The sequence below is a fragment of the Ptychodera flava genome, chromosome 21 (genome assembly GCF_041260155.1).
Source record: "Ptychodera flava strain L36383 chromosome 21, AS_Pfla_20210202, whole genome shotgun sequence".
Classification (NCBI taxonomy): Eukaryota; Metazoa; Hemichordata; class Enteropneusta; family Ptychoderidae; genus Ptychodera; species Ptychodera flava.
Window position 1 is genome coordinate 13,890,879 of NC_091948.1, and position 144,179 is coordinate 14,035,057.

Sequence of the window (144,179 nt, forward strand, 5' to 3'; positions counted from 1 at the left end):
TACAAGCCGCAGTCTGATAGCACGGCAAAACTTGACCCTCTAGCCTGCTGCCCTTGAGTTTGTACATTTATCTGGTGTAAGACAAAGATGGGGCTAAGTTAGCAATATTATTGTCTAACGAGAGCGAAAAAATAACATTTTCTTCAAGATTGAGTAAAAAATGATAGTTATCATCAAATTCTTCGCAGTTCGTTTCGTGAATATTTGAAACCTAAGGAGCCGTAAGCCATATTGGTCAAAGGTCAATCAGAAGACCCAGTGTGGTGTCGGCGTGGCGTCGCGTCGCGTACACGTACCGCCAACAATGATCAAAATCTCAGTCGTTCATCTTTTAGCGTTTACTGACATGTCCCGCCCGTGTTTAGGAATGTCTACAGTCTACCTTGAAATCCTGGACCATCTCGACGACTACGCTGTACGTTTTAATCTAGTACAACTGGAGAGTCCAATCGTGTCGATGTCATGAACTTAGTTACGTTTAGAGCTACTACCAGAAGCTCAACGGTTCGACAAGCAGCAAGTTTATTCTCCGTTCAATCGGGACGAAACTCGACAACCCATTTTAGCAATTTGGACGGAAGAGGGCAACTCTTTTCGCACAAGCGAAAGGTCGACCCCTCGATCGCTGCTGAGTCCTGCATCAGCTGGACGGAGGTCGTGTACAGTATACCAGGTACAGGTATGTATAGTTAACTTGTCCTCTTTGTCTTATTTATTCTTAACCAGCCATATGTAACCAGCCCAAGTGTCTTTTCGTACATACGTCTACTCCTTCTCGTATAAACGTGTTCAGCAATGTCTTTATCTTGCAAAAATGTCTAACGTTTGTGTTGTTTAAATCATCGATATTGCTGATAAAATTTCAATAAACAATGAACATCTAATTCCCAGGCAACTTCATGCTAATGTAACCTTTTCGTGGCGAGGGACTGTACAGAAATTACGGGGGGGGGGGGTGTTAGGGTTCTGGTGTTGGTGTTTCGAAAATATAGAATAATCACCTTCAAAAGTGTTTTCAAGAAAAGATTGCCCCCAACTTTCATTTGTCTTTTGTGTCACAGTCTTATTGATGTTTATTAATAACTGACCTAAAATTTCTTATTTGACCTTTGAACTTTCAAAGAATACCCTAAACCTTTAGAAACATGTAATCACTTGGGTGAAAGTCCAATAGCATATTTGTTGTTCACATCTGCTTTCAAACGCTATTCTCACCATCCGGTACTATTCGAAAAACCAAATTTCGTGCACCAACATTCATGATTCACTAGTAACCAGCTCAGTCTAATTTAAGTACATTAATATCAATAATCAAGCATCTATAAATACACAGATGTGGCTAGTTCTGTATTGAAAAATAAGATTTAATGGTTTCCTCATAGATACAATGTGAAGTGAATCACCGTCCCTCCACCCACCGGTCTGGAAACAGCTCCTGTTTGCTCCGAGCCGCGTTGCTGGTAAATATATCAATTACAAAAAATCTCTGAATCTCTGACACCTTAAATGTGACAAGTACGTGAATTTGCATTAAAAATATGCTAATTTTATCCAAAATGACCAGAATGCATGGCGATATTCACTACAGCGATTTTGCTGGATAAACTTGTCGAGACCAAAATATTTTGTAACATAAACATTTTGATATTGAGGTGGGAGCCTCAAGGTTCTTTCACATTTTTATACATAAAAATTCATTTCTTTTCAAAGCTGTCGCGTACTCTTTTGGCCTCCAAAATAGAGCTTGCAAGTAATGATGCTAGACAACTGTATGCGACAGTATCCCTTAGTTACACAGCGGAGCTATATCGGCCGCTAGGTTTGAGTAATGTTAGAATGAAAATCGATTCTAGAAAATAAACTTTTAGGAAGACTTACACCTCGCAATTCCCCATTTTCAAAAATAGGTATATTACTAAGGACATAGAACATACAATGTCTAAGTTGAAAACATTCAGCGCTCTGCATTATACATTAGACTACTCTGTGCACTTTATGTGAAGATTTCAGTGCAGGTATGCACAGTATCCTCAGTGTTTGCATGTTTGGGCAAATATTTAATCACAGCACAATCTTTACCTTGTGCAAAATTGCACATACACCAAAATTACTGTATTTTCACAAACTTACTTCAGCTCTGAAGGATGTTGGCTTTTACTGCAGTAGGAAACCATACATTTGTGAAACATATGATGAGTAAATTCAAATTTTAACAGTCATTTTGATTTTGGTAATATTCCTAAGGAACAGAACATGCAACGTCACAGGTGAAAACATTCACCTCTGTCAGTGTTCAATCTGGGATGTCAAAACAGGGGGTCACTGTAAACCCCTACTCCTGTCCCAAGGGGACCATTTTAGAAATTCGGGGGACATCAACACACATGTAAAACCCTTGAATCTTCTGTGGAAATTACTATATTCTGTCAATGTGGGATTTAACCCTTTCACCACCATGGTTTGTCCCAAATCCATTGTTTTCTATGGTAAAGTTGGACCTGTATACAGGGAACTGGGGGTGAAAGGGTTAAAGGGACATAAGCTGTAACTTGTTGCAAGTTTTTCAGTGTTCTGCTTCTGTATATCAACTACTGTGTCTGATCCTAAAAAGTTTGTCATGCTGAAATTTCAAGTATTCTTTTTGTCAACACAGCTTGTATGTGTGTAGTGATCATTGTTATTGTTTACAAATGAATCTAGTCCAGGCTTGAATGCAATTTTCAACAATACCGTAATTTCGTATATTATACTCGTTTAGGTTGTGTTGACATGCTAAATACTTGGCATTAAATTACGAATTAGGGATTCAATGCAGAAAGTGTAGGAAAACCACAAAACAAAAGTTCTGAAAAATAGCCAAAAGATACAGCTTATGGAGCTTTAAATAAAGTATATATCAACTCTTAAACATACTGTTAACTTGTATGTATTTGGAAATTAATGATCATTGGTTCTGACCTAAGGGTTTTACATAGCGCTGTTTCTCTGGAAAATCAGATATGTCCGACCTAAAATATTGCTGTTCAAAACGATCATAGCTGGCCCTACATGGATGCTTGCCTTGTAGTGTTCAACCTTTGTATGGGTGGTAGACATTGCAGACGCTTCAATTTGAGGGCATGCCCCATCACCTTTGTCTAAAACAGGGGTGCATCAACTACTGGCATTAAAAATCCAAGTCGCAACTAGCCTATCGCCATTATGCACAGTCTATTTTGTCTTGTTTACATTCATTAGCCATGTCACATGCACACAGCTCTACACTACATCAGTCCTTTCTACCCAGCTTCTTACACACCACCTTATACACTCTCACAAACTTATTTCAACTTGAAAGTTAACCCTTTTCCTGCCAGACAGTATTAAGACTATTACTTCCCAATCAGCCAAGTCAGTAAAACGCGGTATTGAGCCCAAACATGGCGTTTTTCACCTGCTTGGCTTGGCCTGTTATAGCATCTTTAGTCCAAAAAAATCAAGCTTACAATATTTATGTTTTCTACAGCCTTCAAATGTACAATATTATGTTAAAATACACCATATGGAATATGTTGTGTTTCATTAATTTTAACCATCTTGACCTGATGGTGAAATATGGACTTGGCAGGAAAAGGGTTAGCGCATAAAATAATGCTTAAAGATACTGCTATTGGGGCTTTAAAAGGCCGTGAGCTGCAACACTGTGAAATTTGTCCAACCTCAAAGTACCTTCAATTCTCAGATATTCATTGCAATCTACAAATTGAACGATATATAGTCATTAACTGTGCCTCAACAGCATTTGTTGTGGCAGAATAGACAAGAAATTGAGCACATCTTTGTTAATTTTAAATTTCCCGCAATTTTCAAAATCTTGCCATAATTAATAGGTGAAAACAAGAATTTTTCCTCTAAGTGGAGTGAATCCCTTTCCCTTCCTTTCAGTGGGTTGCACCATGTTGTATTTGTAAAGATTTAAATGTGTACATCCACCATTTACGCTGTTTATCATGTAGTTGCATGTAGGCAGCCATATTTGGGTGCAGCACCCATTTATTATTTGTCTTACAAGAATCTCCTCATGCAGTCCAACTCTGTGGATAATGTTATGTAGGTCATTTCCCCACACTCATCATGACCTGAGTTCAATTAGTCTAGAACATTCTCAAGGTCACTGCCCTTAATGACCTCACAACCTTGAATTCAATAGTCATGTTTGGAATGTTCTGGAAAGTTGATTAGTTGTGTAAGGGAGATAATTTTAGAACAGTAATTAGCATGTCAATAAAAGTTCTAGATTGTTCTTATATGCATGTGTATATAAAAGGGACGTGCACAGCTTCCAGTCAGACTTTTGGGATCGTGTCTCTTGTGTGTTACTAAACTCCAGCAGTAGTCATTCTCAAGACTTTTCAAGACCTTCACTGCCAACGCTGGATTTATACTGTGGACTTTGTGCAGCTTCAAGCCTGCAAGGACTGTTCATTCATCCAACTGACTGTTACAACTCTGAGACTGGAGCTTTGCCGTCCCAGCTGAGATAAGTAGTCTGTACACTTTTAAAGCTTGTACTCTATCCCTAACTTAGCAATTAGTTTTATTTTTGTAATAAATTTTGTTTAAACGTTAACTGCTGAGTTCACCCTTTTGTTCGTTTTCTCTGCACGTAACAAATTGGGGCTTGTCCGGGATACGAACATTTTGAGCCGTTTGACAACATTTTGCCTACCTTTTCAAAACTACTATATACTGTGAACTCAGCGAAATTTAATCATGGCGGAATTAAGCCAGACGAATTTATGGAGGACCTTGATCAGGACACATTTAATTCCCTCAGAAAAGACAACCTCATAGCACTGGCAAATTTCCTTAAAGTAGATGTCAAAAGATCTATGCGCAAGCGAGAGATACAGTTCAAGATTGCAAAACATTTAGTTAATTCAGGCCATTTGAGGAGTCTGCCCTAAAAGATTATGAACCTGAGTCTTCCTTTGAACTCAGAAAATTAGAGTTAGAAATACAGGCAGATTTGGCACGTGAAAAGTTAGCAATGGAAGAAAGACAGAAAGAAAAAGAATTACAAATGAAAGAAAAAGAATTGCAAATGGAAGAAAGACAGAAAGAAAAAGAAAGGCAGGAAAGATTAGAAATGGAAGAAAGACAGAGAGAAAAAGAATTGCGATTAGAAGAACAGCGATTGCAGGTAGAAATAAAACGTTTAGAGCTTGGACAGTCAGGAAAATTCTTCCCTTCAGACAAGTTTGACATCACTAAGCATTTCAGGTTAGTTCCCCCTTTCCAAGAAAAGGATGTTGATAAATATTTCCTTCATTTTGAGAAAATTGCTCAGAGTCTGAATTGGCCTAAGGAGTCCTGGTCTATGCTTTGCAGAGTGCTTTGGTGGGTAAAGCCAGAGAAATTTACATTCAGTTGTCAGTAGAGCAGGCTTCAAATTATGATTCTGTGAAGGAATTAATTCTCAAGGGTTATGAGTTGGTGCCTGAAGCTTACCGTCAGAAATTTAGGATTGTGAGAAGGTGAAAGATCAAACTTACGTTGAATTTGCTCGAACAAAAGAACAACTGTTTGATCGTTGGTGTTCTTCTGAAAAGGTCAGTCAGAATTATGACAAATTACGACAACTTGTTTTGATTGAGGAATTTAAAAGGTGCATCCGGAGTGACATCAAGACATTTATCAATGAACAAAAGGCAGATACATTGGAGGTTGCTGCACGTTTGGCCGATGATTATTCATTGACACACAAATCTTCATTTCTCAGCAAACCATCCCAGTCCTTTTCATACAGAAACAATGCAGGTAAATTTAACTCCTCCTTTTCATCCAAGAATTTCTCAAAGGACAGTAGAAAATCAAATGACAACAGTTCACAAAATTCAAGTAACACTCCCACATCATCAGATCCCAAGTCTCAATCTCCTTCTGACAAACAGTTTGGTACACTTTCTTGTAATTATTGTAAGAAAGACGGCCATTTAATGTCAGATTGTTTCAAATTGAAAAGAAAACGTGAAGGTCAAAGTGGTCAAAGTGGATCTAAGCCAACCGGCTTTATTTCTTCATCAACTCGATTAGAGTCTAATAATGTGTGCAACACATTTTCTGAGGTTAAACCCCTCTTATCCCCAATAATGAGGTCAAGGTCAATTCTTCTCAAGATAGCATTATGGGTATTTTCGAACCATTTATTCATGATGGTTTTATATCACTTTCTAGTGATTTCTCTTCCGCTACCCCTGTCAAAATTTTAAGAGATACCGGGGCTTCCCAGTCTCTTTGTTGGCAGATACCCTGCCGTTTTCCGAAAAGTCATTTTCAGGTTCTAAAGTTCTTATTAAGGGGGTAGATTGCAATGACTTTACTCCTGTTCCTCTCCATAATGTCTATTTGTCTTCGGACTTTGTTTCTGGACCTGTGGCTTTAGGTATTAGGCCTTTTTGCCTTTTGAAGGGATTCACCTTCTTCTTGGAAACGACCTGCTGGGGACAAGGTCATTACTAATCCACTTGTGACTGATAATCCTAGTTTAGATCAAAATCCAGAGCCAATAGAGGAAGACATTCCCGGCCTTTTCCCTTCATGTGCTATTACTCGAGCCATGTCCAAGAAAACTTCCGAGAATCAAAATACTCTCAAAATAATGTCACAGATGTTGACTTAAATGACACCTTTCTCAGTCAGGTGTTTGACACGGATCATTCCGTTATCCCTCGTGGATTTGAAACTTCCAGTAAAACTTCTGCTGACCAAAGTCAGACATTTTCTAGAGCAAATCTCATTGCAGAACAACACAAAGACCCAGATATTTTGTCTTTGTTTGACAGAGTAGATGATGAAGGTAAAACTTCAGATAGCTCTGTTTCCTATTATACAAAATCTGGTATTCTCATGCGTAAATGGAGACCTCCAGACGTTTTGGTTGATGACGATTGGGCTATAAAACATCAAATTGTGGTTCCAAAGCCCTACCGTGCTGAAATATTGCGCCTGGCCCATGAAACCCCTGGGCTGGTCACTTAGGAGTCAGGAAAACTTATCATAAAATTCTCAGTCACTTTTATTGGCCTAATCTCAGGCAGGATGTAGCACATTTCTGTAAAACTTGTCACACATGTCAAATGGTAGGAAAGCCAAATCAGACCATTCCAAAGGCCCCTTTACAGCCAATTCCTGCATTTCAAGAACCATTTAGTAGGATACTAATAGACTGTGTTGGGCCCCTACCAGAAACGAGATCAGGAAATGAGTACATGTTGACAATTATGTGTACATCAACTCGGTTCCAGAAGCCATACCACTGAGAAATATAAAGACAAAGACTATAGTGAAAGCTTTAGTCAAATTTTCACTTTATTTGGCCTCCCTAAATGTGTCCAGTCCGATCAAGGCTCCAACTTTATGTCTGGAATTTTTCAACAAGTAATGGATCAGCTAGGCATTAAACAGTATAGGTCATCCGCCTATCATCCAGAAAGTCAGGGTGCTCTTGAGCGATTTCATCAAACTTTGAAAAACATGATTAGGACCTACTGTTTTGACACAGAGAAGCAGTGGGATGAAGGAATTCATTTTTTGCTCTTTGCTGTTAGAGAGTCAATTCAGGAGTCTCTTGGTTTTAGCCCATTTGAGCTTGTATTTGGACATACAGTCCGTGGCCCACTTAAGCTCGTTAAAGAGAAATTCCTATCAGACGATGATGATTGTCTGAATATTTTGCAATGTGTGTCAGATTTTCGTACAAAACTCTCTAAAGCATGTGAATTAGCCAGAGAAAATCTTGAGTCATCTCAGCAGTCAATGAAAACCAAATATGATAAAAGCACCTCAAAACGGAAGTTTGAACCAGGTCAAAAAGTTCTTGTTCTACTTCCAATTCCTGGCAAACCACTCCATGCTCGTTACTTTGGGCATACCTAATTGATAAGAAATTGAGTGATTTAAATTACATCATAATAACACCTGACAGGCGAAAACAAAAACAGCTATGTCACATAAATATGCTTAAGCCATATTTGGATAGGGATAATCCTACTATAACTCAGCCTGTCAGTGCAGTCAGTTCAAGCCATTATGAAGATAGTGATACTGAAACTGACTTGAGTGAAAATACTCTAAACTCAAAGCTGGGCTCGGTCAAGCTTCAGAACTCAGAAATCCTGGAGAAGCTGGAGTCTACAAAGTTGGCACACCTCCAGCCAGAACAACAACAACAGGTGAAAGAACTGCTCCACGAATATAAACACCTGTTTCAAGATGTTAATATAGGGAGTTGTTTTTAGCTGTTGTGGTGGGGACAAACGTCATCTTCACGACGTTGATGTGGGACAGTAAGCTGTAAAACAACATCCATACAGACTGAATCCAACAAAAGCAAAATATCTCCAGGAAGAAGTCAAATACCTGCTGGACAATGACTTTATTGAAACCAGTAAAAGTAACTGGAGTTCGCCGTGTATACTTGTTCCCAAATCAGATCACAGTTATCGTATGTGCACGGACTTTAGGAAGGTCAACACTTTAACAAAGACAGACACTTTCCCAATCCCGAGGATTGATGACTGCATCGACCGAGTGGGAAAAGCCAAGTATGTGACGAAATTTGACCTACTGAAGGGATTTTGGCAAGTCCCTCTGACGGCTCGTGCTCGTGAAATATCGCCTTTGTTACACCAGACGGATTGTTCCAGTACAAGGTGATGCCATTCGGAATGAAGAACTCTCCGGCAACGTTTCAACGGATGATCAACGACGTCATATCCGGGCTAGACGGGTGTGCAGCCTACGTTGACGACGTCATCCTGTATAGTGACACCTGGGAGGAACACATCAAACTCAGACGGAAGTTCTTTGAGAGACTGAGCAAAGCAATGTTGACTGTCAACCTTGCCAAATCTGAGTTTGGTTGGGCGAGGGTAACTTACCTCGGACATACTGTAGGACAGGGTAAGGTAAAACCTCTTGATGCCAAAATCAGTGCTATTTCAATTTTTCCCGTACCAAACTCCAAAGGACAACTGATGCGTTTTCTCGGTATGGCTGGTTACTACAAAAAATTCTGTCCAAATTTCTATACAATTACTGAGCCTTTGACTAACTTACTTAAAAAGAAAGTAAAGTTTGTTTGGTCAGAACAATGCCAACAGGCATTTGATACACTTAAAGCCATACTGCAAAGTGCTCCAGTGTTGTCTGCACCAGATTTCACTTTGCCATTCAAATTAGCTGTGGATGCTAGTGATACGGCTGCTGGTGCTGTTTTATTGCAAGAGGATAGTCATGGTGTAGATCATCCTGTTTGCTATTTTTCACGCAAATTTAACAAATCCCAGAGAAACTACTCTACAATCGAAAAAGAGTGTTTATCTTTGATATTAGCTTTACAGCATTTTGAAGTTTATGTTACTTCTTCAAATCAGCCAATAGTGGTTTATATTGATCACAACCCTCTTGTTTTTCTGCAGAAATTCAAAGGCAAAAATCAGAGATTGCTAAGATGGAGTTTAATGTTACAGGAGTTTAATCTTGACATTAGACATATCAAAGGCAGAGACAATTTAATTGCAGACTGTCTCTCTCGTATTTAGAGTTTATTGTTGTTCACTTTCAAGAAATTTACTTTAGAGTACAACAAAATTTGAGTACTTAAATCCTTTTCAAGATTACATTTGTAAAAGAAAGATTTTTCTTTGAAAAATTTTCTTTTTTGAAGAGGGGGTGTGTTATGTAGGTCATTTCCCCACACTCATCATGACCTGAGTTCAATTAGTCTAGAACATTCTCAAGGTCACTGCCCTTAATGACCTCACAACCTTGAATTCAATTAGTCATGTTGGAATGTTCTGGAAAGTTGATTAGTTGTGTAAGGGAGATAATTTTAGAACAGTAATTAGCATGTCAATAAAAGTTCTAGATTGTTCTTATATGCATGTGTATATAAAAGGGACGTGCACAGCTTCCAGTCAGACTTTGGGATCGTGTCTCTTGTGTGTTACTAAACTCCAGCAGTAGTCATTCTCTAGACTTTTCAAGACCTTCACTGCCAACGCTGGATTTATACTGTGGACTTGTGCAGCTTCAAGCCTGCAAGGACTGTTCATTCATCCAACTGACTGTTACAACTCTGAGACTGGAGCTTTGCCGTCCCAGCTGAGATAAGTAGTCTGTACACTTTTAAAGCTTGTACTCTATCCCTAACTTAGCAATTAGTTTATTTTTGTAATAAATTTTGTTTAAACGTTAACTGCTGAGTTCACCCTTTTGTTCGTTTCTCTGCACGTAACAATAATTATACTAGAGTAAACATCTCTGAGTTGTAGAAATTTGCTATGAACTGATTTTAATCTAAATATAAAAATCATAAAAATAATGTCAAAAGTTGCAACTCATCTGCCTTAAAGTAAACATGAGAATAATTCTGATCTTACCTAAACATGGTATGTCATTTTATTTTGCATCACTTCATTAATGATTTCTAACTTTCTAAATTAATGCAATTTCTGTATCAAATGAAATATGGTCTTATTTTCAACATGAACATTTTGTATTATTGTATAACCATGGATGTAAAAAGAGTCAATCTTTCATCCATGCTTAGTGCAGTGGGAATCCGATGATGTCAAGCCTTTGTAGGCCATGGGAATGCTATTGTCTGATTCAAATGTGAATACCAATTGATATTCAGATTAATATGATTATTCATTGTCATTATTGTCACATGAAATATGATGATTCATCATCTGTGTTTCAGATATTTTGATTTTTCACAGTAAGATTTTTAACTCTTTTATTTATATCCTTGCAAGATGCAGGCCCCTTGGAGATGTTTATTAGGCACTGAAAAAGTAGGAAAAGGGTAGTGTCTCAAGGAAAGACAGAGTTACACAAAAAGGCATGCCAACAACAGGAGAATAAGAGAGGTATGTACTACAAAGTCTGCACTGATAATTTTTAGTCTAAACCAGTGAACTTTGAAGGACAAGGTAACCAAAGCACCAGTGTTGGTGAATTATAGTACATGTACATGGTAGAACCATCATGACACAAGTAAAATCAATTTTACTTAGTTCAGCTTTGATATTTGGTTATACATTTGCAGAGCACCTAACAGCTTTAAGCGACAAAATCTGCCTTTTTAGCTCCGCTGTCAGAGACGCGGAGCTTATCCGATAGACTGATTGTCTGTCGTCGTCCGTCCGTCAACTATGGTCTTCTTCTCTGAAACCGCAAGTCAGATTTCTTTGAAATTTGGTATGGAGGTTCATAGGAGTGACCTCACTCAAGTTTGTTCAAATTGTGGTGAAATTTGCATAATTGTATTTTTGGGGCAATTTTTCCTGTTTTTGGTCAAGAAATCTTCTTCTCTGAAACTTCAAGTCAGATTAATTTGAAACTTGGTATAGAGGTTCCTGGAGGTAACCCCAGTCAAGGTTGTTCAAATTGTGGTGAAATTTCCATAATTGTATTTTTGGGGCAATTTTTCCTGTTTTTGGTAAAAAAGTCATCTTCTCTGAAACCGATCGTCGGATTGCTTTGAAATTTGATGTGCAGTTTACTTAGGGTAACTTAGCTTTGCAATTTGTTATACAGGTTCCTACCGATGAACTTAATGGTATTTATTGAAATTATGATGAAATCTGCAATTTTGTTATTTATTGGTAATTTTTGCCATTTGTTGAAAAATGTATTTCTCAAAAAGTACTGGTCTGATAGCTTTGAAATTCGATATGCAGGTTCCTACAGAATAACTAAATTTGATATTTTGACATTATGATGAAACTCTGCAATTTTGTATATTTTGGGGCAATTTTGCTATTTCTGTTAAAAAAATTTGTTTCTCAAAAACTGCAAGTGGATAGCTTTGATATTTGGTATACAGGTTCCAAGGGATTATTGTAATATGTGATATACTAAAATTATGGTGAAATCTGCAATTTTTATTTTAGGGGACAATCATTGCCATTTTTGGTCAGAAAATTTTATTCTCTAAAAACTACTCGTCAGATAGCTTTAGTGGACGTGTTCTTTGGAATGATCCGATGTAAAATTCAAATTATGATGAAATCTTCAATTGTATATTTTTGCAGATATTTTAGCCTCTTTTTTCTGGCCATTGAAATGAGCTATCAAAGATTTCCACCTTCTTCACCAACATGTGTCAAAAATAGTTATTCTCTACATAAACACAGCGGAGCTATATCGGCCGCTAGGTCGCTTGTTAACCTTCCCTTGAAGATACAGATGTAATCGATAGTTATGCAGCTTATTCAATGTCAAACTTTGAGATCACAATGAAATGTGTAAACCCTGCAAATTATTTTGGAGAAACATACAGATAAAGTATCGCCCAAAGCTTCGCTTTTTTAGCCTCATTATCGTTTCCGTATCGTTTCCGCATCGCCCAACCCAAATCCAACATCGCTCACTCGGTGTTTGGTATCGTTCCGTATCGTTTCACTAGCGCATCGCCTCATTCACGGAACTCAAAGACATCGGATATGAGATATCGGGCATGAAAAGTCGATGTCATTTCGTCAAAAGTCATCGAAAATTGAGAATATAGACAAGATTTTATCTAGTTGAAGGTAAATGATCGGTTAATAATCATGAATTTGAACGTCTTGGACGATGTGGGTACGTGATTTAGAGTGATTGGCGCGGCGTGACATATGTAGGCCAACTCAGATTTATACCGTATGCGCATGGTGCGATAGTTTGCCTAAAATTAATTTTATTTGTGATGGATAATTGGTTGCGGAGTGTAACTCTATAGTATGAATTGCGTAGCAATTATTGAAACACTTGGAAGTTCCCGCTATCAGAGTGTTATCAATGTGTTGTGACTAAAGGTCACGGACTTCCTCTACATCATAATTTATTCACGTCAATCGGGTTTAAAGGTCACTGTGTAAAGCGTTAGGAGAATTCATGGCGGCATCACTATATGTGTTAACCTAGTATATGATACACTGCAGTTATTATTTTAGCAATTGTCCTTACTTTGTACGGCCAGTTTTCTTGTGCGCTTTCAAGGACGTACATGTATTTAAGCTTAAAAATACTAATTTCAGTCATTTAAAATGGTAATCCGCACACAGTACCACACATTTCTGGGTTTCTAGTCATGTGGAAAAGTTGTCCCACGTCACTTTTTGACACTTGTCTCATCGGGCAACCCGTACTGGTGTTTCAGTTGCAGTTGTCCAAACGCGACTTTCACTTGCAACCGTTAATGTCTGTCCCTGGTAGAGTGCTATCTTGTTACAAAAATGTTCGCAAATAAAACGGTATACAAACTTCATATCAAATAAAAGCAATTCGTAAAAGAAGCGCATTATAATCACAATATGTTTCAACTTTGTTCCCATTTTTGTGTGTTGAAGCAACATTTCATGAATGGATAATGTTGGACATATGGGGTTGGACACATGTATTTGATCTTTCATTTTGTATACCTTTACTCTCAAAAACATGGGCAATGCCAGGCGGCGAAATTTCCGAAGGCGGCAACTTTGCTGTGGCATTTTTGAGTGAATAATATGCCGTGGCCAATTGGGACCATGAAATTGACTTGATACGATGCAGTGGCGATGTTTAGGCTGATACGATGCGGAAGCAATGCAAGGCTGATACAGAGGCGGTAATGAAACGATATAGAAAATAAACAAACTTAGGCGACAGCAATGTCGGAAACGATACAGAGGCGATCTGAGGCGAAGTTTTATGCCATACTTTATCTGTAGTGTTGAAACAACTAAAGGGGCTCTTAGATTGAGTTCAAAACACAAATGTACATAACATAACATACAATAATAGCATAGTCAAACTCAGGATGAGCTTTTAACACTTTTAACAGCTTTTAACTGGCCAAAATATTGTTGAAGGAATCCATGAAGTGTATTTTATGAACCTTGCCAGGGAACACAACTTTGAAACAATATCACAAGACACACTCATGTCCAAGAGTTTGTTGCAAATTTAATATTGAAAGATGAAACAAGCTTATGCTCTGATAACATGTTCCAGATTACACGATGTGCTAAAAAACCATAGTTTTATCTTTTATTAACATTATACGAAACTGTTTTGGAACAACCAACTGTGTGCAAGAAAACTCTTGCCTTATTTCACAAAATGTAACTAATATACATTTTTCATAAAAACATTTTGCATAGTCAAAACAGCTTCAGTGTTGCACCCGCTGGGAACAAGGATATAGTTTTGAACTAGTATTTACTTAGTGGCTGAACTGACAGTTATTGAACAGTATTCAACAACAGCCAGTCCATGCTTCAAGTATCTCTATTATACTTCAAACTTTTCTGTATGGCTGTCTATATAATTTCTTGAAATTATATAAAATGTATATAACACGATTGAACTAATTGGGATAATTGGATTTTCATATTTTTCAAATTTCTCAAATATGTTAGGTGCCCTATAGTTGAATGTTGCAATATTACCAAATACTCATAAAAACAAGTGCATAACATAAAAAGAAAAGTAGATGAGGTTACATTTGTAGATGAAATCGACATTACTTCATCCAATTATCCCAAATTAGTTCCCATTGTGTTATATGTACTCTAAATAATGCATGATATTGAAAAATCATTTGAAATGGTTATTGACAATGAGTCTCCTTCAAAGCATTTTTTCAAAATTTTATTTTTAGTAGTCTACAGTTTTCTCTACACATGTGAGCTATGCCTGGCTTGACTAGGGAATCTCTGTTGGTACAAATCAGAATGAATCATGGGATATTTGTAGTATGGGTTGGGGTCTTTGCATAGTTAGCACTATTAGATATACAGAGTCAACAATTTTGTCACAATAATTGTACAAATGTACTAATGGGTTCAAATAAAATTTAACAAAGCAAGACTTACTTTAGTTGAGGGTTATGTAAATTGACAGTTCCATTCTGATGTGCTCAAAGGTCTTTGGACAAGGATGACAATGTTAAAATGATACATGAATTTCCCTATGTTCCTAAGCATAGGTGGAATGGAAGGCAACATAATATGTTCAAATCAGTAATAAGTCATGATACCAGAGTTGATCTTAAAATATCAAAGTACCATATTGTTAGTTATGGCAGTGACTGTAAGTATTATGCCATCATTTATCTCACTCTTTGCATTATTTTAAATAACCATCATTTATCATTTCTACCTACAGATTTTAAAGAGGAGAAGTGCAGTGATCAATGCAGATGAGAAGGGTTTCTGGAATGATGTAACTGCAGACCTGATGTCTGATGAGGAGGTCCCACCAGATGGAAGGATAATTGCCTCCAGGCCTTCTTGGCGATCTGACAAACTAAACGTTTTGATAGGATAGACACACTCAATCAGCGAATGCTAATGACTCTAATTCAAGACACTACATACTGCAGAGGAAGTATGGCAGAGCCAGTGAGAGACCACCTGATAAAAACAGTTCAGTGACAATTGTGTGAGACAGAACAGTGATGCATAGCTTTTCTGAGTAATTATCCATCATCCCTCTGTTGGTCAGCAACTGATTTGTTCTCAATTTTAATTGCTTTACTTGAAAAGTAGTACACAGAGCTGGTGTTGTAAGTTCAGTGAAATATAAAGTCATTAGCTGGCACAGGTCAGTTACACCAAGAAAAGTTTAGTATAACCAAGGCATAACTTACAAATACTTCACAAGTACATCTTTGAAGTACTGCTGAAATTTGTCACTTTGACGTATCTGGATTTGTGCCCTCAAGAATTTATCAAGGTGCAGTTACAGTGTTTAAACATGCTGAAACAAATGTGAGCCACACCGTGTTACTGATGGTATTTTTCTATTTCTTGTCCAAAAATTTCTCTGAAATTGCTTGTCAGATTGCTTTGAAATTTTAAATGCAGGTCTCGTAGGATAATATAATTGAAGCAGTAATCAGTTTGTCCTGAGATATGCAATATTGTGTTTTTCAGAGCAATTTTTCCTACTTTTTTAGATTTTGATGAACTGAACAAAAGCTACAATTTAACAGTGCACATACATGTATGTGATAAGTAAGAGTTAATTAAACATACACTACAAAAAAATTCACCCCTGAGACAGTTCCTGCACAGGCCTGATACAAACTGTGTTACAGGTCTGTGTCAGCAAATACAGAAGGAGTTCTATCAGGGGCTGATGCACATGTCTGTATCAAGTACTGTAAACACATGGCTGTATTTCTACCAATTACAGCACCTGTACACAGTGCTGTGAACACTGATCTCTAACAGGGTCTGAAATTTTTCAGTGTTCAAACAATAACATTTCTTTCTGCTTCAATCATCAAAATTTGCTAATTTTTACAACAAATTTACACCCTGAAATCCATCCAAATTTTCAGGCCCTGTAGCTGACACACCACTGTACGCACACCGGTGGTTCAGTGCTGCAATTATAGGTCTTGATACAGTCAGAATTTACAGCATTGTATACAATCCTGTACCACCATGAATCAGAATTTACACAACCCTAAAATTTGACAGGTTTTTACTGGTCTTGCAAAAAAGGTTATTTCTCTTGGCCTGTTACAGGTAATGATTATCCTCTGTTACAGGCATGTGTCTGCCTTTTCTTGCTGTGTAGATAGCTTGAGTGCTTCATATTCAATCAAGAAACTCTTGAAATGATTTTTTATTCCTATATTTAAAGGTACACATAGTTGATCTTGTAATTTGGTGAATTACACAGTCATTAGCTGACACATCTCAATTGACACAAACTTACTGTACAAAACTTAGGAATACTACACATGTATATCTTTTAACGTATGCCAAAATTTACAGCATACTGTAAAGAGCATTAATTTTCACCAGGATTTAATTTCACTATTTTGCTGTTTGGGACACATGATTCACTGTGTTTTATTTTCACAGATCAGGCCGTGAAACAATGAATTCTATTATAATTTAAATTGTCATATGGGTTTAATTGAGCTGATTTTTAGTTGCTTGTTGTATTTTGGGTTATTTTCCTGTTTTGTTTAAAATAATTTCTCTGAAACAGGTCAACAGATTGCTTCAAAATTTTGTATACAGGTCAATAGGGATGATAATGGTAAGATATCAAATTGTTCTGATGAACCATATTTCCCTGTTAGGCTCAGGCATATTTAAAAGTGACTGCATTAATTGATATTAGAGTTATCAAGGCTATGGAAATTCTTTTTTTACAGTATTGAAGATAACTTTGAATGTGTCTCAGGAAAATTGTTCTGAATGTTTTTTGTCTGTATTTTTATTTATTTTACTAACATTTACACATTCGTTTGGAATAAAGAAGAATCATTTACAGTGATCTTGGATTTGTGTATCTAAATTGCAGTATAGTTTCAGATGCAATCTGTACTCTATTTGCTGTAGAAAGCATCATTACATTGGTGTCTTCACTTGTAAAAAGAATACTCATTGCGTATACACACACACACACACACACACACACACACACATATATATGTATATATATATATATATATATATATATATATATATATATATATATATATATATATATTATATATATATATAGTGTATGTGATGCCTGTATGAGTAGAAATACATGAGTCAAAAGCTACAAAGCATTACTGTTATTTGAGGACCCACCCCCACACCCAGGTCCCCCGAAGACAGTGTTGGATAATTATTATATGTAAAAATTGGTGAATAATAAGTATGGATATATGCGGCAACTGTCCCTTCCATTATTATGTAATCAATCAAGCCAAAAGTACTGGTCCCTTGATTCTCTATAAATTAGAGAATCCAGTAGTATCCTGAAATACATATATAATGGATAACACGTGAATCCAGCAGAATCCTGCAATGGATTTAAGCAATGGATTCTGTTCCGTATCCGACAGAATCCATTGACCACCAGAATCCACTGGCATACATAATGTATATTTTAGTATTCTGGTGGATTCTTGAAGTATCCAGAACAATATACAGAAGAATCCTCAATGGATTTCTCACTTTTGGCACAGTGTACCGGTTAGATAAGTATCCCCTAATTGACTAATCTGTTGATGACACCAGTTAGTGTTTGACAAGCCTGCAGCTACTGTTCCCAGGCCCTGGGACGGCTAACCAACCAGATCAACACAAACCAAACCCATGGTAAAATAGTAAAGTAAACAAAATTGTGTCACAGATCATGAGTTTGGTTCTATTACCCTCTCACCGTCCCCTCTAAAGATGCCCAAATTAACGCAATTCAACTATAGACAGTAGAGGGAGCCAACTGTACTGTTTATGATAACAAATCGCGGTTTAGTAGTTGTTAGAACATCTATCATGTGATAAAGATTTCAGGAGCCATCGACGTCGTGGCCATTTCATAGCTAGTTTCGTTTGTCGGGCCACGCGGATGTTCACTTTCCTGTCTCAAGGCTGAAATTTATGCATGTGCGTCAATGGACAAACGTATTCACTTTATTGCCAAATTGGGCGTTAAAAACCCAGCGTACTCAGTTTGTACTGACCCAATATTACTGTTGAACGCTACATGATTGTATCACAAAATACGATTGAAATTCAAAATCGTCGAAGTAAATAAGAAAATAACGCCACCGATATAAAATAGAAAGGTCAATCAAGTGCATGGCGGTAGAAGAGACTGCTTCAAAGGATGGTCACCCATTAATTAGAGTATTATTTTGAGGTCCCGACATCGACTAATTCTCATCAGGTATTTCTATGCCGTAAATCACAAATTAAAACATATTGAATATGGGAATCATGTAAAAAATCAACAAGGTCGCAGTTACAAGCTACCTGTGAAAGGTCGCGATCGACTACTATCGATGGAGGAAGCGTGTCGCCCTTGAACAGAAATAATTATATTACTTTGTGAAAGGCATGTAAAAAATTAAGAGAAAATAGCTTCAGGTCATAAGGACCTGCACCAAGCCAAAGCTTCAGGTCCTTACAGAAAACTGCCGGTCCTCAATAAATGCAGTTGTTAACGACCATTAAAGTCAACTTCTCCACCGATACTATGCTTTTGAATGTTGTAATATTTAATTTTTCATATCCTTTTATCAATAGAGTCAGTAAGTATTCACTCCAAAGGACTATTTTTCACATAGATTGCAGAATAGTGTAAATGAATGATCATGAAATATTCATCTACATGATCAGAATCTGAAAAAGATCACAGCCCTCATCTTCCTCAAGGTCATGCGCACACATTTATCAATGTTTTCCATCACCGGGGGGGGGGGGAGACAACGGGACTAACAGGAGAATTTGACATTTTTCCTAGCCATGTCAAATCCCCTACTCTCGGACTATAAAATGATGTCAAACACCCAGGGGCCGGGGAATACAGGCTCATGCACTGGCATGGCTACATGTGGCTGATGATAGCGAGAAATTTTTTCTATCGTAACTTTCTATGGGGAATGGTGTTCTCTACATTGCTGTGTACAATAGCGCTGTTCACGGTTACACGTTTGTTCCTAAATATAGCTGTACGCGCGCGACATCGGACACACAGCTTGAAATGCGGACAAATTTTATCAATGTTGCACACATGGCCGTTTTTGCAGGTTGTACTCTGAGTCCTGAATATGCCTTTTATTATTCATTGTTACACTAGCAGTCGCTACTAAGATTTGTTTTCGTCGATTTTGCATGCGCAATTTCAATTTCTAAAAATGCGGACAAATATTAATTTTTGCATATTAATAAGAACAGTGACGTAAAGTTATTAAATGACTCTGAAAAGTTTGACAGACCTCGATACTGCTGAAAACCATCGACACAATCAGTTAATGATACCGTAAAATCTTAAAAGACGTAATTTTTGCGACATTTAGGCCTACAGTCCATGATGACGCTGAGTTTTGCCTGCCTGTCGTAAAACGGTATACATCGAAACAATTTGAAGCCCTACTCTCGGCCTCTGAGAGTATACACGACAGACAGTGCAACTCGACAAAACTGTTAATGATAAGGTCGCTCTGTTTTATAAATGCACACTTGTTATCACGATATGTCGTGGTAAGAGTCGGCCTTGTGAACTTTGGTTAAAAAACCAACAAGCGAGCAAGATGTTCTAGCGGTCCACAAACAAACGCAGCGAAACTTGAACTTGACTGTCGACTGCAGGTAGTGCAATTGGGCTGTCGTGTAACATCTAGTCCTTGTTCAAAACTTGAGGTAAACAAATACCTCCATGTTCAAAACCAAATATGTTTAGTCAACAGCACTGTTCTCGTAGTAGGTTTTGTCTTAAACTCTTCTGTGAACCGTTTATGTTTTGAACGCTTCAATGAAAAATCAAGCAAAGAAATAGAGTCAGTTTGATAAAACGAAGGGCTGTATTATGTACATTTGTGTACATGTAAATTCCGAACACTTTAAGTGTGGAACTATTGAAGTAGTACTGGGTGTGTATCATATGACACAGATATGCTAACATTACCAGGGTTACACTCTCTAGACAAGTATTATTATATATCACATTGTTGCACCAAAATCAATCCATTCCATCATTGCTAGAATCTGCATGCACGGACGTAATTCATACTGATCTGAATGTAATCAGTTGCACCGTGCTATGCGCGTCGATCGGAGGGGTTAGACTTTTTGTAAATGTAAAAAGTCGCAAGACAAAAAATTACTATGTTGCGACATTGTCAACTCCCACCACCCCCGGTCTGGTGTACCATAGAGATCAAATTCCCCACTACCAGGACACGAAGTGCGATCAATATCCCCTGTTGCCCCGCACTCCCACGGTGGAAAACATTAATAGGTGCATGACATTCAAGTCTGAATCGCATGATTCAGAGTCAGTCATCATCTGCATCTGATACAGGTCTTGACGGAGAAATTTTCATCATTTATTCCAAATTTCAGTCGGTCATAAGGACCGACATGTTGCCAAAAACCTTCGGCCGACGAGAAATCTGTCGGTCTCGGACCGTCGGACCGACGTTAATTTCGCACACTGCTTATAACTGAATGCGTCATTCTAAAATCGTGAGGTTCGAGTCTTGTACAAGTAAAGAAATACGTGAACTTCAGTCAAACAGTTGAATATCGCGTTTTCTGATATGTTGAATCGAGCATTCGTCGTTCTTCGGTGGCGACTGGCCGTTGAACTACTATAATAACGATGATAGACAACCCAGCAGCACGCTGTTTGTCCGCGTGATTGAGTTTATAAACAGGAAAATGCAGTTGGTGATTCGAAAAAAGCACTTTCGTGGTTGTTTAAGTTTTTTCAAGTTCATGGAAATAATTCTATTATTTTCTATTTTGGTTTCTTTAAATTTATTGCATAAGTGTATAATTACCTTATTCAATATCGTTTTCAAGCTATACTGACATGAATTTGTGCTGTGAAATATCGCATACTTTTCAATCGAGATTTACTTCGACCCTGGACTTCGACTCATTTCATAAGCAGTCCGCCAATGACAAATTATGTCTGCTCTATATAACTGTTCGTGATAGAGGGACCGTGGTCTGCTCTATAAGAGCGCCGGTACAAATTGAAAAACAAATGCTAGGTCAACATTGTGTTTACATTGTAAATCACAGCATCATTCTAATGTAATATAGCAAAACTTACGTGCGTTACCCGTATCACGTTCCCTCTTTACCCGCATAGAATTTACATAACAATAAGCTTTTCCAAACCGGGCAGAGCAGACACCGGTGCGATATTTTGTCGCTTTAAAAGTTCGAACTATTGGCATATTATTTCTAATTTCTACTGAGAGGCATGTTGCTCGCTCAACTGTCGAAACAAAAAGACGTCGCAACCATTCTCACAAAAAAGGCAGAAAACTTTGGTGACGTACAGGAACGTAATGTTCATTGCATGCTTTAAACCGTACAGTATAAAGCGGGAACAGTTTTGATTGCCAGACTTCACTGGGCATATGCAGACATAAAAGTCATCTGACATTTTTATCGTCAGTCGCAATTAGTTCGGAGCGGATCGATTTTGAATGTCGGACTTCATTAGGTGCAGACGAACATGTAAAGTGTTATCAGAAAAAGACGTAATTTTTGGATTTTCGAAGTAGGCCAAGTTTGATTGAGACGGGTCAGTTTGAATGTCAGACTATACTTTGCATAGAGACCACGTCAATTCGAGAAAAAACGCAAAAAACCTGTTTTGTTACTTCGACGCGACGGTATTTGATAATTAAACGTGCATTAACCTAAACGCAGGCATATTTTATTACCTAGTGATAATGTCGATCGGGAATGACAATTGTTCAAAGAAAAGTTCCGAGAAAAATAAAATAAATAAATAAAATAAATCACGGAAAACTACCGATTTTTGGAGCCTTCGTTCGGCACGTCGCCAGAGCTAATGGCTTTACCAGGCAAAAAAAATGACGATGAGTCATTACTGAGATCGGACGTGTCCTAATTCATAATATAAGCTTGCCTACGTTCCCCAGATACATCGGACTAATGTTTATTGTTCACAAGTTGTGAGAAGTAATCTAATAAATGACTAGAACCGTCAAGCACCGCAAAGCGGCTAGTTCATCCTCCAACCACAACTATCGGTATTTTCGAGGTATAGCCTAAACTTACTTGTATAATTAGGGTTATCATACGAAGTTTGGAGGGTACCGACTGATGTTTCCGTATTTTGGCAAGTAGCGCAGCAACTTATCGTGCCTTCAACAAACAGGTTTTTGAATTGCTCTGAGCTCCGGTCAGAGGGTGGAGATTCCAAACCAAAGCAAGGTCATTCGAACGTAGTATGTAAAACAATCGACGAATACCCTGGCAACGTTTGCCGATAGGGTCCGAGGAGCGGTCGGCATATTTTTTCGCGTACAATCCGGGGGAGTTCAAAAGAGTTCGTGGGGGATGTCGCCCGATCGACTGTCAAATTGTATGACATCGCAACCATTTCCAAAATAAAACGACACTGAAACCCTTGGTGAGGTACGTGAACGTAATCTTTATTCACCGTGATTACGTTCAGATGCATTGAGGAAGGTGCATAAGCTTACAACGCGAAGTTTACCGAGTTTGACCATGGTTGACCGATGTGTAAAACACAATCACTGCATCAGAAAAAGATGTTCGTTTTTTTCGGCTCCAATTAGTCCGGAGTAGGTACAATTTTGGATGTCGGACTTGAGCAGATATGCTAAATATATTCAGAAACGGACATAATAATTTGGTGTTCTGCATCATAGGTTGGGATTCTGGGAACAGTTTTGAATGTCAGACATTGTATTGACCGACATAATATACCAGAAAAAAGTCGTGGTTTTGGTAGTTTTTTCGACCCTAATTTCATTCAGAGCAGGATCGAAGAATTTTGAGTGTGGAACTTTGTTGCATGTCGACTCACATGTAAAATGTTAACAGAATTGGACGTATTTTGGGGTTTTGAGGTCGTAATATTAAGTTGGATGGAGAACAGTTGTCTCTTATCGGGTATGGATAAGCTTAGACGTGAAACATACCGGTTAAAACAGGTAGTTTTTGGCCGCAATGCGTTTTGAGCGGAGACACTTCCGTATGTCGAAAACTGACTTATTGGACTAGGCTTCAACCACCGTCCCTCCTGGGTGGAGGGACGGTGCTTCAACAAACATTATTGTTACGGTTTATTGTTGACAGGTGGGAGTGATCATGGGTTTTGGAGAAGCCCAACAACGTTACTATGTAAATTACGCAACGCTGTGTCATTCAAGGGGAATTATGCAAATAGGAATGCAAATGTGTCCACAATGTTTACAAAAGCTCCCCGATTTGACCGGGATAGCCACGTGCATATGTTTTGAATTTAAAAATCGTGTATTACACGGAAACAATTACTTATTATGAATGAGCGACACAGCTCAATGATGGCCTTGATTTCAAGGCGTATTCTCTGAGAATTTCGAAAATTTGACAGAAAAATGACCATTTAGTATTTATCTACCTTAAGACATAAGATAAACGATGGCACGCGAACTGGCTCACAATGTTCATTTTTGTTAAAATCTAACACATTTCGAGTATGTTATGATTTCAAACTTATCGTCCACTCAAAGGCTATATATTACACGGATTCAAAATTTATCATAAAACAAAAAATGACCAAAATCACTCAAGGAAGGTGGGTGTACCCCTTAAAACTACTTTTGTGCCCTTATCAGTTAGGATTCCTATCCAAATTTCTACGATGTGAAAATCGCATTGCGGAGACGGCTAATGTCACAATTATTTCAAATTTCATGAAAAAAGTACGTTTCCGCCAGAAAATGAACCGTCTACATGGCAGTTTGTGTATTCACATAAATTAGTGTGATGGCAGGTTAGCCTATGACGTCGGACTGTCAAGTACAGTTTCTTTCAGTTGCCGGGAGGTGCTAACTGATCCTCGTTAATTGGGATTAGCTGATAAACAAAGGCTTGTTCCAGATCGATTATTCTCTTTTGTTCACTCGCCAGTTCCTTTCCATGATGGGTAGACTGGGAAACTACTCAGAGATTCGTAAATGTAGCGATTTTGTCGGGTGGTAATACGTGTTTTAACAAACGACCCGGTACTTCTTTACAGTGTAAATGTTTTGCCTGTTTAGGTTAGCCAAGATACGAAGCCCTCCTATACTGATTCCGGCAGTACGTATGTAGTGTTCACTCAAAGGGGTTTGTTAGCGTATCGAGCCCGATACCGTTTTCATGTGCCGATATCTGATTAATCAACTCGACAACATATCCGATAGCCAAAAAATCTCCACTTACTCAAGTTTTCACGTCCGTCGTTGTTTCTTTATCCGCACGTCAGTGTCTTTTGTACTGAACAATTTAATATCGTATCGCGCAGTTACCTCCATGATCATATTTTAATTTTGCAGTCAGTGTTCGCATTTTCAAAGCTTGCTCTTCTTGAACGATTGACACAGTGACAATGCCATTTCCAAAATGTGAATGAGAGATCGACCAATGCAAAATAGATGACTCGGAGCAAAGCCAGCGCGAAAAGAACTGACAACGTCCGGTGCGGCAAGCTTATGATTAGCTGACCACAAGTAAAATTGACAGTTATGGCTACTTATTAAATTTGACCGCAGTTTGGGCTGTTTCACCTTTTGTGAATTGAAATATCTTCCGAGCCGTCATTGATGCAAGCGACGATGACGATGTCACGATCCCCATCCGATTTCCCCCGACGGTTGAATCGTGTCTATCCGAGTATGAATGATACCCTGTAGCTATGGGTAACCGACCATTGCCGAACAATGCCGAAGATCAACCGAGTAACGTTCCCGGAATGGCAAGGCTTGGTTATCACGGGTAAATGAAAAAGCTGGCGTTGAAAACGTTGTTTTCGTGCAGCTTTGTCGGACTAGGTCAGGTTCGTAGGCAAGCCATAGGGTTTTGAGCAAAGGCATTTTGCGGGTTTTTTTCATAATTTGAGTCATGACGTCGCCATTGATGCAAAATTTCAACACGATCTTGTAGTTAGCTTAGCCCTGCGTACGATGCTGTGTGTTCCGCTACAGCTAACCGCCCCGCTCACCACAGCGGGGCGGTTAGCTGTAGCGGAACACACAGCATCGTACGCAGGGCTAGTAGTAGCTCATCCCACAATTACGTTGTCACACGTGCCCTTGAAGAAGCAGGAATCAGCAAGTCGAAAGAAACAATTGCAAGTTCTGCAGTTTAAGACTATATCTCGGGCGACTGAATGGCTATGTCGCTTTCGGTAAAGTTAATGGCACCGACCTTGGCAAAATGCAACTATATTCTATAGGACTATCAAAACAAAATAAAGAATCGGCAGTTCCGATTGCAAATATGTCTGCATGCTCCACCTCCTATGTTTATCTGAAACCGAGTAAATGGCCATACAGGGCAATCACCTCCTCCAAAAAGAGAACTACCGTAAACGCATGTCTTCATGCTTATCCGATTCATTTCCCAATCATAACGTCAACCCAAACTTTGATGAATAGTCGAAAATCTGAAACAGGGATTTGTAAAAACTCCATGTTTACAAAAGACTTAACACAATTTTACAAAGTGTTGTGAATTACGAAATAAAGTTGCATTTAGAGAATTTAAATGGGTTGCTTCGGTTAGGTGTGTCGCTTTTATCTTGTTTGCTGTGCAATCAATGTGTTTTAATATTGACAGCACAAGTAGGGAGAGAAATTTGGCGTCAGTTTTTCGAAAATTTTACATCCGAACGAAAAATGCCTTTGATACGAAACAACCGGATTGCTTCGGTTTAGAGATTTGTTGCGCTCATCCTTGTTTGTTGTGTAATCAATGTGTTTTTTTGTTGACACAATTAGTAAAGAGATAAATTTTGCGTCAGTCCCTGCAGTTTGGTTCATGAGATTTTGTGCTGCGGACCAGTCTATATACCTAACTCATGCATATTTGTTGCGTACCTGGCATTTTCCCAGCATTTAAAATTGGATCTGTGGTGTGATCATCTGAAAGTTTTGTGTTTTGTGCGTGCCAACACTTGATAGCTAAGGCTAATCAGACACATATTAATCACCTTCGACAGATCAAGCTGATGAGGCTGCACGTGTGGACAACGAACCATGTGGCCATACTGTATATTACGCTTGTCACTGATACTTGTCTTCGCATCGAAGCATAGACCCTCTAAAACACGTCTATGATCGAAGTAAATAATCACTCACATGATCCATGAGTGACAGCTTTTTATTTGCCCCTTTGCATCAAAGCTGAACCGCGTCACGGCATTCCTTGCATAAATGCATATGAAATTAGCTGGTTACCGGTTGCCGCCTGGTAGCGTTGTTTGCTTTTTGCTTTTTCACATTAATCCTGTTAGTCTGAAGTGATAAGTCGACTACATTTGTGGTCATAAAGCTTTCCCCCAGATTGAGCGCTCTATATAAGACTGCGCTCGATTCCCGATAGTTTCGAAACCGACGTTTGGTATGCAGTGTAAGATTTCTTTTACAGACTGCCTGACTGACAAACATTAAATGTTGTAATTTATGAAACGTGTGTGTTTCACGGCATATAGCCGTTCCGTTGGTTGAAGAATACTCGAAACGTAGGCCTACACACTGTCCTCCACAAACTGGCCTACATCATGGATGTAAAAAATAGACATCCATGCCTAGATAAGCTCACTCTTTTAGCGAATATAGGCTACAGTAGAAGTCAGGTCTCGCTGCCACTCTCTACATTAATGCAGCGTGGAGGTAGCATGGAGGTACCATACCTCCATTGATAATGCAATCATGAACCATGTCCTGTAAATCCCAGTAAAAATCACACGCGCAGATACGGATACCTAGCTTATGTTACACAACTGGTATCAGTGGTAAATGACGTTATGCTAGCAAGTACTGCGGTTTTACAAAAGTTTCGGCAGAATTTGAGGTTGTGAACGGGTTACGAGTATTTGATTCAACGTTACCGACGTGGCCCTAACGATGTATAAGTTGGGCTTAACCATGCCGGTAAAGGACATTTAAGCCATGTCGTATACGTCGGCCTACAAAGCGGATAAGCTGACGGTTAAGTAACGTATTGGTAAGTAAACAACCGACGGTTCTCTTCCGGTCCAGTCGGATCAGCCATTGAACCGGTGACGAACCGCTGACAAACCGTTGCTAAACCGGAAGTGTAAACGCCCGATTTCATACAGTGATGTTGATGAAGAAGGTGGAAATCTTTGATAACTCAATGCAGTGGCCAGAAAAAATGTGGCTAAAATAAGCTGCAAAAATACAAAATTGAAGATTTCATCATACTTTGAATATATCACATCCGATCATCCCTAAGAACATGTCAACCAAAGCTATCTGATGAGTAGTTTTTTGAGAATAAAATATTCTGACCAAAAATGGCAACAATTGCCCCCAAAAATAAAAATTGCAGATTTCATCATAATTTCAAAATATCACACTTAGTTATACCAAATTTCAAAGCTGTTAGACCAGTACTTTTGAGAAACGCATTTTTGACCAAAAATGGGAAAAATGCCCCAAAAATTCAAAATTGCAGATGTCATCATTATTTCAATAAATATCATTTAGTTCATCTATGGAAACCTGTATACCAACTTTCAAAGCTATCAGATAAGTAGTTTTGGAAATACACATTTTTTGACCAAAAATGGCAAAAATTGCCCCAAAAATACAAAATTACAGATTTCATCAGAAATTCAATATATATTACTAAGCTTATCTGTAGAAACCTGTATACCAAATTTCAAAGCTATCAGACCAGTACTTTTTGAGAAACACATTTTTTGACCAAAAATGGCAAAAATTGCCCCAAAATTACAAAATTGCAGATTTCATCATTATTTCCATAAATATCATTTAGTTCATCTGTAGAAACCTCTATACCAAATTTCAAGCTATCAGATGAGTAGTTTTGGAAATACACATTTTTTGACCAAAAATGGCAAAAATTGCCCCAAAAATACAAAATTACAGATTTCATCAGAAATTCAATATATATTACTTAGTTCATCTATAGAAACCTGTATACCAAATTTCAAAACTATCAGACCAGTACTTTTTGAGAAATACATTTTTTGACCAAAAATGGCAAAAATTGCCTAAAAAATGCAAATTTGCATATTTCTGCACAATTTGAACAAATCTGAAATAGATCATCCCTAGGGACATATGTACCAAATATAAAAGCTATCTGACCAGTAGTTTTGAAGAAGAAGATTTTTAAGATTTTTTTACCAAAAATGACAAAAATTGCCTTAAAAATACAAATATGCAAATTTCACCACCATTTGAACAAATCTGATTTAAGTCACCCTAAGCAAACTGCATATCAAATTTCAAAGCAATCGAACGAGCGGTTTCAGAGAAGAAGATTTTTTTACCAAAAACACAAAAAAATGCCCCAAAAATACAAATATGCAAATATCACCATGATTTGAATAAACTGAAGTAAGGTCACCCCAAGTGAACTGCATATAAAATTTCAAAGCAATTGGACTTGTGGTTTCAGAGGAGAAGGCAATTGTTGACGGACGACGGACGCCGGACGACGGACGCCGGACGACGACGGATAATCAACCTATTTGATAAGCTCCGCGTCGCTGACAGCGGAGCTAAAAAAATGACGCGGGGTGTTTGGAATGACTTTGTATCAGTCAATGGTCATCACACAAGCTTGTGTACCATTTTACCTGACAGTCCATTTCCATTGATTTTTTTTGTTTTAATAGCTGCGTTAATATATATTAATATGCAATAGTTTTCAAGATATGAATTTGGAAGTAAAAATATCGCCATCCAGTCACGGAACTTGGCTTATATCTAAATATATGCATAGATTTTGTTTTTCAAGATAAGACGCACTTTGGCAAAATTCCGTATCATTCCAACCAGAACTTTTCTGAAATTGCATCTTAACTAAATTACCATACTAAAAGTCTCAGAACCATGCATCAATATGATGAGTACGTTATGAACTTTTTTCTCATAGGCCTGTTTTAATATTTAAATGTACGGAAAAGTAAGAGTTTCCTTTATGGAGACTGATGTCGCACATGCTTTGATGAAAGAGAGCAGATTCTTACGTTCTAAAATGCAACTAAAGTACTCAGACATCTTCATGAAAAAATCCTTTTCCAGTTACATAGCACAACATGTTAAAGAAAATGACCAGTGGCAAATGTGTTAATTTAATTTACCTCAGTGCTCCTGCAAAGAGACAGGAGACGAACAGCCCTTGCATTCCCGGGATCCGACCAAACCGAGAACTTACGAAGTACATCAATATCTATCGGGTAATAAATATTTAAAAGGGTTACTTAGCTTACGGCAATAGTGGCATATAAAAATTGAAGGCCTATGCTTTTGCTCAAACCTTCCGTATAAAAGGAAACTTAAAGTCATTCTTTTTCGATATCAAGAATGAAAATCAGAGGTCACGGCAAACTTTAGTTCTAGGAAAAATAATTATCAAATGTTATACAGATATAAAAAATGACAGTAAAATTAAAAATGCCCGCTATCTCTGTTTTAATTCAACGAGGCAAGATTACATTTTCTATTTCCGAGAAAATAAATAGATCAAAAATTCATTTAATCCATGAACTTCAAAATCAGCCATCCAAGTGATACACAAGTGGTATACCCCAAAATGCATTGTAAACGTTTGCAACCTAATGCAACCTCCTAATGTCTATCTCTGATCGTGAGGCGCATTGTACCTTCACGAAAGTAAAAGTATTCTGACGTTTATGCACAACAAAACAAACCAAAAGAATACAAGCCGCGCGCTTTTGCAATCATTATGAAGAAAAGTTAACATTGAGAGCTGAATAGGCGTGTCCAGTGGCCAAGCATGTTTTACCTTCCCCATTGCAACACATCTGACACGAGCCTGACAGTGTCAGTGACTGTTTACGGTGACAACATAGGTAACTCGACAACTTCAAGGCGGAACAATTGCATACCTGGTCTACTTTGCTATAGTTAGGTGCATATCTTGTTGATTCTCCACTTGTGTTACCTAAGCGAAACAATGGAGGAAACACATGTCTGAAGTGGCAGCAATAATGTGTTCTCTGAAACATTTTCGATTTAATTTAATTTATTGATATCACACAATTGCTATGAGGAGCGTCGCCCTGACGTTTCAAGTCCTTGTAATGTAACTAATTATTGCCACATAGGTTTCCTGTTATAGAATAGTATGGCATCTGTGGATAGTTGCAAAGAAAAATTATAATGGAGAAAATGGCAATACCAAGAAGACTATGAAACTACTAGGAATTAAAGTTCAGACCTAACACTCTATCGGCAATGCAAAAGAGAAAATCCAGATTCTAGTTTGATGTCTTACCAGTATAATAAACCAAACCTTTGCTAAGTGTTAGCACGAAATTCGTAAAAGGTTGACTGAGTCTGTAGCTTGGCTCAGAATGTATAGATAACAACATAATCACAGTATCTTTATATGTACTTCATTTTAATAAATCATGTTCGAATAAATGTGAGCTTTTTACATACCATTATCATGTGACCAATCCGTGGAATTAATTGCAGGCACCAGTGGTGTCTGATTATCTAATTGGAAAAGATTTATAAAGCAATGTTACTTGCCACACAGTCTAAGCTAAGACAAGGAAGATTAATTAAATCATTCCAGGGAATGACCGCCTCTCCTTTGGTCAAGTTGGATTTTGTGTTAAATTTGCGGGAATAATGTGTGTTGTAATTCTGTTACTTTCAAGACCTTTGTATTGTGCATATTTTAGAGATTTTTTGTTTTCTTCATGAAGCATGTGGAACTGCTCGGTAGTTCTTCTCTCATCATTGTCTATATATTTAATGTCTCTGTTATTGTGGGCAGTTTGTAGATTTTAGTCTTAAGTCATCAGTAACAATGTAACTACACGGGAAAACTTTGCTGATTCGCCAAAATATTCGCACCTGCCTCTACACCTTTGCAAAATAATCAAATGAAAAACAATAGTTCTCTAATTGTCTAAAAAGAAAATTCAAGCGATTTCAAGAGTATTATTTGAAGCAAAGAGTTTATTTTCTCACTCGTTTATTGTAATAGTATTTTGCCTTTGTGCCCGTGGATGGAGTGATACTGTCGACGAGTGGTAAGATGCATGTTACAAACTAACCGTTGTAGTAAGCGTACAGCACCAGACCGTTGAAGAAAATTATGGTACTCATCACAGAATGAATGGGGATGTTGAGTAACAATGAACTGAAAAAAGATACATAAAAATGCAAGTATTATAGACAAACTGTAAAAAACAGAAACACGATCCATGTTGTATATGTTCGAAAGTGTACAAAACTAAATGTGTGAATTTAAGAGATGGGGACTCATCAACACACATCAACGGGTACAGTTAGTATCTTCACTGGATAAAGAAGGTCTACAAACAACACGATGAATTAAAGGAAAAAATACATAAACCGAGTCCGTGGTAAGTAGAAACAATTGACGACTAATTTGCTTACGCTCTTGCATGACCCAAAGATTTCGCTGACAGGTATCGTTGTACAGCAGCCTGTGATAGCATAACACCGACACTGGTCATTCCAGAGCCGATAAATAGTCCAAAAAAAGATAACCGTGATGTAGGGTCTAACTTGAACCTAAAAATAATGACAGAGAAATGACTTAATTTATTTGCTTAACGTCTATGTCGTTGATTTGAGTTATTCTTGCAAGACTTTCTTTCAGCCTGCACGTTCTTGAAATCAATGTGAAAGGGTATCTCTCATATGACTCATATGAAATCGGGTATTTAAAGAGTTTAGGTTGAGGGTATGGGTTATATCAGGTTTGCGATATTTGCAACCAAACTTTATTATTATTATTATTATTATTATAAATAATTATTTATTCGGGTACAGAGTATAACCCCAAACATATTTTGTGCTATTTCTATCGACATTGCAGCCCAAAACTTTAATTTCTTTCACAACAAAGTTCATTTACACGCGCAGAGCCACAAAGCTGTTCATGTAAAAGCGTACATACGAATAGAATTTTGTCCCGGTCGAAGTTTCGACGATGGCCAAAATCGGGACGGGGAATCAACTCCGTAAAGGAGGAGCTTTAATTTCATGAAGGCGACATTCCTTCAATTACGTCATTGTGTTTATTTACCCATGGGTATATTCAAAAATTAATAAAAATTACGCTAGTAAAAATGTAACCTCACAAAGTACAACCTTTATCCATTAAACAATTGCATGCAGTCAAAAGTAAAAACTTATGCGGGATGGTTTGTGAGATATTTCGCATATTTATAGAAAAAATCTTAAGTACTCAAAGAAATTCAGCCTGTGGTTGACTTTGTTGACATTCCATAGGTGTTCGATCCCCCCGACATCGTTGGTTCCCATAATCGCAACAGCCACAATCGACCCGAGTATGACTAAGAATTGGAAAACGTCAGCCCATACCACTGCTTTCATTCCACCCTGCAGACAAAAGACGAAGATTTCGTGTCAGCTACCATACTTAAACATGTGCCATGGGAGTTCCTTGGATAGCATTGCTTCATACTACGGCTACAACGATGGCGTACCCGGTGATATGGGTGAAAAGTATGGTGCATTTTTAGTGAATGTCTTTTGGTGATATTCATACGAGGAAGTACAGGCGTTGCTGACAAACAGCGGGCAGTGTTACTGTTTCTACAAAAGTAACAATACTTTTTCTCGGATCAGGGAAAGTGCAATACCACTGGTCGATTGGACCATTAAATGACAATGAATTTGGTCATTGTATATCCCCTTACTATAACCAAAATGCCGAATACATGGATTTGATCAACCGTTAAGTCAAATATGTGATGATGAGTTAAGCGATGTGCCTGCTTACCAGAGTGGTGTAGAAAGTAGCAGTAGCGCCCATGAAGATCAACACTTTCCACATTTCGATTCCCTGCACTGAATGAAAACAGTAAGAAGTTCATAAAACAATAGATATGGCTTGTGCATGGCATGTTTAATTCAAAGGGCCAAATGAGCTACGAGCGTATCGATTTAAACCTTCTTTATATCTATCTACATTTTTGAGATTTCGATAGATAACCCTAGAATGATGCTATCCTCAATACCACACCGCGCGATTGAGCCTGTGACCTATCTTCTCTGAGGAAAGGGAACTCTTCATGTGAGTGCATACAAACTTATTATTTTTTTACCCGTTTCAATTGCCAAAGCTGGTCCTACCATCGTCACTGCCATGTAGGTTGAACTGCTCATCAAGTACATCAAGCAGCACGAAATGCGAAGTCCTAGGTTAAATCGCATACCAACATACTGCAATTACAGTGGAAATTAAATCAATCTCGCATAAGACTGCATTCACAAACACCTCTGCATGGGGGGCGCGGGAGATTCCAAACAAAGTTCTCAGAATTTTTTAATTGCCCTCTCAACAAACTCACAAGGCGTTCAAGTCCCCCTCCCCTTCTGATTCGCTAAAATTTTGAAGTCCCCTCTCAATAGAAGGCAAAGTATGGCCGATATAGAGCTATGTCCAAAATATCAAATCATAATACATGGGAGTCTATTAGGCAAACTATTAGTATTGTTCTATTAAAAACAAGCTATATCGCTACATTTATATATTTGATAATTCATGTTAATGTACGTTGCTTGAAATGGCACGTAAAAATTGCACGTTTTTACAAAAATTTTAATTTTTTTATATCATCCATAATGTTAATTCACTATACAATGTAGTCTATGAGTAAACTATTAACATTTTTTTCCAATAGAAATATTCAAAAAAAAACAAGTTAATATCTGTGCATGTATATACAATTGATAATTGATATAAGTGTGCTTGATTAAAATAGGGTGTACTGTCGTACAAGAGGTTTTATTTTGGAATTGTTGATTTACTGTACATGACTGTATGAATTTTTTTACAATACTAAACTAACTAAACATTTGCTTTTATAAGTGTTTGACAATTGACAAGTGCACTTGATTGAAATAGGGTTTTTGACAGTTCACGTGTGGAAGACAAAATTAATATGATATTGGAATTTCACTCAAAATTTTAATTTCACTTCTCATGGTAGTCTATATGTAAAGTATTAGATATTTTCACTGACAAACTTGCTATATCTGTAACATATAAGTATATATTTATATAATTGAGTGATATTATAGACTAGATAAACAATAATACTACTTGCTGTACAATGTCAAGCCAGACTATAAATGAAGGTAAACATAATAGTTATTCTTCCCTTTTGCGATCATGTAATAAGGGTTTGGAAACAGTATTACTGCTCTCATATGTTTGAAAAACTGGTCACAGCATTTTTGTAAAGAAGGGACATTAGGTGTACCTTTGGGCCAATCAAGTGTTTTGTTCTGTGTATCTACTGCAATCGTCTTGTTCTACTCCCACAATATGCTAGAATAACAACATTATGCTGGCAAATACTATTTATATGCAAGTATAAAGACCATAATCATTGTTATTGGTGACAAATGAATCATTTATAAACAAGGCAGTATTGCTGAAGGCAATGAGTACTTGGGCCGTGATAGAGTAATTTTGAGGACAATATATACTACTATTCAAATATGGTCTTGAATTTCCTCCTGTCAATTAGGCATTTGATTGACTGCTTATTAAACGAAGCAATGGCATGACAATGGCAAAATATGTCTAGCAACTTTTGTGGAGTTTGAGGCAGGGGTTCTTTATTTATAGTGGAAATTGCTTAAACTCCTTAAATATTCAAATTACAGCAAATTTCTTTTGTTCTCGATGGTAGATGTCTAATATTTAGATGGGCATATTTAGATTTCTACCCTATAGTTATCCCTATACACCAAAAATCGGACATCCAGCTCTATTGGCTTGCTCAGAATGAGATATGCACATAATTAATGAGGTACAATATGTGGTGTCATAAGGTGTCCCATCATACCAAATATGAAGGGTGTAGCACTTGTGGTTACTGAGTTGTGGACAAATATATATATTTGAGGTCAAAGGTCATTGAGGTCACGTGACATTTTGTCAAAATAATTGTATTGCTAAGTTATTCCTATATACCAAAAATCAGACCTCTAGCTCTATTGGCTCGCTCAAAATTAGATATGCGCATAATTAATGAGGCACAATATGTGGTGTCATAAGGTGTCTTATCATACCAAATATGAAGGATGTAGCACTTGTGGTTACTGAGTTGTGGACAAATATATATATTTGAGGTCAAAGGTCATTGAGGTCACGTCACATTTTGTCATAATAATTGTATTGCTAAGTTATTCCTATATGCCAAAAATCAGACCTCTAGCTCTATTGGCTCGCTCAAAATAAGATATGCGCATAATTAATGAGGTACAATATGTGGCGTCATAAGGTGTCCCATCATACCAAATATGAAAGGTTTAGCACTTGTGGTTACTGAGTTATGGACAATAATGTATATTTGAGGTCAAAGGTCACCAAGGTCACATGATATTTTGTCAAAATGTCTGAGATATCTGCATGAACCGATGGACTCACTGATGGACTCACGGACGGATATGACCCAATCTATAAGCCCCCTGGACTTTATCCGTGGGGACAAAAAACTGTGTCACTGCATCCTTTAGGCAATATGAATACGATGAGAAACTAAATTTTTATTTTTCTTGGCCTTATACATGGGAGTCTATGGAGAACTGCCTTATACATGGGAGTCTATGGAGGTGTAAACTAAAAAGTCCTCTAACATGGCCAAATTCGATCGCATTGTGAAACAAATCGATGTGCATCTGTATGGGGTTGGGTACTATTCTTGTGCAAAGTTTGAAAGAAATTGACCAGGGCATGTCTGAGATATCTGCGTGAACGGACGGACGGACGGACTGACATGACCAAACCTATAACTCCCCCAGGACTTCGTCCGTGGGCACTAAAAACAACGCAACAGTTATTACAGCTACACCGGCGGTAGGTTCATATCCAGAGCCCCGTACGGTCTGCCGCCGTCGCTTGAAAACCTTACCTAGATGAAATTTTGTCTATAGGCTGAAATTTCGCCGAAGTTTGACAAAATTGCATCGATTTTTCAGGTTCATATCCGACAATTTTGAGTTTTGAGTGCAGACAGAAATAAGTTTTGAGGCAACATGGCTGCGACCCCATGTTGACCCTAGCCCTGCGTACGATGCTATGTGCTACAGCTAACACACAGCATCGTACGCAGGGCTAAAAGTAGCGAGAGTTGCCGACATCGACGGTTATTTACGAGAAGTGAATAAAAAGCGATCGAGTAGCTGAGGTAGGCTGGGATGCGACTTGGGCCCAAGAACGCTGAATTTCGGCAGTAATTTGGCTTTTTACGTCAAGTCCCAAAAGGATTTGAAGTCACCGAACCTACGTACGGGTCTTTGCAGGGCTGTGGTGAGCGGGGCGATTAGCTGTAGCGGAACACACAGCATCGTACGCAGGGCTAGTTGACCCCAAGTGAAAATGTGTTCGCGATCAAATCTTCCTATATTTTTTTCAGAATTTTCGACAAAATCATTGCTTCTTAAATCTTTTGTAAAATACAAAATACTAAAATAAAAATGCGATGTGCCATGTCTCCAGATTTCTAAAATATCGTTCGTTGACCGTTCGACGGAATACTCATTTCACAAACTTGTGACGCAGTTGAAATTCAATACTGACCGCCAAATAATCTTAATGAGACGAGATCATTCTATACATCCTCCAAATTATCCAACCATTCGCGTTAGAGTTCAGCTCGCTTAGAGTATCATAACATTCTTCGGCCTTCGTTTAGATCGACCCTAATCTCTCCCATTCAGGAAATAAATACACAAGCTACCTTGACAAAACTCAAGTTCGTGCACCATCGAGGACCAAACGCACTACAAATCTGTCTTGACGTCATCATCTCCTTACATGGTAATCGGCATACCGTATTTTTTAGCAAAGGAGACACAGAATACGTCGGAGTATTCAGTTTCAAAACGTATTACATTGTGTGATGTTGTCAAAAAAAGGTAATGTTACTGCAGTGGTATAAATTACAAAACACAAAAGTTCAAATCAGTTTATATTGACTGACTTTACCCAACATTTCATATTGTTTCTTATGCCAGATTTGACCACGTGCTTACTGGCGACCCCTTTACATGCAAATTTTGTGTCAAATGGTGTGTTCTGCTGGAAAAACAAACGTACGATTTCTATATGAAGGAGGCGAAATTTGCCCTCAAAACTCGAAACCACCCTTTATGGGGTGTACCTAGCTATTTGAACGAGCTTCTCGAATCTGCAGCTCTATTTCGAAATGATGGTGTGGTTTTCTCAGCTCAAGGATAAGTGTTCTCCATCGCTGTGGGCATAACTATTCTCAACTGGGGGTACAGTTTCCAGTCGTAATGTTTTTCATTGTGTCCGGGATATAAAACCTTTCTTTTTCACACTTAATACTTTGATTAACACTAGTCCACATCTTGTCAGCGATTAAACATGTTTCAAGTTTAAATGTTAAATTCTGGTCTCGAGCCCTCTTGTTCGACCAACTGAAATTACCCCTCCCACTTTGGCTCGTCCAGTGGGTGTAGCAAGGGTCGTGCCATCGCCTAGGAAACGGAGGGTGCATTAATTGTTGCATTTCGATGCACATTTTGATTATATTCAGAAGATTTTGTGGCAAAAACTCAGATAGAGAAGCATTAATATTCACATCTCACTTATTCAAGACTGGCTGAGAGCAGCACTTCCATTCAGTTAACATCATTACGCCATTTATTATGCCAAGAAAGATGAAGCCAAGACATTTTGCCCTCCCTGGTCTCAGCCAGAAATGGTTATACCTTACAGAGTTTTTTCCCACGGAATGAAAACAAATGTACTTGGGCTGAGGCCCAAGTACAACAATGGTAATGCTGAATGTACACATACGGCTGTGTTGGACGTTTCATCACGCTTCAGGGGGTAGAACAAGAAACTGCAGAGGATACACAGAACAAAACCATCCTAAAATTAGCCAAACGTTATAGCTTAAATTGACAACCCAAGACATATTTCATATGAATAAAGAACGCTCCCCAAATCTTTGATGTGCCCCTAACATAACCTTGATATTTTCAAGTCCCTCCCGTCAATTCTCCCGCTCCCTTCAGGGGTGTTTGTGAATGCAGTATAGTATTTATACTATGGGCTGATATAAAAGATTGAAATTTGCATTCTCAATTGTCGTTTGTAAAGTGAACTTGAGGCGGTTTTGATTCCGACTGCAAGCAGCAAACCACGCGTGGGTACTCGAAAACCATTGTTGTACGGATGCATTACAGATTACGCAGTTCAGTATGGCAATTTTTCGTTTTGTTTATTTGTTTGATTGGTTGGGGTTTTTTTCGTTTATTTCTTGAGTTTATGTTTGTCGATGGCTTTTTGTTATTCAGAGCGTTGTCAGTCAGGTTGTTGAGGGAGAATTCAAGAAGAAACATTGAACCCTACATACTACACAGGTTTATACGTACCTGTGACAAAAGAGATATGGAAGGAGTGGCAACAAAAATTGTAACGGAACAGGTATGCAATATCGTGAATTGTCTTACCTCGTAAACGCTTGTAAAAGGAAGATTCCGAAAGAAAGGGACGAAAAAATACGCAGCTAAGGGGTAGACCCATAAGTACTTGGCAATTAGCATGAAGTATTGAATTCCGTGCATAAAAACTTCTGCAGGATATCCAAGAATAGCGACTGATGAAGTAAAAGACACAAATATCGAAATGGCGATAGGCACACATCCCATTCGTCTATCGGCGACCAGGAATCTTTGAGTGAACACGGAAGAAGCGGTAAAAACATAGAAATATGAACAATTTTAAAAAAGTAATTTACATATTGAAAGGCATGGCGATGCGCATGTAAGTGATAACTACCATAGCTAGAATTTCATTTAAAAACAATAATAATAATAATAATAATAAAGAATATTTATAATGCGCCTAATCTCAAAAGGGAGCTCTAGGCGCAGGACAAAATACACTACTTTCTGAAAAAAATATATCTTGAGGGCATGGCGGAATGAAATATTTGAATCCATATGGCGTAGGTTGACAGGCAGACTGTTCTAAGTTTTCGGTCCTGAGTGGGAAAATGACCTTTCACCAAAGGATTTTGTGGCAACACGCGACATTCTAAAAAGACGTGTGTCAGATCAACATGTCGACCTCTAAACTTTACAACTTCAAGATGTTCTGTCGTTTTTTGCTCACGTGTTCACACACGTGAGCATATGTCGCAGCGATGTCTGTGTGTCTGTCTGTCTGTCTGTCTGTCTGTCTGTCTGTTGGTCCGATATCTCAAAAACAGCTGATCAGATCAGAATCAAATCTGGTACATAGATTCAGTTAGCAAATGGCAAGAACTGATTAGTTTTTGGTGGGTCTGGCTTGCATACTTTTTGCTCATTTGCATAATTAATGATTTTAGAAAAAAACGGATATACATTAAAAACGACTGCACACAATTTGATGAGATTTGCTACAAATGTTGATCACACCAAGATATATCAGCAGTGGGAATCATTAAGGGGTGGCATGAAAGATAGTTGTTAATTTGCATATTTAATGAACTTTCGTAGTTAGGGATATATATCTGATTTGATGTGATCAAAATTGACCAAACTTGGTCTGTATATTGAAGATACTATGATTTAACATTATTGAAAGTCGTTAAGCATTTTTAACTTCTCCCAATTCCCGATTTGCATATTTACTGAACTTTGCTAATTAGAGATATATATTTGAATTGACTGGACCGTTGTTGATGACACTTGCTACATGTATTGAAGCTACTATGATACAACATTCTTGAAAGTCATTAAGCATTTTTACTTCAGCCAATTTCGAATTTGCATATTTAATGAACTTTCCTAATTAGGGATATATATCTGAATTAACTTGATTTTAGTTATTGAAACTTGCTATATACATCAAAGATACTGTGATAAAACATTATGAAAGTCAAAAGACATTTTTACTTCAGCCAATTCCTAATTTGCATATTAAAGGAATTTTCATAATTAGGGATATATATCTGAATTGACTGGATCAAAATTGATGAAACTTGCTATGTACATTAAAGACACTATAATACAATATTACTGAAAGTCATTAAGCATTTTCTCTTCAGCCAATTCCTAATTTGCATATTTAATGAACTTTCCTAATTAGGGATATATATCTGAATTGACTTGACCAAAGTTGACAAAACTTGCTTCATATATTGAAGACACTATGATACAACAATATTAAAAATCGTTAAGCATTTTTACTTCAGCCAATTCCTAATTTACATATTTAATGAATTTTACTAATTAGGGATATATATCTGGATTGACTGGACCAAAGTTGATGAAGCTTGCTATACACACTAAAAATACTATGATACAGCATTATTGAAAGTCATTAAGCAATTTTTCTTCAGCCAATTCCTAATTTGCATTTTCGATGATCTTTCCTCTGAGATTCACTTGATCAAAGTTGGCAAAACATGCTATGTACATTGATGATTATACCAGGTTAAAACAATATCGAAAGTCATTTCACATTTTCATGTCAGCTAATTTATAATTTGCATATCTAATGAGCTTTCACAGCTCGGCATATATGGCTTGAAGGACTTGGCCAAAGGTAATTACACTTGCTATATAAAGTGGTGATACAATGAGAGCAGTCAAAGAACTTTAATATTTCATTTCAGCTAATTACATATTTGTATACTTAGTGACCTTTTAGAATTATCGACGGTGAATATTGTTCATTATGTTGATCATAATTCTTTCAATGAAGTTGCAAACATGTGGCAAAGGTTCAAATTTACACATAACTGCAATATATAATGAAACACGTGAGCATTTCAGTTCATATCTGTTTTAGCTCTTGTTCGATAGTGAACAGGTAAGTGCGTGACTCAAGTGGTCAAATCAAACAATAAATTCCTAACTCACTTTGATGTCGACTTCTGTCCTCCCCCGGCGAAACAATGGTATATTCCAGTGGCTGCCGAAACAGCCAGTAAGGCGCCAAAGATGACATAGTCAAAGACTTCGAAAGGCGTGACGTCCGTTGACATGTTAAGACCTGACCTAAAATCGTACTTCTTCGTTATCGTCTACCTGTTGATTAATAGCAATATTTCTCCTTATCGTCTACCTGTTGATTAATAGCAATATTTCTCCATATGCACTCTCTCTATATCATAAATATTACATATTTTGCAATCACTTTACTCTTCTATTGTTCCATTTCTTTCACGTAACCTGAGTTGGTGCCCAGATGATTTCAAAAATTTCACTGTACTCTTATATTTTTAGCATACATGAGATTTAGGTATAGTACACAGTATTTGCTCCCGGGTGAATTATTTTCAGCTAGTTTTCTAACATTTTACAGAGCCTTCAGTGATTACAGGGGTGGGCCGGTGGAATTTGGGAGGGTGGCGTTTTAGAAAACTGTCAAAGAGGGAGAGTTACTTTTTATAAACCTATCTTTGGGGTCACTTTTAACAGAAGCTAATTTTACAGCCTAACTAGAGATGTCCGTGTGATATTTTCTTAATAGGACATCACTGACGAAATACACTGATTCTTTTACATATATACACATTGCCTGCAAGCTTTACAAACAAAGAAGATTCAGTACATTAAATAACTTGAACGGTTAAAACTGATAAAAGACAAGAGACAAAACATATCGGAAAGGTTGCAAAGTTTATATCAATTATCAAACGTCTATAGATATACAGATATTGTTAGTTTCATATTGGATACAAATTGTGCATAGTTCTCTCATTGCTGAATTACAATGTATAGTGAATCAACATTTCTGTAAAATTCCAAAATAAATTTTTGCACACAAATGCACTTGTAACCACCCTAGTCTTATCAAATACATTACAAGGAATTACAAAACGCCTACATAGATTTAGCTGGTTTTATGTAGGGAGAAATATTCATACTTCTCTCATAGACTAAAATGTATAGTGAATCAACGTTTTCGGCGGAAATCAAAAATCAAATTGCTTGTACACACATGCACGTTTACTCCCCACCTCAAGCAAAATACATTTACATATATTGTCACACATATATAAATGAACAGATATAGCTTTTTTTGTGGGGAAAACTCGTCAATAGTTTGCCTGATAGACTCCATTGTATTATGATTTGATATCTTTGGGTGAAGCACTATATCAGCCACATTTTGCCTTCTTATAGTTGCACAAAATACTGTGACTTTCCCACAAACAAATGAAATATCATGTCCCTTCAAAAATGCCTGCATGATAAATTGCAACCCTTCCCCCAAAAAGCCAGCCTACCCCGTGCGATTTTTGTCCCTTACTTACATAACAATTATACTTTTGTTATGTAAATTAGATGATAATGTTTTTGAAATTTCTGCGGAGAATACTGCAGTGGTTTGCGAAGGGTCAAGTTCTAGAATGTTTGACAGGGAACGGACACACTTTAGACACGAGGACAGTGGAAGGTCACATTTTAATTACAGTACAGGTGCACACCGAATTCCCCCTGCCCATCCCCACTGTAATTACTGAATGCTCCCTTAAGTGGTTCTTTCTGTTGTTTCTCTGCTGGGTGTCTGGCTGCCGTATGTGGTTGGTTCAAACCGGATCGAAAACTTACCGTATTTTATTCTCTTCATCTCCGCTCACATCTATGGCTCTGATCTTACGGGTTTCTTTAATTAAAGGCCTCGTTCCAGACAGCATAAACTATCAACATCAACTAAAATGTTTTTGACCGCTAAATCGATAGACTGATTTTTTTACGGCTGTCCCTTTTGACGAAAGTTCTAACGAGGTCACTTTAAGAAGTATGCTGCTGAGTGGTCAGGGCTGAATTTAAATTTTTTTGCAGATAAGAATATGCTGTAGCATGCGTGTCGCGCCACTCGGAAAATAAAACATCCTGTTAATTGAGTGGGTGCCTGCACTGTACGGATAACACACGTTACAGCATTCGAAATAACGTCACGAACATGTGGGGCGTATATGAGCTCCAAATGTGTTTTACTAATTTCACTGTTCGCATTCGTGTACCTGGTTTTACATTGTTGGAGATGTACCATAACAGACAAAATTATTAGTACAGAAGTGAGTGCAGAAGTGCCGCTTTGGCAGTTTTCAACTACTGTTATCAATGTAAAATAGCCCGCTACATATTCCTAGGAGTATAACGATTCATACTAGTCTGTATTTAATTATACTGAAGACATTTTTATTAGAGTCATAGGTCTAAACCTACTCTCTGACTCTCCGATGGTATTTTGTTCATGTATGCGGCGAGTGCATAGAAAACGATTTGGACTTACCTTCACGAACTCGATCTTAATCACTTCTATGCAGATCTGCAGTCCTGATGACACACAATTTGTTTTATGTCGGGTCAGAGATTTCTGTCAGATGACAAAATATACTTTCAAACGATTACAGCCAGTTACAGCCAGCTCAAAAGAAGGCCGAAGGTTCAAAGTTTAGCTCTCCATGTAGCAGCAATGACAGAATCGGCAAGAAAGAGCTGACAAGGTTAGGTAAGACATAGTATGAGGTCATCGATTGGCTTTAGATTTCCACAAAGGCATTTGGTAATCATGAAATAGTGTCAAGAAAGCCTGAGGCCGGCGGCCAGTCTATCCTGAATATGTCATTTTGAAGAAGAATGATAAGGTCTGTCTACTTACTAACCGTAAGATTCAAATATTGTAAAAAAATGGAAATAAATTTGGAATTACTTTTAGCCATTATGGTTCATGTAACATGATGATATAATACTGCATATCGATGTTAATTTTTGTTAAACGGCTAACAACACATCTTGTACCCGCCACAATTCATGCATACATGTTGCCTGCGACTTTAAAATAATAGAGGAGGCTATGAGAAAATGAGATTTTTCTTAAGAAAACGAGTCTACCTTTATCGGAATGGTGGAGTTGGGTCGTACGACTCTTCTGATTATTCGCTTTCAGGTAGAATGCACCTCGAAAGAAAAAGACTTAAACTTTTGCTAAAACTTTCCCTAATAAAGTTTTCGACCATTCTCTTACCAAACCAAAATTAAAAATCGGTGGTCACAGTACAAAATTTGGAACTAGACAGACAAATTACCAAAGATTTCCCGATATTTGAAAGTCAAAATGACCGCCATCCTTGTGTGAACTCTATGGAGTAAAATAAAATTTTCGATTTTCGAAAAACAAAGACGGTGAAAAGTTTCCTTACACAAAGAGCTTGAAATGAGCCCCCATAAGTGGTATATCAGAAAAGAATTGTAAAAGTTTGAGAGTCCGAATATCTGTCCCCAAGGTGCATTCTACCTTAATTTGGTAGTGCAAAATTTGAATTTTCATTTTACTGATACTTTCAGTAGAAAAGATAGAGGGCTCCCTCATGCAATAATATAACCCGTTAATATTGTCATACTTCGGTGATTCCATTGTTCTAAACAGCGGAAAAGGATGTTGACATCAACGACAATGACAAGGAAAACCACGTGCCAACGTGAAAGACGGCATGAATTGTTTATAGTGAACGAAAAACAATAATATCGACAATCGGAATTTCGAAATCTGAACTCTATTTGGTGCTCCTCATCGAATTGGTAATCTTTTCACTACGGAAGAATATGTATACCGCTCCTCATCATTTTCAAGGTATTCAATAACACTGCTAATTGTGATTTTCCAGACGGGATTAACAGTATCTATTCAAGTCGCACACTCCATACTAAGGCCAACATTTTTATGCAGTCGTCAACATACCACGCGAAAATACAAATGGAGAATAATAAGCACTTTCGCTTTTGTATATGGCTCAACATTTGCGCAGAGCTCAATACCCACCATCATTCATAAATGTAACAAAACCTTCGGAAACCAATATTCTATAGACTTTTAAAGTTTTACTATCAAACGCAGTTACTTGCTTCTGAAGTTCAAAGGGTGAACGTACATCCGGCCCCATTGTTGTATTGTAAGATTTCCTAGCATAGCTCGGTCTGTTTGAAAACACAAGAGCATCGTCATACGGTGAATGATAAACTGATTTTTATCTTAAAAGCAATTAACTTTAAAAATTGATTCTATCTTCTGAGTCAACTTCGAATGTGTGAAAATTTTAATAACCTATTCACAGACGAGCATACTAGTTGTATGAAACTAATTTGTCGACACATACATTGTACGCACACGCTCCCATCCATAAATATATAGGGAGTGATCTAGTCAACATTGAATAGTATTACCTTCATTTGGGGCGTTACTGCTACCATGTTCACTGTTAGAACAGAACATTGAAAAGCTATTTTCCTTGACCGGGAGAATGGATAAAATTTTCATAAATATGGGCGATACAATGACAGTGCATTCGAGCACACCTACATTGAACTAATAATGCTTCTTTGACGGTGCCTTCGATAGATACAAACTGCTCGTAGTAATTATTGTAAATAACTAAAACAAATTCATTAAATTTAACTATCAAATTGTGTTCTACCTTAACATGGTTCCTGTATTCTTAAGTCCTGCATTTTGGGCGCCAAAATGTAAGTTTGAACAGTACTGATAAATCTTTACAGATAAGGGTAATTATTTGCAAAATATAAGATTGTGCACATGGTTCTAGGAGTAGTGATTTACACCCGGGTAAAACTCTTTACTCGGTGTTCTCCAAAATAATGGTAGTCTATTTGTAAGTTTTATCCTGTTACGCACTTTATCAAATTTATAGATTTACCTGCCTCAACTGACAGAGCTGGTCCTACCATCGTGGTCGCCATGTAGATCAAACCTTCAAAGACAAAAATACAAGAGCAGACGTAGTTTGCGGTCTCGGGTGATATGGTAAACCAAATTCTACAAAGCGGAAAAAGTATCATTGTCACTTAAATGTTTTTCGCAGAACCTGCACATTTTGATTCATCCTGTCTTACGTAGTATTGGCTGCGGGCGCTTATTTTCTGTGGCACCTAAGTGATAATCGGCCAATAAAAGCTTAAAATATTCCTCTAATCATTCTATACCATAACATCTCGACACTCAAGCCATAAGCAATATCAAAAGAAACAATCTCTCACTGGTGTCAGACAAGTACAGTGGCCCCTCTTTACCGTTACCACCAACAAATTTTAAGATAGATAGATTAAAAGGATATTTTCCCAAATGCAAATATAACAACATTAATTTTTAAGAAATTATTAGCCCTGTGCCACAGAAAAATGTGCCAAAATGGAAAATGGAATGAGAAATCATGAAAACCTTGCTAATCGTTTACTAAATAAGATTGAACGTGTTACCATAAATAATCTAACCTCATACACACCGATAATATTAAGATTGCGAAATACTGGGTTGAAGAAGTATGCGGCGAACGGGTAAGCCCAAAGGAACTTGGTAATAAAGTTGATGTATTGTATTCCATGCTTAGTAATAATGTCGATGTATTGTATACCACGAATGAAAATTTCAGCTGAAAATCCGGTGATGGACACAAATATTAACAATGCAATTGGGATACAACCAATGTTTCTATCGGCAATAACGAAACCTGCAAACAACAAACTAATAGAACCAACAAACAATAATGAAGGAGCAAGCTAGAAAATCAAGAAAGGAGAATATGGGCAGTTTGAGGCACATGTATTTTGAAATCTCTGTTGAGGGATGAATTATTCCATACATGGTGATACTTGCTGCAGTGAAGTGAAAGTCCGCTATGCGAAGAATAAGAAAAACTTTATCAATCATCATAAGTGTATTGGATTTACGAGTAAAAGTGAATATTCGGAAACTACAGAAATCATGTCTGCCTAAGCTAAGAAACTAACCTGGTACCGTCGGTATTCTCTTGAACGGGACAATTATTGTGAAATTTTGTCAAGATATCTTCATTATGTAACAATTACAAACCATACAAGTTAAGTGATTGAAGCCGGGCAGAGAATTCATCACTAATACTTACTTAGGCCAAGAAATGGTGGGGGACTGGAGGAATTCAGGGAGGGGATTCGAAAATTCAGGGGTAGTCGAGGGGGGACTTGAAAGGTTTTGCTCTGCCTATAGGGGGCGCCCTAAAATATTTTGGCTCCAATAATTTTGAAGTCATCCGGTGGTTCTATTGTTAGTAACACATGTAATTAGATAAAAATCTAGAACTGTTTTGTCGTATTTGCTGACTTTACTCTCAAAGAAATCTAAAAATGTACCAATGCCATAATTTTTGTAAAAACAACGCTGGCCATGCCATGCAATGGGGCTGCAACTGTTGATAATTTTTAGCTCACGTGTGTAAACACATGGGCTAATGTCATAGCGATGTCTGTCTGTCTGTCCGTGTGTGTTTGTGTGTGTGTGTCTGTCTGTCTGTCTGTTTACACGATAACTCCAAAACGCCCGAACAGATTCAAATAAGATTTGGTAGACAGGTACCATATGCTACTTGCAAGGACTGATTAGATTTTGGTTAGAGTGGCTTGCATATTAATGAAGTTATGCTATGTCGTTTTTTTCGTACAATGGTTTCCCTATGGAGACGGTAATGACAGTGTAGACATATATCAAGAAATACTACACAAAATTTCATGAAACTTTTCACACATGACAATCTAAGAACATTATCATGTTACTGTGAGTGTCAAGTCAATTATCTTCTCATTGCATATTTAATGAACTTTTGTTATTAGTGTGATAACTCTGAAATTCCTGCACCAAACCACAGGGCGTTGTCTACATGTCCGTCCCCTGGGGTGGGTAGGTGTTTCGTTGTATCGCTAATAAAGATATATTCTACCAGCCTTTGGTGTTTCGGTCTTAGCACTACCCTTGACAATCTTGCGTATACGTTTTATCAACATGCTGCGTCTATTATCTGATGAGTTTGAGTGCCTAATTAGCCAAAGTAATCAAGGGTAAATTACTAATCTGTGGACGCTCTCACCAGATTATCACCGGATTAAATTTGACAAAGTCAACAACGAACGCACCAGCAAGGTATAACCACAGTCCCTCCACGAGGGACTGTGGTATAACTGAAGAAAGGGCTGAAACTCTCAAAAGCCGTGTTCACAGAAATCTACTTTACAATAAACATTTCCTAATTTTTCGAACGTCAACAGTTTTCTGACATGTTTAAACGGGGACAGGCCAATTTATGCCTTCGTCGGTTGCTTCTTTGAGCAATAGAACACTAATCGAAGTGGTGGAGTCAGTGTCCCGATGTGGTCCGTCAGACCGGAAGCCGGAACTAGAAACCTTTGACCTTAGAAATGTTTAGTTTAAGCCCACATGATCGATAGAGGTAAACAAATTAGCCAACATGCTTTGAGATCGAGGGTCAAGCTCATCGGTGTTTATAAACACGGACATGACAATCTATGTGTTTTTGACTACAGCCGGTCATCGTTTGGGGGAAGAAACTCGCCGCTTGTTACATAAAACTGACTAGTCGGCAAAGTATTTTCATGCTTATATATGCTTATTCGTTTCAAGACGAGATGAAAGCTGCGAAGACACATTGGAAGCATAGTAATACTCAACCAGGTTGATCTATATACGTTGGGGAGATATTGATTCACGGTCTTGTCGAACGAAAACGGGGATGTTTAGGTAATAGCAAAGACGATAAATCAGTCAGCTAAATAAAACGAATTTTTTTGGACACCATATCTTTTTATGTCAGCTTTTGAACCCGCGTGAAACCCTGCGTAACAATGTAATAACTATATATAATCAAAACCTTTTGGACATATATTTTTATGTCAACGTTTGGACACGCTTTAGAAATGCATGATAATTGATACAGCATACTGTATATGTCTGACTGCCGGGGAAACACTTCTTGCGCCGCTGTCGGACTCAGTCGCGCGATCGCGGTGTCTTTCCCCGTCTTTCCCTCGCACGTTCGCTTTCCTAAAAATGTGATTTTTTTTGTATAAAAAACCGCAGCTTTACAGTAAATGATGTTAGACTTCGAAGTGGGCACTGGCTCGCCTTTACATGTTATGTGGGACTTTGCTCGGAGTTCACTACAATTTGACGTAGGCTTCGTCGACTGATACAATGGAATAACAGAGATGTGTACATCGGACATAAATGCGAATGCACTGTTTTTTGCGCCTCCGTCGGACTCAGTTGCTGTGTCTTTCCCTTGCACGTCAGCTTTCTCGAAAATGTGTTTTGTATAAAAACAACTTTACAGTGAAGGATGTGATCCCTCGAAGTTACTTTAGTAATACACTTGTCGCTTTGATATGCGAAGACACACTGACGACCAGTTATTTATTAGTTCTCAAACCTGGTGAAAATCATTCCGCGACACTAATCGATTATATGTCTTTTGGAGAACGTCCTAAGAACCTGACATGACCCTTGTTTGATGCGTTAGGTAGTTGAGTATAAGGATTGATAAAATAATGTATCAAAATATACACAGATTCACGCGACTGCACTATCATATTCTTGACAGCTCAATGACGTTTATGGCCGAGAGGGCGGGAGTCTCAGACCCAAGGGAGCATAAGCAGTATGCAGTACATTGCATGCTTTCCATGCAAAATCCGGCTTTGACTAATGTTCCCGTCCTGTTTCCGAGCATAACTTTCGAGCTGCGTAGCTAATAATGTTGAGGTCAAGATATCCGAATCGTTCGTGTTCGAAATGCTACTTGATTTGCAGAGAGAACACTCGACCTTCTTGTTTGTGTTTTAACTTAGCACATCAAGTCATTGAAAAATTCAGAGCAAAATACCGCGGTGTATAAAATCTGCAGGCACGTAGTCACCAACCCACAACACTGCTTGTACTGCAGAGCATACAAGCGGTCGTATGTAAAACATGTCTTTTGTTATTTGAGAAAGAAGACTAATACAAAAGTGTACGTATTGCAAGAACGCAGTTGATAAACTGGACAAGTTGAAGGCGAGCTCGAACGTCGAGTTAATAAAGTCTTTTCCGTTCTTGTTCTCGACTAACACGGAATTTTCAATATACCCGTGAAGTCTGATTCAGTTCGATGCGGTATTAGGCACGTCGACCAACGTGGTTTTTGCCGGGCCAGCAGGGTATAAACACATCTCCGATACGTTACCAAGGTGTGTTCAACACATACCACGCATTCCTGGGAGGTCCTCCTTTCCGACCTGTTCGTTTACAAATGAATCTTCAAGTTTGTTTTGCCTTCTGTTTGTTTCTGAATACATGAATATAAAGTGTCCACTAGTTTTACGGACCACCTCTGGACACGGCTTTTGAGAGTTTCAGCCCTTTCTTCAGTTATACCTTGCTGGTGCGTTCGTTGTTGACTTTGTCAAATTTAATCCGGTGATAATCTGGTGAGAGCGTCCACAGATTAGTAATTTACCCTTGATTACTTTGGCTAATTAGGCACTCAAACTCATCAGATAATAGACGAGCATGTTGATAAAACGTACGCAAGATTGTCAAGGGTAGTGCTAAGACCGAAACACCAAAGGCTGGTAGAATATATCTTTATTAGCGATACAACGAAACATCTACCCACCCCAGGGGACGGACATGTAGACAACGCCCTGTGACCAAACTTGCTGATACTTGCAACAAATATTGATCTGATATATATCTAATTATACTTAGAAGCATTAGGCAGTGTCAAGTTAATAAATAGTTCATTTGCATATTTTATGAAGTTTTGTAATTAGTCATATAACTCCAAAATAACTGCACCAAATGTGATGAAATCTGCTGCAGATACTGATCCCACAGATATCTAATTGTGGTGTAGAGCATTTAGTAGTGTAAAGTTAATTAAGGGTTCATTTGCATATTAAATAAAGTTTGAAATTAGGTATATAACTCTGAAATTTCGGCACCAAAATTTTGTGAAAAGTTCTACAGATATTGATTTGATAAATATTTAATTGTGCTATGAATCATTGAACAGTGTCAAGTTAATTTAGGGTTTATTTGCATATTTAATGAACTTTGTAATTAGTGACATTACTCTAAAATTACAGCATTAAATTAAATAAAACGTGCTACAAATGTTGACCTGATGGATATCTAATTGTCCCATGAAGCATTGAGCAGTGTCAAGTTAATTAACAGCTCATTTGCATATTAAATAAAGTTTTGTAATTAGTGATTAAACTCTGAGAGTACTGTGCGAAGTTGAAAAAACCTGCTACATATATTCATAACATATATCTCATTGTTCTGTGAAGCGTACTACTATTAATGAACCTGTTGTAAAACACGTGAGCATATTCAGTTCATATCTGGTTTTAATATTTCAGTGCAATGTATCAAATACAGTACTAGTTTCTTTATGTCTCACTACAGCATGATAAAAAACACAGTATTCAGTATTCAGTTTGTCAACAAAGCCCGTTTGTCTATATGGTGGTGAGAATTAAATTAGAGTTCAGACTGAAAGTTATTTAAGCAATAATGTACCCCTCCCGGTCCATAATGGACGAAAGCGAACTTTGCTCGACATAATGTACGACGCAAAGCCGAGTAATTATGGAGTGCAAAGTTTGCTTAAGTCCATTATTGGCCTGGAGGGGTTACATTATTGCTATTATTATATTGTTGGCAATGCCAGTGAATTTATAGATTGAGAAAACGAATAAAAAAGCAAACGGAACCTGAGTGTGAAGCCAGTAACACGAGTGAACATCGTCTTTATACTGTATACATTACACACACTCTACATTCACTGCACTGTACAAAAAATGAGCAGCACATTCATGGTCCGATTTTGAAATAAAAAAGATGTATTTTCGAAGGAAATGAAAAGTAATTACATCCCTACCGTCTAAATCCAGCTTTAAACAACAACTTTCAACATCATGACGTTCAAAGAGCTCAAAACCGGTGAAATGCCAGAAGGGAATTTTTCATTAATATGAACATAGGCATCAACTCTTGTCGCGTCGAGCTTTATGTTATCAGCTGATCGATACAATCAGTATCACAGATAAAAAGACTACATTAGCTAACATTTCAATTACTAACAATATCAACAGAGTTCAACAATGTCATTTAAATGTTTAAACTTATTAATATTTGCGTCAATAAATTTAATTTCGATGGCATTTTGAGGAGAGTAATTGAATTTTGGCGAGCTCGAAAACTCAACGTAAAAAGGTGCTTGAAAGGTACAGTTGACAAACATACATGAGACTTAGGCTTTGCCGGGAACTTGATAAAACCGATGATGCTATTTGTCGCCTATTTACAGCCGGTGTATCAGAAAAAGGTAGCCGATATGTTAGATCAACAGAGAGTCCACGTTCGTCGTTATTGTTGGCCGTAGCTGACCTTGTACCGAGACTTTGAATGGCTCCGGAGTCATTTACGTAGACGCTACCGGACAAGGTTGATGACAGCTGCCCTTGTTGGCCCGTTGATGGCTGGTTCGAGTAGCTTTTCACAGTTGCCTCATTTACATGCAACTGAAATACATGATATGCCATGTGTCAAACCCAGCATCATCTAGAGTTTGCAAGCCTTGGCTCGGATACAGTGATTAGTGTATATTTTTGATAGTTCGGCCTCTATACTCATAGTTTTCATCATGGCCCCCAGAGTACTCTCCGCCACAGGCGCGTTCACAGTACATAACCTATTTAGACTGACGGATAGAAGATGAACATGTCGACATATTTCTAACAAAACTTGTTTTGAAACTAAAAACTCCGCTGAGTTAGATATATTTTAATGTTCTCGGCATATTCAAATCGTCGTAATTCATAACTTCAAATATCAGCAAACCTTAATCAACGTTTAACAAGAAATAGTAAGAAAGATATTTCGGGTCTTGTTATCGACGTTCAATGTTAAAGACGAGGATAAAACTCGCCTTTGTTGACAAAGCTTTCCACGTAACTAGTGTACAAATGTTTTCCTGATTAATGATTGACAAAAGGCATTCACTCATTGATACTAAAGCGCAGTCATGAGTGTGTAGTCAAGAAAGTACACAAAGATCTAGAAAAACAAAACTGATGTAACCCCAAAATTAACAGGTATCTAAACGTTAGTTTCAAATTTATTGCGACAATTTGTCTATTAATTATTTCACTCACATTAAATTGCTTTCAAAGTAGATAATACAATTGTAAGTCTATTTTTGAGTCTTTTGAGTTTGTTTACAATATTGTGTGTGTCGAGTGAATATTTCCTTTCCAAACTTCACAAATAATATCTAACAATTCTTTGGTGGACAAGTTACTGATATTGTAATATCAAACAAACTACATGCAGTCCAAACATAATTTCAAATGACGAGCACAAAGTGCTATGAAATCAATTGAGCTTTCAGAAACAATGTATGGGTTTCAAAACCAAACAGGCCTGTAACGATGACCACACAATTGTAATGAAGCTTGTCGACTAACAGATTTGGATTCATGTTCGTGCAGAAACCTTGTCAGCAATCGCCAGAAAAATTGAATGCACTCAAGTTAAGCCCTATGGTTAATACAAAAATATGAAAAATGTGCAAATTTACACCAAAATAAGTACTAGAAACCTATTATTGTCTGAAATCTTAACCAAGTTATGTCAAAATCCGATTATTGCATATTATCAGTCAATAATGAGATAAGATAAACGTTTTAGTAATGTAGGTTCTGTATATTTAAGAATGTAATACTATTATTTTTGTAGTACTCTGATAACATAATTTCTATGTAGATTGTGTCTGGTAAAGTACTAGGAAAAATTATGCTATTAGAATACTATAAAACTTTCCCAGTACTTCATCAAACATAATTTATTAAGTAAATATTACAAATATCTCAAAAGAGGAATAAAACTTCGGCAAGTGAAAATAGATATTATGAAATACTAAACTACTACAGGGAAATACAAACATTTGTTAAAAGCAGAGGATAAAAACAAAGTCAGTCAGTTTTTGTTGTATCTTTATCGATATTTACGATTTCTTTGCATTTTTTTCAATCCATCTATTCGGAATATTACATACACTTTCGTTCTCTATCCCTTCAAAACCAAACTTAACGGCAGGGATACGTACTTTGCAAACTTGAACACAACTTGTACAATACCAGTTACTTTGCTTACACGAGATTTAGTAATACCCGAAAATGTCTTCCTGCATGCTTTCTTTATCTGAATATAGGGTTTCACAATCCGAATATCTGACAAGTTGCTTCATATTTTGTATTTCATACCTTTTCATCACTTTTCGGTAAAGCTATTTGGGTTAGCGCAAACGTCAGGACATAAAATGCAACCGATTCGACCTATTTTGTAGTCACGAGTGGTTTAAAGCAGTATACTGTGACGTATTCGTCATTAAAAGATAGTCATTTCTTATTTGAATATGTGAAAGAAGCCTTTCTGTGTAGTATATGATTAAACATGTGTATTAAGATTTAATTTGCCCAAAATCTGGTGATAAATTCGAATTGGCTTTTATATTCTTTGATGTTGATTTCTCAAGAATAATAAGATGAACACGGGCCAGTTAAGGGGGCACTAAACACAGCCTTTTTTGCTCAAAATCACTTTTTTGGCAAATATTCATTCAATTGTAATTAATTTGCTCACTAAAGATAAAAATATTCGTTTGGTTTACCTTTTGGCAGTTATAAGTTGCGTGATAAAGAAGCGTTAGTTTATGCAAATATATACAAAGCACCTAATTTTCTGCCCTCTCTTTTTTCCGAATTTTAAGAATTCCAAAGAATATAACTCAACTCTGGCTGGGTCACATTTCCCGATATTTTCACATTATGTTCTTTAAATGCCATATAACAAAACGACAATTTTGCTCAGCAACAAAGTTCTTAAATTTGGTAAAAGAGGCAATTTAATTTTGCTAATCATGTTTTTTATCACTTTTTAAGCGCGAGTCTTTCATCCCCTGCTATTTGTAAATAAGGGATATAAAATGCTAGTAATACAGCCATTTTTTTACATTTACTCTTGTTTCAAGTAAAATTATTCATTTCAGAAAATAGTATCAAGTGTTTGACTTAAATTGATTTTTATTATCAATACCAAAATCAAGGGGTTTTTACCTCCGAAAATACACATCCTTTATTATTCGCGTGAACTATTGTTTCCATACTAAACTCTAGATTCTCTGCTTTTGAAATTATACAGTATGAAGGGGTTTCCTTGTCAACTTAAATGAGCAATACTCATTACAACTGCAGCTCCAGCTTAAGTTCCAGATTTTCCAGAAATGCGGTCCCTAGCAACCACTTTGTACGGAATACATCTGGTGATAAGACCAGTGAAAGAAGGTTTTAAGCTTGGTTTCTCCTTGCCTGGTGGCGGTAAGAAAGTAAACTGCTGAAATAAGCAGGTGAACATCAGTAGTAATTTATTCCTAGCCAAAATCTCTCCAATGCATACACGACGTCCGGCGGAGAATGGAAGGAAACTGTCTTGTTTTGGTAAAGCCTTACCATCCGTATCCAAAAATCGTTCTCAAAGCAGAAAAGAAAATGCAAAGTTATAAAAGGGAGATTCAATTTTAGATCTTTACCTGAAAAAAGTAACATGTTTGTCCATAGTAAACTGTATTGCCTGATGGTATTACCTGAAAATGTAACATATTTGTCCATAGTACACTGTATTGCCTGATGGTGGTCTTTAAAATTGTCAAAAAGTAGAAAGAGGACAAGAAACAATGAAATTTATATCATTTTGTTACTCTCGATGAGCCATCACTCTGTGTGTTTGTGTCAGTCTATAGGTCTGTCGTTTGTGTCAGTCTGTAGTTCTGTCCTTTTTTCAGTCTGTCTGTCGACCTAGTTTGTAGAACTCATAACAAAAAGTTATCACATCAAATGTGACCAGCTTAGATATGTGGAATGTTACGATGGTTATCCATTACAGAAGAGAATTTTGTAGGTGTGGATAGCAGAATCAGAAAAAACTAGAAAGCATTTGCAAGCAAAAGCGAAGTTCCAGAGACCAAAGCAGCGGAAGAAAAGAGAATGTGTGATGAAGATTGGTGCAACTTTAGCGAACTTTGAAAAATAAGTTTTTTACATGTGGCATACTGAGAATATCATCATATAAACCTGCTTTTTTAAAAGGACAAATTATCCTACTGTGTAAAGATGGAAACAGTTGTGAGACTCAAATACATTTACAAATTTAATTTCCCTTAACCAAAGTTACAATTGCCTATGAGAGCGAGACAATATACCCAAGTCGCGGTACTGACACTTCATTACACAGCGACAGCACGTTAGCAGCGGGGAAAAAAGCAATGCTAGCGGAACTGATACGAGACGACAACACGTTAAACAGCGGTAATATGAACAGTTCTAAAGGCCTGTAAGAAATTAGGCAATCTAGCGTCAATGGGGACTCAATTACAGTACAACGTAGCTGCAATGATTGTGTAGCGAGAGGTCGCTCGCTGAATTTTACGTTGAACGCGAACCCTACAAGGCCCTATGCCATTGGCGATTGGTCAATCAATTTTCCCGAAACCATTTGGTTTCGCCAAAAATACTGGGACCAACAGTGCGATCGCCTACTTCGGGTAGGGTTCGCGTTCAACGTAAAATTCAGCGAGCGAACTCTCGCAACAATCATTGCAGCTAAGGCTGCGTTCACAAATAACGATTAGGGGGGCTGGAGGAATCTCGATTGAAATCTTATTTTTTTTCAGATCCCCCTAAGTACCCTAAAAAATTTTCAAATGCCCCCCCCCCTCTATATGGTCAAAATTTTTCAAGTTCTCCCCCCCCAACTATCACAGGCCCGCATATTTGTAAAGGATGTGATCGCAGAAAAAATAAACATGTATTGCGCCGTTCTGCTCACAGGTGTTCAACACTACCTGTATTAGCACTTTGTACAGTCATATTCCCAAGGCAAGTTCTTTAAATGCATCAGTGAATTTTTCAGATTTATTGGTCTAAAAGCCAACTTGAGTTAATCCAACTCTGGCCAGGTCAATTGCTCCTGTTGAAGAGCACACAAAATGCAATCATGAGAAAGTAGGAAAATTGTGAATTCTGGATAATTGCCGTTTTGCACAGTGACCTACCTAAAAATTGTTTCAAAACTACAAGACCTATATGAATTAGATGCTACTCAAAATTGACAATACCGGAAGGTTAAAATATTCCATCAAATAAATGTTTTAATCTCTGAAATTTTGGTTGTGATAATTGCAAATTTGGTTAAAAAATGAATAATTCCATTTGGTCACATATTTTGTCTTTTAGTCTTTACTATTCAAAGTTTTACTTCTGTGTCATTTTATAATAAGAGTGTGAAAATTTAGAAAATCAAGCATGGTGACCCCATCTTTTTTCTTTAATATTTGATTATTCTCATATGCCAGAATTCAAACATTTCTGTTTTCTTCCATGTGTTGCTCTCTGGCCTGATCTTGTGTACAAGTGAGTTTCACTGTCATGAGTGTCATTTGACCAAAACTCTTCTTCAACTACCATGTACATCAGAGTCAGAGCTGTCTCTGTCACTGTTCTGGTATGTAGTGACAGTGACACTGCAGTAGCATGTAGTGACAGTGACACTGCAGTAGCAGGGTAGTATCTGATAGTGACACTACCTGTAGGCAGTAGCTGTATTAACTTTGATAATTTTGGCAATATTTTTGTTCAATTTTACAACTGCGTTCTTGTTCTACTCCCTACAGCATGTTGAATTGTCCAGTATTCAGCTTGCTATCACAGCCTATGTATGTGTACCATGCATTTGTATCACTGACAACTGACTGTCAGTCTGGACTCCAATTAAATTATCACCAAATACATATTTATTTATATATACAGGCTTTGTCGACAAACTAAATATTGTATTGTGTTTGGGCATGCTGTAGGGAGATAGCAAGAAACTGCAGTTGTTATATTGCATAGAAATATTGCAGAAATCATTAACAGTTGCAGCTTCTGCCCTGTTACGAGGCTCGTTTGTTTTTTACGACAAATCACACGTTTAGATTTTTTCGAGATAAAAGTCATGAAATGTGACAAAATGGTTCTAGATTTTGTTAAATTATTACTAACATTAAAACATTTTGATGACATAAAAAATGGTATTCATTTTTCATTGAATTACCTACAAAAACTTGGAATTGGAAAATGTAAAACTCAAAAGGGACCAAAAATTTTCAAGTCCCGCCTCCACTACCCCCAAAATGTTCGATTCCCCCCCCAACCATTTTTTGTGAACGCAGCCTAACTACACGACGATACCTAGCGACAACAACAGAAAACAACTAAAAGCAAGGCAGTCCAGAGAATTACAGAACACAGATTACAAATGCCTACATGTACGGTAAAATACGCAACAGATACATACGGAAGCGACAACGCACGGAAATGTATATCAGACGAGGGGAGACATCGGACCTAGGCCGTTGAACTTGAAAACCGAGGCCACATGGCTATCCACTCAGCTCCGAACAATCAACAAAGAAAGCCTCGTATATGTATACAGATATCTTCGGCAAAACTCATAATAAAGTTATAAAACCCATCTTCAAAATACGATCGCTCTCCGAAACGTCACAATATCTAAGCACTTGAACAATCACGCACGGTCGCTATGCTTGAATCATCGCAAAGCAAAATTCAACATGTCCGCCAGACCGGTCTAAACCAGGATGGTAGGCGTATGACGTTACATTGTAGCGCCACGTAGAAAAATAAAAATCAAAATGCAACAAAAAACAAAGCGAAAGAAAGCTAGAATTATCAATAGCTGAACGCAATTTGATATTTGTGCAATGCAAAATAAAAAAAATTAATACAAACAAGAAATGCCCGTTAAACCCGTCCGAGCTGAGCGAAGACGTCAAAAGCGTGTCGCAATGCATTCTGGATAATGAAGGTAAAATTTGTATATAGCATGTTCTATGGTAGTAATACGAGAATTAGAGAAAGAAAAAAGAAAAGAAAGAAAGAAAGAAAGAAAGAAAGAAAGAAAGAAGGAAGGAAAGTGAGCAAAAACTAACAGTTCCAGAGCTGATCTCTGGAACTAATTACAATAATAATTTTTCAAAGATGCGCAAGTTGTATTGATGATAGAGTCATTACTTCAATATTTGGTGCAGAGGTAAGAATGGTCAATGTATACGATTTTTTGGTTAAATAGTGTAAAATCGGTATATGTATTTTTGATTTTTTGTCAAATTTTGGTTTAAAGGCTTGTTTTCAGGAATCATATGTCAGGTAGGTATTACATTTTGTTGTTTTTACGTTTTTAAGGATCATCTGATTATTGTATGTGAAAATGATGATGAAATTTGGGTGATTTAGGAAGGAAACTTCACAAGTTGAGTTTAAAGGAAGTTTTGGGGTGCAGATCTAGTAATTTGGGACAATTTTTGATATGATATTATTGATGTCCATGGTCAAATGGCAAAAACTTGAGAATTGCTACACATGTCTCCAGTGTATATGATGTTAGATGCATGCTCAACAGTGAATGGGTATCTGTCAAAAGAAGTTAGCAGTCCTAAAATATTGTACAACAAAAGTGTAAACGAGGTGAAAATCTCAATAAGCATTGGTGAGATTGCCTTGAAAATATGTATAAAAATAGCTTAGGTGGCGAACGTCATATGTTTTGGTCACTTTATACCTGATATCTGGAATGGTAACAAGGCAGCTAACAAATTACTAACGTACTATATTGTATATCTCCTTCCATCTTTGTGTACATCGTGCTGTGCGTACATGAAAGTGTTGCTAGCCTCAAAAGCAACTGACAAGAAGTTCAATGCAAGTAGCCCAGTACAAGTACCCAGGGATTGTAGTCACCAAATTTACATTATGTATTGCAATATTGGTGTCAGCTAACATTAAACTGTTCCTATGCTCTTTCTCTAATCACGACGGTCATTTCGACAAGTTTGACAAAACTAAGCATTGTATTTCGTTCAGGTTTATTTGGATCTTTTGGAACAACAAGAAATTTGTTTTTCAGAACGAAAGGGCGTTTGCAGGGGACGAAAGGAACTATCAAGCTTCCTCATTGTTCATACTTTCTACAAAATGTCCTAGGTTCAAGAAATTGCTTTATTTTTTACTCAACCTACCCGGACGGAATTTTTCAGGCTCCTTCCAGTGTTTGTCATCCATGTGCAGCTTCCATAGGTTCGTCCATATTTGAGTTCCCTTGGGAATGTTATAGCCACCTAAGTGAGGATTAATTCACAGTCACTTGCGGTTCGATACACGGCGATGACAACTGTGGTTTGCATTTTCGAACCTCAAGCGACTCTTGATTAATTAATAGCCATGTGGCATCTTGAAGGTTGACTAAGTAGCTTCAATTCAACAGTAAGTCACTTTCGTCAAATAGAGAATCTCGTTTCCAAAAGCGATGTCAATTCAATTGTGCCAAAATATTTTGTGTAAGCAATTGTCAGCAAATCGAATGATCAAAATTACTTGAGATGTTTCATGAATGTATAATGGACAAGTCAAAGACTGTACTGCACTGCAACGCGTAGTTAATTGTTCATTCATAGTTCATATGTAATGACTTCCCGTCACAGTACTGAAAAAAATGTTTCCCTGCTATGCTATCCATTGTTTATTTGAAAAATGAAAACGAGGAAGTTATTTTCGACTACAGGCTTCTAAATAAGTGTAACAGGGTCATTGAACACAAAACACGTCGCTCGAATGAAAGTAATCATTAATTAAATACATTTATATTACATGATCATAAAATGTAACGTGGGATACTTAAAAACATGAGATTTTGTGACAAAACCCTAACAATTTGACACATTTGAACGTGACATAGATTTCTCTTACTCGCAAACACTATGAAGGGCACAGCTAAACACTCCAGCCCTGCTCGGAGATCGTTTTTGAGAAAATACGTACCAATAGAAGTATCCTCGGTTGTTTCATGGGGAAGACTGATAGGTGCGATAGTTCGTATTCTCATGACTTCGTGGATAACGGCTTCACAGTACGGTAGTTTGCCCTTGTCTGATAACATCGGTAGTCTTTCTTGTCCGATGACGCAATCTATTTCCTCTTGTACTTTTGTCTGCACATCTGGGTAGTTTACCATATAGGCCAGGCACCAGTTTATTGTATTAGCGGTAGTGTCGACTCCAGCTGTGAGAATACAATCGACATGGTCACCCTTATTAGATGCCTAGTCGTAGACACCCGGGAGTGTGTCTGTTATTTTATTTTGTTCTATACTGTACCCTTTGTTACCTGATCCGATAGAACAATTATCTTTAATTTATTCTACACTACTTTAGGAAAATTTGTGGTACATGGTCTGACGTATGGTGTTGTTGTCGATGTTGTTAAAAAAGTATGGCATCCTTCGTTTTCGGAACATGGTCTTCAAAAGTTTGTTGAGTTGCTAGTTTGACTCTGTCATATTTCACTTGATATGCTAGCACTTTCTTCTTGTCAAATGACCCCTAGACGATCGCACCAAATATGTTAATGGCGAGTACACGGATAGAGCATTATTAGCCCACTTCGTAAGTGAAGTCTATGGATGGATGCATGGATGAATGGATGCATGCATTCAAATGTACGCAGCAGGTGCGTACATACATACGTACGTGTATGTATGCATGCATGCATGCATGTATGCATGTATGTATGTATGTATGTATGTATGTATGTATGTATGTATGTATGTATGTATGTATGTATGTATGTATCTAATGTATCTATGTATGTATCTATGTATGTATCTATGTATGTATGTATGTATGTATGTATGTATGTATGTATGTATGTATGTATGTATGTATGTATGTATGTATGTATGTATGTATGCATGCAGCATGCATGCATGTATGTATGTATGTATGTATGTATGTATGTATGTATGTATGTATGTATGTATGTATGTATGTATGTATGTATGTATGTATGTATGTATGTATGTATGTATGTATGTATGTATGTATGTATGTATGTATGTATGTATGTATGTATGTATGTATGTATGTATGTAAAAACGTACGACGTATGTATGTATGTATGTATGTATGTATGTATGTATGTATGTATGTATGTATGTATGTATGTATGTATGTAAAAACGTACGTACGTACGACGTATGTATGTATGTATGTATTCTTGACACACACAATCAAACAACATGCATGCATGCATGTTTGTATGCATGTAAGGTATTCTTGAGGCGTGCACTCAAACAAACATAGATGTATGGCTCTCAGAAAGATAAAGACGTTCCATTCTGCGCATTATCTTACATTTAGCATATCAATCTTTGATATTGAAAGGTCCATTCAGATGTCCAGTGCCCCAGGGTTCTTGGTGAAAACTGTATTGGTATTTGTCTGTATGTGACTGCGCTTAACAAAAGCTTCCGGAAAGTAATATGAGTATAAATGGTATTAGTGATCCCTTAGACTGCCTTGAACACTTTCCCTACGAACTAGCCTTCTTCAAATCTCATGTTTCAGGAATTAACAGTGCATGCAAGCATCACTTTATTTTTGGGAAATCAGAAGACGAAGAATCCTAAGGATTCTTTTTGTGGGTATCTTCACCACCTATTCTCCAGTCATCTAGTATCTAAGAACAAAGGTATATGTAAATTACCTGAAAAGATATCAGAAACTGTTTGCCGCACATTAACGTCCGTCAACAAATCAGCTTGGTCTTCACCTTCTGCTTGGATCTTAAGAAAGTCGTCAACAAGATCAGAGACTCTCTCTGCAAAGAAGACGGTAAAAGATAACTTCAATCGTTCACGATATAGAGAACAGGGAATGAGGTTTGCTAGATCCTTGATCAAAATATTTTATGGTGGTGGTGGTGGTGGTGGTGGTGTTTGCGGCGGTGATGGTGTGATTGTGGTGGTGGTGATGATAATGATGATGATGATGGTGGTGGTGGTGGTGGTGGTGGTGGTGGTGGTAGTGGTGTGATTGTGGTGGTAGTTATGGTGCCGGTGTGTCAAAATTATATAGGTCTACACCTCTTAAAATTTACTTACTCACTTCAGAGATTCAATTATCGTTAAGCAAGCTAACTTTTTCTAGACTCTTTGCAACATCTTTCAACTATCAGCCATCATTGGCACATCATATCCTTACCTTCCTGCATTTTCATCTTGTGTTCATCTACTTTTGACCGGATGAAAGAAAACCAAGTACTTAAAGTTTTCTTTAATACACGAAGACCATTGGTTGGTATGTACTTAAATATTGGCACAAAGTCAGCCAATAAACCATTTCCAAAGCTTTCGTTAAACTCTTGGACGAACTTCACTATACCCTTAAACTCAGGGTCATCAAGTTCATAACTGAAAGAAAAGTGAGTTTATTTCCTTATGAGGGAGTTTTTCTGGAAAAGCGAGATGGTGTGTAGGGCATATAGGTATTTCCAAACTTTGGAACGATTTCAAAAATGCAAGAGAGTAGTTGCACTTGTATTTTCCATCAAAGCTGAAGAATACTTCGCTACCATGATATGAAATATTAAGCGGGTGCCAAAAGACAGTTTTTAATTTCAGTGAAATATAAAATAAAACTTTCAAATACGATATCTTAATTAATTAAATACCAGGAAAAGCATTGATACAATATCACATATGGACTAGTATAATATAATACTCAGCCCAAACCATTTAGTTTCAATTAAAGCAAGCATTCAAGAGAAGTTTTTATGATTGCGTCAAATGAACATTACCCATAATCGACCTTTCTCTCTCTAAAACGTTGTGGCGACGTTTTAGAGAGACAACGCAAATGGACCCTGAAGCATTTCCTCTAGAATTATAAGTCCATGTAGGCACAGACCTTGTCCGTGATGTATAAAGGGAAATCATAGTTTTTACTCGACGGATCCACTATGTGAATTGGCGGGACACACCATGGAATTTATTTTCTTTTTTCGGCCAAACCACGTGTGTTGCAAATTTGATTGTATTTTTATCTTTACTGAATTGATATAACCATCACCTACTTTAACAATTTGATGTCGATTTGTTGCAGTTCTAGCCCATCGCCCTCCGCCCCAAACATTATCGACGGCTTCTCTATATCCTCGTCGCGAAACATCCAGGTTTTAGCGTGGCGATTGAGTCATTTGTTGCATGGAGCTACGTCTCTTGTTGCTTCATGTCACGGTGAAAACATATGACCGAAGTTCGGATTTTTCGACTGTTAGACTGTACAATATATTCAATGTTTCAATGTAGATGAATGTTCAGTCACGGTTTTAATGTATGTCAAATAATATCTGTATCGTTTGCTGTCTTGTAGCGTCTGATCTAAATCCACCCCTATGTTAGAACCCACTGAGAAGGAACTCGGCATGGCGTCTCAAACGAAACTTTTTAGTAGTGTAACAGCTGTTTGTACTTTAGAACATAGACAGTAGAGGGGACTTCCACCTCTACTGTCTATGTTTAGAACTACTATTATATAGGCAACATGATGTCTGACTAGTACATAGGCCTAGGGGTAATTACAAATGCTCAGACCAGCCATTTTATCCAATCACATACAAGCTTCGTGAAAGATGTCTAAACATTGGGCTGATCTAACCTTTATAGATAAACATCGAGAGCAATAGTATTATGCATGTATTATAATCCAAAGCATGCCAGTTTCTGTGTGGGGAAAAGTTGGAATAATGGTATTGTAAAAAATCCTGATAAGCGTACTCACCGTTCACCAAAACACATGGTCGCCATCACGTTGCAAACCGTCAATATTAGTAACGGATATGGCTCAAACGGCTCTCCATTCTTATCAGTTATGGATTTCATAAGACGCGGAAATGCTTCTTTCGTCAATAATTTTTCTAATTTGTGTCCACTGGCATAATTCCTAAAGAAACAAACACTGTTGTAATATGCTAACACCTAATTGTTAGTGTTCCAGACTTTGTATCCTATTCAAGAAAAACGAAACCTTTTCAAGAAAAACAGCAGTATATCTCAAGATTATTTGACATAGAAATAACGTGAAGAATCTCTGCATTACCTTATTGCCTGTTGAGCAATCTTACGCAAAGCCTTCCACTTCTGAGTGAAGTTGCCAATAAGAATATCTTCTCCTCCCTCACTAAACAAGTCAACTGAAAAAATGAGACCATGTTAACATAGAAGAATCACTCTTTAGTTTGATAGTCATTTAATGCTATTGAACGATTCATGGCTAGGTCTTGTGTAGCAGTACGTGCTCAATAATTGTAGTTCACACATTAAAAGACAGACATAAAAATGTTAATGTGAATTCAGTACGAGAAAGCCTACAATTCTTCATGTCGCCTTGAACTTACTTTACATTATAAACAATGCAAACCGATCAAGCGACTTAGCAGATATTAAGGTTGGCTGGGAAGATTGCAATGGCAACATAGGCACCATTGGCACACCTGTTGCAAATGAATTAGCCAAATAAATTGACGAATATGCCTGATCCATGACATTCTTGTTTCTCGTAGCATCAGAAGATACAGTAAGTCTTTGTGTCACTCCTGGCTCGGTAGCTCATGCTATTAGAGGGCGCTGCTCTGATACAATTAGTTTTAGCGACTGCATTTAAAATCAATAATTGATTGATAATTGATTAATATTTGTGTGTGTGTAAAATTGATTGGTTTGTACTGCTTTTTAGCATCGAGCACTGTAATTAGTATATATATATATATATATATATATATATATATATTATATATATATATATATATATATATATATATATATACAATAAATATGAGAACACATCAAGTATGTTTGGTACCTATTACTCGAGTTTCACGCATACACGCGATCGGCAGATAGGTAGAATTTATAAATATAATTTATTTATAATAAATTTATAGAATTTATTTATAAATTCTACCTATCTGACGATCGCGTGTATGCGTGAAACTCGAGTAATAGGTACCAAACATACTTGATGTGTTCTCATATTTATTGTAATATTGCTCTGCATCCCTGCATCGAGCACTTTACCCCTCTGAGAAGATACAAACAAGTTTTGGTATATATATATATATATAATATATATATATATATATATATATATATATATATATATATATATATATATATCTCGAAACACACACATATATATAGTATATATCGAAAGATATATCGAAACATATATATATATATATATATATATATAATATATATATATATATATATATCGAAGTATACAGATGTCCTCGTAGGAAATTACAGTGCTGAATGCTAAAGCAGAGCATTATAAATAATATATATATATATATATATATATATATATATATATATATATATATATATATATATATATATATATATATATATATATATATATATATATATATAACAGGATGCAAAGCTTCTTTGAGGACGAACCCATTCATTAGTTAGAGTGATAGGAAGGTCGGTGTGGCTGAACGCTTCATACAGACCAACCAGATATTGTATGGACTGATGTGGAAATATTTTGCCTATAAAACTTGCATACTAATAGGTGAACCAACGTCATCTGAATTACTTGAAAACTAAAGCAGTACTAAGCATTGAACTATGCATATGACACAAATTGATGTGACACGTCAGAAAGAACGTCAAGCATTTGAAGTACTTTAGGCCATGTCCTGGCTAGTAAGGGAAGAAAACCAAAGGTCAACATTTGTGAGAAGGTCAGGATAACAAAGTAAAAGGCTTAGGGCACGTTCAAGAAGGGGTACCTTCATCGCTGGACAGGAGATATGTTTTATAATTTCATTGGTGCCGCTGTGTATTAGGTAATCGACTCACAGGATGAAGAAATATTAGGTGTGACAGCCAAAATTGAGTCGAGTAATTTATGTTTGTTTTGATGAGCGTCAAAAGTTAAATTAACAGGATGTAAAATGTTTCCGATGTCTACGTTCTCACACTGACAAATACTGACTTAGAACATTACATCCACGATATCAAGGTTTTCATTGTTCTAGTTAAAAGTAGTCCTTTAATTTTAGTCCAATGTTCACTCTGATTCAGCAAATTAATATTTGTTGATTTAACTTTCAATAGTAAATATTTCTATGATAAAACATTTAGATACTGATACACTAAATACCTTTCAAGATGCACGCGAATATCTTTATTGGAATCGCAGTTTTGTGTGCAATCAATATCAGTATTCACAATAAAAAATAGGTTCAGCTTGGGGAGTTTGTTTTGAAAGTGGAATGGAAAGTGCGCAACAAGCGGGCAGCAATATATATATATATATATATAATATATATATATATATATATATATATATATATATATATATATATATTAGAAACTATACAGGTGTCCTCGTAGAAAAGTACAGCGCTCGATGCTAAAATCAGAGCGTTATAAAATAACACAAATTACTCCAAGTACACAAGTACAAAGTAATAATATCTGTTACGTATAATTTTCATGCATCCTGCAATGTTCAGACAGAATATGCGTGAAACTTAAGTAACACATATTGTTACTTCATACTTGAAGTAATTTGTGTTATAAACCAAACGCCCGCCAATTATATTTAAAGTATCTCAACAGTATCCAGTAGAGTTGAAAATGTAAGTACGTCTTGTTAAAAATTGTCTTTCGATGGAGATGCTAATACTGAAGGGGATTTAGCTAACAACCGTGATACCCCTCAGCGGTCTATTGTAGATAAATTTGCTTATTATTTCTTGCTTCAAAGCTCTTAAAGGCATTTTTGGCAATACTTGGGATCGCCTTAGCAATAGTCTTTGAGAGGACTATGGAGGTGTGATAGCCGTTTGTTTTCCATTGAAATTGTAACCTTGTTGGTAAATTTTCTGATTATACAATCTCGTGCCAAGGCAGGCCTTTTACGTGCTTACGTTATAAAGATACGTGGTGTAAGGTTGCTGCAAATATGTTATTCCCTAAAACCGTTGTCTCTTTTTCTTAACTTAGTGGTATGAAAGTATAGAACAGTTTTGGTTGCTAATACCATAGACCTTAAGGTTTATGGTTTTACAAAGTGTAAGATTGATTTTGCGTGACTTACGCATCATGCATTATGTTTAATCTCAAGCATGTGATTGATTGATAGAAATTGAACAAAGATTTTATTAATATTATACAAAATATGATTGTGTGTACGTAAGTATTTAAACATTTTTGTAACATAGAAAGTACAAAGTGTATGTTTGATTGTGAGAAATGGATTTACCTATGTCTGTAAAGGTAACACGAAGTATATTTCAAACGTTTGTCAGCTGTTGATTCGATTTTCTTACTTACGGCTATGAACCAAGGGTCTCCCGGCAAAAGCGTTCTGTTTTGTCACCAATGCTTCTCGTATATTCTCGTTGTTATTGAGTACAACAATTCTCTGCCTTCCAATTTTCAGGGAATAAATATCTCCATATGTCTTGGCGAAGTCTGTGACGGTATAAACAAGATCTTCATTGGCGAGACCTGAAAAGAGAAGATGGTCAAGCATTCTGTAAAAAATATTATTATGTAATATATAATTATATTATAAACATTACAACATAATTCAAGTTTGTGGTTTGTCGAATGTGAAGGTGTTTCCAGTAGCATGCTTCTTCACGATCAGACTGAAAGTGAGATAAGTGTATTAGAACCATTCTTGGTTCACTGGAAACTTAAAAAACATTGAATAAGCTTTTTTTCATAATTGTACTTCAAAAAAGTAAGTTCGGGTATTATTTATCCGCCCCCCCCCCCTGAACTATGTTGACAAACAAAACATACGCCTTGCCAAATTGGTAGACTTGATATCAGGACATTTTTAATGGCAACATTGCTTCAAAAGCTGGCAATGCTGTGTAATGTGAGGATGTACATTGACATTATATTTGGCTTATACGTAGTTTAAAATCGTCTTTTCTTGCCTCATGTAACTTTTACTTGAAAAATAAACTTTGAGTAAGTCTTGTGATAGGGAAATCGAAAACTCACGTATACAAAGAACTTGCGGCACAATCTACCAAGGAAATTTGTAAAAGAATGTTTCAAAAACGGCATGTACAATCTGCTTATCATATAGTGATCATCAACAATGCCTTTCCAATTATGTGAATCGGTTTGCCATGGAAAAGAAGGCGTTTGTTTACCTTTTGAGATGTAACAACTGGATCATTCACGGTCATTCGTATTACCAATTTCATGAAATTAATTTACATATTAAGACGCGCCTTGTCTGTACAACAAATCATAACGTGAGCTTTGCAGACAACTACCGTTGAATTAGTAAATAGATTACCTCCTATGCTCCCAATGAACGGCAAGCCTCTCGGTCCTGGAGGAAAACCTGCAGGTATGCGCATGCTCCATAGTGCAGCTATCACTAACATCAGTACAATCACCAACAGCACATTGATGGGACTGCTGAGGAAGCTCTGAATCGCTCCTAATGTTAAAGAAACCATTCCGTTGGATGATCTGCAACTCTGTAAATAATAATTAGACGTCTGTATCATTTTGGTATACTCTCAAAGGACTTCCCGATGACATTAGCTCAGATGAGCTTCCGCACGTTAGTTGAGGTACATTCTATTCGGAAGACTTAGGTCGGAACTTGAAAGTTGAACCATGCGACTTTAAAATGAGGTTTTGGGCCGGGAGGGAGGGGCGCTTCCATTACTTGCCAATATGTATACGTGCCGCCCAAAGGGGTACGTATTTCAGCCACTTGGTCTAAAATGGGGGTATCAATTCCACAGTAAACTAAGGTCTAAAATGGGGTGGATTTTAGAGTGCCACACAAGAACGAATTCCAACTGTCAGTTTCCGTCTCGCTACCAAGGTTATGAGCAGCTGCACTAAATAAGCATCGATATCTTTTTGTGTGGCAGGGGAACCATTAAATAGACCCTCTGGCTGTAGCCAAAGTAAATATCGAGTTGGTTTTAAAACATCGTCACTGATTGGTCAGAACTGCATATATAGAAGATTTTTGCCTAATAGAAAATATCCAAACAAAGTGGCTGCACTACTCCTAGTAATTATCATGACAGGTCGACCATGGCCAAATGAACTTATAGTGCTTTACAGACGAATACCAGTCAGACCGTAAACTGCAGATTACTGATAACTTACAGAAACGTCCAAAAAAGTGGAGATAAAGGCATCAATACCACTCTTCAGGAAATGCACTACTACCATTTATTATATTCAAATGTGAACGGCTTTCAGCAGATCTGATCTTTTTCTGCTCCACCGGGGATTGTATTTGGCTACAGCATGTCTTCTTACATTGATACTGAACTGTTTTACAAGTGGTTTGTACATTTCCTGAAGAGTATACTGCCTGGCACGACCAGTAGTATTACGGATAGATGGCCATGGATCTCACATTTCTCTCAAAGTGATCAAATTTCAAAGGCATACAGTGTCACTTCGTTTTGTTTTCCTCCTCATATAACCACCCTTTACCAACTACTAGATGTGTGTGTGTGTGTTTAGGCCTCTAAAAATTAAATTTGCAAAGGAAGCAAAAAAAGTGGATGCACTCCCATCCTGGCAAAACTCTGAGCAGAAATGATTTCTGCAGTGTTTTTAGAATAGCATGGATGCACGCCATCACTCCAGCCAACCTTGTGAGTGCATTCAAGAAAACTGGAAAACATCCATTTGATCCAGACAAGATAACACAGGTAATACCTCCCCCTTCAAAGGTTACAGAGGCGGTAAAAAAGCATGGGGACTCTGATGTGCATGATCAAAACCAACAGTGCTAATGTGTGTGGAAGGAAAAGAAGCCAGATCTTGATAACAAATCACTTGGTAGAATCACTGGAATTTCGGGATTCCCAAAAATACCAAAAGAGGTAGAATCAGAGGAACAACAAAATAAAAACAGAAGGGTGAGTAAATCCATAGTGTTAACTCGGGATTAATTCATTAAAGAAATGGAGGAGAAAGAGGCTCAATAAATAAAGAAAAAGGCGGGGGAAAACCGTAAGAGGGAAAGGGAGAAAAAGCGTGTGATCAGATTTAAAAAAAAAAATAGCAGAAAGAAAGAAAAAAGCAGCTGAGAAAAGTTACTGCAAAAGGTTAAAAAGAAGAGATTGAAAACTAACACAGAAAAAGAAACTCGCAAGGGAGAAAAAAAGGAAGAGAGAATTCGAAAAGAAAGAAAATAGCACAAAGAGAAAAAATATAGGACCAGTACAGCAAATCAGAAAAACAGGAATGCAAAACTTGAGAAGGTGCTTGATGATTTTGATAATCCGGAGAATTACTATAATGGTAATTTCTATTATGATGAAGCATGGCAGAGGAGGAATGGATTCAATGTCAGTATTGCTTTAAGTGGTTTCACTGCCTTTGTCAAGGCATGTTTGGTGACAACAGAGGCGCATTTTCGTGTGATAAGTGTGAAATTGAAATATTGGAATCCTGAAAATTTTAACTTAAAGAATTTCAAATTTCCTTGTTGAGGAAAACAAGTCAGCCTTAACAGTAGTTTAACAAATGAATTTGCTGTTTGTTGGTTCAATAAAAAAGTAAGCTTGTGATTTTATTCAAATTCTAACCATTAATAGGTGTGGTGTTAACGTTTTTGTAAGGAACGCATGACGCTCCGCAATGCCCATGTAATGCATATGAAATTTACCTCATTATATATGAAAATTTATATATGTTTATGCTAATTTAGATGCAAAGTTCATGTTCCTGTTCCCTATGGAATTTTGAAGATGAAAATTTCCCACAGTTTTAAATTGCTTCGACCATTTTGAGTAAATAGAAAAATAATCTCTCTTAAGTACTTCCATGGGCCACAATTACCCAAGTTACCTATCTCGTGTCCAGAAAAGTGAATTATTATTAACATAGAATATGATGTATACGTAAATTCTTGGCCCAAAACACAACTGAAACGTTAATCACCTCTCATCTGAGCTACGCAAACTTGATATTGTATGGCATGTCCGCAGTCTGTATTTGATAAATTATAGCGTTTACAAAGCAATGTAACACATTTTTTTAGACTCTTTACGAAATGCAAGTGTAAGAATCGATGATTGAACTACATTGGCTTCCTGTAAATGCGACAGCAGAATTTAAAATCATTTTTTTAAGTCTACAAATCAAACAAGACAAGTCAGCAAATACATCTTAATTGCGATTGATAGTAAACATTTATTCAATGTATAATTTGAAAATAAATATCATCAGATTTTAGCCATGCCAAGTCCCTTTAATGCGATATGGCATCAACCATTTGTGAACCTAGGCTTTGGAATTCTATTCCCGAACAATATAAGCGCATACTAAAGGAACGTCTTTTAAAAAATACTACCATCAGTGAGCTTTTAAATCGTTGCAAGATTTTGTAATTATTCAGAATTTTAGAAGTTTAATTTTCCGCTAACTTTTAAACCATTTTTTTTTATGTTGAATTTTGATCCGTTGCATCTGCAGAGCGCTGTATTGTGGAGAAAGGGTATATTAAATGTACCTATGTTTGAAGTTGAAACCATAGCAGTCTAGGATGGCTTACACTTTAAGCCAATTAATCTTATTGTTTCAAATTCTCACATACAGTATCATACGCACCATGGTTTTGATAACAGTTCAAAGCTTTGTCTCTCTACCCTCGACGTCTGTCACTTGTATCATGGAGGTAGTGACTCTGGGCATTGAGGTTTTAGTGAAAGGTTATAGGAGTACAAACGTTTGAAGTGGTGTCTTGCCGCTAAATGGTTTGCTACTACACACCTACAACATTCTCGGCTCCGGTGTGAAAGACCATATCATTTCGAAACACGCCAGACACAGTTAGTTATATCCGATAAACCAAGATACTGACGTACAACGTGTCCAAAAAGTAGGTCACTGTTTATATGTGTGACGTCTGTGTCACAGGGTATAGAGAAGCAACAGACAATCAAGCGTCATCAGCCAGATCATGATATGAAAAGATTCAAAAAAAATCTTTTGTGAATGTATACTAGCATTTAGTATCTCCAAGCAAATTGTTGTGCATGGTGAATGACCATGTTAAGATTAAATGCTCATGCCCTATTGAAGTTCACTCGGTGCAGCCACATTTTCACAACATGGACGTAAGAAGCAAGATTTTCACAACAACAACATTCAGTCTTTCATATTTGGCATGCACACCTCTGTACATGAATTGCTCGACACCAGCTGGATGACTACACTGTCAAGAATGCTCCTATGGACAAGTACACAAACTTACGTTCACCTCGACACCAACTTTGATAGCTACGTTGTCTAAATACACTGGACCAGACGGATCCTTTGGTAGGTAGGTCAAAGGCCTTTCGTTTGGCTCTTGTTAACAAGGTTGGTGTACGTACCCGACTGCTGACCACGTGAATGAAAATACTTGCATATTTATATCGCCAAGTCAACCCGCATATACGACGTGGATCTGTAACCATCGTTAATGAATGCTGAATAGTAAGGCTAGACTAATGTTTCAATGATAATTATCAATGACTTACTAATTTTAACAATTCAAATTTAGGAGATTTCGCATTACCAAACTTGAGAGTCTTCAAATGATACTTTAAAACAAGCTTAAACTTTGCGGTACAAAAGTCCGGATCGCAGTCAGATAAATCATTGCATTCATATGTACAGTCACCATGGGGGCAATTGTTGAGGTACTGGGCTGGTGTCGTATGGTGTGTTTCTAGGAAATTGCAGGAACAGCGGCCGTAGTGTATTGAAATAGATTACAAAACGGTACAAAACTCCGAGTCTAAGAAATTGCCGTCAGGAATTTCTGAGAAATTGTTCGCAATTCCTAGGAATTGCAGGAACAGCAGCCTTAGTGTATCGGTAGCAGTACACACGTGTGATTGCGGTACAAACTTTGCGGTACAAAAGTCCGGACGCCTATCAGATAAATCATTGCATTCCATACCTACAGTCACCGTTGGGCAATGTTCGTACTCGTATGTCTCATTTTCAACTTTCCAGCTCCCATTTCGGATTCGTATATCGCACTTTCAACTTTGGCCTCTCATCACCATAGCTTCAACATTTAACATGCGATGTAGATTATGAAAGACATGTTTTAATTTTCAACAAGTCACCATCGTACCTTTGATACAGCGTTCACAATTATCGTATGGGTCTCATGCAACCTTTGAGCGCAATCAACGATGACTGTGATCCCTTAGATGTAAAGAAAAATATTCCATCAAAGCCGAAACTTGAATGTGATTTTGACCAAGACCTTTTTGAAGAGAACTTGAATATAAATTTTGATTTACCCATGTGAAAAAGGTCCGTGGCTAATGACGGCCAAGTAAAATACTACTTTTCCTGAAATCGACAAATTCGTTTGTTTTTGTTTTGTTTTGTTTTGTTTTGTTTTTTTGATAATTTCAATTTTGGGGTTAGTTTTAATTCAGATACTTCATGTGTTTATACTAACCATTCAGAATTCAACGCCATTTTGTTCCATTGCCAATGGCGGCCAAGTAAAATTCTAATATTACCTGAGATCGAAGAATTCTGTTTAGGAGTAATTTTAATTTTTGAGCTGCAGATATTGCGTTTTTGCACTCATTATTAAAAATTTAGTATTCTTTTCAAAGTTGGTTCTGCTACATCGGTTTCGAATTTCAAAATTTTATTCTGAAAATTCAGAAACCGAATCAAGAAAACAGACATATCCCGCACATGGACAATCTTAACTTTCTTTTGGATGCTAGGGAGTCTCTGGATAAAATATCACATTTGGGTATCTATAGTGTGGCGAAGATTAAAGGAAATCATTACAAATGTTACAAGGTCTGTCTGCCGAGTTGTCATGGCGACAGGTTTCCCGACCGGTCCCTTCACACCCTATTTTCAGACAACTTTTCTTGCCCTTGTGACCTCTTGTAATGTTTGAACTCGTCGTCGCAAAGGGAAGGTTTGCAGTCGACTACCTTGTTGCTGATTTAAGTAGCTTTCTACAGGTAGTCGACGCTATCAGGCACTTCTGACGCCGAGATCAGCTGTCTGTTTATGCCAAAATCTTGTAGATTGACTGGACTAATTGGCAGCCCGACATCCCGCTTTGCGTTTCAGAGATTGTGCGCTGTTCACCACACTCTCTCCCTCCATAATTTTGAAGTAATGAAAAAAATGCTAAAAGTTAAAGAAATTGTCCCTTTAAGATAAGGGTGACTTAATTCCTATCTAATGTAGTAAAAAATGTACGATATCATAGACAGCATGGACGAGCTTCTTTCTGTTTCTATGGTATATTACGAATGTATGTGTTAAACGTGTCATGAGGAGGTATGGGGTCTTGATTATCCAGCGCCTCCCGGTAGGTGATGGGTGATAGGGGTACATATAGTGCAGTGTGTCAGTAGGGGTGGATTGGGGAGGGGATGTCCCGATTACTTCTGTATAATTTTTTTTCATTGCCAGAAAAAATGGTAGTTTTGTGCATTCAGAGACGGACGCCGATACCGTTTAAAGTTCCCCTTACATTACAAACTAAAAGGAAGTACATAGAAGGAAAGCGAAGGACAGAGAAGGACTGATAGAAAACCCAATTAAGTGAAAAAACATAGTATTTTTTGTACGTAATTAGGAGAAGGACAACCTTTTCAGAGTAGAATTAGATGATGAGAAACAGTATTATCATAGGGCTGACGGGCAGTATAATATTCTGCAGAATAGTGCCAAAGGACAGCGGGCAGGGTAAGAATATGATTGAGAAGGAAAGTATTTTAACCTCAGAATAGGGCGAAGGTGTTAATTTAACCTCAGAATTGGGCGAAGGAAAGCGTTTTTAGCCCAGAATAGGGCAAAGGACGGTATTTACACCTTAAATGAGGTGAATGACAATTTTTATACCAGGGTCTGATGGACTCTGAGGACAACATTTTCACTACATAATTAGATGAAGGATGGTATTTTCACCATAGAATAAATATAATGACAGTACTTCAATCGCGGAATAGCATTTCGGGACACCTTAGTTACGGAAAGTTCATTGCATTAGGTCGGTTAAAAGTGTGTGAAAACCTGCAGAGTAAAAATCTATTGGAAAGTTTGAGAAATGAAGTTCCTAGAAAATACTAGTCACATTGCTTGAGAGTACTTAGATGTTGTGCCAATTTTGAACAAAAACCACGTGTGGTATCCCCTTCGAAATAAAAAAAAAACTGAAAAAAGTTACATATTATTCTGACCACCCTCTAAAGATCTAAAGAAGCTTCCTTTTGGACACCACTATTATACTAGCTGTCAACGAAGGGTAGAATTATGACCACAAGTATTACATTTCACATATATTGTCATTGAAGAGTCCTTTCCTTCTCTGATGTAATTTTCTGATGAAATGCATGTAATGTCTCCGCTTGGTCGCTCTTGTGATGAAATAGTAGAGACTATGTGGAGCTAACTAATTACAAAATCAGATCCCCTTCCGCCGAAATCTGTAACATTTCACTTCATGATAAAAGTTGCGGAACTTCTGAATACGGTATGGATAGTGTGTGTACCAAATTTTCCCATGAAAATCAAAGAATGGCAGTTGAAATTTTTCATTTTCATTTTTCCCCCCCCCCCCTCATGACCTCTTACATTAAATGGATTGACTTTTTATCCATAACGTACTTAGGAATAAGACGTTCTGCGTATTCTCTTAATCAGCCAGCCTTATTTGAAACCGACACATTACTATAGAAATTACGACTTGGATAAAATTCCACATACAAGGTAAAGTTTTCGTTCCTCAGGAATACTTAGGAATTTCCTCTTTGAAAATATGGCCTAGAATGCAACGGCCTGCAGCTCTACGAGTTGCCCCTATATTTCAAATGCCGTGATTGCCAGTGGAAATTTCGTCGGACACCTAAGCTTGGCAATATCCACAAGAAACAAAACATGTAGACCAATCAGTTGCTGAGATACACTGACGTAAGAAAAAGGTCATCCAAGGTCATTCAAAAATACGCACGAAAATTGTCAGACAATAAACGATATCCATTAAAACCGAACCACTAGCCCCATTTGTTGACCTACAACCATATTTTCACACGCTTTGCGGATAATATTAGATGCAAAACAAACAATGTAATTAACAAACAATAAACAAAACAATATAATAACTTCAAAATCTTGTTCTCAATAATGGTACTGTAATATTGGGTTACATCCAACCTAAAATGAACACAAAATATGCACAATCATTTTGACAATTGAGGCAATGTTGATTATCGAGTATTATTGCATTTTGTGTATTATCCAGTTATTGTGATTGGCTGAGCTTTACCTACGTGAGATAGACAAAAACATGATATAATGACTAAGGTATTATAGCCCTGTCGCATCCGCTGATATAGCCATGTCGCGTGCACTGACACAGCTCGCCACTGCGTACTGACACACTGCACGTCGCTTCTGCGGACACTAAATCAACGCAAGAGTCGGAAGGGGTATTTGCTGTATAGCGATTGCTTCAATCAAAAGAATGTGTGATTGTATTATTCAGCTGTTTTATACGACATTTTAGTAAAATTGTTCGATAAGATAACACGACAAATAACAAACAACACCAAGTTTTAGCCAATATTTCAAAGTCACCATTAACTTCAGGTAGCATTTGATCAAGAAACGGTGCGGTTCATAGCGGCGACCCTTGCTTGACCTTTGATTGCATTCTTCGCAAAAGGTTCGCAAGCAAGGATCTTTGTTTGGTGTAATTTTATTAATAACGCATGATAATAATAATAAGAAGAATAATGTCGACAAGATGCCTTTGGTCTAGTGTTCATGAGTGTAATACTGACTATACCCTCGCCATTGGCTCAGGCACCATCAATATTATCATTCTTTCATCTTACCTTGTAGACACTCGTTATGGGAAGGTTTTGAAAGACTGCAGCAAAGGGGTAGGTAGACCCATAAGAACTGTGTGATATCTATGGCATATTGAATTCCGGCAACGTATGCTGAGCTACTTTAAACATGGAAGAAGAAGAGGATTCTCCCCTCTCCTGCCATCCTTTGAAGAAAAACTAAAAATTTTCAGTCATGAGCAATTTCAAACCGCGCTTTCTTGCTGCAAATCCATGACCATTGTTATCATTCTGAGGAAGCAAATTTCACTGATTTTGCAATTCATGTTCAACTCTTGGCGACCGATCCCATACGCCATTGTCTCGAAGGTTGTATTTGCTTTCCGATAATCACCGAGGAAAGATTATCGACTCATTCCAATATGGTCTGCCAACTCGAATCATTTCCCAAACGCGTACGCAACATCCCTAGAATATATTTAGCTGCTAGTATTGATTCACATCATCATCATCAGAAAACAGGCCACATCATTCCTGTACTTGCTGCTCCTCACTAATGATAACATGTTGACTGCGTAAGTAAATATAAACCGTTGGAGATCCCCCGTTGTAAAACGGTTTAGCATCTGAGCAAATTTTAATACGTATCATCACTGATAAATTTAAATGAATTGGCCAACTGAACGATACTTGATAAATTCTAGAAGAACACCATTAAAACACAATTATTTACGCTAGCTTCCTATCACTTGATGTGTATTGTTAAGTGCTATAGAATATCACCTCGTATGGGATTTCGGTGTTTTTATTCACTTACACAGAATTGTTTTATGGGTTATAATATGTACACGATGAGATGAATGGATAAGCGAATGAGAGGTTTCAATTGTTAGTCTATAAGAACAGTATAAAGAGAAAGTTTGAACAAACTGCCATGCACGCTATACGATGGTTTTTTTTGCGTAAGAGTCTTTATTTTCAGTTTTATACACAGTTTAAACCATTTCATTCGACTATGATAAAGGAGCAAGACCATTGATGGTCCCAACAGAACAGTTTCATGCTGATTTATCTAAATTCAGTCAGACTTTTGAATGTCATCAAATTCAGTAGGTGAAAGTACATCCGGCTCCCTTGCAGTATTGTAAGATTTCCCGGGATGCCTCGGTCTGTTGGAAACACAACAATATACTTAGTTATGTGAAAACCATTCCTTTTCCTTTCTCAATATCCTCTTGTATTTGAGTTTAAGAATGATACCATGTATTTGTATTTCAGTTATGATTAAGATTCAGGTCCACTTGGGTAGATCGGGTAAAGCGCTAATACAGCACTGTAATTTTTTACTTTTAAATCAATCGGAGCGCTGTTTTTATAGAGCAACTTAAGAGAATATAATCTCTGTGAATATAATATCTGTCTTAGACCAAAAAGAGTAAATATTTGCCTTCCTCTCGACCGAGGCAATATAAGTTAAATGTGTCAAACCAAGGCGTAAGAATAAGCTACGGCGTAAAATGTATAACTTCGAATCTTTCTGTGAAAAATAAGACCGATCTTGCAATGTGTAAAATTTTACGATTTTTGCGCGTCATTTAATATCAGTATGAGCAACAATTACTTATAGCAAATCATTGGTTGGCCTTCTATTAAAAAGTGCATTGATAGTTTTCTCGTTGATACAAACAAGACCAGCAATATGAAACAGCGAAATAACCTCAGACAAGCTCCGTTCTAATAAATGATGGTTGGGCGAGTAGCTTACCCATCAACGAAATACCATTGGACACAATGGAGAGATAATTCGATTTACCAAAACTGTATGACGATCTTTTAAAGACGTTATTTTAAATAATCATTTTTAATAACAGTAGGAATAATATTTGATATGGTATAAGGGAAACAAACCATACCTGTTTCGGGCCGTCGATTGATAGAGCTGGTTGAATCACTTCCCCAGCTTTTGAATAATCGTTTTTGTAAATATCATTAGGCACAATATGTGACATGGCATCAGGGCAATAAACTATACTTGCTTTGGGCTGTTCATCGATAGAGCTGGTTTATCACTTCCCCAACTTACTGAATGAAATATCTAACTGTTACTTACTATCCAACCAGCACCTACTTATTTGAGGCACCAATATGTACCGAGTACGTAAATCAAACTACCACCCTACTAGCTACCGACATATCCACTTAGCTCGCTATCAACTTACACGTAAAGACCATAGGATTTAACAAACTACAGTAACAACAGTTAATACTTTGACCTTACCGGAGCGAAAATACCAGCAGAGATGTGTCAACGGGTTTGATTAGAGAAGGTTTCACACGCCGAGCAATCTCACTGGCCAGGAGACCAACGATTAGTGCGACCAGAAAGTTCACGATTGCATACCACATGAAGGAAATCTAAGGACACGAAATTTCAAAATGCAGATAAGTTCATCTTTATGCAACCAAAGAGGAAATCACACTTCTAAAATGCACAAAATATACGGATCGCCTTTGTAGATACTGTACATGTATAGAATGAGTAAACACTTCTTTCAGATATAGGCATACCATGGAATTAAATGAAGCTTGTGTTATTCTCCAGACAAACATAGTCCTGCAACCGGCATTAATTATGCAAGCTGATCAAACTATAACTGAAGTAGTTCTGGCGTTTACCATACAAAATCTATTATCTAAAAAGAGTAAGACAATAAACACGAAACAAACACACAGACATTGATGCCTTAAAAGTCATGAATGTGCTACGTAAGCGAATACAAATACAACCATTATTGGCTTTTGACCGTGAAATGATTGACCTGAACGTCGTTTAAACTGGGTAGCCTAATAATATATATATATTTTACTATAACCCAAACGGGATTCGAACCCCACACACTCACGGCAACATCGCCTAGCTGCTAGGCCTCACACAAAAACCAGTCGGCTACCGTTTCCAACCCAAAAAAAGAGTTGGTCACAGTAACCGACTTAGATGTTACAATCCTGTGCGCGACCGAGCAACATAGTGTGCGCGGAGGAGACAACACACAGACACAGTACAAACACATATAGTAATCGGAAAAGCACGAAGCTTTTTACTGAGCTAAAAAGTCAAGGTAAGAACTTTTTTGTAACTGATAATATCAGCTTGTCTAGACATTTCCTGTCAAAACAATTAATATGAAAGAAATTAGTTGACGCTACAGGCATAGCTTGTCGGAAAAAAGACTTAGGTTAATTTTTGCTGGCAAAAACTGCGGAATAAAAGAGTGAAAATCGTGACAAATTACACACAAATCAACTAAGGAACTCGGACCTGAATACTGACATTGCACTAGTTACTTTCAAAAGAGAAATCACATGAAATAACTACAGCTGTTTCTTCTTCTATGTCCGACTAGATTTGCGTGTAGCGTCAACTAGCTTGTTTCCTGTTGAATCCGAGATTTTTATTCACATCATTCGGTTACGCGTGTTCTTGCCTTCTTTCAGTACAATGACGGGCCGATCGTTATTTTGATGATGTTCCCTTACCTTCTGAATCGTGAGTAGCTCCATATCGAACTCCCTTGCTACTATTGGACCAGCAGCGACAAAGATGCCAAAGCAGACGCTGATGACGAGGCCAATTGTTGCACCCCTGCTCAAAGAACATTGTGAAATATTTTCTGTCAATATGACATGAAATGATCAAAATGTTATGGTCAAATTGTGATTCAGGTCACGGCAATACAATGCACGTAACTTCTTAATCACTAGAGGCTATACCGTACATGTTGTTTAACTTCTATCTTAGATTTGATAATAATGGAATTGCATATGAAACAATATTACAGTATCTTAGTCAACAAGCTGTCTTCAGCGTAGGCACCAATTGTGTCATTGATTTGATAGTAAGGTAAATCTGATATATCAACGACGTTTTTCAATAAATTCATTCCGATGAACTCGAAGATAAATTTAATTTTTAAAACACGGGGAATAAGAATTTTGATGACGATTGCATATCGGATACAGCTGGTTTACTGATATTTTATGTAGCATTACGCAGGTGGATCATTTAGCTCTACGATAAAATGAGTACGGCCAGGTAACTGTCTCATATGACGCTTTTTGGGTGGTAAGCCATTCTTTTTTACGTCTATTAATACACTATGCGAGCCTATTGTTTCACATTTTTGATAACGAATGTCGGTCGTTGACTATGTACATATTGCCTGAGAAATGTTCGGATCTGATATGACAATGTAATAGCATTTGGTTTGAATCACCTCAGCGTGCAGTAGACTCGCCTGTATTAATTTCCGCTATATGAAATATAGTTTATAGTGCTAACGACACAAAGGAGTTTAAACACTAATAAGAAAACCGACAAAGGTGACTAACAAAATAGTCTGCTAGTGATTATATAAAGAAATCGATAGAGTTCATAAAAATTCCATGATATATTGCACTCTAAAAGAGAATTACTTCTTATAGTCCCTTGAGGTTACTCAAAATGTAACCACGTGCAAACAGTTCTGGCGAAGCGTAAATAAACCTTTGGAAACATCGATATTATTGCTGTTCTGATAGGTAATTTCATCATTGTTCAGGTGAAAGGGGTTGAAATACCCGATTCTGTATTAGGTTATTCGTAGCGTATGATAATAATTCACCAAAAGAATACGCACTTACCAAGAATTGGTCCTTGGAAAGAACATCCCCATGATAAAGATGCCGATTACAGGTCCAGCGAGAACACCGACAAAGATATTTGATATTTCTACAAACGACCCAAAGTATGGGACTAGGAACCCAAGTAGCGTTGCAAACACACCAAGCACGCAACCTTTAAATAAAATCTGGGCTTTAATGACGAGCAAGAGTGAATAAATATTGAGAGTCTGATGGAAGAGTTCAGAGGTAAATCAAGAATTTCAGTTGCACTGGGTAATTTCCAATATACTGATCTCATCAGTGAGGAAAGTTTCTTTATAATGCGTTTGATCTACGTCTGCTCAATAAGCGTGAGTGTCCATAATTGATAAATACAAATCACTTCACAAACACTAAAAACAAGCGCTCAGTTTGTAAAAAATTTGCTATGTGCTTGAGCATCCCATAAAAGTAAACAAGCATAGGGTCTGTTGAGTCAGTTGGCCTTTTCTCATGACTGGAATCGACAAATCAAGTGTGCTTAATTCTCTCTACTGGTTAGTCTTTAGTGTTAAGTGTAAGTTTAACATTTGTTAAACCAGAATAAAATAGAACTTTCTGCTTTTGTTAACTTATACTACGTTCAAATTACAGAGTTTATGGTCGCCTCAGAGACGAGACAAATAATTGTCTTAATTGTTTGCCAAGAGACATCTATATGGTATTATGTTCATTGTAAGGTATAATTACTTATAACAAATAATTAAGTCTAATGAAACGGATCATTGGTCTTTCTACCTTTGTAGTAGTTTTTGTGCGACAATATTTTGTTGACATTCTCGTCATTTTTGTTGGTATCATTGCTCAAACATTCTTTTCCTTGATAGCTATATACAATGTAGATTTATTGTTTGTGAAAATGTATCTGTAATGCGTATTTTTGTACTTTGAAGCCACAATTTAGATATGTTTGTCTTTAAAACGTTGATAGGGAAGAGCGGGAACAAATACACGGAGAAAGAGACAGAAATGGAAAGAAAAAGACAGCAATAAAGAGAAGGGACGGCGATATGTTTGTTCATGCGTAACTAAATATGTTTGCAATGTGTTAAAGCAGGAGACTTATACAGAGCCATGATACATACTCATTATTTTAGTCAATTTTGTATCCCAAGCATCGTTCATTTGTAATTGATTTCTTCCTTTTTCTGATCGCCATTGTCTCCAGGGTTTGATAACATCTTGCAGTGTGCATGCTACGGTAGCATTCAGTCCAGAAGAAACGGTACTGTGTTAAGGTAACAGTAGGACACTTTAATGATATAATGACTTCATAGACAGGGATGCACTATTGCCGGAACTTTTTCAACATACTGCCTCATTAACCGCTTGTACTGCTGAAGTCCCTGGAGTTTCAACTAATTGATTGATTTACCAAAATGAGAAGATTCGTATTGCAAGATACCAGGCGGATTGATTTTCATTTATGAAGATTACACTGATGATCACTGTTTTGATATTTAATTTTCATACTGATTCTTTATCAATGTGCTGCGCATCTTGCAAATATACCTTTGGATTTTGAAAATTTTCTCCAAAGTTGTCTTAATATTCTGCCTTTTCCGACAGGGATATACAATCAATGTCTTAGTACAGCCTACCTCAACGCCCCTGCAAAGAGACAGGCGACAAACAGACCTTGCAGTCCTCGGATCTGACCAAACTGCGAACTTATGAAATACATCAATATCTGCCAAGATGAATGTTTTGCACATATGTAAGTAGCCTTACTGAACTTAGGAGGTGAAATACTCTCAAAGGATGTACGAATTTAAGAAAAAGATAGAAAAAGGCCGCTACTTACGTTTAAAGTCATTTTGAAAGACAGTAAAAACAAAATTAAAGTTGAACAACTCGCTCACTATTTTAAAAACATTGATTGCAGTAAGGAAGCCTTCATTAATTACTGGGGGTGGGCCGGGATAATCCAGTGCCTACCTGTACTGTAATATGTGACCCTCCCCCATCCTTGTGTCTAATGTATGACTCTCCCCCCGAAAACTTGACCTCCCCAAACCACTGCAGTATTCTCCCCAGGAATTTCGGGAACAGTATCGTCTAATTTGCATATGCAATTTATTTAATTGTTATGTACTTTATTAAAGGGGATTAGAAGGGCTGGCGTTTTAGGAGGAAGGGTCTCAATTTATTATGCAAGCATTTTTGAAATGACATGATATTTGCGGGAGAGTCGCCATATTTTGCGAAACTACTGGATAAGAAAGCAAGATGTGACCGATATAGTGCTTCATCGAAAAATATACAATCATAATACGTGGGAGTCTATCAGGCAAACAATTGGTAACTTTCCAACACAAAACAAGCCATATCAGTACATTAATGTAAATGTGCTTTGAAGTGGGAAGTCAAAAAGTGACTCTTTTCCAATCTTTTCCAAATTTCCCCGGCCCGCCTCCTGTAATTACTGAAGACTCCATAACTGATGAGTCGAATGCATAAAAGGGATCTTTTTGAGATTGGTGATTTGGCCGAGCGGTTTCGTCTGTAGCTTTCTCCGCTAGGTGATTGGGTACCGTACGTTGTGAGTTCGAACCCGATTGAAAACATCGTATTTGACTACTGTAAACGATAGATGTACATTTTTACTTTCCATTTTCAGTTCAAGAAAGATCCAAGGAAATCAAAAAGTGACTATTGATTTCGTCGGTGTATCGATTCTTACCTGGTCAGCTTTATCGTAGTCAGGTGCATATCGTATTGGCTCCACGCTTGCAGTATCTACCGATAATATTTATGAGAATAAAGGTGAATGTAATTGATATTAATGGGCTTAATCAAAAAAACGTGTGATTAAGTAAGCACTGTGGCGCCATGCAAATTTATCAATTGACAAACTCAAATATTTACATATGATACAATCATACACTGGGTGGTCAACCTTTTGGCCAGAGGTCCATATATCTTTCTTTCATGAATTTGACTTTGTTTGTGTACCGTCTATTTACTGTCTGTTTTGTGCTGTTTTGTGTCTATGTTTACAACTAGTGTCTTACAAATTCTGACCTAGTGTTATTGGATTATGGATTGGTATGATTGCGATTATTTTACTACGACCAGGTCGATGCCCCTGCTGGTGGACATATTGTCCCCGAGGGCATCATCCACCTGGTACTTGTACATGATAATGAAGGACTGTATAAGAGATATATTCATACCGGCTGGGATGTCGCCCGGGTTAACAAGGTCCCGACCAGCTACATGGGACACAGTAGCTCAAAATCCGTGTGTCCCTCGGATTATCCTTCGGGATGTTACTAAGACATCATACGTGCAATCAGAGGGCAATTTTTATCAAGGAAAAGGAGACAGCTACCAGACAATTAAACAATGCAAATTGCTACTGACGGACTGTTTAAAGTCATCTCCAGCTTGTGATTATACAGGTTCTATCAAAATGTGTGGTATTAAAAACTGCAAGACCTATTCTACCAAATGTCTGGAACCTCTGAATTGCACAACCAAAAACGTAATCTATGGAATTGAGTGTTCATTGTGTGGGCTCATATATGTTGGTGAAACAGGAAACAGCTTACGATCTAGAATGAACGGACATCGCAGTGGAGTGAATCGATCTTTGGATGTGCAACTTTATAAGCATTTTAACCAGGACGATCACTCCACTTTGTCTAGTCGTGTCCGTATTCTTGAAAGAATATACCATCCAACCAACAGCCCCACACTTAGTTCACCATTCCGTAGACAGAGAGAATATCACTGGATTAGACAGTTAGGTACCGCAATGCATTATGGTTGTAATGACAACATCAAAGATATAGGCAATCTCTCAAGTCCTGGTTGTTCAGAAGTGAATGTGATGGGCCTATTGAGTCTTCTGGCCGTAGAAGACGTAGTCATGGACATAGGCGTTACCATCGGCCTAAATTGGATACATCAGATACCTCCAATTGCCATGACAAATTTCATGAACTGCTTCTTTTATTGCAGAAGCCTTTAGGTCTCCATCACATCCGTACTTCATTATTTGCTCTTTCCATCAAGGACTTGAGAAGGTTGCATGTCTATGCATTGGGATTGTCTTTGACAGATCCGAAACAAACAACCGTACAGACTGGTTAGTATTATTGCTGACATTGCACTATACAGACTATACAAGCCTGTTCGTGCTGAACCTATGACTGATGATCATCGTCATTTCATACATCTTCCATTTACTAACAAAGGAATTGATGCCATTAATATCAGCAATATACTTCACAACAAAAAGGTTACATCAACTATACCTGTATACTTTAAGAACCAGTCTGTACCTATTCTGTCATATCAATACACCAAGACAATCTCCAATAAAATATTCCATTACAATAAGGCATTGCGACTCTTAAAAATTGATGAATTCCTTCAAACACCAGCATCCTGTGACTGCTCTACATCTCCCTTCAAATATACTCCAGTTGGCCATGTCATCACTGGTGATCTGAACTTGGTTGAACATCACCACCTTCGTAAGATATTATCTTGTGGACCCAAGTTCAGAGAACCTCGCAGGATCAACTGGAACCATAATTTTAAGATCATTATGGACTCTGTTGAAGAATATGCCAGGAAATGGGCTAAAAGGGAGGATGTAGAGCTGGACACACTGTCAGAATGGGTCAAATCTGAAGGGAAAATAGTGCGTGGCCGTATTGGTCGACTAAGATCACATGTTTGCAGAAGATCCTATTCTGTATTTAAAGATCCTGATGTTGTTAAGTGTTTGAATAATATCCATGACAAATATGTTGTCGTCCCTGCTGATATAGCTCCCAATAACATTGTATTTGTCTGTAAGAAGTATTATTTTGAAGGTCTTATAGACGAACTTGGTGTAACTAGGACCTCCACCAACGCCACTTACAGACAACCAATGTTCAACAAATCTGAAATTTTGGCAAACCATAAGTCATTCATGGATAATTTTAATATTACAACAAAGGATGACCATAATTAGTTGCCTAGCTTATACTGAATACCAAAGCTCCACAAAACACCTTACAAAGCTAGGTTTATCGCAGGATCTTCAAAATGTTCAACAACAGAGTCATCGAAGATACTGACTTCTGTTCTTTGTACTGTTAAACTGGGACTTCAAGCATACTGTGATGTTGTATTTTCTCGGAGTGGTATAAATCAAATGTGGATATTAAAAAATTCGAAGGAACTCTTGGAAAATTTGAAAGATCTGTTTTAAAAATAAAATCTATTACAACTTTCGATTTTTCCACATTGTATACCACAATACCACATGATAAATTGAAAGAACACTTGAAAAACATCATCAACCAAGCATTTTTCTACAAAAACGGTTCACGCCGTTACAAATATGTGGTATTACGGTATAATTCTACATATTTTGTTAAAAATATTACTAACGTTAAAGTGTTTTATACCGAGAAAGACATTATCAGTATGCTTCATTTCCTCATTGACAACATATTTGTTGAATTTGGAGGACACATTTTCCAAAAGTGTATAGGAATTCCCATGGGCACTAACTGTGCTCCCTTACTTGCCGACTTATTTCTGTTCTCATACGAGGCAGAATTTATCCAGAACCTTATCAAGCAGAAAAAGGTCTCTGTAGCTCGTACTTTCAACCTTACATTAAGATACATAGACGATGTAATTTAATTGAATTACTCTGAATTCAGTGACTATCTCGCTATGATTTATCCTCCAGAATTGGAGATTAAAGAAACTACAGAAACGGCCTCTTCTGCTTCATATCTGGACATTTTACTTGAATTTGACTCCAATGGTCACCTTTCTACTAGGCTATATGACAAGAGAGATGATTTCAACTTTAGTATAATCAATTTTCCACACCTCATCAGTAATATTCCACTCTCACCTGCTTATGGGGTATACATTTCCCAGCTTATTCGATATGCAAGAGCATGCAGTTCATATGGTGATTTTGTAGAGAGACATGGCCATCTCTCTTACAGACTGTTAAATCAAGGTTACACCAGAGCAAGACTTGTCTCTACATTCAAACGCTTTTTTGGCAGGTATCGCAAGCTGGTAGATAAATACAATATCTCTCTTCGACAAATGATCACTGATGGCATCGGTGACATGGGGCCTTAGTTAGTGACCACCACCTATCTGACTTACGGATTGATATATGGCGGGTGCCACATGTGGGGCAGGATGTGCTTACTATTTTCGAAACACCTGACATCACTTCTTGGTCTTTTGGCCGGAGGTCCATATATCTTTCTTTCATGAATTTGACTTTGTTTGTGTACCGTCTATTTACTGTCTGTTCTCTGCTGTTTTGTGTGTATGTTTACAACTATTGCCTTACAAATTCTGACCTAGTGTTATTGGATTATGGATTGGTATGATTGCGATTATTTTACAAACCACTGCAATACCTTACCATTCTTCGATGGTCGACATTTTGTAGAATACATTATTTTCCGATCGCGTCACTTGGATATTCAACGAACTAATTGATTGCTGACCATGGTTAACACGTCTATTGTTTAAAGTGATGTTGTTAACCTCCACAAAACGCGATGAAACGTATGTGCTATGTTATGGCCAATTTTCATGCAAGTATTACAGCTATGGGAAATGTTCAAGTCTAGCTGTGCAGGAAAACATTGAACGAAACGTCAAAACCGGCCAAAGAATCGTTGTGAACCTGAAATCTTAAATAAAACCTCTACGCTTATAGATTGAGATCTATCTGTTTTCCCTAAATGTCGTAAAAGGTGGTTTTTGGCTTTAATACGTAAAAATACCTGGCATACCGGAGGGCAGGGAGAAATCCGTTGAATTAATAGCAGCAACCAATGGTGTTTGATTATCTGGTGACAAATCAGAGTCATGAAATTCACATTAGATGCATGCACGTGAACGGAATATGTCATTTGAGTGCTACTGGAACTTAGAACAGCTTTTGTTTTGAGTATTTCTATGTAGTCATAATTTAGAATTAATTGCTTTTGCTTTTGAACAATTAATGTCTCCCTAAAAGATATGATAAACATTCAAAGCAACTGTGCAAACTCACCGTTGTAGCAAGCATACAGTACCAGTCCATTGAAGAATATTATGGGAAACATTACAAAATAAAATAGGACGTTGAGTAGCAGTGAACTGGATAACGAGAGACAAAGGTGAAATATAAATAATGAAAAAGAATCAGTACATTTTGACACCATGTAGCGAGTCGAATTTCTTGTTTTTTTAATCTTAACTTATAAATATAAACTAAAAAAGAGAGATAAAGTTGAAATTCAAGGTTGCAAGACGAATCAACGTCTTATTAAATGCTCGCAGAACACATTAGTTCTATATACATGTTGAAGTTAGATGATGCTATATAGTAACATAATAAATGTATTGGCTATAATTTGCCAAATGCAAAACTGTGTCTGACCAGTCAATTTAGTGTTGTATACCATACTCGACAGAAGATTAAAACCTTAAAGTACAATAAATTTGTTAGATATTCTCATGAAAGCGTTCTATTGGATAACTGAATAAACCAGGCACCTGACTGTCGACAGCCGTTTGACCAGTCTACTACTTGGTTTGACCACAGTCCCTTCACCAACGAGCTTATTTTAACCTACGTATATAGATCGCAGTCCTCATCCGCATTTCATTAAAAAACACATACCAATTATGCGTTAAGTGCATTCACAAAACAATGAACACACAACCAATGTGAAAAAAACACATATGACCTACTTAAGGTATTACCAACGAATACTCATTATTTGTATTACCCTCTCGCATGACCCAGAGACTTTGCCGACAGGTACCGTTGTACAGTAGCCTGAGAGAGAAGAGTACCTAGGCTACCAATTCCAGCGGCGAGAAATAGTCCGAAGAACGATAGACGTGACGAAATGTCTAGGTTGAAACTGGTAAAAGAAATCGGTTGTAAGTATCGGTAATAAATGTAGGCAATACATTGTTGACAACGGGTTTTCTAGCTAATTTGTGCATTCGATAATTACTTCCTGGAGTTGTGTATTACTTTTGAAGAGTTCTTTAAACTCTTCAAAAGTAAAACACAACTCCAGGAAGTAACTGTCGTAAGCACGAATAAGCTATCTTTCTGATATTACTGAAGATGTCGTCTTAATTTAGAATGAAATAACTCGTGACAGCTTTGAAAAATTAACCAAAATTACGTAAGAACATGCGATACAGTAAGCAATTTTTACAATAACCATACAGATAGTTGAAGCTTAGTGAAGATTAAGTGTCATCTAGATTTAGCCAAATAGATCTCAATGTCTTGTCTCTTGCCTTTCGAATTATTTAGACTGACATGATTTAAACATTTCCGTCGAATCGGCATTCTGTCCATAACAATGAAAATAAACAAACTCAAACATTTGACGTCAATATATTTTATATAACGATCCATCTTACTCAAAAAAATTCAGCCTGCCGTCGACTTTGTTGATATTCCGTACGTGCTCGATTCCCCCAACCTCATTGGTTCCTAGGACCGCCACCGCCACAATTGATCCGAATATGACAATGAACTGGAATACGTCCGCCCATATAACTGCCTTCATTCCACCCTGTAAAAAGGTATATTGATTTACATCTAAGATGAAGAAATAAGTAGACGAATTCTAAAATTGCAACCATGAGTATATGTGTGAAATAGGAGGGTCATGTCGAGTCTTTGTAGAAAGAATTTGAAAATACTGATGGGCAACCCCGATGATCCTACATCCCGCAACACAATGCTATTTCAACCCATAGAACTGGTTTGACAGACCAGGTTACTTGAATCGATTTATATATCTATAATAACGTGGCCGTCTATCTAGAGCTCGCGGCATATTCTGACTGACCGTGACACTGTTCATGGGGACTGCATGGATTTGCTTACCAATGGTGTGGAAAAGGAAAATGCGCATCAATTTATGCCGTTGCTTACCAGTGTTGTATAAAAGGTAGCAATTACACCCACAAAGATCAACGTTTTCCACATTGCAATACCTTGGACTGAAAAGAATAAATTTAGAAGACAGCATGTCAGTATTATATCTTAATATTATATATATATATATATATATATATATATATATATATATATATATATATATATATATATATATATATATATTATTTATTTATTAATTTATTTATTTATTTGGTGTTAAGATGTCCTCATGTCATCAACCAACATTACTTCCAGTACAAAGTAATAATATGTGTTATTACATATGTACCACTGTGACAGTTTACTTGCATCGAAGCGCGCGCGTATTACCGGTATTTGCACTGCAGTGCAATACCGAAAACATTAAGGATGTACGATCAGAAAAATATAAGCGTACTGCGCCGATTTCCGCGCAGAAATGTATCCATAGTAACCACGCGCGCATAGTGACGATCCGAACGTTTTTGCGTTGTACAAAATGTCGTCTGCAGGTAAAAGAAAATCGCGTCGAAAAAACGTTCAACGTGCCCTCAAAACACGCTGGAAGGTACGAGAATTCAGCAAAGAGATAAAAAAATGCAACATGACCGTAGCCTGTACAGCGTAAGTCAGTGGTCTGACGTCTGATTCGCTTTACAAGAGCAGGTCGTGGACCGTCGTGGTTATAATTCCAATGATGTTGTTGCTAGTAGACCTACCGGAGAATGGAAGAATGGCCGTCGCATTGTCGATTTGAGTGAACTAGCCGAAAATCTTGACACGTGTGTTAGTTGCGGGCTTTCCTTTACGATTGTCATCGTGTATTGGAGAAACGCCAAGTTCACGGCCTCGGCTCCTGGCTCCACGTAGTGTGTGACAACTTAGCCTGCAGCGAAGTCAACCTAATCCGCACCGATAAGCGTCACGGCAATAAATATTACGTGATTTTTTGTATACTGTATTAATATATAGACTCTAAAAAGTAGAAGAACCTAAAAGTCTTTGCTTTGTTCTGTCATTTCCCTCTCATTAAAGTTTACAGGTAGGCTTGAATCATGACCATGCCTGGACAAGGCCACTGCAGGTAGCCACATGCAGGTCAGCAGCATTTGAAGAGCGCCCCGCGCGACAAACCCGGGAGAGCATGGTTTATCGGCAGAACCTGTAAATCCTAGTCAGATTTTGCAAAATTGTGAAAAATCGAGCTCGGTGACCTACTAAACAAAATGTGGTTTGAAAAATTCACAAAAGAGCTATTATTTGGCAATTTTGAGAAAATTGACATTAGTAGAAACTATGAATAATTAATAAATTACCCTCTCCCATTACTAAAATTTGGGCATATTTGTTGGAATTTTGGTTAAAAAATAAATATGATGACTTTTTAACTCAATTTTAATGTAAGTAAAATCTTCAAAGTAGCTTAGGTTTATAATTTCTTTATTCTTTTACAGTGCAAACATGAAAATGCAATCATGATATAAATATGAAAATGATGACCTGTTTTATTGATTTTTTGTGATTTTGTGAAAAACCGTGAATTTTTAATGTCATTTTGTAAAAAAACAAGCGCGGTGACCCCATGTTTTTTTCCCAGTTTTTGACTATTCACATATGTAGGTATTCAAAAATCCCCATTTAAAAAAATTGACATTACTTTTACTTTTTCCGATCGTACATCATTAAGCCATTTCTTTATGTTAATGAGTATTCACCAATTTTAACCCGGAACTATTATTGTTCGTAAACACAAAAATTGTCTACAACATTTCATTTCACTTTGATTCGGTGCTAGTTATCGTAAAATGAGAGATATTACCGATAAAACTACAAAAGACAAAATTGCATTTACTTATCGCAGTGAGAGGATAATTTTTATTATCCGGAAGAGCACTTTGTCGTCAGCGAAGCAAAACGATAACGGGCGACTTCGGCGCAGCCACAGTTACCTGTGGTTTGATTCAAGGTGGGCGCAGTGGCCATCCATGGCCACGGCGGAAACCGTATATCGAACCACATGTAACTGTGGGTGCAGGGGAGCCAATTAAACAGTTAACATCTTTAGCGCAGAGACGTTTTTGCCAGTACTTTTCTCACCGAACATTCCATGTTATCAATCTTTATGAATATCTAGAACGTCATTTTTTGCGTGCAGTTTGTTTGTATGTCCTACACGCTATCGATAACAAGCGAGCGCTTGTGTGCCGCGGCGAAGACAGAAATTTGATCGTTCGACAAGTTGCGTTTGCCGTATCTTACTCTTAAAATTCCCGTAAAAATCTTTAAAGTGTTATTTGTATGAATTATTTAGAAGAATTTCACGCTCAAAATGTGCAAAGTTCTTTGTGTGACTATCTATGGCTTATGCAAAGTTGTGACGGCTGTGTGAGCGATCGCGAGTAGAATTCGAGCTCTCCGTCGCGATGTTCCTCTGAGGTCATCCTTCATAAACAAGTCAACAATAGCCAATCAAAATAGAGGGTGTGGCGGCGTTGACCAATGAAAAGTGAATGCTGGTTCGATGCCTCATTACAGTGATATCAATGTTATATAACTCCGCGGGCTCGAGCTGAAGCTTATGAAGTCGACAGACAAGTCGTACGCACGACTAATCGTCGATTCTCTCGCTGAATGATGCAAATAAAAGATGTAACAATAATAACAGAACCGCATGACCTGTGAGTGCAAGCGTGCCGTACTCGCGGTATTTGCACGAGTACTGCGGTGTATTCGGCGGCAGTCCTTTCAAAAGCGAACAGCCGAATACACCGCAGCACTCTTGCAAATACCGCGAGTACGGCGCGCTTACACTCACAGGTCATGATGGAGTTCTGTCACATTATCAAATGGGTATTTATTCAGAGTATCTACTTCAATATTATGAGGATTCTCTCCACCCACAAAATGCACACAAAATACTCACAATTATTATCCTCCTTACCTGCTTCAACTGCCAGAGCTGGTCCTATCATCGTGGTCGCCATGTACATTGTAGTATTCACTATAAATATCACAGTACATGCAATGCGCAGACCAAGATTATATCGCATACCGACATACTGCAATCAGGGGGAAAGACTGATAAATAAGAGCAATGCTCAAATTTTATGTGGACAAAGCCATCGATTTCATCTCTATTATATTATTATTATTATTATTAAAAATTGTTTAAAATGCACTACACATACGTCTCAGCACATTGTACATAGCTGTATAAAATAATTTAAAAATACAACCACACTAAAAAATTAAAACAGAAAATTACACATAAAACTGAGTAAAAAGATAGGTTTTCAAACTGCACTTAAGACTATCCACACTTCTGGCGGTCTTAATTTCAAATGGCAAATCATTCCATAGTAAGGGTGCACATACTGAAAACGCTTTCTGTCCATATGTCTTCACGGGACTGGGTTAAACATAATTTGTCACTCGATCGCAGGTCTCTGGCAGGTACATATAAATCTAATAAATCTCTCAGATAAATAGGTGCAATTCCATGGATAATTTTTAATGTAAGCAACAAAATTTTAAATCTGATGCGGGCCTCTACAGGTAACCAATGTAAATCTTTGAGAACGGGTGTGATATGATCGAATTTGCGCGTACGAGAAACTAACCTCGCCGCAGCATTCTGTAGAGACTGTAGTCGAGCAAGTTGTCCTCTAGGGATACCAAACAAAGACTGTTACAATAGTCTAAGTGGGACGTCACAAATTACCTATTCTGTCCTATATATATATATATACCATAACGTTGTTATGATTTGTTTTTAAATGCACGTAAAATTTGGAAATGACTCTCAAAAATATGTCGAATGGCGATACTTTTTTGCAGTTTAGGTCAGGTCATGTCAATTTTAAACAATGGCGTTTGTCACTCACCTTGTCTTCAAGAGCGCATATTGTAATGCACAATACAAGACCTGACAAAACCGTACCCTCTCAGCACTTTATCAAAGCCTCTAAAATATTACTGGCATTCGCAAATTAAAGTCACTCTAAAAAATTGAGACTATGTTCATTATCGTGTATTATCGTATTATCTATTTATTGTGATTGCTGAGCTTCGCTCACGTGATAGAGAACAAAACGTGATAAAAAACCTGCGTGATCTCGCCCTTTCGCATGCGCAGATGTTGCCATGTCGCGTGCACCGACAAAGCTCGAAACTACGTTCTGACACACTGCACGTCGCTTCTGCGGGCACAGAATAAACGCAAGCGTTGTCAGGGGATTTGCTGTATAACAATTGCTTCAATCAAAAGGGTGTGTGACTGTATTATCCAGCTGTATTAGACGACATTTTAGTATGAACCAACTGTAAGTTTTAGCCAATATTTCAATTTCACCATTAACTTCAGGTAGCACGCCCATCAAGAAACAATGCGGTTCATAGCGGCGACCCTTGCTTGAACTTTGATTCCTTTTTTCGTAAAAAGGTTCGCGAGCAAGGATCTTTGTTTGGTGTAATTTTATTAATAACGCATGACAATGCGAGTAAGATACCTTCGGTCTCGTGTTCATTTGCTGACTGTACCCGTCGGCTCAGGCACCATCAATATTATTTTCCTTTCATCTTACCTCGTAAACGCTTGTTATCGGAAGATTCCGAAAGACTGGGACGAAAAAATACGCAGCTAAGGGGTAGACCCATAAGTACTGTGTGATATACATGGCATATTGGATTCCGTATATGTATACTTCGGCCGGAAGTCCAAGAATGGCTATCGATGACGTATACGTGACAAAGATCGACATAGCGATTGGTACACATCCCATTCGACCATCGGCAACCAAGAATCTTAGAGTAAAGATTCATGAAAAGATACCATTTACAAATTTAAAGAGAAGCTAAATTAAACTAAGGCATTGGAATCTTCATTCAATTTTTGTTGTCGCAGTCATGAAATGCCTTTTAAAAATAATCATCAAACGCCGTAAAGCTAAGCCCCGAAACTTAAACCTTTGGGGGAAACAGTGGTTTAGTCTGAAAATGAATATGTCAACGGGAATTGTAATATTTAATAACACGACTATTCGTGTAAAGAAATAACAACACGATGTAGAGATTACGAAGACGAACATGATAAAACGAGTACTACATAAAATTGTACACTATTCCTGGGGACTAAGACATCAGCGTAAAAGTTTCAGAACAAGGGACATTTCCGTTTACTTTGACCACAACAACATTTTCCAGGATGATATCAATAACAACAAAATTTGCCTTATTACGTTTTACTCATATTATGCTCTTCAGATTAAGTTCATGGAATCCAAAAAGATTATTGTCCACCGGTAAAACTTATCGTATATCCCTTGCATACGAGCTATATTGTAGCCAAAATCTGAATGCCCGAAATTATCCCTTTTCTGAATTAGACCTAATTTCTGTATCAGATGAAACATGAGGTGCCAATGTGTGAGAATCAAACAATTGTTTGCATCATAAACTTACTTTGATGTTGACTTTTGTCCTCCTCCAGCCAAACAATGATATATTCCCGTTGCAGCCGAGATGGCCAGCATTGCGCCAAAGATGATATAATCAACTACTCCAAAGGGTACAACGTCAGCGGACATGATTTTAAATCTGCAATTTAACTCTTCTAAAATCGTTAACCACGCAGATACTTCATTTCCTTTGTGTCACCAAGGTTACATACTTGACGAACCCTTGACAATTCTAAACTTCTTGTAATTGTGGTGTCCTCAGAATATTATTTTCATGATTTTTGAATATTTGAAAGAAGTTCTTTAACTATACATACCCTTTTACAGGTTATTTTCTGCTATTCATCTTGTGTTGACCAAGTTTTGATTTGATTTGAACATGCTGTCTATTTCAATATTTGAAAGGGGTCAATATACTTTTCCGAATCAAGGGAATTACAATTTAATTTGTACATGCAGGTTTGACAGCCCTCGATTAATAAAGTCCAATGATGATGATGATGATGATGATGATGATGATAATGATGATGATGATGATGATGATGATGATAAGGTGTTCTCGGCCGACTTTGAACTCAAAACCGACGGTATCGAGTTACTCAGCCCAATCCCCACTCTCAAACTACAATGGTTCAATAACTTAGCCAAATTGTTACATTTTTCAGACTGCGGCCCCTCCACACGTTGTAGAGTTCTGAAGTATTCATGCTTATACACTCACTATCACACATCGCACACAAACATAATCGAAGCAAGAAATTGAAACATCGATCCCATATTCTAATCGTGGACACAGAATAACCATAGATAAATATTTTAACAAACTGCATCAAAAATGATCGCGACCACATTTTAAATAAAACGTACAGGCAAGTAGTGTGACGTCAACATAATAATAATGAATTGACATCACTCGTGTTGCATAAAAGGTCATATCATACTAAAACATAACCGTTATTTTTCGTGTTGACTTTCTACACGTGTCCTTTGATAATGTTTAAACAATCGATGAAGTTGTGTATGTCACACACACACACACACACACACACACACACACACACACACACAAACAAACATATTAATAATTACCTGAGTCAATATAGAAGTGCACCGATAACTGCAACCGATTATTTCAGAGGTGGCTATATATCGAGAAAGCGGCCAACGCCGCTATGAAAGAATGCACCTCTGGTAGAACGACGATTTATGTAAAAGCAGTAAAATGATTAATATACATGTAATAATCCCAGTGCACGACCCTTCAGGTTGCTTTTTGCTCTAAGATAAAAAACAAAGGACCTTTGAACTAACTTACTTGTATCAAACTCAGTAAACGGTCTGTGTGCGATACAGTCGAGATTACGAATGTTGTCTTGCTATATTGTATTGACATTGTCTGAATTTCTAACAGATATCCAGAGTTGTTTAAGTATAGTGCTTGTGGCAGTCTTCCTTTACTTTGTCGTTGATAAACAGCAGATTGAGATGTGGTATTGCAATAATCGACATTACTTTTTCACGTCTCTCTTGAGTTTTTGATTACCTTCTTCCGTGCATGTTAGTCGAAACGCAGCCACATACCACTTTTCAATTGAGAATTTGCCAACAGCAGGTCCAGCCTTTTGACCTTGTTATGTAGGTCATTCCCCCATGACCTGAATTTAATTAGTCCAGTATAAAATGTTCTGGAAGTCATCTTAATTACATATTAAGGTATTTTCAAAACAGAAATTAATACATCAATGGAAAGTCTAGAATATTCTCGTGTCCTCTGGATAGCTTCTTTTCAGCATATTCGGCTGCATAGAGTTGCACCAGAACTTGGGATTCTCACGTTAGTTTTCAGTTCAAGATGTTCACGCTGTAAACTCTTCACGGTTCAGATCTACGTCAAGCCTGTAGCAAGAGAAGGACTCACTTACCTTACTCATCAGTGTCTGTCTGGACTCAACTACCTGAAGACTGCAATTTACGAGTTTAATGTTTTGGTCTGACTGGGACTGTGACCATGTGCAGTTGATATGCAGTGCGTGTAATGCCTGTATTAAAGGAAGAAAGGCTGCCAGTCTCCAACAAGTAAATCTCAAAATATGTAAGTCGTCTTAATTGTGGAGCTGCAATAGTTCCTGCAGTAACACAGCAATGAAACATCGACAAAATATTTTGGTCCGGAACGGACAATTACTGCAGAACAAACTCCTTAAACAAACTCCATCGAACGACCACCCTGATAATACAACCTTGGTCAACACAGACTGTCCGAAAATATGACAGCACTAGTGTGCGCGCCACACTTCATATGATACAGAAACACAGCGATTATTTTAATGCTGATTGTGATTACATACGTAAATATACGAGTGTCGCACAAAAAGTGCGAACGATTTTTTTAGATACAGCTACGTTTGCTCAGGTGGCCTCATATTCCATATGAATTCCTAACACGCCCCTCTGGGAAAGATTTATTAAATAGCTGTAAAACGCTTAATGCGCATGGTTTAAACCCACTTTGTGACCTTACAGGTTCATAATATTTCAATATAAAACACATTTAATCTTATCAACCCATTGACCTCGATCAAACGAGGTACACTGGCCGCATGTGATTATGCACGTTGTTTATTATGTTATTTCAAACTGTCTCATAAATTTCTGACATCATCCGTTTACCTCCCCAAGCACTTTAAAGACTACGAAAGGTAACTTTGTCAACAGAAAAACAATAAATGACATCACTTATCAATCACTGAGACATATCAAACAGATGTAAGGTATGATTTTGATGAACGAATAAGCAGAAAAACAAGGTTAGTCATTTGCCAAGGAGAGGGAAAATTGAGTTTTACTTATAAGGATATATTATCAGAACTTAAGGTCGATAGTGGTCCTTTCTCCAGAAGTGCACCAGTTTCTGGTTTTTGATCACCCAGTTTGTTGTCAAATTTGGACCACCAAAATATCTTGCATGTAACGGCCTAAGGACGATCGTGCTTCGTAATAGATCCTCCTGTATTCGTTGTGAAATGATCAATGCCTATCAGAGTCAATAGGTCACTTCTATTTCTCTTTCATCAGAATGATCCTATCAAACCCAGTTTCGTAGACACCCATATAATATAGATGTACATCTAACAGGTACCAAGTGTCTATGAAGCTCTTATGAATATGCAAAGTGTGCATCAGAAAGGACACGTTCTATCACTGTTGGACATCGCTGATGGATACAAGATTTGATACAAGAAATCCTGATACATTATGTTCATGACCCAAAGGTTTAACCATTTTGTTTTGTCTTCTACATCTCCAGAGAGTACATTGCAAAATCGAAGTATTTGACTATGCGAGGGGCGCTGACATGAAAAGTATTGGCGGTTCAGGTCTATTTGTGTTTGGATTTAATCGAGTTTCAGAAGCAAGAGAATAATGAAGTCCATTGGGAAATGCGAGTTCCTGTAATTGCGCAAACATAGTAAAAGAAGCAGACGAGGCGAAGGCATTGTATGTTTCGAATAAATCTATCAGCGATGGCAAGATCGATTGACGACAGGCAGGATAGTGCTGTGCCATCTAAAAAAATTACCGAAAGCTGTGCTCGAAGAATTGGATGACTTGTCTTGCAAGGATGATATACACTGTGACCAAAACACAATGATGTACTCTCATTGTATAAAGAATTCGTCTCATTGTCATTCCTTCACAATTCGGTAATCAAACATTTAACTTTATGCCCCGACTATACTGTTGTTTTGCGTAGTTATGCCGTCGAATACATTACATATTATACTCGTTTTGAATACTCTTATTGCTTAAGGATGCATAAAAAACCAAAAATGTTTGTCACAATAGTTTGCAATAGAAGGTCTTGTTATTAAGTAAAAAGTTTAATTTATTACGCCCCTAGAGTGCTTCGATCTTTTTGCTAGATCTGCGATAGTATTCTGGGTCACTGGCATATTAGCTTGGTGTCCTGCTGACACCCTTTATTCAGTTAATGAGTAATGTTATGAGAAGATAATCCGGCATAGTATGCTGAATAACTTTAGACATGGAAGACGAGGGGATCTCCCCCCCCCCCCAACTGTTCATCATTTGAATAAAGACTAACAAATGTTCAGTCATGGGCACTTTCAAACCGCACTTAATTGCTGATCATTGCCATTATTATCATTCTGTGGAAGCAAATTTCACTGATATGGCAATTCATCTTCAGGTCTTGTTGATTGGTCCCATACGCCATTATCTCACAGGTGACAGTTGTTCTCCGGTGATGATTAAAGAAATATCTTTGCGACTCATTTCAATATGGTCAGCTAACTTGAACCATTTTTCGAATGCGATATCCCTAGAATATACTTAGCTAAGCTGCTGTTATTGTTTCACGTTGTAAGAAAACAGGTCACATCACTCCTGTACTTGCTGCCCCGCATTGAATTATAACTTGTTCGCTGCGTCAGTAAATACAAACCATTGCAGCTTCTCCGTTGTAAAACGCTTTAACATCTGAAAAGATTTCAACACCCACCATCATAAATTTAACAGAACTGGCGAACTGAATAATAATTGATAAATTCTAGAAAAATGCAATCAGAATACAATTATTTATGCTAGTTTTCTATCACTCGATGTGTAATATATTTGATTTTTTTTATCTCTCCGTTCAGAGCCATAGAATATCACCTCGTATCGGATTTCGGTGTCTTTTTTCTCTTACACAAATTGTTTTATGAGTTGTAATATGTGCACGATGAGATGAATGGATGAATAGCATGAGAGTTTTCAATTGCTAGTCTATATTAACAGTTTAAAGAGAAAGTTTGAACAAACCGCCATATACGCTATACGAAGTGTTTTGCTTATGAGTCTTTATTTTCAGTCATAAATGCAAATTAAAACGATTTCATTCGACTGTGATAAAGAGGAAAGGGCATTGATGGTCCCTACAGAAAAAGAGTCATATGCTGGGTTATCTACATTCAGTCAGACTTTTGTATGTCATCGAATTCAGTTGGTGGTAGTACATCCGGTTCCCTTGTAGAGTCGTAGGATTTCCCGGCATGCCTTGGCCTGTTCGAAACACAACAATATACTTAGTTATGTGGGAACAATTCCTTCGCCTTTCTCAATATCCTCTCGTATTTGCGTTTGAGAATAGTGTTGACCAGGTATCTTTATTTCAGAATTATAATTAGGTCCACCTGGACAGTTTCAAACGGATATGGCACTAATACAGCACTATAATTTTACCAACTTAATCAATTGGAGCGTTGTTTTTGTAAATAGCGATGTATAAGAATATCATATCTATCTTAGACCAAAAAATAAAATATTTGCCCTCCTGTAGATTCAGTCAATATATGTTGAATGTATCCAACAAGGCGTACAAATAAGCTACGGTGTAAAATGTATAATTTCTAATCTTTCCGACCACAAATAATAGCGATCTTGCAATCTGTAACGTTTTACGAATTTGTGCATGTTATTTAATTTGCGTGTGAGCAAAAGGTGCTTCTGGCATGCCGTGAGAAAATCATTGGTTTAGCCTCTATTCAAAAGTGTTTTGATGGTTTTCTCGTTTATACAAAGTAGACCAGGAATATGCGAAACAGAGAAATAACCTCAGACAAGCTCCGTTCAAATAAATGACTGTTTGGCGGATAGCTAACACATCTACGAAGTACCATTCGACACAATGGCATTTGATTTACCAAAAGTATATGACGATCTTTGAGCGACGTTTTTTGAATAATCGTTTTTTAAAATATCAGTAGGCACAACATGTGACATGGCATCAGGGCAATAAACTATACTTGCTTTGGGCTGTTCATCGATAGAGCTGATTTAATCACTTGCCCAATTTACTGAATAAATATTATACTTTTACTAACTATCCAACCAGCACCTACCTATCTGAGTTCATCGATATGTACAGAAACTTTAATCAAACTACTACCCTCATAACAACAGACATACCCACCCAGCTCGCTAACAGCTTACACGCACAGATCATAAGATTTAAAAAGCTTCAGTTACCAATGTAATAAAGTGAGTACTTTGACCTTACCGGAGCGCAAATACCAGCAAAGACTTGTCAACAGGTTCGATAAGTGAAGGTTTCACACACCGAGCAATCTCACTGGCCAGGAGACCAACAATAAGTGCGACAAGAAAGTTTGCGGTTGCGTACCACATGAAGGAAATCTAAAGACATGAAATTTCAAAATGCAGATAAGTTTCATCCTTACGCAATCATAGAGGGAAGCACACTTCTAAAATGGATATAAGGATCGCCTTTGTAGATACTGTACATGTATAAAATGAGTATAGGCATACTCCGGAATTCAATGAAACTTGTGTTATTCACCATACAAACATAGTCCTGCAACTTGCATTATGCAAGCTTGTCAAATTAAGTTCTTGCAGTAACCATAAAGAATCTATGACCCAAAAAGAAGAAGACTGTCACAATAAACACAAACAAACACACAGGCATTGATGCGTTAAAAGCCTTGAATGTGCTACAGAAGTGAATACCATAAAAGCCTAAAGCAATATGATTCAAATTCAAACATTCTTCCTCATATTGCTGATGACCGAAAGAATTGCAGAAAAGGTTACAGATCAACAATACAAAAACGGAAAAGTCCGAGGTTTTTGTTCACATCATTCGTTACGCGTGTTCGTGCTTTCTTTCAGCACAATGGCGAGCCGGTCGTTATTTTGCTGATGTTCTCTTACCTTCTGTATCGTGAGTAGCTCCATATTGAACTCCCTTGCTACAATCGGACCAGCAGCAACAAAGACGCCAAAGGAGAAGCTGATGACGAGGCCAATCGTTACACCCCTGCGCAAAGAATATTGTGAAATATTGTCCATATCGAAATGCTATGGTCAAATTGAGATTCAGGTCACGACCATATAATGCATGTAACTTTTTAATCACTGGAGAATATACCGTACATTTTCTTTGACTGCATATCTTGAATTTGATAATAATTAAATTGCATATTAAACAATATTACAGTTCCTTTGTCAATAAGCTCTCTTTAGCGTGTAGGCATCAATTGTGTCATTAATTTTTATAGTAAGGTAAACCTGATATATCTACCTCTGGTACATAACAACAACGTTGTTGAATAAATTTTATCCGTTGAATTCGAGGAATTAATTTAGATTTTTAATCCATGGGGAACAAGAATTTTGCAAGACTTGGGTCAATTGTTGAAAACGATCGCAGGTCGGATACAGCTAGTTCATTAATATGTCATGTAGCATTACGCAAGTGGATCATTGAGGTATACGATAAAATGTGTACGGTCAGGTAACTGTCTCATATGACGCTTTTGGAGTGGTAAGCCATTCTATTTACATCTGCTGATACGTTATGCGCGCCAAGTACCAAAATAGTCATGGTTTTCACATTTTCATACTTAATGTCGGTCGTTGATTATATACGTATTGCTTGATAAATGTTCGGACCTGATATGAGACTATATTAGCATTTGGATATAATTTCCTCAGCGTGAGTTGACTCGCCTGTATTACTTGCAGCAACTTCGTGTAATAACCCCTTTATCATACATGCATGCTTTCGTTATGACTCTTTTCCTACGGACGTTCCGAAATTAGCGACGAAATCAACTGAAATCGACCTTGCTTGCTCCTAGATCCTCACTGTTCTGATAAAAAGTTGGTTGTTAAGGAATGATGGCAACCGTATCACTTCTTTATATTATTCTACTATTGGGCCATACAACTTCTTGGGAGGGTTTATGGAGCAGTTTAACAGCAAACAATTTAAATATTAAGATGTCGACTCAGGTTAACACAATTTGAAGAAGATTTCTTCGAAGTTTAAAATGACGGTGGACGTAAAACATAGGCTGGAGTGTGTAAAATGAGTGTGTTTTGATACATAAAGTCATCCTTGCGAGAAAGTTCTGAGGCCGCCAAAATCGGGTCAAAATTCTCACGCCAGCGTTCCGCTTCGCGTCGGGCGATACGCTGCCCCAATGTCCTCATGCATCATTTGCGGTATTTTCGAAATAACCTCATAATATTAGTTGGTAACGCTAAGGAAGGAAGAAAAGACTTTAAAGGCCTGTGTTGGCGCCAGATTGTCTAATCAGAAAATTTACCCACTAGATTACAATTCATGCATAAGAACTATTCGAAGCGTATGATAATATTTTACCAAAAGAATAAGCACTTACCAAGTATTAGTCCTTGGAAAGAACATCCCCATGATAAAGATGCCAACTACAGGTCCGAGGAAAACACCGAGAAAGATGTTTGATATTTCTACAAACGATCCAAGGTGTGGGACTAGAAACCCAAATAGCGTTGTGAACACACCAAGTACGCAACCTTCAAATAAAGTCTAGGCTTTAATGACGAGCTTGAATAAATAAATACAGGAATAGCTTCGAGGTATATCTAGCATTTCAGTTGCAATAGGTTATTATATATATATATATATATATCATCAGTGAGGAATTCCCCTTAAAATGTGTTTAATCTACGTCTACCGAATTAGCATGTGTACTCATAAGTATTAATGTATTAATTACAAAGGGTTTCACAACAGCTACACACAGGCGATCAGTGTGTACAATATCTACAATGTGGCTGAGCATCTAATTAAAGTAAACATGAAAGGGTCTATTTAGCCAGATGGTTCTTTTCTTATTACTGGAATAGACAAAAAAGTGTGCTTAATTGTCTGTACTTTTCAGTCTCTAGTTTGAAGTGCATGTTTAACCTTGGTTAAATTAGAATAAAATATTTTCAACATTCTGCTGTTGTTTACTTATACTACGTCCATACTACAGAGTTTAAGGTCGCCCGGGAGATGATATGAATGATTTTTTTAATAGTTTGCCGAGAGACATCTACATGGTATTATTTTCATAGTGAGCGATAATCTCTTATCGCAAATAATTAAATGAACCGAAACGGATCGGTGGTCTTTCTACTTGTGTAGTAGTTTTTGAATGACAATATTTTGTTGACGTTTTAGTCATATATGTTGGGATCATTGCTTAAATATTCGTTTCCTTGATAACTACACAACGTAGATTTATTGGTTGTGAAAATTTATGTGTAATCTTATTCGTGTACTTTGAAGCCACAATTTAGATATGTTTTGTTCTGCAAAGCGTTGATGGGGAAGACTGTGGACAAATACACAGAGAAAGAGATAGAGGTGGAAACAGAAAGACAGCAATAAAGAGAAGGGACGACCATATGTTTGTTCATGCGCAACTAAAGCAGGAGACTTATACAGAGCCATGATACATACTCATTATCTTAGACAATTTTGTGTCCCAAGCATCGTTCATTTGCACTTGAGTTTTTGTCTTTTCTGATCGCCATTGTCTCCAGGGTTTGATAACATCTTGCAGTATGCATGCCACAGTAGCATTTAGTCCGGAAGAAACGGTACTGTGTTAAGTTAACAGTAAAATACTTTAATGATATAATGTGACTTCATAGCAAAGGATACACTATTCCCTGAGCTTTTTCAACATACTGCCTCATTAACCACTTGTACTGCTGAAGTCCCTGTAGTTACAGTCTATTGATTGATTACCAAAACTAGAAGATTCGTAGACACCAGGTGGGTTCATTTCATTTATGAAGATTACACTAATGATCATTGTTTAGATATTTAATTTTCATACTAATGATTCTTTATCAATGTTAAATACACATGTGCTTCACACTTTGCATTGTATACAAGAAAATGTACCTTAGTTTGTATTTTGAAAATTCTCGCCAAACTTTCTTAATATTCTGTCTTTTCTGACAGGGATTTGAAATATATTTATTGATATAACTTACCTCAACGTCCCTGCAAAGAGACAGGAGACAAACAGGCCTTGCAGTCCTCGGATGTGACCAAACTGCGAACTTATGAAATACATCAATATCTGCCAAGATAAATGTTTTAACATACGTAAGTTAAATTAGGAGTTGAAATACTCTCAAAGGAGTGCATAGATTCAAGGAATATATAGAAAAAGGCCCCTACTTACATTTAAAATCATTTTGACAGACAGTAAAAAGAAAATTCAACGTTGAACAATTAACTAACTCTTGTAAAAACATTGATTGCAGTAAGGTATCCTTCATTAAATACTTAAAAGGACCGGGGGAATTCAGTGCACACCTGTACTGTAAAATGTGACCCTCCCCTATCCTTGTGTCTAAAGTGTGACTCTCGCCCCTGAAACTTGACCCTCCCCCAACCACTGCAGTATTCTCCAAACATAACACAATAATTGGTTCAATTGTCATGTAAGTTAGGGACAGAAATTACAGGGGAGGGGTTAGAAGGGCTGGCATTTTGGGAGGGAGGGTCCATATTTATCACGCAATCATTATTGAAGGGGCATGATATTCCATGCAATCGCAGGAGGGTTACCATATTTTGCTAAATTACCGGTATAAAACGGCAAGATGAGGCTGATAAAATGCTTCATCCAAAAATATAAAATATCGGGAAAACTATTGACAAACAAGATATATCTGTACAGTCATCTACATATTTGATCATATTTGTAAATGTATTTTGCTTGAAGAAGCAAGTAAAACGTGCACGTGTGTACGAGAAATTGACTTGTTTTATTTCATCGAAAATGTTGATCCTCTGTACATGATAGTTTATGAGATAATTATGAACAATATCTTTGCATTTATAGTTGTTTAATAATTCATTTTAATGTACTTGATTAGACTGGGATGCTTGCAAGACTTTATGTGTACAAAGAATTGCATTTTAGAATTTCACCGAAAATGTTGATTAGCTATACATGGTAGTCTATAAGGAAACTGTGAATAATTTTTTTTCAATACAAAACTAGCTAAATCTGTGGAACTATAGACCTTTTATAATTCATTTTAATGTAATTGATTACATTTGGCTGGTTACGAGTGCATGTGCGTGCAAGAAATTTATCTTGGAATTTCACCAAAATGGTGATTCACTATACATGATACTGTACGAGAAAACTATAAACAATTTTTTTCTCTTGCCTTTCATCATTTTTAACTGTTCAAGGCGTTTAATGTAGGATACCACTGCATATTTTTTGCTTTTGAAGCTTGTGGATAATGTGTATGTATTTAAAAGAATCGGTGTATTTCTTCGGTGATTTCCTTTTCAGGAAATATAACATGGGCAATCGAAGGTCAGGCTGTAAAATCAGCTTCTGTTAAACGTGACCCCCAACAAGGTAGGTTTATACAAAAGGTGACCCTCCCCCTCCCTACCAATTCCCCGACCCAACCCCCTTGTAATTACTGCAGGCTCCTAAACTCATTAGTCAAATACATAAAGGGATTGCATTTCTTGACGACTATAACCGACAGATGTACATTTTACTTTTCATTTTCAGTTCGAGAAAGATTCACGGAAAACAAATCGTGACAATAGATCTCGTCGGCGTATCGATCCATACCTGGTCTGCTTTGTCGTAGTTAGGTGCATATCGTATTGGCTCCACGCTTGCAGTGTCTACCAGAAACATTTATGGAAAAAGAGGCAAATGTAATTGATATAGATAATGTGCTTAATTAAAACACGTGCGATTACTCATTTAAGTCAGCACAGCTGCGCTATGCAAATTTATCGCTCGACTAAGCGACCGTCGATAATAAAAGCTGACGCACGACAAACGTAATACTTTATTTTAAGGGGGGAGGGGTCAAAGCTCATTTCGTTTTGTGTGCGTCAAAATCGCATAAGGATTTTCGTCTATTGTTTTCGAAGTGCGACTTTGCAGCGAGAAAGCAATACTACCTTCGCGTTCATCAAGAACAGAATGACCACAAAATACTGAGAGAAAAGACAACGAAAACACATAAATGTGAAATAAAACTTGTATGCTTTTTCAACGTGAAACATGTACGTGAAACATTTTCCTTCATGCGAAATACATTAAAATGTTCTGTGTCTTAAAAAGTTAAACGCGTAAAGTGGAGGTTTATTAATTAATGTGCACTTCCGCTATTTTTTCATATGCATACGGATCGGAGATGTGCGCGTGTTGGTTTGTCAGAAACGGCATCATAATACGAAACTAATTTCGCATAAAATCTTTCGTTTTGAGGGGGGGAGGGAGGGGGTTCGAAGTAAAACGAAGGAATTACGTTTCTTGTGCGTCAGCTTTTATTATCGACGGCCCCTAATTTAATACGTGATATAATCCATAAGTTCAATACCACTGCAAAAACTTACCACTCTTCGACGATCAACATTTCTAGAATTCTAGAATAGGTTATTTTCCGCTCGCGTCACTTGGATATGCAACGAATCAATTAATTGCTGACCATGATAAACACATCTATAGTTTCTAGTGACTTTGTGAACCTTCACAAAACGCGATGCAACGTATGTGCTATGTTATGGCCAATTTTCATGCAAGTATTTCAGCTGTGGAAAATGTTCAAGTCTAGCTGCGCGGGGAAACATTGAACGAAACGTGAAAACCGGCCAAAGAATCGTTGAACCTGAAATCTTAAACAAAACCTCAACGCCTATAGATTGAGATCTATCTGTTTTTCCCTAAATGTCGTAAAAGGTGCGTTTCGGCTTGAATACGTAAAAATACCTGGGATTCCAGAGGGCAGAGATGAATCAGTTGAATTAATAGCAGCAACCAATGGTGTTTGATTATCTGGTGACAAATAAGAGTCATGAAATTCACATCAGATGCATACACGTGAACGGAATATGTCATTTGAGTGTTACTGGAACTTAGAACAGGTTCGGTTTTGAGTATTTCGCTGTAGTCATAAGAAAGAATTAACTGCTTTTGCGACAATTAATTTCTCATTAAAGCCCCACTCAATTATCAGATTTATCTAATATAAATATTATTTACTTGATAAAATATTCAATGGAAAACAAGAGAATGACAAACTGTCAATGGGCTGTTGACACATTCGCTAATGCGCGAACTTGGGATTGAGAAGGGCGCCTTTAAACATATGATTAACATTCAAACCAACTGTGCATACTCACTGTTGTAGTAGGCGTACAGTACCAGTCCATTGAAGAATATTATAGGAAACATTACCAATTCAAATGGGAGGTTGAGTAGCAGTGAACTGGATGAAAGGAGACAATTTGTGAAATATTAATAATGAAAAAGGATCGGTATATTTTGACATGCTCAGCGAGTCGAATTCCTTGATCTTTTCAATCTAAACTTGTAAACATAAACTAACAAAGAAAGATAAAGTTGAAAGTCCGGGTTGCAAGACGAATCCAGGTCTTATTAAATTCTTACAAAACACATCAGGTCTGTATACATGTTGGGGTGACATAATACAATGTAGTAACATAATAAAAGTAATGGCCGTAATTTGTCAAATGTCAAACATGTGTCGACCAGTCAGGTCAGTGTTGCCTAACGTACTCGACATATCTTTTACCTAAATTCAACCTACTTATATACAGATCCCAGTCTTCATCTGCATTTCACAAAAATATATAATAATCATGAGCCAAGTACATTCACAAAACAGTGCACAAACAACCGATGTGAAAAGGACACATGACCTACTTAAGGTATTACCAACGAATAAAAATGATTTGTATTACCCTCTTGCATGACCTAGAGACTTTGCCGACAGGTATCGTTGTACAGTAGCCTGAGATAGAGGAGTACCCAGGCTGCCGATTCCAGCACCCAGAAATAGTCCGAAGAACGATAGGCGTGATGAGATGTCTAGATTAAAACTGGTAAAAAGAAATGGGCTCTAAATATCGGTAATGAATGTAAGCCATCCATTGTTGATAACGGGAATAAGATTTTATGCAAAGTGTTCACGTACGAAAATTGTAATTTTTAGACATTTCGATATCTTTATTTCAACACAGCTCGGACGTTTTTAAAGAACTCTTCAAAAGCAATATACAATTCCTAGAGCTAATTGTCGAATGCACGAATTAGCTATTTTCTGAAATTACTGTAGATGTCATCTTACTAAGAATGAAATAACTGATGTAGTAGAGATATAATTCTAACAGCTTTAAAAAATGAACCTAAATAATGTAAGAACATGCTAAGCAATCAGCATTCAAAAATTGCTCTACGGAGACCTTTTACAATTACCATACAGATAGTTGAAGCTTAGTGAAGAGTAAGTGTCATCTAGATTTAACCAAATAGATCTTAATGTATTGTCTCTTGCCTTTGAATATTTTAGACTGACATGATATACAAATTTCCATCGAGAAATTGGCATTCTGTCCATGATATACAAATTTCCATCGAGAAATTGGCATTCTGTCCGTAACTTTGAAAATTAATAAAATCAAAAATCCCAGACCAACATATTTTATATCATAATCACTCGTACTCAAAGAAATTCAGCCTTTGGTCGACTTTATTGATATTCCATACGTGCTCGATTCCCCCGACTTCATTGGTTCCTAGGACCGCCACCGCCACAATTGATCCAAATATGATAATGAACTGGAATACGTCCGCCCATATGACTGCCTTTATTCCACCCTGTTAAAAAGGTTGATCAATTTATATTTAAAATATAGTAATGAGCTAAATTCTAAATTGACATCCATGAGTATATGAGTAAAATAGAAGAGTCATGTCGAGTCGTTGTAGAGAGAATTTGAAAATACTAGTAGGCAACCCCGATCATCCTATATCCGGCAACACCTCTTTCAACCCAGTCTAGAAAAATAGAAGTGGTCCGACAGGAAACGTTAACCGATTTGTATATCTATAATAATGTGACTGTCTACACTAGCAAAGAACTCGCGGCTTAACCTGACTGACCGTGACAGTGTTCATGGGGACTGCATAGATTTGCTTACGAATGGTGTCAAAAAGGACATTTTTGCATCAATTTATGCCGTTGCTTACCAGTGTTGTATAAAACGTAGCAATTACACCCGCAAAGACCATCGTTTTCCACATTTCAATACCTTGGACTGAAAAGAATTAAGTTAGAAGACAACATATGAGTAAGATATCTTATATAGGCCTATATATGACTAGTTTTAAGAAATCTTGTAACAACTTTTTGTATAATACTTACTTGTCTGATGCCTTTTCGTAGTTTTTTATATCTATTTGTTCTTTTGTGTTTTTGTGTTTTCATGTTTGTGCTGTAAAGTGTTTTATGACTTTCTTTTGTCTATTCGACCTGCACGAAAAGAGGTGTTTCACCTATGGAGTTATCGAGTTTAAATAAAGATTAATAATAATAATAATAATATATTTATTCCATGTGAAGATGCAACAAACATTATTTCCAGTACAAAGTAATGATATATGCTATTAAATACGTCATTAATCAGGGTATCAACTGCAAAATTGGATTCCATCAACCCTTAATGCACACAAAATATTGGCAATTATTATACTCCATACCTGCTTCTATTGCAAGAGCTGGTCCTACCATCGTAGTAGCCATGTACATCGAATTATGCAAAATGAATATCACAGTACATGCAATGCGTAGACCAAGATTATATCGCATACCGACATACTGCAATCAGGAGGAAAGGCTGATAAATAAGTGCAATGCTTAACTTTTATGTGGACAAAGCCATCGTTCTCCTGGCTATTACCAATTCTGTCCCGTACATATATCATGATTATGTCATGATTTGTTTCTAAATGCACGTAACATTTGGAAATGACTCTCATAAAGATATCGAATCGCGATACTTTTTGAAATTTCAGGTCTTGTCAATTTTAAACAATGACGTTTGTCACTCAAAGATTACACATTGTAATGGAAAATTTAATACCTGATAAAACCGTACCCTCGCGTCAATTTACCAAATCCTCTAAAATATGACTGATATGACATTAGCATCTTGAAGTCATTCTAAAAATTGAGACAATGTTGATTATTGAGTATTATTACATATTGTGTATAAGCCAGTTATTATGACTGGTTGAGCTTCACTGAATGATACAGAACAAAACGTGATAAAAATGACTTCAGTGATCTGGCCCTGTCGCATGCGCTGATAAATGCCATGTCGTGTACACTGACCCAGTTCGCCACTGCGTTCTGACGCACTGTACGTCGCTTCTGAGGGCACTGAATCAACGCAAGCGTTGGCAGGGGTATTTGCTGTACAACAATTGCTTCAATCAGAAGGGTGTGTGACTGTATTTATCCAGCTTTATTTGACGACATTTTAGTAAAATTGTTCAATAAGAGAAGACTCTGTAAGTTTTAGCCCATAATTCAAGTTCACCATTAACTGAAGGTAGCATCGCGATCAAGCGGCTTTATAGCGGCGACCATTGCTCGATTTTCGATTGCATTCTTCTAAAAAAGTTCGGCTAGCAAAGATCTTAGATTGGTGTAATTTTATTAATGCATGATAATGCTGTCAAGATGCCTAAGGTCTAGTGTTCATGAGTGTAATACTCACTCTACCCGCGCCGTCAGCTCAGGCATCATCAATATTATCGTCCTTTCATCTTACCTCATAGACACTCGTTATAGGAAGATTCCGAAAGACAGGGACGAAAAAATACGCAGCAAAGGGGTAGACCCAAAAGAACTGTATGATATCCATGGCATATTGAATTCCGTATATGTATACTTCGGCTGGATATCCAAGAATAGCTATCGATGACGTGTACGTGACAAATATCGATATAGCGATCGGTACGCATCCCATTCGACCATCGGCAACCAAGAATCTGAGAGTGAACAAGCATGAAGAGGTACCATTTAAAAAATTGAAGAGAAGCTGATTTAAACTATGTCGAATTTGAAAGGCAATGGAATCTTCATTAAATTTTTGTTGTCGCAGTCATGAATGCCGTTTGAAAATGACTATCAAACGCCGTCGAGGTAAGCCCTGAAACTACAAACTTTCGAGGAAAACAATGGTTTAGTCTGAAAATGAATATGGCAGCGGGAATTGTAATTCGATAAAACGACTGTTGTGTAAAGAAATAACAACATGATACAGAGATTACAAAGGCCACAATGATGGAACGAGTATTACATAAAACTTTACGTGGTCCCATGGAACTAAGAAATCACCGTAAAATGTTCAGAACAAACGACGTTTCCGTGTACTTTGGACTACAACAATAATTATTGTCCATCGGTAAAACTTATCGTATATCCCTTGCATACGAGCTACATTGTAGCCAAAATCTGAATGCCCGAAATTACCACTTTTCTTAATTAGACCTAATTTCTGTATCAGATGAAACATGAGGTGCCAAGGTGTGAGAATCAAACAATTGTTTGCATCATAAACTTACTTTGATGTTGACTTTTGTCCTCCTCCAGCGAAACAATGATATATTCCCGTTGCAGCCGAGATGGCCAGCATGGCGCCAAAGATGATATAATCAACTACTCCAAAGGGTACAACGTCAGCGGACATGATTTTAATCTGCAATTGAACCCTCCTAAAATCGTTAACCGCGGGGACAGTTTATTTCTTTCGTGTCATCAAGTTTCATACTTAACGCACTCTTGACATATTTAAACTTTCATGTATTGTGGTGTCATCAAAATAATATTCTCATTATTTTTTTATATTTGAAAGCAGCTGTTCAACTATAAATACTTTTTACAGGTATTTTCTGCTACTCGTCTCATGTTAACCAAGCTTTGATTTGATTTGAACATGCTGTATATCTCATTATTTGAAAGGGGTCCGAATGAAAGGAATTAATTTTGCATATGTAGATTAGACAACCCTCCATACATGATGATGATTCGATGATGATGATGATGATGATGATGATGATGATGATGATGATGATGATGATGATGATGATGATGATTCGATGATGATGATGATTATGATGATGATGATACAGGGGTTTCAAACGGATTCAAACTCACAATCGACGGTATCCAGTCACCTAGTGGAGAAGCAACAGACAGAACAGCTCAAATCCCCACTCTTAAACAACAGTGATTCAATAACCGAGCCATGCCATTACATTATGTGATGCTTCTAGTTATTGTGCCTGCAATACATCGTTTGTAAACAAGAGAGTCGCACATAGTTCTGACGACCTCTTCCTTTATCTAAAAAAATGGAAAAGTCTTATCTTGGACACAGAATAACCATATATGAATATTTTTACAAACTCCACCAAATGATCGCGACCACATTGTGCATACAACCTTCAGGCAAATAGTCTGACGTCAACATACCGATAATGAAATCACATCACTCGTGTTGCATAAAACGTCATATCATACTAAACCATGACAGTTATTTTTCTTGTTGACTTTCTACATGAGTGCTCTTTGATAATGTTTTAACAATCGATGAAGTTGTGTAAGTCTCGGGCTACTCTCATCTCTCATCTCGAGGCAATTTTTGCAAATTCACCGGGGCATTGCAGATATAAGGTGACTCCCCAGTTTGCTAGAAAAGATAGCCTAATTAAAAGCATCGATTCCTCATGTCCGCATTCTGCATCGCATAATGGCATGTCCGCATTTTGCATCGCATAATGGCATGTCCGCATGTTGTATCACGAGTCTTCATTGCGCATGATCAAATGTAACTTCGCATTGGATATTCTATGTTCAAATTCTCGCATACTTCATGTAAGAATGTCAAGTCTCCATGTCCAAATAACCGCATTTTGCACCTCATCATGTCATATCGTAATTACGAATGTCAAGCCTTTATGTCCAAATGTTCGCATTTTGTATCTCATCATGGCATGTCGTAATTATGAAAGTCAAGTCTTCGTGTCCAAATGATCGCATTTTGCATCTCATCATGTCACGCCGTAATTGCAAAAGGCATGCCGTAAATACAAATGTCATAGCTTTATTTTTGGCAGGGATTCAACGCCATACACACACTCACACGCACGCGCGCACATATACCCCCCCCCCCCGACACACACACATTAATAATTACCTGAGTCAACAGAGAAGTGCACCGATACCTGCAAACGGTTATTTTAGAGGCGGCTACATATCGCGAAAGCGGCCAACGCTGCTATGAAAGAATGCACTCCTGGGAGAACGACGATTTATGTAATAGCAGTAAAATGATTCATGAACATTTAATCCAAACGCACGACCCTGCAGACTGATGTTTGTTCTAAGATAACACACAACAAACCGTTGTACTAAATTACCTGTATTACACGCAGTAAATGTTCTGTTTATGATACAGTTGTGATTACAGATGTTGTCTTGCTATGTTATTCTGATACTGCATTCTAGCAGACATCCAGAGTTGTTTAAGTATAGTGCTTGTGTCAGTCCACTCTTCCTTTACTTTGCCGTTGACAAACGGTAGATTGAGATGTGGTATTGCAATAATCGACATTACTATTTCACGTCTACCTTTTTCCATGCACGTTAATCGAAACATCGCCATAGCCATACCACTTTTCAACTGAGAAGTTGCCAACAGCAGGTCCAGCCTTTTGACCTTGTCATGTAGGTCATTCTCCCCAATGACCTGAGTTTAATTAGTTTAGTCTAGAATGTTCTGGAAGTCCTCCTCTCTACAACTTAAGATACTTTTAGAACAGAAATTAGCAAATCTATGAAAAGTCTCGAATTTTCTAGTGTTCTCTTCTTTTCAGTATATGCGGCGGCATAGAGTTGCACCAGACCAAGGGATTTTTACGTTAGTTTACAGTTCAATATATTCACGCTGTAAACCTTACGTCAAGCCTGTAGCAAGAGAAGGACCCACTTTCTTACTCATCAGTGTCTGTCTGGACTCAATTCCCTGGAGACTTTGTGCTGTGGCCTGACTGGGAGTGCGAGTATATGCAATTGATACGCAGTGCGTGTAATGGCTGTATTAAAAGAAAAAACCAATGCCAGTCTCAGACAAGTAAATTACAAAACGTGTAAGTTGTATTTATTTTGGAGCTGCGTTAATTCCTGCAGTAACACATCAATAGAACATCGACAATATATTTTAATCTGAAACGGACAATTACTGCAGAACAAACTCTTTAAACAATCTCCATCGAACGACCACCCTGTTAATACAACCATGACCAATACAAACTGTCCGAAAATATAACAGCACTAGTGTCACACTTCATATCCTACATAAACACAGCCATTAATTTTATGCTGATTTAAATGTGGGTATTCTCTGATTACGTTTAAGCTAAAAAGTTGTATTAAGCACACACCTAAAAAAATCAATAGTGATTACATACGTAAATATACGAGTGCCTCAATAAAGTGCAAACGGTTATTTTAGAGGCAGCCACGTTTTGCTGAGGCGGCCTTACATCCCGTATGAAAGAAACACGCCACTGAGAAAGATATATCAAATAGTTGTAAAACGCTTAATGTGCATTGTGTAAATCCACTTTCTGACCTTTTAGGTTCATTAAATTTCACGATAAGATACAATCTTACCAGCCCATTGACCTCGATCAAACAAGGTACATTGTGTGCATGTGATTATGCACGTTGTTTATTATGTTATTTCAAACTGTCTCATAAATTTCTGGCATACAGCCAAAGTCGCTGACATAGATGTTTGTGTCATCCGTTTCTTTACCTCCCAAAGCATTTTAAAGACAGCGAATGGTAAATTTGTCAATAGAAAAGCAATAAATGGCATCACTGTATCAATCAATGACACATATCAAATAGATGTGCCATATGATTTTGATGAACGAATCAGAAAAACAAGGTTGGTCATTTACCAAGGAGAAGGAAAATCGAGTGATACTTATTAGGGTACATTATCAGAACTTATGGTCAACGGTGGCCCTTTGTCCAAAGGTGCACCGGTTTCTCGTTTTTGATTACCCAGTTTGAAATTCTGTTGTCAAATTTGGACCACCAAAAGAGCTTGCATATAACGGCCAAAAGATTACCGTGCTTCGTAATAGATCCTCCTGTATTCGTTGTGAAATGATCAATGCCTAGCAGAGTCAATAGGTCACTTCTACATCTCACTTATAAGTATGACCCTATCAAACTCAGTTTCGCAGATACCCAAACAATATAGATGTATATCTAGCAGGGACCAAGTGTCTATGAAGCTATCATGAATATGCAATAGTTTGCATCATAAGGACGTTTTACATCACTGTTAGACATCGCTTATGGATACGAGATTTGATACAAGAAATCCTGATGCATTATTTTAATGACCCCAAGGTTCAACGATTGTGTTTTATCTTCTATATCTCCTTAGCTTACATGGCAAAATCGAAGTATTTGACTGTGCGAGGGGCGACGACAAGAAATGTATTGGCGGTTCAGGCCTATTTGCGTTTAAATTTAGGGAGCCTTTAGCAATTACAGGTGGATGTGGGCCGCGAGAATTGGGGAGGCTCACTTTTTAGAAAACTGTCCAAGGGGTCATTTTTATGAATCTATTTCGCGGGGAGGGTTACTTTTAATAGAAGCTGATTTTACGGTCAAACCTTCGATTTTCCATGTGATATTTCCTCAATATGAATTCAAAAGATGAAATAAATTGATTCTCTTAAACACATACACATTATCGTCAAGCTTAACAAGCAAAGACGATGCAGTGTTATCCTACATTAAACACCTTGAACAGTAAAAACTGATGAAAGACAATTAAGAGATAAAAACATATGAGACAGGTGGCAAAGTCTATATCAATTATCAAACGTCTACAAATGCACAGATATTTTTAACTTTATGCTTTCTATTGGAAAAAAAACTATTCATAGTTCTTCCATAGACTACGATGTATAGTGAATCAACATTTGGATGAAATTCCAAAATCCAATTTCTTGCACAAACATCAATTTGTAACCACCGTAGTCTTATCAAGTAAATTAATACCAATAATCGATCGTACATAAATACACAGATTACCCATTTTTGTATCGGAAAGAAATCATTCATAGTTTCTTGATAGACGATTATGTATAGCGAATCATCATTTCGATGACCTTCAAAATTAAATTTCTTGAACACACATGCACATTTTACTTTCCACTTCAAGCAAAGTACATTTACATATATTATCAAAATATATACATGTACGGATATAGCTTGTTTTGCGGGAGAATTGTCGATAGTTTGCCTGATAGCCTCCCATTTATTATGATTTGATATTTTTAGGCGAAGCACTATACCAGCAACATCTTACCTTCTTTATTTGTTCGTAATATGGTGACCTCCCGCCATTGTAAGATCCTTCAAAAATGCCTGTGTGATAATTGCGACCCTTCCTGCCAAAAGGCCAGCCCTCCCCCCGTAATTTCTGACCCTAACTTACATAACAATTAAACCAATCGTCATGTAAATAAGCTGATATAAGGCATGCCTGTACGTAGTTAAGTGATAATTACCAGTGCTAGATCATTTAAAATATAAACATATCGGCAGTCTCAACTTTACAACTTCGACATGTTCTGTCGTTTCGAACTCTTGTTCGACAGTGAACAGGTGAGTGCGTGAATCAAACGGTCAAATCAAAAAATAAATTCCTCGCTTCTTTGATGTTGCCATCTGTCCTCCCCGGAAACAACGGTATATTCCGGTGGCTGCCGAAACAAGTAAAGCGCCAAAACTGACATAGTCAAAGACTTCATGAGGGGTGGCGTCCGTTGACATGTCAAGACCTGACCTAAAGTCGTACTTCTTCGTTATCGCCTACCTGTTGATTAATACCCATATGCTTTCTGTGTGCAATCTATCAAGATCATACTTTACAATCAGTTTACTGTTCCATTGTTCCATTTCTTTCATGTAATCTGAGTTGCTATACAGATGATTTCTAAAAATTAACGGTATTGTAATAATTATACTTTAAGCATACGTAAGATTTCGGTACGATATCACGTACACAGTACTTCCTACAAGGTGAATTTTTCGGCTAGTTTTCTCATGTTTATTTCCCTTCGGCATCTCAGCTTACATTCTTGCGATTTTCCTGAAGTAAATGCTTCGTTCAAGACGGCATAATATGTCAACGTCAACTAAAACGATTTTTGATCGATAGATTGATTTTTGCGGCTGTCCATTTTGACGAAAGTTCTAACGAGGTCACTTTAAGAAGTATGCTGCTGAGTGGTCAGGGCTGAATTTTAAATCTTTGCAGATAAAAGTATGCTGTAGCTTGCGTGTCGCACCACTTGGAAAGGTCAGTGGGCGCACATTAAACACCCTGCACTTTAGTACCGATAACACACGTTTTAGTGTTCTAAGTAATTACAAGTACATGTGGAGCACGTGAGCTCCAAAATGTATTTTGCTGATTTCACCGTTTTTATTCGTTATACTTGGTTTTATATTAATGAAGAGGTACTGGAGCAGACACAAAACAGTACAGGCGAGCAAACTTAGTATAAGAAGTGCCGCCTTCACAGTTTTCAACTTTGTTTCAAAAACAGCCATGTTATCGACGTCACTAGTATGCCACACATCCACGGGAGTACAAGTATTCTAATGATTTGTATTTAATGATACTGAAGAAGACTGTTTTGTATGAAGGGCATAGGTCTAAACCTTATGAAAAGCCGTTGGGACCCCTCGGCGAAAACTCCACACTAATATCAAAAATAACTCGTTAACCACCGACTTCATATAAAGATTACAACAGACAACTTATAAACACAGAAACAATTCCTGCATTTTGACAGAAACGCACAACATTAAACATGTTGACGATCACATATATCTTTCTCTCAATCTAGTAAACACAATACGAACACGACCTTGAACACAGTAGAACAAAATGAGATAGCTTCCAGAATTAAAGAACAAACTTCCAGTGGGACAACATAGGAATACATACAATCTGCAAATATACTATACAATTTATCCACAGAAGTTGAACTTGAGGCAATTGATGAAGAAAGTCTGGCAAACTTCCAAAATATAACGTCCAAGAATCGTAGTGTCTTACACAGTCTCTCCACTCTAGAGTACAGACTGCACTAACACGCAGATTACAGCCGCTGTGTCTCTCCGTGCCTAATCGGCTCTATACACAAGACAGTGAAACAGAAAATACACAATACTATACATTAAACGCAAAACCATCAATATATTACTAACCTTCACGAAAGCGATCTTAATCACTTCTCTGCAGATCTGCAGCTCTGATAACACACCGTTTGTACAATGCTGCGTCGGAGATTACTAACAAATGACAAATTTGTTTTCAAACGATTAAATACAGTTACGACCAGCTATAAATAGGTCAAAAGTGCAAAGTTGAGCTCTTATGCAGCACTAATGATAATAGCCTCAGCAAGAAAGAGCTGGTAATATTAGTTAGATGTAAGTAAAGGGGTAACCGATTTCTCCACAAAAGCATTTGATGATCAGGAAATAGTGTAGAGAAAGCCTGAGGCCCATGGCCAGTCCTCCATGAATTTAATGTCATTTTGAAAAGACTGACTGATTACTTAACAGAACCACAGACAAATAGTATAGACAGACTGGAAACGCTGCATGTTTTTTGTTCCATGGTCGTCTCGGTAGACTATTGGCTTTTCATATAAAAATGAGCTTCAAAGGTGTTAAACTTTTGGAGGCTTTGTTTGTGGTTGATAATAACACGAGATTATGCGAAAAATACGACGAGATGGCATCGTACTGCCAGTCGCGTAGCAACCATAGTTACTTTGTGAGCTCTCACGCCAGAAACACTGCTTCACGCCAATCAAAACATAACACTCCAGCAGTTTAATAAACATGTTCTTCCTTGACGCACGTGTAAACCATTGAGTAAAACCAGACAGTATCGATAAAAGACTTTCAAATTTGGTTCAAACACACTCATTATATATTCATAAAAATATGAGAGGAATTTTTAAAACGGTAAAACTCACTTTCCTGAAGCTCAAAAGACCAGCACGCCAGCACGTCAATTCCGCTCAGCACCACACGACAACAACAATACAAACTTTGCCGAACATACTTTCGCTTAACAATTGGCGAAAGTCCGTAAATTACCGAAGGATGCATGGTCGGCACTCTTCGGAAAAGAGAGGCGAGAGCAACCTGAGGCGAGGCGAACATGGATGGGTTACGTAGCCGCTTCACGCCTTAAACAATACCCGTTGCGAATCTGTATATGTTTGTCTGTGACAGAACATTGTAAAAGAATGGAGAGACAAGTGAACTTACAGTCATTATGGTTCAAGTAATATGATAATAATTAATAATACGTGTCGATATGTCAAAGGGACTTGTGCCTATCACAATGCATTTATGTTGCCTGATATTTTTGAATAATCGAGGAAGGTAACTGTTTGAGGAACAAATGAGATTTTCCTCAGAAAACAAGTCAACCCCTTTCGGAAAGATAAAGCTGGCCTCTGCAGATTTTTCACTTTGGCAGTGCAAAGTTTGAAACTTTATTGCTGGTACTTCGGGAGTTAGAGGACTCCCTCAGTTAAGGAGTTAGTGGACTCTCTTACTCCAGGAGTTAGCGGGCTCTCTCAGTTCGGGAGCTTCAGGGCTCCTAGTCTTGTTCCCTGCCCTCTTTCTTTGAAAAGGGTCACGTATGCTCCATTCTACCCACGGCTATGATCGGACGACGCTATAAAACATGCTGATTGGCTAAGGGCAGCACCAGCGTCTGCAGTGTTATATGTCGTTTCAAAAACAAACAAAAACAAACTCGATTTTGTCATTCGGATGAAGTATGCACTTTCATAACTAAATTCACCTCATTAGACGTTTTGCTTACTGAAACAGAGATTGATTATTTGAAGGCTTGTGAAATGTTCATCGTTTATACTGCCTTTCCTGCCTTGTTGCTAAGTTACTGTCGAGGACGCAGTCATTTCGAATGTTCAAGCCTGACATTGCGCGTCCGCCACTTTGACCAAAATCTGGGCAAAATGGCCGCCACATACCTGACCCTTTTCGTTAGCACAGCACGGCCAGCGGTAGAAAAGGGGCAGGGAACCAGACTACAGGGCTACCTCACTTAGGGAGTTAGAGGACTCCCTCACTCCAGGAGTTGGTGGGCTCTCTCAGTTCAGGAGTAAGAGGGCTCTCTCGTGCACTAACATAAATCAATTAAAATTGTAATACTTTGGAGTTTTTCATTTTTCTCGACGGGGAAAAGGATGTGGACCCTGATTATATTCAGATACGGTACCTCTCTCAAGTCAGGACATCATCGTAGTGGCCTATATGGTTAATATGCTGAAGAGGTTTGTGAAAGGAGGAGACTCATCTTTAGAATAAAACATCTTTATTGCAAGGATGACTTACAAATGAAAATCATGTCCTATTCAAGCATGTTTAAAGAAAATCTGATGAATAATTGCATAGACTAAAAAGACATCCAGATATTGTCCAAACAGTGGCCGAGAGAAAGGTATTGGCTTATGAAAATTCTACTGCAAAAAGTCATTTACAAATTTTAGACCGTAGTATAACATATTTTGAGTTTGAAATAGAAGCGGTCTACGAAAATGTTATTAGTTTACTTTCTCAGTGTAATTTTCGTGAGACCCAGAAGGTTTGGTATAAGAAATATGTGCACAGTGTAGGGTGAATTACTTTGAAGTAATTCCAGCAAATTTCGCAATACATTTATTATAGCCCTTCGAATGAGTTCCAAAACCCAACGAACAATTTACGGCCGGGAAGATAAATCACAAACAAGAAGAAGAAGCAGGAAAATCACGTGCCAACGTGAAAGACGGCACGAATTGTTTATAGTGAACGAAATACAGTAGGCCCTAATATCAAAAATCTGAATTTCGAAATCTGAACTCCTCAAGTCGGTGATCCTCATTGTATTGGTAACCTGTTAACTACAGAAGTAAATATAAACTGCGTCTCATCATTTACAAGGCATTCAATAACTATAGGTAAGCGGACGAGTAGGAGGCGGTTTACGGAATTTAACGGTACAGTTTGCCAGTAAAACTCCGAGGTCTGCAAGGCCGAGGAGTTTTATGGCAAACTACCGTTAAATTCCGTAAACCGCCTCCTACGAGTTCGCTTACCGTGTTATACCACGAATTTGCCGAGTTTTAGAGCCTTGTTTGCATGCCGAAAGTTTTATTTGTAATTTTAGTGCAGTACAAGTTGAAACTTTGGCAGGAAAACATTGACGGGTTTTGACACCTTGTTGAACGAAAGTATAAAAAAAATAACCCATGATTGGATAAAACAAAGTTGACATGTGTTGCTATTGTAGTGCGATGACGCAGTTGAGCACCTGGTTTGATTTGAAGTGTATGAATTATGCTTGATCGATTGGTTGGTTGAATGAAGTGAAAGGGTGTTTGCAGATCGACGTTAGAGTCACGCTTTGCTCATTTGGGTCGAAAACTTTGAGCAGTATACACGCAATTTCCGAGTCGCTCTACGTATTTCGATATGGCGGATGAAGTACAAATGAAAGCTGTATCCGGTGCACTTCAACTACCAAAGCCAAAGATGGAAAAGAAAAGTCCCCCTGTCACGCCAGTGCTAACGGCCACAATCGGAAGACCAAGCTACACGTCAGAGAAAGGCGCAACAGAAACTGCAAGTACAAAAAAAACAATATGTCTAGATCCACAATGACTGTGGTACTGCGTGTGTGTTTGCCTGTAGCTAGATTTAACTTTACCAAAGGCGACTGAAATCTCCACATTCAGTGTTTGACAACTGACTTAAATTTGAAGTCTTAAATTAGGGTGACCAGACGAGAGGCCCTCCTATTCCCTACAATGGGGCTGACACAAGTTTTCTGAGAGTGAATGCTCGAAATCGAAGGCATAAAGGGGGACCCAGGTGGTGATAAATTGTACAAATTCACCTTAAGTATGCAACAGTTGTGCACATTTATGTCTATGAACAAGGTAATGACGTGAAAATCTTGAAGTTTATGAACACATTTTGTCAACAAACGTCAGACGGGACGCCATCTTGGAAGTCGTCTACTCGCACGCGAACAGAACACCAGTTTCCAGGAAGTAGATTTCAAAACGAGACTACGGCGCACCGGGGTGTTCCGGTGTATGCCCTGCTGTGGTCAGCGGCGGAAAAAACCTGCTTCTCGGAGGAGGGAGTTGGAGGAAAAAAAGTTTAGACTTTTCAAAAATCAAATGATAATCATGTCAAAATATAAGGCTGACATACTGGTCATTTTCATCATAAACGCCAAAGAATATTACATAAATTCTAACACTACGAGTGTTCAACGCTATGAAAGCCTGCAAGTTGTATGGAACAAGTCACACTGACTAACAACTACTTGCCCCCTACTTGCCCAGCGCTTACGATCAAGAATTAGTGCAGATTGCATGACAAATGTATTTCATCAAATAATACAAATACGGAATGCCTAATATATATTTATTTTATTTAAATTAGCAGCATTTGTCCGTAGGAACTTGTAAGTATCATTTGTTAGTATAGTGTAGAATTTACCGTCGATCGAACACCCCAGCGTTCGTCGTATGTTGATGTAAATACCCTGCGCGCGCATCTAAAAACAGCGATCTTCCACTTCCGGGAAAGTGGTCTATGGTCACTCTGAGAGATCGCGTGAACGGAAACACTTGCATTTCACAGTGAATGTTGTGAAGACTAGGAAGTCAAAATGAGTGCAAAATTTCCTAAAAAGGTTTTTTTTCTTCCGAAAAACTGCTGACGAAATTTTTACTATGAAACGGCTATGACTTTTGGCATCATTTTCCAGGAGGGAAGGAATGGCCATGCGGGCAAATTGTACCTTAGATATTTTTCTACTTGTTTTGTGCCCTAAAATAGCTCAGCTATGCAGCGCAAATTAGCGCCCACGGTTTTTCCAAAGCAGGAAGTAAAGTTCGCAATAGTGCCGTACTTGAACAACGTGTTTTTTCACCGATGCGCACCTGTCTCTGACCAGAAACAATGGCTTGTATCCATGATACTGTAAACACACAAAGGTCAGCGTGAGGACAATCTTCCATTTTCTTTCACTGAGAATCATCAACCCATACAATATTCTCATAGAAATAATTTGGAAACTATCAATGTGCACCTTTCACCGACTCATTATTGTACAGTTAGTCATCTTCGAGCCATTTTAACAATATTTGATCCGATTTTTGGTCATATTGTCTCATTATTCCTCATTACAATATTCTCAGGGAAAGAATTTGGAAACTTTGATTTTCCAGAGGCTGCCAAATTGTGATCATACTAATTAGCCAAATTATTTTTTTCAGATTTATACTTTGTACCAACACTTTCAGCAGGTGCCATCAAGGTTTTGGCAAAAAAATTGAGTTTTAAAAATCGTCTCGTCACCCTACTTAAATTTCAGCTTCGAACGATCGTGATAACAATAACCTTAACACAGAAGTGATATTTGCAATCAATACCGTTATTTCACGGTGACCTGTAATTGATTTTGAGATGTACAGTCGTGCAAAATTAATTCAGTCGGGTGATTCTTTTATTAAAGTGTCTTTACTCTGTACTTGATGGTGAAATACATTTCTTCTGGTTAATGTCTCGCATTTGTTTTTTTTTACTCGTCGCCACGTGACTTTCTTTTGTTTAAAAAGTGTCCATTTTACAAGTTCTTTTGTTTAAAAGTGTCCGATTTACTAGTAAACCTGACAGTTTTTAACAAAAGAACTGTCCGATTCACTAGTAAATCGGACACTTTTAAACAAAAGAACTTGTAAATCGGACACTTTTTAAACAAAAGACAGCCAGGTGGTAATTATAAAATATTCGGTTATGGAAATAAGAAAGCATGGTTAGAACAATGGGCACGAGGCGGAGAGTGGTATAACACTGCTAATGGTGCTTTTCCCAGATGGTATTAACAGATGCTATTCAACTCGTACACCTCATGCTAAGGCCAACATTCTAATGCAATCTTCAACATACCACGCGATAATATATAGGGAATGAACATTTTCCCGCGCAGTTCCTCTTTTGTATATGGCTGGATATTAAAGCAGAGATCAATACCTATCATCCTTCACAAATATTAAAAGAATTTCAGAAATGAATAATAATCCGTAACTGTACAGAACACTATCAAACGCAATTATTTGCTCAAGCTTTTGAGCACTCAACGTAATCAACGTCAACGAAAATTGCGCTTTCTAGCTCCGCATCTGCGAGCAATTGAAGTTTGATCTCACAATCAATCCGTGTTGTCTTCAGCTGTTACCAAAGCTACCACTCATCACCAATATGCTTAAAATCAAGGCAACTTTTCTCGCTAGTTAATAGCAAGGATTCAATTTCTCGTAGATGCAGTGCGAAAAAATGCTGTGCTCGCTCGTTGGTTGCAGGAAAACAACATTGTTGCGAATTAAGTGCAAGATAGTATGTATTCTCGCATGAGCTTACTTTTTGGGAAAACGAGAAAGTGCCCATCTCTCGCGAATCTCTTGCAAATTTCTGTACGATAGTCACTTAAATATTCTTTATATAAGAAGGTGATTACACGTGAGAAATAGTCGAATGGCTTATTGAATCTGTACACGGAATTTGGTTCTCAATTCCAAAAATGTCGAAAGTTGTACCACCTGCTTTGAAACAGCAATTAATATATTTTGCGCCACACATGGCTACAGATCAAAGGGAATTTCATGTTACCACGGTTTTACCTCCATAGCACCCAGCCGTAATCAGTGAATTACGATCTTCATCAATGAAGTAGCGTGCAGGGCAGATATAAATAGCGATAAAATGGGTGGTAGCTAGCGCAGGACATAAATACTAAATACCAGACATACAGTACACTAAAAGCATACTCTCCAAATACAGTGGACAGCTGCAGTGCGACCGAACACTCACTGCAACAATAACATGTCGCCCGAAACAATGGCAACGAGCGCCCGCGCAGCGTACACTCTCAGCAAAGATTTCTAGAGCCTGGTAAAAACTCATAATCAAGCAAAATGACCGCCTAATAACAAGATATAGACGGGAAGAACACATTTTAAATTAGGACAGAAACAAATATGCGGATGCGGATTGAAAGGTTTACATATTTTTGCATTGCTGCAAAAAATTTCACCACTCTCCTGGCACTCTGCCCAACTTTATCTTTCTCTTTTTCACATTTTTCATAATTAATATGTCTGTACCACATGTTACAAAGAAGTATAGCTGCAGGGCATAGTGTTCGTCCTCCGTATATTTCGATAAAACGTCAATACATCATAATACGTAGTTCACGCATAGCTGTAAGCACAAAAATTCTACATAAACTTAGGGAGCTTATTGACTTCCTCTAATGAAGTTGTTCCGGAAACATATGTACGTCATCGTGTATTTCAGTCATTGTGGCATTTCGGTAGAGTCACTCACCAAAGCGTTTAAGATATTCTGGTGGTAATTATTTTTACCTTTAAAAGGCTAAATATGTCATTTATTGATTTAAGAAAGTTATCTATTCATTGATGCGTACTGTTTATTTGAAATCTGCCATGCGATATTTACGGACGGTTTGAATTAAATTTGTTTATATTTGGTACAAAGCAACGCTATAGGAGATATTACCAAAGACAACACAAAGTCAAACACACGAATAAGAGGTCTAGGTCTCTTGGAATTTCGGAAAGTCCTTGATTCGTTTGTAGAGGTTATTGTTTTCAGGATCCCGTATGGAACCGTGGTCTTTCAAGACCAGACCTTCAGTAGTTATGTGGTTATCCTCTTGGCCGCAGGATATCAGATCTTGGGCGACACTCAGAGCTGTCTCCGTCGGCTTAGAACACACAAAATTACCAAAGAAGTTAAACGTGTATACGTTTGCACCAGCTGGAAAATAATCCCACCCGAGTTCCTCATATACGTTACCAGAAAAGTCGATCGAGAAGGATATACCTGTCGCTTCCCCTAAAAAAAGAGAAAATAAATTTTATCGTTCGATGAAACTGATGTACGACCCGGTAGGTGCGATGTGTACTTTGATTAAGCATTGATGTTCGTGAGGCGTTTTGAAATTGAATTCGCTTGCGGGAGTGCATAGTCCTCACAACTGCAGGTAGGTTGAAGATATTGTGTTGATCTGTACCAGTCACTTTAATTGCATTACGTCCCTGATAGTTTGTTCATCTACCAAATAAAAGCATGGCTACAGAAACGTAGGTTCGCTGTATCATCATTTGTAATAAACAAAATGATGAGCAAAAGTGTACTTAAACCTTCTTAGATACAAAGTCTTTCGATACTTCGCACTAAAGCTAGCGCTCTGAACAACCTTACGTATATTAGTGTTCCTGTATTCCCTTTCTGTCTGTACATTTGCCAAACGTTATATTTGATCCTTACTCAATGCTAAAGTTTTCTTAGCACCGAAAACGACAAACTTCCAAAACAAGATTCGGACTATTTTAATATTGTTATTGAGATGTCGGTTGAATAATTTGGTGAGCATATTTGATCTTAGTAGATGTAAGAGCCAAGGGCAACAGCATTCAAATGACTAGCTAGTTTACCTGTTGTTCCTGCGTCCCCAGCAAGCTTTTGATTTCCAGATTCCATGAAGACTACGGTTGACACTTTCGAAGGTACGGGAGAATTCTGAGAAGTCGGTTTTCTTTTCCTTGTCGTACGAAACTTGATAAGACTACAAACTGCACACGAAGACATCAACACATTATGAAAGTAATATTTCCCTTGTATTGTTCAACACATAATGAAAGAAATATTTCCCTTGTATTACTTCGCTATAAAATTCAAGTGTACTGATGAGAGTTCACTTTTACCGCAGGCAGACATCGTGTATTTTAAGATATTAAATGTCTCGATTGTTTGCTGCTGGCTTGTTTACATTAGTCATTTTCTATCCCCTCATACTATCTTGGTTTTTACCTACATTTGACGTTACGTCGGTTATGAAATTGTCAGCTTGATTTGAACCTTAGAAGTGTGTACAAAATGGTTGACTGAACTACTTACATTTCCTGTGATTCGAAAAATTCGGCCATCCACCTATTTCTTCATACAAGAGATGCCCCGGACAATCTTTTTTCTTGAAATCCCTATGACCACGCAAGATGTAGTCGTCAGGAATGTATCCTTCATCAATACCTAATTCGATCAGATCCTTTGTTGTCTGAAGCGCCTTGTAGTTTGGTGTCTTCTCATTGAAGTTGCCCATCACAGACACACCATATGAGAATGCATTTTGTGGGGTTGCATGTGCTCCCATGAAATTCCATCCGCGGCCCTCGTACACATTGCCATCTTCTCCAATAAGGAAGTTATAACCGATGTCACTCCAACCTTTTGGCAGATAAATGAAATGACACTTTTCAAATAAAATACTCAGCGCATTTCTGACTTCATCAATGCTTTCGTTTGCAGATATATTAATATTGCTAGGATTGCGACCAGGTTGTTCCCATTTACACTTAAAGGGACAAAGTCAGCCATTTTTCATGAATTTTGTTTGATACGAGATTCTACTTATATTGTTTGACATGTTGAAAGACACTGAATGAATAGGTGACCCATGCATATATTCAACCCCGGTTTTAGACGCGATAAATGAAACCGTCGCGAGAATGAATAAATGGTCATGACCATTTATTCATTCTCGCGATGGTTTCATTTATCGCGTCTAAAACCAGGGACAAGTATATTCATGGTCACCCATTTATATAGTTTCTTTCAACATGTCAAACAATATAGGCAGTATCTCGTATCAAACAAACTTCATGAAAAATGGACGACTTTGTCCCTTTAAGGTTCTGTTACGTTAATAAATTCTTTCATCACGTTAATATGTCAAATAAATTCATTACATGTGCCTAATATCACACCATGGCGTCTTTCCGAGGACTGACGTCTAGGATCATAGATTACAAGCAAGAACTGTTTGCATCGAAATTAAATTATAAAAATATGAAAATACAATTGTCATATGCAAGTACGTTTCCCATATAAAGACTGTCAATATTCACCCTCGAGTATTTGTGAAAGGCCGTAGAGTATATTCATTTATCAAACCAACATTAAAGTCGTATGTAAACAAAACTCGGTATCAATGCAGATACAATTATTTAATTATATCCAGCTTCATTCTGTAAAATTTTATTCAATTTCAGTCAGTTGCACACTGTTTTCCACCATATTTTAAGGTAGAATGCGCCTACGGGACAGTTATTCAGACTTGCACATTTTACAATAGTTTTCTGATCTATCGTTTGCTCATTTTGAAGCTCTTTGAGTAAATAAAATTTTCACTGTCTTGTTTTAATGAACATCAAAGATTCAGTTTTCTACCCTTTGACCACGGCTTCATTTTAAAAAGTCATTTTTGGTGAATGGAGAGTAATTTTTCATAGTGTGAAATTTGAACGGTGACCCCCCTCCCCCTTCGATTTTCATTCTTGATTTTGAAAGTAAATTGATGAATGTTTTCTGACCAAGGTTTGAACAATAGTTAAAATCTTTCATTTTCGAGGCGCATACTACCCTATTTGACAATAACTACTCCAGACAACACAAAGACTAAATACCTCTGTTATTCATGTGATCATATTGAATAGATTTCACTTCTGCTTTGCATGCCTCTTCACTCGTACAGTGTTTGCCGACAGTGTGATGTATGATCACTTTGTTGACTTTTGTCTTGTCTAGTTTAGTAAGTGATGTGCTTCTAGCTTCCCACTCTGTCCTTGATACAATAGATATGTTTGCTATGGGAAAATTATGTCGACAAGAAACAAACCTTAGTCTGCTGTGGCATCCCAGTACAAAGTGATGATGCGATGTTTACAGGGAATCCAATCACCAAAATATATATAATGAACTCTAAACTTCACAGCTTCAATAAATTTGAGACCAGGTAATTATATTACAAATAATGTAGACGCTGGTTTTAACCAGCTTTATCTCTGGACAATTTCAATGATTAGAGCACAGAACTTTTAAAGAGAAACAGAATTAAAATCATAAAAGCAGTTTTTCTTATTTATTTATTTATTTACTTATTTATTCATTTATTTACTCACGAACCAACAGGTTGCCGCAATAACAGATTTGTTTGAAATGAAATATGATAAAAAGCATAAAACTAACAAAAAACAAAAGACAAACAGGACATTTCACAAAAGGTAAAAATAAAATCAGCAGAACCATGACACACAGACAGAGAAACATCCAAACAAAATAAAACAATTATTCAGTGAAAACAATCTTGCATAATGCATGTCAGAATTTAGTGTAGTTATTAAACATATCAAAATTTTGCATGTTACAGATAGAGTTAAAATATTTCTGAAATCTCGATAAAAAAACCGTGTTTCAAAATATTCGTACGTGCTGACGCTGGTCTAAAAGGAACAGTACTATGCAATGTAAAAGCAGGAACGGTAAATTTAATTTGTACAAGCACATCTGGTACACTATTTTAAAAGAAACACTGTGTTTAAAACTTTTCGCCTGTTCTCCAGTGCAGGAAGGCAAAATTGATAACATTAATTATTATTCATAGCCTTTGAATAAGCCTGCGATGAATGGATGCAAAGATATTTGATAAATTTAATTTGTACTCATTCTAGTTTCCGTATTAAATATGACTGATGGGGCCAGATTAGGGAGCAATATTCAACCTAACCTGGCTTCTGACAAAGCTGACATATAATGTTCTTACAAATTTGACACTGTTAACATATTTACAAGTACGCTTTGTAAATCCAAGCATTTTAAAAGCCTTTGAAATCACGTGATTAATATGCATACTCCGGTTAAGTTTACTTAGTGTGTCAATGTCACTAAGTGGTTATCCGAGAACTATGGATTGAGGACAGCCACTTTTTAAACAATCTTCAACTGTCCTGAGACTAAACATATTTTTGAATAAGCATGGTCCATATTTGCTATATACATTAGCTTTTACTACATTGTGCATAGTGACAACGAAATGATTGTCTGACTTACTTCCATGATAGTCTTTAATCTGTAACATTCCATCCAACAATGCTCTCACGATGACGTCAACATCATCCTTGCCTCTCTCTTTGTTTGCCAAACACCTGCCGACGCACAAATTGCGGAGTTTTTTCACTCTCTCTCCACGAGAAATCTCCTCGGTTCTTTCATGAGCATCTCCAAATGCCTTTGCAGTTTCAGCAGTGTAGTGTCGCGTGGTACGATACATCCAAAGGGCGTAAGTAGATGCCTCAAGAGACACCATATCAAGCTGGCCTGTAAATGAAAAGGGTCAAAATGATGCCGAGTATGTTTGTCCTCACACTTTAAATTCAGCTAAAGATAGAATTTTACAGATAAAGTATATTAAAAGGTCTTTCGAGGGGAATATTCCAAAGGAAATGGAGCAAAAGGCGAATTCTTTAAGCGAATTTAAAATTCAATAGAAAAATACACTTGTAGGGCAGGAATGCAGAGTGTGTCTTTTTAAAATAGCAACTCACCTTTTTCTTTCAGGGCCTCCCTGATATCTTTTCGGCTTTGCTCAAACAAATTTCGAATTTTATCTGAGTTTTTATTAAATGTATTCAGATACCAATCTTTAATACCATAGATCCAATAGTCATACCACTTGTATGGATCGGGTGCTTCTGCAAGAGGGCATGTCTCGTCTACAAACGAAAACATATAAAGACAAAGTCTTACACATTTTAATTGAGGTAATACCTACCTCGAAACTTTGCTAATAAACCCCTTCTCAAGGAAACTTAAACAACTTATCTCATAACCAAAACATAAAGATGAGGGTCACCTTATTACTTTTTGAATCAGAGAAAATTATGGCCATACAATTTGCTGTTATTTGAAATTTAAAATGGCTAAAGCATCCTGTGTTAACTATATAAGATTAGAATGTTATTACTACTGAAAGACAAATGTGAAAACTTCATGCTTCTAAATGGGTAAAAAAAAATTAAAAAGCAGTGCAAAAACATTTAGTATCTTAAAAACAGTCCCTGAGGGCAACAAAAACACGTTCGCTCTATTACAATTATCAGGCAAACTACATGTCATGGTTACGCGGTAACGATTTATTTATTCCTGTTACTTAATCACCGTCAAGAGTTTGTTTTGGAATGTTTGTTGTTAAAAGGCCTTTCAGTGTTTAAACAGGCAGTTAAGTATGCTTTAGTGAGTAGATAAGCACGAATACCTGCTCTATCCAAACAGAAATAACCAAAATAATTTGAAAAGATGGCGACTTAGTCTTTCAGGCATATACAGACAGATATTTGAATATATGGATACTAAAGTATGTATGTATGTATGTATGTATGTATGTATGTATGTATGTATGTATGTATGTATGTATGTATGTATGTATGTATGTATGTATGTATGTATGTATGTATGTATGTATGTATGTATGTATGTATGTATGTAAGTCTATCTGTGTATCTATCTATCTGTGTATCTATGCATGTTTCTGTGTATGTATCTATGTATTTATCTATGTATGTATAATCTGTGACATTTTGCGGCCAAACCATGTATCTAGTTGGAATCAGTATACGGACATGTCGGTATTTTCTTATTTGATTTACACACTTGCATTTTCGGTCAGTCCATATATAATACTGATGTATTGATATCCCGTATGACAATTGACATATGAAACATTCTTAATCATCATGTGCTTCTTTTTTGCAAACCAAACTCCATGAATTTATTTTTTTAGAATTTACTGAATGTGCGGCACATTTTGCGGCCGTTCAATTGTACGCAATATGAAACCTAAAATTTTATATTTGAAGTAATCTGGGAAATGAGATTTTTATGCCACTTATTGAATGTTCGATTCTAACTTTGCATACTTTTGATCAAATGCTTGATATTATAAACAGAGTATCCCTTGAAAATAACAATTACTGCTGAACTATGGGTTCCCAAAAACGTGACCGCGGACAATAATTAATGACAGTTATCATCATCATTTTCATCTCAAAAACCCTCCTCGGATGTATTGTACACATGTAAGCCACGTGACATTCTGATGACGACTGACATACGCCGAAAGGAACCTATCGTCATCGAAAGTAGCTACTTCCACAGCATCTATGCTAGCATGTTATCTGCCTCGATCAAAACGATGCCGTTCCCTCTGGACCGTGCTACTTTTACGAGCAAGGACGGTTGAAAAAAATTGGAATGTACTTTAACAGTTTGGTTGGGGGAGAGAAGGGCGCCCGAAGGATGGCACCAACAGTACAACTTGGGTAAGAAATAGGTTGCCCTCATGTTATGACTAATCAAATTTTATCCAACGAGTGAGCTGATTTACACCAATTGCACAGTCGTCGCCATATTTCCTTTTCCACACTAAATTTTATATTGTCGACACTTGAAAACAGCTTTAAGTAAAACCATCCATAGCGAAACTGCAAATAACGACCAAACGAATGCAGATGCTGTCACCAACAAGGCTCAGTAGTAACATAAAGATTGTATCAGTCCTTAACAATTTGACATTTTTCAACATTTTTTTATTCTTACATCTTACCACAACGCCATCATATCGAGTAGCAACGAATCTTGCCCTCAACACCCCTCGGCCAAATCCCCGCCAAATCGAATGCAATTCTGACAATAGATTAAACTATTAGGCTAAAAATCGAAATATCGAATGAACATTATCACTTCAGTTTAATCACTTGTCGCGACCAAATAACATAGGTATTCATATAATTCAAGGGGAACGAATAAAATAATCGAATGGCCGCTTTGTGTATGTCGAGAAAAGAATGGCATGTTGCAAGTTTGTAAAAGCGTGTTGTTTGGATATACTTAATAGAAAGGAAAATAACATTTCAGCAATAAACCTGAAGTCAATATGTATGTTCGAAATACATATATCAGTCCGGGTCATTTCCAAAATTGGCGACGCTATACCATAATATTTTTCCCTATCATTAGCCAATCAGCCGCCAGCGCGCCATCAGTAAAAATTATATTTCCTGGCAACCTCCACATGCGTCCATGGTTATGTACGCCATGTACGCTCTATCTTGCTATAAGCTCCCCCACTGCACCAATCACAAAGCTTTTTCGTGTATTATCATAGATCCGTGTCACAAATATCGTCAGAAGGGTTTTGCCAAAACATTTAGCGTTGAACATTTTTTGGGAATACGGAGGTCGTTCGGGAAATAATAATTTATCGCGCCGTATTCTGTTATAAATGTCGAACAGTTGTGTGGCCACTCTGTCAAAACACATTTTCAAAATCGCGTACCATTTTTAGTCTTGCTCAGACAACCAAACCCATATATCGCAGTGATCCCCGGACTCTGGCCTGAAGTCCTGCGAAATATAAATCGTGTACCTACACAGATCATTCAGAAAACCCCGTTTGTATCGGATACGGCATTCTGTCATAATATCGAACAGTTGTGTGGCCACTCTGTCACTAATTTTCAAAATCGCGTACCATTTTTAGTCTGCGTATAGGACAACTACAAAATTGATATCATTTTAAAGCTCTGACATCGCTCTTACTTCTTGCAAAACGCGTACCTACATAAATGACCTAGAAAACGGTATTCCTAATAGTGATGACGAACATCTACAAAATTATTCTCGGTACTGGAGCGAAATCGATAAACTGGCGTTCGAAATGAATCGTAAATATTTCGATTATTTTTTCACTCATCGGACTCGTTGTTGGACATGACCTTCTGCAGAAAACGTGCACGTGGATTATGTTGATAGTCGGAATTCGTCGAATCATAAGACAAAGGCTTTATTAGCAACCAAAAACTGCCGATCACACTTAGCGCGTAATTTTCGACCTGGCATGACCAGTACTTTATTAATGATGTAATCTGGTCGATGATCGGCTAAAAGCCGGAATACATTATCATAACAATTTTGGAAATGACCAAGACTGTATATACGTATTTTAGCCGCGAAATGTCATGGATTATATATGTATGAATCTATGCATGTACCTATGTGTCTGGGGTGGTCGGATAGCTCGATATGTGCATACTCCACAGTAATTTAGCGTTCAGTTATTATGGCCGGGGTTGGGCCGGCAAAATCCAGGGGGGTCACCTCAAATTTGAAAACTGCAAAGGGGGTCATGTATTTTTCAAACAGCTCAGAGGGGGGTCACTTAATTTTCATAAGTATCCATCCTGTCAAAAAGCAGTTTCAGTGTTCAGAAATATTCTGGGAGATAAAAATGATTTGTTGCATGATTTCATTCTCTGAAGTTATTCACCTGTAAATCTGAACAAAAGTATAATTATCTGTCACATGAACATCTTGACTTGACAACTCTGAGGCTTGTCTTATTGTAAATCAAGCTCACTGCACTGAGGGCTATGAACAATTCCTATTACTTATACAATAGAGATATAGCAAGTTTTGTCAGGGAAATTATTTAACAGTTACCTGTACTGAGACTACTAGTACCATGAAAAGTTAAATAATACTTTTAGGTGAAATTCCAATATCATAATTGAACTTTCAAATACCCTATTTGAATCAAGTACATTTGTATCAATTATCAAACACCTATAAAAGCACAAATTAATTTAGCTTAGCATTGTAAAAAAATTATTCTTAGTTTTCTCATAGACTCCAGTGTATAGTGAATCAACATTTCGGTGAAATTCCAAATTCAATTTCTTGCACACATATCAACCTTTAACCATCCTAGGCTAACTAAGTACTTTAAAATGAATTATCAAATGTCTATAAATACACAGATTTTGATAGTTTTGTATTGGAAAAAAATTATTCACATTTTCCTCATAGACTCCCATGTACAGTGAATCTACATTTTGGTATAATTCCAAAATCCAATTTCTGGCAAACACATCCATTTGTTATCACCCTAGTCTAATCAAGTAAATTGATATCAATAATCGAGAGTACATAAATACACAGGTTTACCGGTTTTTGTATTTTTATTTCTTGTACACATAATATGCACCTTTAACCATCATATTCTTATCAAGTAAAATTATGTTAATTATTGAAAATCTGTATATGCACAAATATACCAAGTTTTCATTGGAAAACAAATTATCCACAATTTTATCATTGACTCCCATGTATAGTGGATGAACATTTTTGGTGAAATTCTAAGGTCAAACTTTTTGTCCACATGCCTGTTGTACAACCCTGTTTCATTTAAGTACATTTATGTAAATTATCAAATATCTATAAATGCACAGATACGGTTTGCATTGAAAAAGTATTACATAGATTTCTCATACATGTATGAGAAAATATATGTATACCATGTATGGTGAATCAACATTATCAACAGCTGATTTTAATTAAATCCAAATATCAAAATTTTGTACACACACGCTTGCGCAAAAATATTGCGATCCACCAGTAATTTCTGTCCAACCCCTTTGAGGGGTAATTTCAAAATTATAGCAAGTCAGAAGGGGAAATCTGAGCATTAACATCTTTTGAGTTTTGTAAGGAAGGTCATTTGAAAAAATCTAAGCTCTTTTTGGGGGATTCTATTGCTCCATACCTCCGAGGTGTTTGTGTGTGCAGCTTTACTCAAGCAATGTTGGGGTCATGAAATTTTTGTCATCTTAAAAGGGGGGGTCATCAATTTTTTGGTACAATGGGTAGGGGGGTCACTTATTTTGACTGATGCGCAGGAAGAATTTGCCAGCCCACCCCCGGCCATAATAACTGAAGGCTCCACTAAATTAAGTCAAACAATGATAAATCGACCTCACCGCAATCTTTACTGAGATCCCTCTTTTTCAGTCCTGTTGTGCGTGTATTGTCCAAGATCATGAATCGATTTACATTGTTCACATCAACCTGAAACCAGAGTACACAAGGGTTATGGAAATATACCTGTGTAAATTCGCCAAGGCAATACTGCAATTCGTCTATATAGTACTGAGGTTCGCCTTTGCAATACTTTAATGCCGGAATAATATGATTCACTTACAAAATGAAATACTCTATGCTTAACTGTCATTATGATATACTGATATGATGGGATACTTCCATCGTGCAATGTAATGTTCCAGTTATAACATGCAGCACACTGATGATTATATGATTACACACACTGACTATACGACAACTTTCATTACGAGCATTACATTTTGATGTACGCCCGGCCCCCTTGCAAGAATTTTGTTATGACGGATTCAGGCTCTTGCATTGAATAATATTAAGTAACCTAGGGAGTACAGTACGTATCTGTGCAAGGCAGATATGCTGTGCAAATTTCCTGCCTTTTCTATGATAGAAGAATAATCTTAGCCCTACGGGCCTACAAAGCTAATACGACAGAAAAAGCCGGTGCATGGCCCGTGGGATACAATTATTGAAGCTATCTTTGACGCTCATCGGGATTCTCGTCGCTGTCCGCTGTCGTCCAACAATTACGAATGTACCTTAGGTTACTTAATATTGATGTTCGTATCGTCTCATTGAAAGTGGTCGGGTAGTCATATCATTCCGGCACTACAGTATCGCAAAGGTGAACCTCAGTACTGCCTTAGTGCATAGACGATCTGCAGTATTGCGTTGGCGAATTTTTGCAAGCATTCTACGCTATACAAATGTGTTAATATTTTAACTTTGACTCGGAAGAGGAAATAGAATCGTCGGCATTTTCAGGCCAACCGAATTTTATTGTCGAAATCGAAGAAGCAATACTAAAATATCGTCATATTTCTTTCCTGGTTGTCGTTTTAGAGTTGGCATATCCAATATCAGATTTTATATGTAACGCCATGCATTACGCGGCCAGCTTATATTTGATGATGATATTAGAGAACTAAACGCGTATTGGCTCGAAATCCAGCACTTATGAATTGTTCGCATGAAATAAGTGAGAAGGTGCAAAGACCATCGCTTCACAATATGCTTGGAATAAATCGAATATCGAAATCTGGTGTAGAACAGGAAGTTTCATTTGTCAATTATATTTCATTTTTAATGTTGACCTTGTCCTAGCGTCACAAGTCGGACGGCTATGCCAAACATAATAAGCTTTATATTAAATAAACGTTTCAGTCAGGCATATTTAAAGGTATACAGTCACCTGTAATCTAAATATGCCCATATATGGTCAAAGGGGCGTTCCTTGGTATTCAAAATGCCCATGTAAACGAATTGCTCAGCTTTGTTTCCGAAGCAGAGACGGTATATGGTCACCATGCCCCCTCCCATCTGTGATGGAGTTGTGTGTGAAAGAGTGGACAAAGTTTCAGGCTAACTAGTTTTCGGATAGATGCATTCCTTGTTCAGAATTATTAATTGATTTCCGGCCAGGCATTTTTTCTAGTTTGGAAAGAGAAAATATTTGTGTGTAATCGGCTTTAAATTGATGTTTGCGAGTGTTGAATTGCAATATTGCGCATGGAGTAGTTGCTCTTGTGCGACATGTTCTATCGTATGCGAGCAACAAAATCGAATAGTGCAATTTGATACACAGCCCCTTACTTTGGATATGCGATTTTCGATATTGGTTTTGACCCGACCATGTTTACATTTAGTGATGACCCCGTATCATTCAGAACTGATACATTTTAGCTAAAACATCCGACGGTTTCCTTGATAGCTGACGCCTAAAAAGCGCTGTTCTTCCTGCCATTGTGATACTTCCTGATAAAACGGTAGTGTCTATGCTGAGACGCTAAAAAAGTATACGAATCAAAATGAGGAAATGTGATGCCACGAAGTTAATTCCTTGACTTTTATCACCAAAGGGGTAGTGTAAGTGCACGTTGATTAAACGCCCACACGGTGTATCAGCCCTAGCCTACAAGAAGCTTTGCATTGCTTCAAGGAGTAATACATAAAATATGTCATTTTCGAGGATGCATCAGTTCTAGCATACTGATTCTCGCCATCTGTGTTTAAATAATACAATATTCTCAACTAAGCCTATACATGTATATAAAATATGTTATTCGAGCTCAGAGCATGTGTTTCTAGGGAACACTCTATTGTCATACCTTGAAGTCACCGTCGCCGATTTCAAACTCGTCTGCAGCATCGCCAAAAACTGCTGTTATCTCGAAGTCGCGTTTACTTCCTCGTATACTTGCACCAATTGCACCCCGATGGCAGCTCAGCAGAACGACAAGGAAAATTAAGTGAAAAATTCGCAGCATATTGAAGTTTGAATCAAACTATGTTGAACAGTTCGGTATACATAGTACCACACGGACTCATGTGGTATTAAAAGTATAGGGGGAACGACTCCGCTCCACGTTCAAGGATAGACCTCTTCGTCGCAGAGTAAGTTCTCTTGGAGGCTACAGTACACTATGAACTGCGCAAGTTCTGGAAGGAAACCCGGATATGGCAAGAAGCCAACTTCCATGCTCACGGACACAGCCGAAATCGATAACCTGAGACAATAGGTAGCCGAATACTTCAAGGCGTATAGTGTAACAGAATTCATGCACTTTGACGTCAATTCTGCATAAGGTCAATAATCAGGTTCAGAATTGTGAACGATGCGCGATGGCGATATGGACTGTGAGAAATCAAACAAGGAAATATTTGTTCTGGTGTTTATGGTGTTGGTCATTGATATGAACCTTAGGCATAGATACGTCATTACTGGGGAGAGACACAAGTGATGAAATGATAATTGTGTGTAAATGGCCATTGTACAGATTGTATATAAGAGGTGTCTTTACGAATACAAGCATTCAAGAGGAGGGACAACACCATGGCAGGATGTCACAAACGGTGTTATCATTGAAGACCACGAGCCTCTGCACTGTTTCTGTATCCCGTCGTCCTCTCGCTAGCTATCCCCAGAAGGGAGACGGTGAGCTGTACTACATGGTGGAGAATCCGATCATACAGAGCAAGTTCTAGTGGAAAGGTTAATATCATGCGAAAGAATGTGCAGCACGATAGATGCAGCCTAGAACGAAGGTACATAGAAACAGGTGCAGTCAAAGAAGCTATCCATCGAAAAAGATGTTCCCGAAGCAACAATTTGAGGGCAGGGGAAATTTTAATTTTGCTTGCGCAGGGGACATTATTTTTCGCTGTCAGGGAGCAGATTTTTGGGGGTTTTTTTTGTCGGGCAGGGCAGATATCGATTGATTGGCCTGGGGACGGGAATTGGGGAAAAACGAGGAGACGGGAAGTTACTTGTAAAACGGGGACATGGAAGTTGAGCCTATTTATAAAATTAAATGGAAAAATCGATAGTTTTTTATCACAAGGCAGGGTAGTTTTATGTCTGCAGGGGAATTAAAAAATTTTAAGGGGAATTCTTCTCCGGGGCAGGGGAAATCGACAAGTTTTTTCGCCACAGGGCATGGGAGCTTCAAAAATTCAAAATGGGGAAGGGAAACAGGCAAAAGTATGTTGGGAGTGTGTAAAAATGTAGTTTGAGTGTGGGAGGGTAATTAGAAATAATTTCAGTCGGAGGGTAAATTATGAACGGCTAATTGATTACCCTCTTGACTTTAAATTAGTAAGTTCACTTTACTTGTCCTGTACAATATATCTTATCATAATAAGGAACCTCTTTAAATGTGGTTCAATGGCAGCCAGTCCTACCATGAACTGCAAACGAAATTATAATAAGTGATTGGGGAATCCGACGAGTAAAATACAAAGCAAACTGCATGACGACATGAAGAACCGGCAACCAACCGCAATGACGACCAAAAAGATATCCTAATACGACAAAATTATGTTCGGAATTCGACTACGAGACTTAAGAACTGTTTGTGTAAAATTACGGACACTAAAAGCTCAAAAGTAAACTTAAGGACGGAGACGACGTTCGAGTATCAATGAGAGGAACAACGTAAAACACGGACGACGTCGAAGTGGCCACGAAATGAGATAACCGAAGCGTAAAGACACCTATATACAATTTGTACGGTGGTCATTTACATACAATTATCATGTCATCATTAATGTAGTAATGACGTATTTATGGCAAAATCTCATATAATTGGTAAACACCAGAACAATAATTTACGTGTTTGATTTCTCACAGTCCGGATCGCTATCGCACATAGTTCACAACTCTGAACCTGATTATTGACCTTTATACAGAATTGATGTCAAAGTGAAAGATCTCCGTAACAATACAAAGCTTTCTGATCCGGGGGTTCGAATTTGTAACTGCGCATGCGAGAATTAGCAAGCTTTGGTATGTTTTCTTTCCGCTTGAAACTAACTGACCTTTATTAGACTTTCTCTAGAGTCTATGTGAGAGCATAACTTTTGTTACAACTCGGACGACTGTACTAGACTGTAGTCGTCTAAGGTGACAGATAAGTCTAGATCTGATATGGACAGTTCAATTGGTTGACATGTTGGAAAACATGAGACCTAGGAGGAACATCAACAACAACGAATGCATTAATTGGTTAAGTCAATATCTGGGTGACGCCATGGTGCAACCATGGAAATAGTTTTTTTTATTCAAAAAAAAAACCTGGAATGTATTGGTTGCATGGAATTAATTCCAATTTTAACATGAAGTTTTTGCCAGTCAACCTTAACCCTCTTCTTACTACCATTCTTGACATCTTCACCTGACACGGAGACTTATTTCTTAGACAAGTGTATCTTGAACAATGAAAATATTCTAGCCGCAGGGAAATTATTTTCTTCAGAGATTTGTATGAACTTGGTTTTAAATATATTGGTCACCTATTTGACAACAATGGTAAGATTTTAAAATGGGAGCAGGTAGTTCAAGAGGGTGCAACAAACCAGCATTTTCTTAGGTGGTATGCTTTAATTTCTGCATAATTGCCGGCTGCCCGGAAACAGCATGCTGATATGTAAACATTTACAGTAGGTCTTGATGAGGGTATACTCGGCATTGTATTCAAAGCGTATCACAAAAGCATCCACCATCATGTTAACTAGTGCACCATAAAGCGTATTGTATCTAGTATTGTTAAGCAATACTTTATTTCTCGTCGGTCAGAAATATTTTTCATAAACACTTTGAACAGTCGTTTTTATGTGTCGGGATATATTCACC

The 144,179-nt window shown here is 37.4% G+C and overlaps 5 protein-coding genes and 1 long non-coding RNA gene across 8 annotated transcripts; 1 reads left to right on the forward strand and 5 right to left on the reverse strand.

Annotated features, from left to right (window-relative positions):
* The first annotated feature begins 253 nt into the window (after positions 1-253).
* LOC139121472 (uncharacterized) lies at positions 254-17,311 on the forward strand. 2 transcript variants are annotated; one of them, XR_011549284.1, is made up of 3 exons: positions 254-679; positions 10,803-10,916; positions 15,178-17,311. It is a non-coding gene; the product is annotated as an uncharacterized lncRNA (long non-coding RNA). The 2 variants fall into 2 exon arrangements; XR_011549283.1 differs by having other exon boundaries at positions 10,809-10,916; positions 15,178-17,303.
* A 12,337-nt stretch (positions 17,312-29,648) lies between these two features.
* Positions 29,649-41,597, reverse strand: LOC139122216 (sodium-dependent multivitamin transporter-like). The gene is made up of 10 exons (XM_070687640.1): positions 41,441-41,597; positions 39,041-39,260; positions 33,649-33,766; positions 33,324-33,391; positions 32,766-32,920; positions 31,949-32,086; positions 31,603-31,688; positions 30,977-31,033; positions 30,421-30,476; positions 29,649-29,741 (listed from the first exon to the last, which is right to left on the reverse strand). Exons 1-10 carry the CDS (start codon positions 41,563-41,565, stop codon positions 29,649-29,651), a joined length of 1,116 nt encoding a protein of 371 aa, XP_070543741.1. The 5' UTR covers positions 41,566-41,597.
* Positions 41,598-52,238: 10,641 nt separating this feature from the next.
* LOC139121479 (steroid 17-alpha-hydroxylase/17,20 lyase-like) lies at positions 52,239-73,784 on the reverse strand. Its single transcript, XM_070686379.1, has 10 exons — positions 73,657-73,784; positions 69,712-69,898; positions 68,724-68,900; positions 65,470-65,563; positions 65,152-65,313; positions 63,574-63,782; positions 63,077-63,190; positions 61,355-61,594; positions 60,556-60,654; positions 52,239-55,951 (listed from the first exon to the last, which is right to left on the reverse strand). The coding sequence occupies exons 2-10, from the start codon at positions 69,875-69,877 to the stop codon at positions 55,683-55,685; spliced, it is 1,530 nt and encodes a 509-aa protein (XP_070542480.1). The 5' UTR covers positions 69,878-69,898; positions 73,657-73,784; the 3' UTR covers positions 52,239-55,682.
* Positions 73,785-79,083: 5,299 nt separating this feature from the next.
* LOC139121481 (sodium-dependent multivitamin transporter-like) lies at positions 79,084-98,169 on the reverse strand. Its single transcript, XM_070686382.1, has 15 exons — positions 97,323-98,169; positions 96,446-96,665; positions 94,804-94,921; positions 91,878-91,945; positions 91,358-91,512; positions 90,703-90,840; positions 89,982-90,067; positions 89,719-89,775; positions 85,620-85,675; positions 84,538-84,626; positions 84,022-84,164; positions 82,916-83,069; positions 81,773-81,878; positions 80,514-80,650; positions 79,084-79,404 (listed from the first exon to the last, which is right to left on the reverse strand). The coding sequence occupies exons 1-15, from the start codon at positions 97,445-97,447 to the stop codon at positions 79,314-79,316; spliced, it is 1,743 nt and encodes a 580-aa protein (XP_070542483.1). The 5' UTR covers positions 97,448-98,169; the 3' UTR covers positions 79,084-79,313.
* Positions 98,170-102,163: 3,994 nt separating this feature from the next.
* On the reverse strand, positions 102,164-121,946 carry LOC139121482 (sodium-dependent multivitamin transporter-like). 2 transcript variants are annotated; one of them, XM_070686383.1, is made up of 16 exons: positions 121,343-121,946; positions 114,595-114,728; positions 113,799-114,018; positions 112,723-112,840; positions 112,213-112,280; positions 111,686-111,840; positions 110,925-111,062; positions 110,343-110,428; positions 109,930-109,995; positions 108,778-108,833; positions 107,159-107,247; positions 106,617-106,759; positions 105,529-105,682; positions 104,054-104,159; positions 103,380-103,516; positions 102,164-102,382 (listed from the first exon to the last, which is right to left on the reverse strand). In XM_070686383.1, the coding sequence occupies exons 2-16, from the start codon at positions 114,717-114,719 to the stop codon at positions 102,292-102,294; spliced, it is 1,752 nt and encodes a 583-aa protein (XP_070542484.1). In that variant the 5' UTR covers positions 114,720-114,728; positions 121,343-121,946; the 3' UTR covers positions 102,164-102,291. The 2 variants fall into 2 exon arrangements, with proteins under 2 accessions (XP_070542484.1, XP_070542485.1); XM_070686384.1 differs by lacking the exon at positions 121,343-121,946 and having other exon boundaries at positions 114,595-115,083.
* A 4,735-nt stretch (positions 121,947-126,681) lies between these two features.
* LOC139121483 (peptidoglycan-recognition protein LF-like) lies at positions 126,682-141,499 on the reverse strand. Its single transcript, XM_070686385.1, has 8 exons — positions 141,157-141,499; positions 138,913-139,000; positions 133,645-133,812; positions 133,151-133,417; positions 131,728-131,907; positions 130,163-130,489; positions 129,700-129,837; positions 126,682-129,097 (listed from the first exon to the last, which is right to left on the reverse strand). Exons 1-8 carry the CDS (start codon positions 141,313-141,315, stop codon positions 128,796-128,798), a joined length of 1,629 nt encoding a protein of 542 aa, XP_070542486.1. The 5' UTR covers positions 141,316-141,499; the 3' UTR covers positions 126,682-128,795.
* Between the last annotated feature and the right edge of the window lie 2,680 nt (positions 141,500-144,179).

Bases quoted from the DNA above. Each gene is read 5' to 3' on its own strand.
- LOC139121481 (XM_070686382.1), bottom strand. From the start codon at position 97,447: ATGTCCGCTGACGTTGTACCCTTTGGAGTAGTTGATTATATCATCTTT. The intron at 94,922-96,445 runs GTAAGATGAAAG...CCCTGATTGCAG, and splicing joins CGATAACAAGCGTTTACGAG to TATGTCGGTATGCGATATAA. The intron at 85,676-89,718 runs GTATGCCAGGTA...TATTATCGGTAG, and splicing joins GGATTTCTCCCTGCCCTCCG to ATACTGCAAGCGTGGAGCCA.
- LOC139121482 (XM_070686383.1), bottom strand. From the start codon at position 114,719: ATGTCCGCTGACGTTGTACCCTTTGGAGTAGTTGATTATATCATCTTT. The intron at 103,517-104,053 runs GTAAGAGAACAT...TCATGTCTTTAG, and splicing joins AGCTACTCACGATACAGAAG to ATTTCCTTCATGTGGTACGC. The intron at 102,383-103,379 runs GTAAGGTCAAAG...TGTTTCGAACAG, and splicing joins TTGCTGGTATTTGCGCTCCG to GCCAAGGCATGCCGGGAAAT.
- LOC139121483 (XM_070686385.1), bottom strand. From the start codon at position 141,315: ATGCTGCGAATTTTTCACTTAATTTTCCTTGTCGTTCTGCTGAGCTGC. The intron at 133,418-133,644 runs GTGAGTTGCTAT...TTTCATTTACAG, and splicing joins GGAGGCCCTGAAAGAAAAAG to GCCAGCTTGATATGGTGTCT. The intron at 129,098-129,699 runs GTAAACTAGCTA...CTCTTTTTTTAG, and splicing joins TGGGGACGCAGGAACAACAG to GGGAAGCGACAGGTATATCC.
- LOC139121479 (XM_070686379.1), bottom strand. From the start codon at position 69,877: ATGGTTTCTTTAACATTAGGAGCGATTCAGAGCTTCCTCAGCAGTCCC. The intron at 68,901-69,711 runs GTAATCTATTTA...TTCTCTTTTCAG, and splicing joins GTTCATTGGGAGCATAGGAG to GTCTCGCCAATGAAGATCTT. The intron at 61,595-63,076 runs GTAATTTACATA...GTATTCTCACAG, and splicing joins AGTTTCTGATATCTTTTCAG to CTGGAGTCGACACTACCGCT.
- LOC139122216 (XM_070687640.1), bottom strand. From the start codon at position 41,565: ATGTCAACGGACGTCACGCCTTTCGAAGTCTTTGACTATGTCATCTTT. The intron at 39,261-41,440 runs GTGAGTTAGGAA...GTTCACTCAAAG, and splicing joins GGACAGAAGTCGACATCAAA to ATTCCTGGTCGCCGATAGAC. The intron at 31,034-31,602 runs GTTAGTTTGTAA...TTTTCCAATTAG, and splicing joins GCTGTACGCTTACTACAACG to ATAATCAGACACCACTGGTG.